The sequence below is a fragment of the Tachyglossus aculeatus genome, chromosome X2, assembly GCF_015852505.1.
Source record: "Tachyglossus aculeatus isolate mTacAcu1 chromosome X2, mTacAcu1.pri, whole genome shotgun sequence".
NCBI classification, from domain to species: Eukaryota; Metazoa; Chordata; class Mammalia; order Monotremata; family Tachyglossidae; genus Tachyglossus; species Tachyglossus aculeatus.
This window is the reverse complement of record NC_052100.1, coordinates 10,304,411-10,418,262: the sequence shown is the minus strand read 5'-3', so window position 1 is coordinate 10,418,262 and position 113,852 is coordinate 10,304,411. Positions and strand designations below refer to the sequence as shown.

The 113,852-nt window shown below is 53.2% G+C and overlaps 9 protein-coding genes across 10 annotated transcripts; 4 read left to right on the top strand and 5 right to left on the bottom strand.

Annotated features, from left to right (window-relative positions):
• Window positions 1-5,305: 5,305 nt before the first annotated feature.
• On the bottom strand, window positions 5,306-9,000 carry PRDX2 (peroxiredoxin 2). The gene is made up of 6 exons (XM_038771005.1): window positions 8,916-9,000; window positions 7,890-7,994; window positions 7,281-7,434; window positions 6,477-6,599; window positions 5,958-6,088; window positions 5,306-5,618 (listed from the first exon to the last, which is right to left on the bottom strand). The coding sequence occupies exons 2-6, from the start codon at window positions 7,990-7,992 to the stop codon at window positions 5,533-5,535; spliced, it is 597 nt and encodes a 198-aa protein (XP_038626933.1). The 5' UTR covers window positions 7,993-7,994; window positions 8,916-9,000; the 3' UTR covers window positions 5,306-5,532.
• Window positions 9,001-9,317: 317 nt separating this feature from the next.
• THSD8 (thrombospondin type 1 domain containing 8) lies at window positions 9,318-10,013 on the top strand. Its single transcript, XM_038770550.1, has 2 exons — window positions 9,318-9,513; window positions 9,762-10,013. Exons 1-2 carry the CDS (start codon window positions 9,393-9,395, stop codon window positions 9,959-9,961), a joined length of 321 nt encoding a protein of 106 aa, XP_038626478.1. The 5' UTR covers window positions 9,318-9,392; the 3' UTR covers window positions 9,962-10,013.
• Window positions 10,014-11,766: 1,753 nt separating this feature from the next.
• Window positions 11,767-16,676, top strand: RNASEH2A (ribonuclease H2 subunit A). Its single transcript, XM_038771257.1, has 8 exons — window positions 11,767-11,989; window positions 12,152-12,223; window positions 13,222-13,348; window positions 13,482-13,569; window positions 13,714-13,851; window positions 15,313-15,400; window positions 15,834-15,957; window positions 16,348-16,676. Exons 1-8 carry the CDS (start codon window positions 11,863-11,865, stop codon window positions 16,493-16,495), a joined length of 912 nt encoding a protein of 303 aa, XP_038627185.1. The 5' UTR covers window positions 11,767-11,862; the 3' UTR covers window positions 16,496-16,676.
• A 126-nt stretch (window positions 16,677-16,802) lies between these two features.
• On the bottom strand, window positions 16,803-21,157 carry RTBDN (retbindin). The gene is made up of 6 exons (XM_038771204.1): window positions 20,955-21,157; window positions 19,863-20,034; window positions 19,579-19,678; window positions 17,877-18,005; window positions 17,678-17,780; window positions 16,803-17,597 (listed from the first exon to the last, which is right to left on the bottom strand). Exons 2-6 carry the CDS (start codon window positions 20,026-20,028, stop codon window positions 17,301-17,303), a joined length of 795 nt encoding a protein of 264 aa, XP_038627132.1. The 5' UTR covers window positions 20,029-20,034; window positions 20,955-21,157; the 3' UTR covers window positions 16,803-17,300.
• Window positions 21,158-41,549: 20,392 nt separating this feature from the next.
• MAST1 (microtubule associated serine/threonine kinase 1) lies at window positions 41,550-59,926 on the top strand. The gene is made up of 26 exons (XM_038771305.1): window positions 41,550-41,646; window positions 43,003-43,091; window positions 43,343-43,418; window positions 44,873-44,951; window positions 45,411-45,571; window positions 45,887-45,962; window positions 48,956-49,165; window positions 49,515-49,616; window positions 50,033-50,165; window positions 50,377-50,444; window positions 50,623-50,708; window positions 50,851-51,059; window positions 51,421-51,559; window positions 51,800-51,932; window positions 52,196-52,361; window positions 52,681-52,782; window positions 52,999-53,121; window positions 53,785-53,894; window positions 54,109-54,281; window positions 54,520-54,776; window positions 56,269-56,472; window positions 56,693-56,922; window positions 57,117-57,239; window positions 57,391-57,527; window positions 57,767-57,954; window positions 58,375-59,926. The coding sequence occupies exons 1-26, from the start codon at window positions 41,564-41,566 to the stop codon at window positions 59,703-59,705; spliced, it is 4,788 nt and encodes a 1,595-aa protein (XP_038627233.1). The 5' UTR covers window positions 41,550-41,563; the 3' UTR covers window positions 59,706-59,926.
• Window positions 59,927-64,742: 4,816 nt separating this feature from the next.
• On the bottom strand, window positions 64,743-66,703 carry LOC119949511. 2 transcript variants are annotated; one of them, XM_038771352.1, is made up of 2 exons: window positions 66,505-66,703; window positions 64,743-65,628 (listed from the first exon to the last, which is right to left on the bottom strand). In XM_038771352.1, exon 2 carries the CDS (start codon window positions 65,595-65,597, stop codon window positions 64,860-64,862), a length of 738 nt encoding a protein of 245 aa, XP_038627280.1. In that variant the 5' UTR covers window positions 65,598-65,628; window positions 66,505-66,703; the 3' UTR covers window positions 64,743-64,859. The 2 variants fall into 2 exon arrangements, with proteins under 2 accessions (XP_038627280.1, XP_038627281.1); XM_038771353.1 differs by having other exon boundaries at window positions 66,650-66,676.
• Window positions 66,704-68,523: 1,820 nt separating this feature from the next.
• On the bottom strand, window positions 68,524-72,306 carry DNASE2 (deoxyribonuclease 2, lysosomal). Its single transcript, XM_038771138.1, has 7 exons — window positions 72,174-72,306; window positions 70,906-71,065; window positions 70,541-70,715; window positions 70,226-70,313; window positions 69,829-69,990; window positions 69,214-69,411; window positions 68,524-69,088 (listed from the first exon to the last, which is right to left on the bottom strand). Exons 2-7 carry the CDS (start codon window positions 70,992-70,994, stop codon window positions 68,754-68,756), a joined length of 1,047 nt encoding a protein of 348 aa, XP_038627066.1. The 5' UTR covers window positions 70,995-71,065; window positions 72,174-72,306; the 3' UTR covers window positions 68,524-68,753.
• A 9,102-nt stretch (window positions 72,307-81,408) lies between these two features.
• KLF1 (Kruppel like factor 1) lies at window positions 81,409-84,323 on the bottom strand. Its single transcript, XM_038771431.1, has 3 exons — window positions 84,218-84,323; window positions 81,972-82,884; window positions 81,409-81,584 (listed from the first exon to the last, which is right to left on the bottom strand). The coding sequence occupies exons 1-3, from the start codon at window positions 84,302-84,304 to the stop codon at window positions 81,409-81,411; spliced, it is 1,176 nt and encodes a 391-aa protein (XP_038627359.1). The 5' UTR covers window positions 84,305-84,323.
• Window positions 84,324-96,885: 12,562 nt separating this feature from the next.
• Window positions 96,886-108,969, top strand: GCDH (glutaryl-CoA dehydrogenase). The gene is made up of 12 exons (XM_038771430.1): window positions 96,886-96,953; window positions 100,229-100,343; window positions 100,829-100,864; window positions 101,205-101,348; window positions 101,793-101,855; window positions 102,756-102,926; window positions 103,414-103,543; window positions 103,700-103,916; window positions 104,298-104,401; window positions 105,324-105,449; window positions 106,517-106,677; window positions 108,632-108,969. Exons 2-12 carry the CDS (start codon window positions 100,241-100,243, stop codon window positions 108,703-108,705), a joined length of 1,329 nt encoding a protein of 442 aa, XP_038627358.1. The 5' UTR covers window positions 96,886-96,953; window positions 100,229-100,240; the 3' UTR covers window positions 108,706-108,969.
• Window positions 108,970-113,852: the final 4,883 nt, after the last annotated feature.

Here is a 113,852-nt window from a genome sequence, read left to right as displayed (position 1 = left end):
CTGAAAGCATTTTTTTTTTGGTATTTGTTAAGCACTTACTACATGCCAGGCGCTGGACTATGCACTTGGGTAAAAATGAGCTAATCAAGCTGTCCCACCTGGAGCTCACAGTCTTAATCCCTGTTTTGCAATGGCGTAGCTGAGGCACAGAGAAGTTAAATGACTTGCCCCAGGTCCCACAGCAGGCAAGTGGCAGAAGCAGAATTAGAACCTAGGTCCTTCTGACACCCAGGCCCGTGCTCTATCCACAAGGCCACACTGCTTCTCTTTGGCCATGCTGCATTAGGAGCTCAGTTTCTTCATCTGTAAAATGGGGATTAAGACTTTGATCCCTATGTGGGACTGAGTCCAACCCGATTATCTTGTAGCTACTCCAGCGCTTAGTACAGTGCCTAGCACATAGTAAGCACTTAAATACCACAATTATTATTATTAGTAGTAAGGGGTTTGGCTCAGGAATCCCCAGGGCTGGGGGTGGTTGTGGTGAGGGAGGTGTTGAGGGGAAGAAAAAGAATCTCCTCTCCCTCCCCACACATATGCCGAGTGACATCTAGAAAATCTGGACCAAGTCTGAGGGAGAGGAGGCAGTGCTTGGCCCTTTTTTACTGGTGGGGTAACTGTGAGGGGTTACTCCAGAACAGTGAGGAAAAGAGTAGGTGAAACCAGTGGATTGATCGGGGCTAGGGGCTGGTTAAGAAGCAGTCCAGTAGTTGGCTTTCAGGACATCGTGCTCTGGAGGAGATGGTGTGAGCTACTGGAAAGAGCACAGGGCTGGGAATCAGGAGACTGGGACTCTAATCCCATTCTGCCAATGGCCTGCTGTGTGACCTTGGATAAACTACTCATTATCAAAGCTTTTCAGAGTGGGTTAACTGCCTCGCCCCACTTCACAGAGCTTTTCTTTTAAATGGTATTTGTTAAGCAAGCACTTACTATGTGCCAGGCACTGTACTAATCGCTGTGGTAGATACAAGCTAATCAGGTTGGACACAGTCCCTGTCCCACATGGGGCTCACAGTCAATCCCCATTTTACAAAAGAAGGGAACTGAGACACAGAGAAGTTAAGTGATTTGCCCAAGGTCACACAGCAGCAGGGATTAGAACCCAGATGCTTCTGCCTCCCAGGCCCATGCTCTCCATCTACTAGGCCACACTTCTTCCTTATTGTTAGGATAAAATGAGATCACTGATGTGAAAGGGCTTCCCCAGGTTAGGGGGGCGGGGGGACGGATATCTGGGGTTCTTTCTCCATAACATCTCCAGAATTCACCCCTTCCTCTTCATCCAAACTTCCACCACGCTGCTCCAAGCACTTGTCATACCCCATCTCGACAACATCAACCTCCCCGCTGATCTCTCTGGCTGTCCTCTCCCCTCTCCAGTCCCACACTTCACTCTGCATGACATTTCCAAAAAAAAAAAAAAATCACTTTGCATTTCTCTCCCCATTCCTCATGAACCTCCACTGGTTGCCCATCCATCTCTGCAGCAAGCAGAAAGTCCTTACCATCAGCTTTAAGGAACTCAAATCAGCTCTCTTCCTCCTACCTTACCTCACTGATCTCCCACTACTCCCAGCCCGCACACTTTGCTGCTGTAATGCCAACCTACTCACTGTGCCCATTTCCTCTCTCACCATCTCTCATGTCCTGCCTGGAGCTCTCTCCCGCTTCGTATCCAACAGACCCCCCGCCACTTTCCCCATCTTCAAAACTCTCCTAAAAGCTCACCTCCTTTAGGAAGCCTTCCCTGACTAAACTCTCAAGTCCCCACCCTATTCTCCCTCCTTCTGTGTTACCTATGCTCTTGGGTCCGTATCCCTTAAGCACTTTGATTTTCACACCAACCTTTCCTTACCTGTAATTGATTTTAATGTCTGTCTCCTGTATTAGAGTGTAAGCCCCTAAAAGGCAGGGATCATGTCCACCAACTCTACTGTACTCTCCCAACTGCTTTGTATAGCATTCTGTACAAAGTAAGCACTCAATAAATAACACTGATTCTTAAAGGTCTGTTGAGTAGGGCTTCTTCCTCACAGGACCAGGACCAGCTGAGATCATTTTGATCGGGAGGTAAGACAACCCCTTCCTCTACCTACTCCTCATGCTGAGCTGCCTCCCCTCAGGTCCTGGCTGCTGAAAGCTGAGTGGGAAAAGAAGGAGGGAGGACTAGTTCACCATCTTAAACTCGGGCCAGGAGGCCTACATTCTAGTGGAGGGGGCTGCTCCCTGCTGGTGGCACATGATGCCTGCAACGGCTGAAGCAATAATCAAAATTTTAATATTTGTTAAGCACTTATATCTGCCGGGCACTGTTCTAAGCACATGAGGAAGGTCCAAGCGAATCAGGTCAGACACAGTCTCTGTCCCACATAGGGCTCACAGTCTAGTGGGAAGATAGGCATTGAATCCCCATTTTACAGATCAGGAAACTGAGGCAGAGAGTCATTGTATAACTTGCCCAAGATCATAGAGCAGGCATGTCAAGCGCTTAGTACAGTGCTCTGCACACAGTAAGCGCTCAATAAATATGATTGAATGAATGAATGTGGAAGAGCTGGAATAAGAACCCAGGTCTTCTGACTCCCAGGCCTGTGCGCTTTCCCCTGGGCCACGCTGCTTCTCAAGGAGAGCTGCCCAAGTTCAAGCATTTATTTTCCTCCGCCCCCAGTCCTTTCTTATCCATGACTTCCAACTGCCATCTTTGTGGATGACTCCTAAATCTACTTCTCCAGCCCTGACCTTTCCCTGTCTTTGCACTTCATCCTGCCTTCAGAGCATCTCTACTTGGGATATCCCACTGACACCTCAAACGTAACATGTCAAAAACAGAACTCCTTATCTTGCCCTCCCCGACTATCACTGCAGACAGCATCACTGTCCTCATTCTCACACGTCTGTAACCTTGGCATTATCCTTGACTCGTCTTTCAACCCCTACATTCAGTTTCACCAAGTCCTATCAGCTCTACTTTCACAACATTTCTAGAATCCACCCTTTCCTCTCCATCCAAACGGCTTCCACGTTGACCCAAGCACTTATGCTATCCTGCCTTGACTACTGCACCAACTTCCTCGCTGACCTCCCGGCCTCCTGTCAATCAATTGTATTTGAGTGCTTAGTGTGTGCAAAGCACTTTACTAAGTGTTTGGGAGAGCACAATACAGACTTGGTAGACATGTTCCCTGCCCACAACAAGCTTACGGTCTAGAGGGGGAGCTAGACAGTGTAAATTAATGACAAGTATGTACATAAGTTCTGTGAAACCTAGTGCAAGGGCGACACAGAAGGGAGTGCAAAAAGAATAGATGAGGTCTTAGGCAGGGAAGGCCTCTTGGAGGGGATGTGCTTTTAATAAAGGTTTTGAAGGTGGGGAAAGTGATCCTTTGTTGGATTTGAAGAGGGAGAGAGTTTTAGGCCAGAGGCAGGAAGCGAGCGAAGGGTTAGCAACAAGATCGAGGTACAGTGTGTAGGTTGGCATTAGAGCAACGTGTGTGGGCTGGACTGTAGTAGGAAATAAGGAAGGTAAGGTATGAGGGGGCAAGGCAATTGAGTGTTTTAAGCCAATGGTAAGGCATTTCTCTTTGACATGGAGGTGGGTGGGCAACCATTGGAGGTTCTTGAGGAGTGGGGAGACATGGACTGAATGTTTTTTACAGAAGGATGAAGTTTGGATTGAAGTGGGGAGTTATAGGAGGCAGGAAGGTCAGCAAGGAGGCTGATGCAATCCCCACTCCAATCTCTACTTCACTTTGCTGTCTGGAATATTTTTCTGAAAAACCATTCAGTCCACATCTCATTCTTCAAAAACCTCCAATGGCTGCCTCTCCACCTCTGCATACTCCTCACCAGTTTTAAGACAATCAGCTCTCCCTCTGATCTTTACCTGATTTCCAACTACCACCCAGCCCACGCACTTCCATTTAACACCAACCTACTCTCTGTTCCTCAATCCCCTCTAACTCCCTTGCCTAAGCCCTTCCTTGGACCTGGAAGTCCCTCCCTCTTCATATCTGACAGACCACCACTCTTCCCCTCTTCAAAACCTTCCTTTCAAAAATAAATAAGAAGCCACATGTCCAAGGGGCCTTTGCCTATTCACCCTCCCAGCTGCATCACCTATGCCCTTGACTGTGAACTCCTTAAGCACTTTTGATACTCACTCCAGCCCCACAGTGCTTATATCCACATTCTTACTACTACTTTCCCTATCTGTAATTAATGTCTATCTCCCCTTTTAGACCATAAGTTCATTTTGGGGCAGGCCTCATGTCTACCGACTCTACAGTACTTTCTCCAGGCATTTAGTGTTTGGGTGACTGTGTGCAGAGCACAGTACTAAGGTTTGATCCATTTTGCCCTTTACGTTACCACCAGGGTGGTGGAAAGAAGAGAAAGGGGACAAGGAACTCAGTGGACTGTTGAGATTCACCGTACATGCATTAATGCCTCACCCTCGTGTAGTGGATACAGCACAGGCATAGGAGTCAGAAGATCATGGGTTCTAATCCTGGCTCCACCACTTGCCTACTGTGGGACCTTGGGCAAGTCACTTAAGTTCTCTATGCCTCAGTTACCTCATCTGTAAAAAATTGGGATTAAAAGTGTGAGCCCAATGTGGGACAGAGACTATGTCCAGCCTGATTAACGTGTATCTACCCCAGTGCTTAGCATATAGTAAACACTTACATACCATAATTATTATTACTTTAATTCTAGTGTATTCTCCCAAATGCCTAACAGTGCTTTTGCCCCAGAGTTCACTATATTCACAATTGCTTGTATAGCATTGAGGACTTGAGGGGAGTGGCTGAAGTCACATGCCATGGCTTGGGGTCTGTACTGTACTCATTTTCCCTAAAGCATCCCCATCAATTTTCTTAAGATGTCCATGGGATTTGCCTTAACCCCATTTTACTGCTTAAGTCACTGAAGCACAGGAGTCACAACAGGCCTATTCCCAGGGATCAAAGGTGGAACTAGAACCCAGCTGCTCTTGCTGTCTGTGACTCCTACCCTTAAGCTACATGGGCTGCTGCCTCCCTTTCTGCTGAAGGGAAAAGAGAAAAGTCAGGGGACCGGTTTAGACTTTTTTTTGGTGGGTTTTTGTTTTTTTTGGAGGTAGGGAACAGAAACAAGTGAGAACAGCACAACTGTCACATCCCGAGCTTTTGACTCTGGTGGCAGGGGGCAGGAAACTGGATGACAAGTGAGAAGCTATGGACAACTCTGTCATCCTTAACCCCCCCTCCACCCCCATTCCCAGAGCGGTAGGACCAACCACACATGATACAGATGCACAGGCTGCTTTCTTTTCTAGATGCTTTTATTGGGCACAGGTTCGCCTCTACTTAGCACCAAAGAGGGTGGGTACCCTCAACTCCAAGGTCAGCGAAGGATTATGGTTGGAGGGGGAGAAAAAAAAAAAAAAAAAGAGGGGAATAGGAGTCTGGCCCTGCACATTCACATTACTCCAGAGGTTCCTTCAGTAGTGAGTGGCCAGCCTTGGCTGGTGCAAGTTTAGGGGAGTGGCTAGTTGTTCTTTGAGAAGTATTCCTTGCTGTCCTTCACATTGGGCTTGATGGTGTCACTTCCAGGCTTCCAGCCTGCTGGGCACACTGCAGGGCAGGGGGAGCAAAATCAAAAGGGCATTAGGGGTGTTGAGATACTTTCTGCTCTCCCTTTCTTAGATGGTAAGCCCCACGTGGGACAGACCATCTCAGAACAGATTATCTAGCCCAGGGCTCAGCACCTAATTATATTAAGTGCTTACTAATCAATGTCATAATGACCAGCCTCACTTCTTTACTCAAACCCTGTTCCCTTCCTCTCCTGCAAGTAGTAATCTCAGCTGTAGAACAAGGGTCAGACCCAGGGGCCTGGCTCCTGGCAGGAGTTGCCACCTGGGGCCCTGAGGAGCCTGGGGCTGGGAGGGAGGAGAGATGGGACCGGCTTACCCTCATCATGTTTGTCTGTATACTGGAAAGCTTGCACAAGTCTCAGGATTTCCTCCACTGAACGCCCAACAGGCAGGTCGTTGATCGTGATCTGCCGCACGATGCCCTTGGTGTCAATGATGAACAGGCCCCTGGAGTGGGGGAGATGCGAGATGAATGTGTTTCTAAGTCCTGCGCCCTCCAATACACACACTTGGAAGAACCCTGCTCGTGGGGGTGTAAATGTAGGATCTTCTGGCCTTAGGAGTCTCTCACCTAATCACCTACATGGAAGAGGTGTCAAATTTGGGAAGGGAAACAAACTCAGCCAACACTGAAGTCACTGGCAAAAAGGCCAAACCTACTTCAAGGGAGAGGAAGGTCACACTCAACCCTGCTCAGACTCTCAGGGTCAGCAAGTTCCCTCCCCATCTATCCCCAGGGGAAGCAGGGCCCTAAGGCTAGGGATTACCACGGCCAGAGGTTGAGGGCCCCTACTTAAAGGCCCAGACTGCTCATAAACCCATGCCCCCATGGTACCTGTAGGCGATGCCTTCATCTTCCTTCAGCACCCCATAGTCAGTGGCAATGCTGTGGGTCAGGTCAGCCAGCAAAGGAATGTTCATGGTGCCTAGGCCCCCTGTGTTTCGTGGGGTGTTGATCCTTGAGAGAGGAGGGAGAGAGTCAGGATCCTGGGGAATAAGGCCTGTAATTGCTACCATAGCCAGAGAGAGTGGTGTGACTCAAATCTGGGGGGGGGGGGGGGGGGGCAGGGAGAAATGGAGCCAGACAATATTATCTGCTCCCAAAACTTATGGTGGTAACAAATATCTGCATATTTGGATTGTTTCATATCTTTGCTTGCTCATCTATTAGAGTCTATCCTACCTCCCTCAAGCTGCAGGTTCCTTGCAGACAAGAACCAGGTCTTGTTCTTTAGTGTCTTTAGACTTGTGAGCCCCATGTGGGGCAGGGGCTGTATCCAATCTGATTATCCAGGATCTACCCCAGCACTTATTACACTGTTTAGCCCATAGTAAGCACTTTGTCAGTACAGTTCTCTTACTTTAACATTAATGTTCAAACAATGTGGATATTGGCACCTCTACTAGAAGGGGGCCAGCTCCCAAAACGGAGATCAGAGCATCTTCTTCCCCCAGCAGGAAGCAAGGGCAGGACCAGTTGCACATTATTCAGGCAGAACTTGGGCCCTACCCCCCAGCATATGGGTCTGTGAGGTGATAAGGCAAGTAGAGGAGGAGAGATAAATGCACAGCCTCCTTGGCACACCACACCCTCAATGGGAAGGGGGTGGGGGAGGGGAGGAAGAGGGGGAAGACGCACCAGGCCAAATGAGTGAATTGGGAGTCGACAGAGACACCAAGCACCTCACAGTTGAGCTGACGGAAGGCACTAGCATTCTCGCTGAAGGCAATGATCTCAGTAGGGCAGACGAAAGTGAAGTCCAATGGGTAAAAGAACAGGACCACGTACTTCCCTAGGAACGACAGAAAGGGAGAATAGGGTTAGGAGGAAGTGGTGCCCCTGGCCACTGACACATCAGCCCCCTCTCTGACCCCACAATGTCTGGAACTGAGGATAGAACCTCCTTTCTCCCCTGGACCTCTAGACTGTAAGCTCACTGTGGGCTGTTGTACTCTCCCAAGCGCTTAGTATAGTGCTTTGCACACAATAAACACAATTGATTGGCAGTGTCAAGACTAGGAAAGCATTGTGCTACTTGCTTCTGCTCCCCAGGTGCTGTCAATGAAGCCTCCCAAGAGCTAGCTCTTTGCTTCCCCCCAACTCTAAGATCCAGATGCAGGGGAGGGGAGGGAAGTGGTGTCAATGAACTGTGCCCTGCTACCCCATCCACCCACCACCTTCCATTGTCAAGTCTAGATGCCAGGCCTGCTGTTAACCCCATTCACGCCTTGTCTCCAAATGGCTCACCTTTGTAGTCCGACAGCTTGACCTCTTTGAAGAGTCCATCCACCACAGCTGTTGCATGAAAGTCAGGGGCTGGCTTGCCAATGTGAGCGTTCCCAGAGGCCATTTCTGAAAGCAGGGAGTGTCCCCCACTTCTCGGTTAACTGTGTCCTCCCAGCCACAGCCCCCATGCATGGGGTGGGGTGGCGGGGGGGGGGAGGGTTGTCTCCCAAACCAGGCCAACACCTGGCAGCCAGGCCAAGAGGGGTCAGCGATGGCAGCAATTCCAGCCAGCCACTGGGCGGCACAAAGAAGCAGGTCATGTTGCCTGCCCATCGCCTCTCTCAAATGCCACAGTTCAGGCGAGATTGCCTGCTTTGACGGCATACGCCAGCTGCCCACACAGTGCCCGATTGGGGGCACGGGGCCCATAGGGCACAGAGGACATCGGATCTTGGCCAGGCCTCTGCCCCTCCAGTTTGGGGGGGATGGGCTTTGACCCTTTCACCTCCCCCACATTCCTCGGCCTGCTCAATCGGGGCAGATCGAAGACCGGGTCGGCGGTGGGGCACCTCAGAGAGATCTCTCAGGGTCCCCACCCCCAGTCACTTCAACGCCCCTAGGGAACTGGAGTGACGGGTTTGAGATACGAATCAGGACTCCGTAGGAGACAGAAGAGAGACGCATCCCCCCCGCCTCTCTCTAGGCCTCAGTTTCCCTCCCTAAAGTACCGGATCGCTTCAAGGACTATGCGGGAGGAAACAAAAGAGCTTCGAGCTGAGAGGAGCCCGGGCCCGCCTCCCGCCCATGGGGCTGCGCCCCTCCCCTTCTCTCTCCCTCCCTCCGCACCGGGAACAAAGACGGAGTGGGTGGTGGGAGGAAGGAGAGTCGGGCGGGGAGTTTGGGCCTAATTTCGGTGATTCCGCAGCTCCAGGCGTCCCCCCGTGCAGCGGTGCCGATGTCACTACTGGCGGGAGCCGGGCACGGAAACCCAAAATAGCTCGAACTCCCCTGCTTCCTCGAGTAGAGCTGACCAGGGCCGGGCTGTACCTGCGAAAAGTGCTGGATTCCTCGCTTAGTAGGGACACGTCCCAAAACAAACCAACGTCGCCAACGACCAAACAAACGGCGCATTGAGTGGTGGCGCCGACTGCTTTTATATCCGTCCTCGGCCTGAACCATTGAACGTTGAGTGGGGGGAGAGGGAGAGTGCACGGAGAAAAGGGGTCCTGCACCCGGGAAGCCCCGCGAAGCGGGGAGGAAAAAGGAGGACAGAAGCAGGATAGGGGGCTACGTGATCAGGGGGGAGTCGGGAGGAGGGAAAGAGGGACTGAAATGGAATTGCCTCCCCTGAGTTGCCCCCCAGGACTCCCGGGTTGGTACAGTCCCCTCCATGTTCTTCCCTCCCCTCTCCCGAAGCCGCAACCCGCGGCTCGGGTACCCAAGGGTGGGGTTTTTGTCATTTGAAGGCTGCGAGATCAGAGACCTGGGGAGCGGGTGCGGTTGGAGGACCGCAAGTCTAGGGCGATGGCCGCGCTGGTGGGACAGTTGCTGATACTGTTCTTGCTGCCCCCAGCCTGCCTACCTCAGGATTATCATTATTACGGGGACCATAGCCCCAGGGGTTATCCCTGGGGGAGGGAGCCAGGTAAGAGGTCCCGTTGTCCCCGAATTTCCCCAGCTCTTTCCCCAAGAATCTTCCAACCAGCTGTTGCTCTAAAATAGGCAGAATCCCAAGTCATTGGGAAACTTCCCCCACTGGCCCCTTCCTGCCACTCGGTGGGAAATTTAGGTGGGGAGAAGCCTGGGAGGGCTTCTCCAGGGGTTACCCTTCCTCTCCTTTTCCTCCCATGATGAATGGGTTCTGCAACTCTCCCTCCGGGTTCCTCCCCGCAGAGGCTAAGGACGTGATGTTCGGCCCCTGGGGGCTCTGGGGGTGCTTTTGTGCCCTGGGCCAACAGCAGCGGAGCAGGAAGATGGTAGAGACCGGCATGGGCCCTGTGTTCCTAGACAAGGACACCTTCCTTCAGCACCTGCCCTGTACCCACACTGACTGCCCGCACTGCTCCCGACGTCATTGTGGCCGGAGGGCTTGAGCCCAGCTGGAGAAACTTGCACGGCTGAGATCCGAAGAGGGAAGGACAATTAAACAACTGGTTCCCCTGGGGACCATTCCGGAAAGGGATTATTAGTATCCATTTGTTATTATTTTCTACACGTCATTCTTAATCATTGTAACAACTATTCATTTTATTCTCGTGTGAACTGGTTAAGTGTTCCTGCCATCTACCCCCGTAGGCCCATCAACTTTAGTTCTACCCCTGTAGGCCCATCGAGTTTAACTTCTTGAGTAAGCGCCCACTCACCACTGGCAGAATGAATCTGGGAAGGGAAAGGCACATTCAGGTGGGCCTGAGGTCTTGCACTACCACAGGTTTTTTTTGTTTGTTTTTTTAAATGGTATTTGTTAAGTGCTTACTATATGTCAGTTTCCCTCCCAAGGTCGCACCTGGAGAGTTCCCAGGATTCTACCACGGACTACATGGAAAAATACGAAAAGCACTTTCCTATTTTTACCAAGGAAACTCTATGGACCCACTACCAGAACGATTGCAGATGGAGGTGGGGCGTTCTGAGAGAGATGTGTCCATGGCGTCGCTATGGGTCGGAGAGGACTTGACAGCATAAGACGAGACATGTGTCAGGCACTCCTGGGGCAGATACAAAGTAATCAGGTTGGACATAGTCCATATCCTTCATAGGGCTCACAGTCTTAATCCCCATTTTACAGATGAGGTAACTGAGGCAGAGAAGTTAAGTGACTCATCCAAGGTCATACTGTAGGCATGTGGCAGAGCCAAGATTACAACCCAGGTCCTTCTGACTCCCAAGCCCGAGCTCTATCAACTAGGCCATGCTACTTCTCCAAATTGAATAAATGATTACGGTATTTGTTAAATGCTTACTATGTTCCAAGCACTCTTCTAAGTGCTGAGGTAGATGCAAGGTAATCAGGTTGGACATAGTCTCTGTCCCAGCTGTGGCTCACAGTCTTAATCCCCATTTTACAGATGAGGTAACTGAGGCACAGTGTGGTTAAGTGATTTACCCAAGGTCACACAGCAAAGTGATAGCAGCAGGATTAGAACCCACATCCTCTGACTTCCAAGCCCATGCTCTTGCCACTTGGCCATGCTGCTTCTGAAACACTCTGGGTTTTTGAAGTCTTAGTATCTCTGGGGGCTGGGCCAGAGTGTAGGGTAAGGGTGAGGGCAGACTAGAAAGTGGGTTAGAGTGGATGGGACCCAAGGATTTTCCTCTTTAAGGTTGCCCTGGACAAGTATCAGTGGCTCAGTTTCCCCCTTTCTCACATCCCTTTGCTTGCAAAAACAGGTGTCAACTCCTGGACCCCCAAACTTCCCCGGTGCCCTGGAAAGTAATAATAATAATAATAATAATATCTGTGGTATTTGTTAAGTGCTTACTATGTGCCAAGCACTGTTCTAAGAGCTGGAGTAGAGACAAGGTAGTCGGGTCAGGCACAGCCCCTATCCCACATGGGCTCACAATCTTAATCCTCATTTTACAGATGAGGTAACTGAGGCCCAGAGAAGTGAAGTGCCCACGCAGCTGACATGTGGCGGAGGCCGCATTGGAACCCATGCCCTGTGACTCCCTTTCCACTAGGCCAGGTAGGAAGGCCCCGGAGGGTAACAGGCAGCACGTTAATCCGGCCAGAGCGACAACACCGGGGGCCCGAAACGGATACTACAGCTGGGAATCTGTTTCGCACGGATCCTTTGAAAAGAACTACATTTCCCAGCAGGCCGTGCGAGCGGGCGACCGGCTCGGGATTGGCTAAGCAGGATGAAGCATCGAGGCCAGTGTGCGCGCTAAGGAAACGCGTAACTGCAGCGCAACGGGCGCGGTGGAATTTCGGTTTCGGTGTCGATCTTGACCCTCTCCGGGAGTGTACCCAGTACAGGGCGGCTGGACCATGGACCTCGGGGATTTCCAGCGGGACAACACGGGCAGCCGCCGTTTGAGCTCGCCCATCCCGGAGCTCTGCCGGACCGAGGAGTGCTGCCTGGGCATCGATGAGGCCGGCCGGGGGCCCGTGCTGGGTGAGGGGAGAATGTGGCCCATGGGTGGAGCGTGTTGGTGGGGGGGATGCATGTCGCCGGGGAAGGGATAGCTCGGAGTGGGAGAGAAGAAGAGGAAGAGAGGAAGGAGGGGGCGTGGCGAGTAAGTCTGGAAATCCGACTCGGCTTCTCTCCTCTCCCCAGGCCCTATGGTGTATGGCATCTGCTTCTGCCCCCTGTCCCGTCAGGGGGATCTCACGGCACTGAAGGTAGCAGGTGAGTCGAACCTTTGGCCAGAATCCCTCCCTAAACTCCCGCAATGACTCCAGCCACGGGATCCTCGTACCGTACCTCGTTCTCGCCTGTCCCGCCAACGACCCCCGGCCCACGTCATCCCCCGGGCCTGGAATGCCCTCCCTCTGCCCACCCGCCAAGCTAGCTCTCTTCCTCCCTTCAAGGCCCTACTGAGAGCTCACCTCCTCCAGGAGGCCTTCCCAGACTGAGCCCCTTCCTTCCTCTTCCCCTCGTCCCCCTCTCCATCCCCTCGTCTTACCTCCTTCCCTTCCCCACAGCACCTGTATATATGTATGTACATATATATTACTCTATTTATTTTACTTGTACATATCTATTCTATTTTATTTTGTTAGTATGTTTGGTTTTGTTCTCTGTCTCCCCCGTTTAGACTGTGAGCCCTCTGTTGGGTAGGGACTGTCTCTGTATGTTGCCAACTTGTACTTCCCAAGCGCGTAGTACAGTGCTCTGCACACAGTAAGCACTCAATAAATACGATTGATGATGATGATGATGATGATCCTGGGAGTCAAAAGGTCACGAGTTCTAATCCCTGGCCCACCACTTGTCTACCGGGTGACCTTGGGCAAATCACTTAACTTCTGTGCTCCTCAGTTCCCTCATTTGTAAAATGGGGATCAAAACTGTGAGCTCCCCATGGGACAGGGACTGTGTCCAATCTGATTTGCTTGTATCCATCCCAGTGCTTAGTACAGTGCCTGGCACATAGTAAGCGCTTAACATATACCATTCTTATTAGTAGTAGTAGTGCTGTGGTTTTATATAGCGCTTTTATTCCCAAAGGACTCTCACTGTGTATCTCATTTTTGGTCTTACGATATCCCCGGGAGGTAGGAAAAGGTAAATATTGGAAAAACCCACCCTGGGATGGGGAGCTCACAAGTTTTTGGAGAGCGGAGAGCCCCTAGCATGGGGTGATGGGTGTTCCTGGGCTCCCCGTCCCCTCCTCCATCCGACAGACTCGAAAACCCTGACGGAATCAGAGCGTGAGCGGCTCTTTGGGAAGCTGGATGCAGCCCGAGAGTTTGTCGGCTGGGCCCTGGAAGTGCTATCCCCCAATCTCATCTCCACCAGCATGCAGCGACGGTAAGTGGGGGCAGAAGGGTCTTTCCTGGAGATGCCTCTCTCAAGCCAAACTGGCCTGAGGTGTGGAGGTCAAACTTCCCCGTGAAGACCTGCTTCCAAGAGGAAGTTAACTGGACCATCTCCTCTATTCTAGGGCCAAGTATAACCTGAATGCCCTATCCCATGACACTGCCATGGCACTGGTTCAGCATGCCCTGGACATGGGGGTGCGAGTCACCCAGGTGAGCCTCGGGGGAAGGGAGAATCCCACACATTAGCATCTTCTTCCTTTCCCATTCCCAGCTCCCTGCTCATCCCAATACCCAGCCGGGGTTGAGGTGACACCCTGGGTTGGTTGAGATCTCAGGGCAAGGTCTGCCTTACAGGTGTTTGTGGACACAGTGGGCCCAGCTGAGAAGTACCAAGAGAAGCTGAAGCAGCGATTTCCAGAGCTGGAAGTGACTGTGAAACCCAAAGCTGATGCCCTCTTCCCTGTGGTCAGCGCCGCCAGTATCTGTGCAAAGGTCAGACCTGATTGAAACTGAGCCCTTGATGGTGGGTGGTGGTGGTTGGGTGGGGGAGTGAAGGGGAAGGAGAGGGAGAAAGAGCATTTAGGATCCCACAAGTGCCCACTAGACCCTGCCCAGGCTAGTAATGCCCAACCTAACCATAGTGCCCTGCCTCAGTCCCTGCTCATGCTTGGCTTGGCCTGAGCTGAATCCTAGACTCCAGTCTCTGCATTAAGGCTGGGTGTAAACTGGCCCAGAAATGTACATATCTGTAGTGTATTAATATCTGTCTCCCCCTCTAGACTGTAAGCTCATTGTGGGCAGGGAATATCTGTTTATTGTTATGTTGTACTCTCCCAAGCACTTGGTACAGTGCTTTGCACATAGTAAGGACTCAGTAAATATGATTGACTGACTTATAGGGTGCTACTGCACATGGGTAGCTATGCCTACAGGTCACTGGAAGTTGAATCTCAGCAGCCCAGCGAACAATGGGGTATGTCCGAAAAACACCGCAAATGTGCAGCTGCCTCTTGGGTGTGAGGCCTGGATCACATCCAGTCTTAGAGAGCTCTAGCTGGCACACTGCATATCCTGGTACCTGAAAGTATCAGCGTGGCTCAGTGGAAAAGAGCCTGGGCTTTGGAGTCAGAGGTCATGGGTTCAAATGTGCCAGTTGTCAGCTGTGTGACTTTGGGCAAGTCGCTTAGCTTCTCTGTGCCTGTTACCTCATCTGGAAAATGGGGATTAAGACTGTGAGCCTCCCGTGGGACAACCTGATCACCTTGTATCCCCCCAGCACTTAGAAAAGTGCTTTGCACATAGTAAGCGCTTAACAAATACCATCATTATTATTATTATCAGCAGTGGAGAAGGGGGGGGGGGGCGGTGCCTGAGGGGTTGAGTGGATCAGATCCTGACCTGAATGAGTTTGGCTTTGTGTTTGCTTGACTTGGCCTGGATGGGGCTCTAATAGCCGCCGCATACCCCTTTGACTGTGAACCTCATGTGAGACGGGGATTGTGTCCGACCTGATGATCTCGTGGCCACCCCAGCACTTAGAACAGTGCTTAGTTAACAGTAAGCACTTATCAAGTACCATAAGCATCAATTATCCAACTCCAGCCTGGGTGAGGGCCCTACAGCAGCGTGGCTCAGTGGAAAGAGCCCGGGCTTTGGAGTCAGAGGTCATGGGTTCAAATCCCAGCTCCGCCACTTGTCAGCTGTGTGACCTTGGGCAAGTCACTTAACTTCTCTGGGCCTCAGTTCCCTCATCTGCAAAATGGGGATTAAGACTGTGAGCCCCACGTGGGACAACCTGATCACCTTGTATCCCCCCAGCGCTTAGAACAGTGCTTTGCACATAGTAAGTGCTTAACAAAAACCATCATCATTATTATTATTATTACTTTTAGGCCTAAGCAGGAGTTGCCTGGGAGTGTCATGTCAATTTGCCTTCTCCCCACTGTTCTGCAGGTGGCCCGTGACCTGGTGGTGAAGAACTGGCGGTTCCTGGAGGATTTAGGGGATGGAAACATGGACTATGGCTCTGGCTACCCCAATGGTATTAGCTCGCCCTAATCCCCCTGTCTTAAGGACACCCAACACCCAACCCTTGTTGCCTAAATCGGGGCTAATTGTTGGAAGAGGTGGAGAGGGTGCTGTACTGCGGTGTGGCCACGAGAGGGCTCCAGGGGCTGAGCTGCAGAGTGAGGGCTTAGCCGGAGCGGGTCAGCGAGCCAGAGACCGGTATCACCTAAGCGTGACAACTTTTCATTTTGAGCATAAGGCTGAATTTAGAGGAAGAGGAAAACTGAGAGGGCAGCAACTCATACTCATTCCACAAACATGGACAGTAGTTGGGGCCTGGACTGTGGCGGGAGCCTCATCACGGCTCCGGCTTCTGGCCAGGCCCTCTTTTTTAGTTAGAATTGGAACAGGTGAAGTCGTTAGCTCTTCATTGCGCCTCCTGTGGCTTTTCTTCCACCCCCACGCAGATCCCAAGACCAAGGAGTGGCTGTCCCGGAACCTGGACCCCGTCTTTGGCTTCCCACAGTTTGTGCGATTCAGCTGGAGCACGGCCCAAACCATCCTAGACCGCGAGGCAGTGCCTGTGCGCTGGTGTGTGCATATGGGTGTGGGGGGAGGGGCAGGAGAGGAAAGAGAAGTAGAGGGGAACTAGAGGCCCCTACAAGGTGGCATGTCAGGAAACTGAGGGGGTGGGGGCCATCAGGGGCAGAGGGAGCCTCCCAGCAGGGACAGGCCTGCATTGGCCATAAGGAGGAAGGGAGTAAGTGCTGTTGGGGAAAGATTTGGGGTGGCCCAAGGCACAGGCGGGGGGCGGGAGGGATGGACCTGGGAGGGGATCTCTGTAAAGTGGGTGGTAGGACGAGGGCTACCAGGGCCCTTACTGCAATTCAGTCCATTTGTTTCAAGGGGTAAATGGGTGGCGGGAGGTGGGCAAATTCCTCACCTCAGTTCCTATTCTTCCATCTCCCCCCCACAATATAGGGAGGATGCAGAGGAGGAGGAGGGGGCTTCGTCAAGAAAGGGCACCCACTCCCTGCTCGCCTTCTTTGCTCGCAGAGATGGTCCTGCCCAGCGCCAGCCTCACCGTTTCTTCCATGAACGTAGACTGGAGATCATCACTAACCTATAGGGGCTGAGTTTCTCCCCTCTGGAAGTGGGAGAGAGAGGAGCCCTTTCCCAACCTTCCAATCTCGTGGGTTCATTGTGTAACAAAGTGGGGAGAAGAAATACAAAAATAATCCAGCTGGCCCCTGCATATGTGAGTGCAGAGGGTGTGGATTTCCACTGTCCTGCTGGGCAGCTGGCTTTGAGGGGGAAGTGGAGGGAAGCTGGGGGGGGGGGGGGGGGGGGGGGGGGTGTTGGGGGATAACCACAGCCCCACCAAGCAAATTTCTGAAAACTGTTGGCTCAGAAAGAACACATCCTGCTTTGCATATTGTTTGCATAGAATTGGACAGCATTTACTGCATCTTTCCTTCAACAGTTGGAGCTTGAGGCTTTTAGGCTTTGGATGTGGGAGTTGAAAAGCAGAAGCAGCCAGCTGCTGTTTCTGCTGGGTGGAGTGGGGGAGGCAAGCAGGCAGGCCCAAGGCATAACAATCTCCTCTCCTGGACTCTCCAAGTTAAACCCCTCGTCGTGCGCTTAGTGGAGTCCAGTGTCTGTTGGGATTGAGCTAGGGTGACCTCTCTTTCCCCTCTTCTCTCTGCTCAGAGGCCCTGGGGGAGAGGGGGATGAAAGTTGGGCCTTAGGTTTGTGGGCCAACTAGCTACTAACCCTGCTCTGTGTCCTCAGAGCAGACTCCCACTGACTTAACTGGGTGGGGCTAAAACCTCAGAGGAGGGGCTCTTCTCTCAAGGCGCTGGGGTTGGTGGGAAACTGGAAGCGAGTGGGCATTTTACGGAGCGGGGCTGAGGTAAGAGAGTATCGTTCTGACCTCAGACGGCTCCCGGGTGAGGGGGAATATAGAAGCCGCTCCCGCTATCGCTCCCGCTCCCACTGCCACTCCCCTCCCCTAGGATGAAGCGTCGCGGCCGGCGGCCTGGAGGCTCCCTGGGTGGGGAAGGGTGGCCCCAGGCTGGGCAGGGCGCTCCTGGTCCTGCTGCGGTGGGCCCGGCCTCGGGGAATGGCTGTAGATCGGCGACGGTGAGGTTGAGGCAGGGACAAGGAGCCGGAGCCGCCGTCAAAGAGTCTCCCCAGATGCTGTCGCATAGGTCCCGCCCGTCCCGGTACAGCTGGAGGCAGAGGAGGCGGGCTTAGGTGGGGAGGAGCCGGGGGGAGAGACGGACCTGGGGGGCGAGGGACGGGAGCTAACCTGGGTGTAGCTACGGCAGCCCCCTTCACAGCTCTTCGGGCTCCTTTCTGGAGGCGAAACCCAATTGCGAACGCAGGCTAGATCAGTCTTGCAGGCGGCGTACCTGAGAACGGGGGCGAGCAGGTGAGGCCAAGGAGAAGAGGGATTTCGCGTCTCGCCCGGCCCCGCCTTGATCCTCTCCCAGGACCCCCGTTCCTACCAGTCCTGGCAGAAGGCCTCGCAGAGAGGCACCGCACGGACCCCTCCCCGGCGCTGAGGGTGGGCCCAGCCACCGGCCAGGGGCGAACAGCGGAGGAAGCACTCGATCCGTTGCAGGAAGGATGCGCACCTGCGAGGGAGGGAAGGAAGGAGGGAGGCAGTGGGCAAAGCAATCACTAGCTTGTATTGAGTACTTGCTGTCGGCAGAGCATTCGGGACAATATGATAGAATACGGAGACATGATTCCCACTCTCGGGGACGCTAATTGGGGGTGGGGAGAAGGGAAGCACTAAAATAACAGACTTTCAAGCTATGTCCATAGGTGGTGTAGGGGTTCATTCATTCAGTCGTATTTATTGAGCGATTACTGTGTACAGAGCACTGTACGAAGCGCTTGGGAAAGTACAATGCAGCAATACAGAGAGACAGTCCCTTGCCCACAACGAGCTCATAGTCTAGAGGGGGACAGAGGGAGACAGACATCATTCTAAAGAAATAAAATTGCAGATTATATGCATAAGTATTGCGGGGCGGGGAGAGGGATGATGATGATGATGATGCCATTTGTTAAGCGCTTACTATGTGCAAAGCACTGTTCTAAGCGCTGGCACTGGAAGAGCAAGGGGAGCAAGTTATGGCTGGGTTGGGATGGGGTGAGCAGGTGAGGTTTCAAGTGCATGGGAGATGCGGAAGGGTGGGAAAATAGCTTGAGATGAGAGCCTAGTCAAGGAGGGCTTCCTGGAGGAGTTATGCTTTAGGTAGGGCTTTGAAAATGAGGGGTCGGGTGGTTTGTCGGGTAACTCCCCGAGGGCAGCGATCGTGTCTACCTAATCTATTGTACTACTGTAGTCTCCCAAGTGCTACGCATAGAGTAACCGCTCAATAAATGCCAAAGATTGATTGGTAGGAAGGAGGAGTTCCAGGCAGAAGGGAGGGCGCGAACGGGGCGTCTACCGCAAGAGAAGTGAAAGGAGAGCGAGGCATCGTGAATAGGTCGGTGGTGGAGGAGCAATGTGAGAGCTGAGTTGTAGTGGGATAGAGGGAGTGGGGGAGAGAGAGCTGATTGAGTGTCTTAGGGTCACCGGCTGACGTGATCCCTCTCGCTTCAAACTCTTCCCCTCCATCTTTTCTGTTCTCCCCGCTATCTCCTACTGTACCCCTCGACTGCAGACCTCTTGGCCTGCCCTGGTGTTGGGGGTGGGGGGGACGGGGAAGGGAGAAAGCCGACGGCACCTAGGCCTGGGGCACAGCCCCAGCTCGTTTCGTTATGGGCAGGGATTGTCTCTATTGCCGTATTGTACTTTCCCAAGCGCTTCGTACAGTGCTCTGCACACAGTAAGTGCTCAATAATTACGATTGAATGAATGAATGAAATACGATGGCATGCATGCATGCATGAATGAATGAACGGCTGAAGGCGCCAAGGTGAAACCCAATCTACAATTTTTCCAGGCTAGGCCAGCTCAGTGTGACCCGACGGGGGCTAGAGAAGGGGCTATTTCCGAGCGTGTGGACTGGAAAAGAAAGGCACGCAAATGAAATGCAAAAGAATATGCAAATTCGCATCTGTTCCGTTGGAATCATCGGCTCGGGGCCTGTTCGTAAAAAACTGGCAGCGCAGGCAGGGGTGGAGGGAAAGCGGGTGTGGGAGGGGGAGGAGAGAAGGGGGCTGGCGGTGGGGTCGGGGTGAGAGCTCGCTCACTCAGGACTCGGAGGCCCGCAGAGGTCCCGGGGCAGGGCGCCGGTCGGAGCCGTGATCGTGGCAGTCCCACTCTCGGCGGCTCCGGAGGAGCAGCAGGCATCTGGGTTGGGGGATGAAGGGGTTACGGGGGGCGGAGGGTTTTGATTCCCTTCCCCCGTTCTCCGCGGCTTCCAGGAAGCAGGGGTGGGGCCGAGGGCGGAAAGATTTCCGCTCCAGCCTGGCCGGGCTGAAGGTGGAGGCTGGGCGGGCGGGAGCGGGGTACGGGGCCACGGGACGTCACTTACTGCTGGAATAGAGCCGGCAGGCCCCGAGTTGAGCTTCGGGCCCCGGCATCAGCTTGTCCTGCCCGCCGCTTAGACAGCTCCCGCCGCTGTCCTGCCCTCGGGTCATGCCCCAAAGCAAGGCCAATGTCCAGGCGATGGCCGGCCACCGGGCTCCGCCGCGGTCCATGGCCACCTGCGAGGCAGAGAGCGCCCTGAGTGGAGGTCCGAGCCCGACCGCGCCTCTCCGGGCGACGGAGCTGGGCACCAGGGCTTCCTCTCCCTGCCCCGGCGATCACGGCCAGGGTCTTTGCTCTCGGGTCCCCGTCCCTCCCTAACCGCTCTCCGGCGGGGTCCAACAGGCCCGGCCACAGACCCTGGCCCGGCTCTGGGCAGGCGGAAGAAGGGTCGCGATCCTCTAGCCGCCGCCCGGACGGGGAAGCCTGAGCGGTACCCCAACTCCGGCCTCCCCCTCTGTTCAAGGATCCTTTCCTTGCCCTTCCCTCAGCGGAACGGCTGTCCAGTCTCAACTCCGCTCCCGGGAGCCCGGCCTTTCTCCCACTTGAGGCGAGGCGGGAAGGAAGCGGGCGCCCGTCTAACTAAGCCCGGGTCACCTTGGGCGGGATGGTTACCGAGTCCCTGCCCCTCCTCCCTCCCCCCAAGCCTGAGAGCTGAGCCGCAATCCGCTTAGGACCCCAGTCCCTCGCACCCTCCCGGCCACGTGCGGCCTCGTCCCGGCCGCCTGGAGGGGGGCGAGGCGAATAAGGGGCTGAGGATCCGAACTTCGGTCCGTTCCTCTCCTCGGATCCTCTCGCCGGGTCGATGACTCCGTTGCCGTCTCTGCTCTCGCCCTCGAAGAGAGGTCGGGAGGAGATCCGGACGGCTACAGACCCGGCTCCTCCCCCGTTCCTCCACCCTCCACCCCTCAGCCCCGGGCTCTCCATGCCTGACACTCTGCGTCTCCCTGACATGCAGCCGCCAACCCGAACCACCTGAGCGACGCCCAAGTGACCGCTTCTGGGGTTCCCAAAAGCCAGCGGGCCGAGGCGAACTCCTAACCTAAGAAGCTGCCCAAGAGACTCGGGCGGAGGGGGAGTTTGGGGGATCTCCAGCTACCTGTACCCGCCGAGCTGGCGGGGTCGAAGAGGCGCCGGTAAGAGATGCTCTCCTGGCCCGGACTCTGGTTCCCAACTTGGACTCAGTCTTGGTCTCCCAGCTTCTACCCACCTACCTTCTAGCGAGGCTGAGACTTGTCTCAGCCGTCTCCGTTCCTCAGGCTGCGAGTGAGAACTATGGGGAGTGGACGGAGAGGAAGAGGCGTGGCTAAAGGGGGGCACCATCACCTCCCACAACTGTGTGTGATTTCTATTTTTCTATGTCTTTGTGTGCTTCTCTCTCTCTCTCTAGATAGATAGGTATATATCTACATATATGTGTGTGTGTCTGCGTCTAGTGTGTCTTGTGTCTCTGAGTATGTGTGCGTGATTTCTACTTTTCTAAGTCTTTGTGTGCTTCTCTCTCTCTCTCTCTCTCTCTATGTGTATGGGGGTCTGCGTCTGATGTGTCTTGTGTCTCTGAGTATGTGTGTGGGGGGTGGTGTTTAGATGTCTCTGTGAATGTACGTGGGTTTCTCCGCGTGAGTCTGTCTGCGGGGTGTGTGTGTGTGCGTGCGTGCGTGTATGGTTGGTTGTCTGCGAATATATGTGTGTGTTGTTGGCAACAACAAGCACCCAGCTTGCAAAGAGGCTGAACCTAGGAGAGCACGCTTTCCTAGATCAGAAGGCGGAGGGCGGGGCAGATGCCGGGAGAGCGACTCCCCTGATGGGACGGGGCAGGGGAGAGGATCCGAGGGTGGCAGAGGGAGATACAAAAGAGTGGCGGGGGGGCAGGCCTGGGGAAAGTGGATGGAAGAGGAGAGTGAAGCCATCCACAGGGAGCCCTAGATATGTCTCCCAGGGAGATGACTCCCAGTGAGTTAGAGGCGAATTGAGTATCCGGTGGGCTGACTCTGGACGCCCCTAACTTTTGCAGTGTCCGCCCGCCTCTCTACCCCGCCCTTGGCGGAGGGGTGGACGAGTTCAGCGCCGCGAAAAAGAGCGGCCTGAAGAGGGCATGATCAGGACCGCGGAGAGCTCCATACAAGCCAGAAGACTGGCGGAGTGTGAGCTCCTGAACGTGTGTGGATGGGGACGAATTCGTGTTCCAGCCCGCGTGTGTTTACGTGCCCATGGATCTCCTTGTGGCTGTTCCATCTGATCTGTGCAGGCATCCTCTCCAGCCTCTATGTATCCATAAATGTCTATCGATCCATATGTGTGTTTCGATGTGTATCTACTTCGGTGACGGCCCGTGTGGGTAGGTTTTGCTGAGGGCCATTGGGTCTGCGCGTCTTGCCCGCAGGCTCTGCCCCCTCGATGCCCTTTTCCAGCTCGGAGGGAGCAGGGTGAAGTCGGATTCCTTCCCGCCATCGGTACCTAGTTGACCCCTCTCTTGCCTGCACCTTTCCCGATAGGCAGGGAGGTGGCGCTGTCTCTCAAGGTGAACCAGACACTCAGGGGTCGGGGTCGGGGGGCGGGGGGGGCAAGCCTGTCTATTAACCCCTTCCCTCCCTTGTTCCCAAGACAACCAGAGGTTGGAATCTGGACTCCCTAGTCCTGGCGTCATACGCCGGGGAGTTCATCTCAACTGAAAGTTCAAGACACTTCTCCCAGGAGTGCGGGATGTGTGGGGGGGAGGGAGGGAGTTAGCGGAGTGGTGCCAGGTGACCCCGGAGTGGAGGAGAGCGTGTTCCCGAGGCAGGAGGATTAGAGAGGGGAGACCAGGAAGGAGGATCCCTGGGGCTTTCCAACCCTAATCGGGGCCCTTTCCTCTCTCTGGCGTGACTCCAACTGGAGAATTCTCCCTTTCCCCTCCAGTATTATGGACATCGATTCCCCCTCCTCAGAGCCCCCTCCTGTCATCGACCGTTAGCTAAATGCCCGCCCGGCTCGATTCCCATTAGCCTCCGTCTTCCTTCACTCTCGGGGCTGTTTCCGGGGAAGTGGCTTCTCAGCCGCCCTGACTCCAGCACCCACCACCCGTCCAGCTTCCCAGAGGTTGTCCCACATGGGGCTCACAGTCTTCACCCCCCTTTTACAGATGAGGTAACAGGCACAGAGAAGTGAAGTGACCTGCCCGAAGTCACACAGCTAAGTGGCGGAGTCGGGATTAGAACCCATGACCTCTGACTCCCAAGCCCGGGCTCTTTCCACTGAGCCACGCTGCTTCTCAAGGAGGGCGTCCCGAGACCTCTGCACCCTCAACAGTAGGAGTCGGGGAGGGGAGAAAGGAAAGGGGGCAGCTTGTTCTGGAGATGAGGTGGGGTGACCCTCAAGCAGTGTGGGACTGTCTATCTCCTTTTGTCTCTGGGTTTTGGTCTTGGGCTTCTCAAGACACCTTTCTCTCTCCTTCCCGCAGGGCCGTCTCTCTTCATCTCACAACCCGACTCACTTGTGAATATTTCATGGGACCTGATTCTCGGGTTGGGCCACACAGTCTCCATTAGCAGGGGAGGTTGTGTTTCTCTGTGTGTGTGTGTGTGTGTGTGTGTGTGTGTGTGTGTGTGTGTGTGTGTGTTGGGTGTTGTGGCTCCGACAACCCGAGCTGAGAGTCGGGACTCCCGAGTTCTAACCCGGCTTTTCCCAGATTCGCTCGGCGATGTGGGAGCAAAGCTCTAACACTCGCCATGCCTCAGTTTCCCCTATGTCTTCTCCGTCCCCTCTTCGACTTCACAACTCAGAACTGGCCACGATTGGATCGAAGGCCCTTGACCAGAATCTTAGAGTGTAGGCCGTGGAGAGAGGAAAGAGGGGAGAAGGCGGGAACAAGGGGAAAAGAAAAAAAACCCAAAAGGCTGGAGGAATGGGGAAAGTAGTTTGGAGACGAGAAAAGACACCGTTTCGCTATTCCCTGTCTCTGCCGAGGGCAGAATACGATTCTCGCGGGGTGGGTGAGGCCGGGAGACTGAGAAGAGGGCTGTTAGATTCCCCAGACAGTCATGTCGGAGAAAATGGAGCAGCGAGGTTATCGATAAAGAGTCTGTTAATGATCATCTTCATTTAGGTGGAATGTGTGTGCTGGGGGGAACTATTGGAGAAACACCCTTCTCCGCACCCTCCGGGGCCCCCTCCCTCCCTCAGTTAATCCGCCCTATAAATACCGGCCCGAGGCTGGCTCGTCTTAATCCCGGAGCTGGTCCCCTCCGGCGTGGTGGTGAAGGGCGGGGAAGGGGGGAGGGGGCGGAACCTAAAGGATGGTCCCCTTTTAGACTGTGAGCCCACTGTTGGGTAGGGACTGTCTCTATATGTTGCCAATCTGTACTTCCCAAGCGCTTAGTACAGTGCTCTGCACATAGTAAGCGCTCAATAAATACGATTGATGATGATGATGACCAAACCCAGGACCTTGGGCTCCCCGCCTGGCGGTAGGCGAAGTGATGGAGTTTAGAGCTCCAGTGCCCGGTTCAGAGGGCACCCGGGGGAGGGGCTCCGGTCTGCGGGGCGGGAGGCTCGAGGTGACGGTGGGGAGGGGTCTGCCCGGAGGTCCGACCCGCGGGGGCGGGGTGTCGTTCATCAGTGCCGGAGGCGAGGGAGCTGTCTGGTGAGGGGGAGGTCTGGCCTGGGAGGGCATATGTCTGGTGGTGGGGGAGATCGCTCAACCAGTGGCGGTGGCAGGTTCGGCGCGGCCGACGCATGACGGCGCCGGGACCGCCCCGCCTCGCTCCGCCTCCCGCTCCCTCTCCCCCGATTCCCCCCCCGCCCGCCGCCGCCGCCGCCGCCGCCGCCGCCGTCTCCGCCGCCGCCGTCTCCGCGGCTCCTCACTCCCTCCCTCACCGGGGGCCGGAGAGCAGTCGCTCCCGCCGCCACCGCCGCCGCCTCTCCCGCCGCCGTCTCCGCCATGGACGACTCGGGCATCATCCGGCGCCGGAGGCTGCAGGTACCGGCTACCGCGAGGCGAGATCCCGGATCTCCCTCCCGCCCCCCGCCCCGGACACCCCCCTCCCCATCCCCGCTCAGGCTACTTCCCCGGGCGACCCCTTCCCCACCCCGCGCCCCCCGGGCCCGGTAGGGCTACAGTCGGGGACTACAGTTGGGTTCATCTCCCGGACTCCGGTTCCACATCTTAGTGCTGGCCAGGGTCCCCGGGGAGGCAGGGAAGGTAGGGGCGCTGGCTGGGGCCCCGGGCGCTCTGTACGGACGGGAAGGGGCGCGAAGGGAGCCGAGGGCAGGTGCGGGGTTCCGACTGGGAAAACTTGAGTGTTCCGGGCCTGGAGACCGCGGAGGGGCTGCCCCCTCTCGACCCTCCCTGTCCGCCCAGCCCCCTCCGCCTGTCATTAAGGTAATAACCCACTAATAACGCGGCCCCGCGTCCAGCCGTCCTAATAGCAGCTTGAGGCTCGCGCCGCGTCCCGTCGAGCCGGCACAGGGGCCCGCCTTCTCCCCGGCTGGGGAAACTGAGGCCGGGGTGGGGTCATCCCCGGGGTCAGTCGGGGTCTCCTCGGAAACTCCGTTCTCACCCGCGGAGGGTCTGGGTGTTTGGGCTGCCGCAGGCCAGAGAGGCAAGAAGAGGGAAGGGGATGGAGGCCATTCGCCATGGCATCGAGCGGTGACAGGGCAGATCGCTGCTGGAGAAGAGGACTGGGGGGTCGGGTTTCAGGCTTTGGGGGTCTGGCCCCGAGCCAGCCACAGGAACACCGCGGTGGGGAGGGGCAAATGGGTGTGAGGGGGTAGGGGAAAGCGGCAAGAGAGCGGGATGGAAAGTTGCTGCCCCAGGGGCCCCCCCCCCGACCCCTCCCCTCCGACCCCGGGGCCCGCCCAACGCCGCCCTAGCTGCTCCGCAGCAGCCGCCGCCGTAAACATGTTTGTGTGCAGCCCGCGCCCGCCGCCCCTCCCTCCGCGCCCTCCCCGCCCTTTCCCGGGCTCCGCAAGGCTCCCGGGACACTCTAGCCCCTGATGACAGAGGAAGGAGGGCGGGGAAGGGACTGGCCCCCCAAGGCGGGGAGAGGGGTGTCTCTGAAGGGCCCGCGGGCTTCTGCCCCTATCGTCGAACCTCCTCCAGATCCACCTGCCTCCGGTCCTGCCGGACAGCTCCAAGGTTGTGACGGGAAATCCAGTCCCTTCCATCCTTCCGCTCCATCATCATCATCAATCGTATTTATTGAGCGCTTACTGTGTGCAGAGCACTGTACTAAGCGCTTAAATTGCTAAGGGCCGGTGCCCCCCTTCCCCCCCTTGCTCCCCGCGCTCATGGCTCTGAGTCCAGGAGCCCCACCCCATGTAGCCCCACCCGGGGCGCCTTCCAGCCCTCCGCGCACTCAACCCGCCTACGGCCGCAGCGTGTCTGTGGGCGGGGGCGATTTTCAGCTTCTCTCTGCCATCGAAGCCTCTGGACCGCCTTGCGCAGGCGTGGGACCCTCTTCCCACTGCGCAGCCTGGGGAGGTTGAGGCCCCAGGAGGTCAGAGGGACGTGACAGGTCACGTCGGATGAGCGAGAGGAGCCAGATGTAAGCAGTAGCAGTTCCGTTAGTCCTCCCTCTCCTGCCTCAGTTTTCCCCTTTGCAGAGCAGAGGGACTGCCCCTCTTGGGGGATTTAAAAGTTATAAAGGGTGAATTTTCCCCCACCCTCCACACCGGCAAAAGGGCCTCCCCTCTTGGGGGATTTAAAAGTTATAAAGGGTGAATTCCGCCCCCCCCCCCCCCCGGGCAAAGGGGCATCAGCCCCTATTTCAGAAGGGCTTCCAGCGCTGGTCGGCTCTTTGCCTCTCCACCCCCTGCAGAGGAGCAGAAAAGAGGAGGGGAGGAACCCAGCTCCTCTCAGCACAAGGACGCTCCCCCCCCAGACACCGCACCCCGCATTGGAAAGAGGCGAGGGCTTGAAAGGGCATGAAAGAGAAAGAGCCAAATACAGCAGTCAGGGGGCTCGGCTCCCAGCCACTCTCAGGTCCCTCTCTGTGACCTTCTTGGAGACTCTGGGCTCTGGGCTAGAAGAAATGGGGAAGGAGTCAGCTAAGGAACATAGCTTCAGAGCCAGAGTAAGGAGAATCGGGAGAAATAGGCTGAAGCGGCAGCAAGAGGGATGGAGGTCAGACGCGAGGGGAGTATTTCCTCAGTCTAGGTGATGAGTCATTGGAATTGGGAACCCGGGACATGAAAGACCCCCGGGGTGGACCGTCGGATCTCTCGGAGGAGACGACACTCCCCTCAGTCGGAGGTTAAGGCTGGGCGAGGGAAGAGGTGACCTGACCTCAGCCCTTTCCAAATCTCTCTTCGTCCCCCACTGTCTCTCCCTTCCCTTTGAAAATCCTCTACCCCCGCCCATAGGTCCCTGCCTATCTAGCTGGGACAAGCACCTCTGCCACCCCCTGTCTCCTGGGCTCTGTCGGAGGTCGCAGGGGGTGGGGATGGAGGGGGCAGGGTCATCCTGGAGCGTGAGAGAGGTCGGGTGGGGAGGGGGAAGCTGGTTCCGGCAAAGTGGAGACCTATTGGGTGGTGGCGGCTGCAGCGGAGCGAGGAGACGGCGCTGGAGCGCCGCCCGGCCCTGGGAATCCCGTTCAGTTTAGCCCGCACCGCCCCTACCCCAGCCATCTGTCCTTCACGCTCCCTGAGGTCGGCCCCTGCCAGAGATGGGAATGGGAACGGCCGGGTCCCTCGGGGAGGCGGAGGAGGGGAATCGCCGAGCCCCGGGCCCGCGCTTCCCTGCCGGCTCCGTGGAGGCCAGTCCGAGGCAGGGCGGAGCCCCGTGGGGCGTGTCCGCCTCGGCCCTTCCCCACGGCTCCGCGCCATGTGGGCTGCCTCCCTTTTCAACCCCGCCTGAGCCCCCCACCCCCACCCCCCAAGCAGGTGCTGGGGCTGGGTGGGCTCCGGAGTCGGGGAGCCGAGGCGAAGCGCCAATGGGCAGGGGGTCGGGTTTGGGCGGCCTCAGCCGGCCTAGCTTGCCGGGCGGCTCCAAACTGCAATGCGACTGGCGGCGGCTCCGGCCCAGCTCGGCTCGGTTAGGCTCGGCTCGCTCCCGGTCCTGCAAGGGCGCCCCTCCCCACAGTCCCCCGGGCCACCTCCGGAACGTGCTGCCCAGAGATTCTCCCTCCCCTGACCCCCGCTACTTCACGATGGGTATGGAATGCATCCCCCACCCCCATTCCTTTCACTGCCCTAGCGCCACCCGGGCCGGTTTCCATGGGAACCAGGACCGAGGTGAGGTCTGGAGGGAACCGGGACCCACGTGGCCGAAGCCCACGGCACCCGCGTGTACACCCCCCAGCCCCCCGCCAGGTCCCCGGTCCTAGTGACTCTCTTCTTTTCTTCTCCCAAATATCCCAGCGTCGAGGGGGTGGGGTGGGGTGTCGCTTGGAGCTGTGAATTTCGGATTCGTCCTTGAGTGGCAGCGTCCACACTCTTGTAGCCCCCCGCCCATCAAGCGGATTGGTCTCCGCAACGGCTCCGAGAGGATCTGTTTCCAAGGGCAGAATTGGGATATTTCTGAACTCTCTGATGCAGTAGTTTAGATGCCACCGGATCCGAGCCAATCGCGCCGCTCAAGCTAGGGCGGAGAACCGAGGCCGAATGAGGTTTTTGCCGTAATTTCCCTTACGATCGCCTCTATTTTCTGCTTTGCTTAGCCAGGACAGATCGGAAGGGTGGACTGGGACCTGGTCCCGGGGAGGATGGGGAGGGGGATTCCAGCGGGTCCCATTCCCGTTTCCCACGTTCCCTGAGCCCAGCTCCACAAAGAGAGTCGGAGTCAGCGCTTGAGATGCCGGACTGGCGGGTCTATCTGCACGGAAACCCAGCGGCCCCTTGCCCTGATTTCCCCTCCATCTGAGGATGGCTGGGTGGATAGGTCAGGGTTCAACCCGAAGTCCCTTCCTTTGGCCCTGGGACCTCACTAGGGAAAGCAGGAAAAGGACACCTGTTCAGTGTCCAGGCTGGGATTTCTCGGAAGCCGCGGTGGTGGTGCTGCCTTTGAGGACGGTCCGGGCGACGTTCATTCACTTGGGGCCAGGAAAAGCAAAGCGAAAACCCGGCCTGGATTACGGGCAGAGCCTCTTTAGGCCGCGGGGGGTGGGAGGGAAGGGCCGATGTACGTGTCTCCGAAAAGGAGGTCGGGCCAGGGGGAGAAGGTCGGAGAAGAGGCCACGGTTCAGAGGTCCCGGGCCCTTCCAGCCCTGTCTGGTGGTTTTCGCAGCCTTTAGATGTTCTCCTGGACCTGTAAGTGGAATCCGAGGGAAGGGAAAACTGCCTTGTAAATTTTGATCAGATTCATCAGGAATTCACTCTGTTTTAGACTACCAAAGTAGGACAAACTCTGCCCTTTGTCCCTGCCCAGCTGTTTGCCCTCTTCAGTTCGTGGGAGTGGTGGGTGGAGGCTTCCTTGGGCATCAGGCTGGGAGAGGAGGGGAGGGAAGACATAGGCCCATGCAGGTTTCCTGGCCCTCAACCACCCTCGTTTTTCCCTGGACTTTTTTGCCCCTCACCTCCAGTGAGGGCATGATAAAGCCCCTGACCAGGCCCCAGAGCCTAGCAGGAGGGAAGGGAGTCCTGGCTCGGAACCGCTGGCCTGTCAGCAAGTGGCAAATTTATGAAAGGGGAGACTCCATCTTGGCAGCTCCACTTCTGGCTGGCCCCAGCAGGCTCCAAGGGGTGGGGTGAGCTTGCTGCTGCTACCCACCCAAAAAAACTATGGAGGCAAAGCTTTGCTCTCACAATCAAAATTTAGAGACAGTGGGGTAATGCTCCAAAGTTGACACCTATGCTCCTAAACCATCAATCATTCAATCAGTGGTATCTACTGAGCTCTGACTCTGCAGAGCACTGCACTGTCAGTCCACTGAATTTATTGAGTGCTTACTGTGTGCAGAGCACTTGGGAGAGTACAATATAACAGACACATTTCCTGCCCACAACGAGCTCAAAGTCTAGAGGCACTAAGCACTTGGGAGTGTATAAAACATGCCACTAAACTATTCTGATTCCTAAAAAATTCCCCCATCTCCTTTAACAACAAATTCTGATGTTTTAACCACAGTTGGCAAATGGAAGGTCTTCCTGATATCTACCCCAGATCTCTCTCATTGCATTCTGATCATTTGTGTTGCTGTTCTCTTGAGAGTATGACATTTCTCCCTACCTCTACTTAAGATATGGAACCCAGAACTGTACACAGGTAGTCTAGAAAGGGTCTGAAGCCTGTGGAATTAGGGAAGGCTGGTTTCTTGGCTCCGACATGTCATGTTTCTGTTCAGGTATCCCAGGATTATATTGGTTTTCTTTTTATCACAGTAGTGTGACATGGCTTGTTGTCCATTTTGACCCCTGGATCTTTCTCTGCATCTTTTTGTGGGTAGTCAGTCATTCCTTAAAACAAAACAAAAGATAAAGTTTTGCCACCATGTAAAACCATGGTACATTTGTATCTCGGATACTCTGTGCAGTTCTAGTCCCTGCATTTTAGGGAAAACACAGTAGAGTGGTAGAAGATTCAGAGAAGAGCAACCACAGTCCAAATAAGAGGGGGAAGAGGTATTGAATCCTCATTTTGCAGACGAGGGAAATGAGGCACAGAGAAGTTGAGAGAAGGTCACACAGCAGACAAGTGCCGGAGCTGGGATTAGAACCCAGGTCTTTCTGACTCCCAGGCCTGGGAGTCAGGGGAAGGGGAAGCAGCATGACTCAGTGGAAAGAGAGCGGGCTTGGGAGTCAGAGGTCATGGGTTCGAATCCCGGCTCCACCACTTGTCAGCTGTGTGACCTTGGGCAAGGCACTTAACTTCTCTGTGCCTCAGTTACCTCATCTGTAAAATGGGGATTAAGACTGTGAGCCCCAAGTGGGACAACCTGATCACCTTGTATCCCCCCCAGCGCTTAGAACAGTGCTTTGCACATAGTAAGCGCTTAACAAATACCACCACCTGGGCTCTAGCCACTAGGCCATGCTACTTCTCTGCTGCTTCCCACACTGCAGAGTGTATTCCCTGCACTCTCCAAAGTCAGTCACAAACAACCTTCTCAGAGCCAAGTCCAATGGGCTCTACTCTGTCCTAATCCTCCTCCACCTTTTAAACTACCTTCAATACTGTTGTTGAACTCCCTTCTCCTTAGATTGCTAACAGATCTTGGTTTTGCTGACCTGGTATTCTCCTGATTCTCCTTCCTCTCTGACAGCTCCTCCGCTGCTTCTTTCTCTGACTCCTCTTCCACCTAATTGTGGTTGTCCAGCAAGGCTGTGTTCTGGGTTCTCTACTCTTCCACTCGTATGCACACCCTTTCCAGGAGCTCATGGGCTATCAGCTCCCTGACCTCTCCCCCACTATTCAATCTCACATCTCCTATTGCCTTCAGGACAGCTTCATTTGGACGGCCCATCGGCACTTCAAGCTTAACCTGTCCTAAACTGAACTTCTCACCTTCCCTTCTAAATCCCAATTTTCCCATCTATGATGATAACACCACCATCTTCCCTGTTCCTGAAGCCCACATCAGCACTTCAAACTTAACATGTCCTAAACTGAACTTCTCACCTTCCCTTCTAAATCCCAATTTTCCCATCTCTGATAACACCACAAGCTTCCCTGTTCCTGAAGCCCACAACTTTGATTTATTTCATCCTCTACTCCTCATTGTCGTTCAGTTCTCACATTTTATCAACTGCTAAATCCTGCCAATTTTACTTCCAAAACATTTCCCACATCTGCCCCTTATTTTCCCCTATAAAGCCTCCACTCTGATTCAATACTGTATCCACTTCCTCATTAGAAGCAGCATGGCATAGTGGATAGAGCATGGGCCTGGGAGTCCTAAGGTCATGGGTTCTAATCCCGGCTCCGCCACTTGTCTGCTGTGTGACCTTGGGCAAGTCACTTCACTTCTCTGGGCCTCAGTTACCTCATCTGTAAAATTGGGATTGAGACTCTGAGCCCTACATGGGACAGGGACTGTGTCCAACTCGATTTGCTTATATCCACCTCAGTGCTTAGTACAGTGCCTGGCACATAGTAAGCACTTAACAAATACCATCATTATCATTGGTCTTCCCGTTTCCAGGCTCTCTCTGCTTTGGCCCATACTCAGTGCTGAAGCACAGATCAATTTCCTGAAGTGTTGCTGGACATATCTCTCCACTCTGCAAAACATTCCAATGGCAGCCCATCTCCCTCTGTGTTAAATAAAAACTCCTTACCATTGACTTCGGGGTTCTCCACCAGCTCTCTCCATTTTACATGTCAACTCTCTTCACCTGCTCCTCCCCATCTTATACTCTTCACTTCTCCCAAGCTCACCTCATAACTGTATCCCACTCGTGTCTTGTCCCCCTCTGATTCCTGGCCTGGAACACTCTCTTTCTGCAGTTCTCCAGACCTCAGCCCAGAGATGCCAACTTTGAGTATTGAGGGGGCAAAAAGGTATATTCATTCAGTCGTATTTATTGAGCGCTTACTGTGTGCAGAACACTGTACTTGGGAAGTACAAGTTGGCAACATATGGAGACAGTACCTACCCAACAACGGGCTCACAGTCTAGAAGGTATAGGGATCTGAATGTGGATGAGGAATGGAAGACAAGAGGCTTCCACTAGCTCCTTGAGGGTAGGAATCGTGCCTACCAATTCTACCGTATTGTACTCTCCCAAGTGCATAGTACAGTGTTCCGCACATGGAGAGCACTCAATAAATACCATTGATTGATTGGTTGTCTGATTGATTCCAAGAGCTACTAGGCAAAAGACAACAATGGCAAAAAATTTGAGAATGTCTCAGCTCTAATTGGAAACACTCAGGTCTTTTCAGAGATCTGGGATGAGCAAGTCTGGAGTCTAGCTCAAAAAGCTATGGAGACCATTGCCCCCATCAGCTGGGTGAAGTGGGTGCCTATGCCACAGCCCTCCTCACCTTCAAAGCCCCCCTCAAATCCCACTTCCCACAACAAGCTTTCCCCAACTAATACCCTACACCTTGGGTCGTATCAGTTCAACAGCCACCTTTAGCATGTATATATTTACATCCATTCTCAGTTCTGGTATACATTTACATGTTCAATTGTATATTCTACTATTTATTCCAATTTCACTATTTGTTAATATTTTTATGTTGCTCTTTCCTGCTTGAGTGTCAGCTCCTTGTGGCCGGGGAATGTGTCTTCTGTTGGACAAGTGTTTAGTACAGTACATTGCAGTCTGTAGGCCCTCGATAAATACCAATCAATCAATTGCTCAATAATAGTTAAGCACCTGTGGGCAGAGCACTCAACTAAGGTTTTGGGAGACTACAATAGAGTTAATAATAATAATGACAATGGTATTTGTTAAGCCCTTACTATGTGCCAAGCACTGTTCTAAGCTCTGGGGGAGATACAAGGTAATCAGGTTGTCCCATGTGGGGCTCACAGTCTTAATCCCCATTTTACAGACGAGGTAAGTGAGGCATAGAGAAGTGACTTGACCAAAGTCACACAGCTGACAAGTGGCGGAGCTGGGATTAGAACCCACGACACCTCTGACTTCCAAGTCCGTGCTCTTACCACTGAGCCACGCTGCTTCTCATTAGTAGACATGATCCCTGCACCCAAGAAGTTTACAATCTAGCGGGGGAGACACACAACAAAATTTACAGATAGGAGAGAAGCAGCATGGCCTAGTGGAAAGAGCACAGGACTAGGAGTCAGAGGACCTGGGTTCTAATCCAGGTTCTTCTACTTGTCTGCTGTGTGACCTTGGTCAAGTCACTTAAATTTTCTGGGCCTTGGTTATCTCATCTGCAAAATGGGGATTAAGACTGTGAGCCCTACTTGGGACAGGGACTCTGTCCAACCCTATTTTCTCATATCTACCTCACTGCTTAGTACAGTGCCAGGCACATAGTAAGTGCTTCATGAGTACCATAAAAGATTGGAGGAAGACAGCAAAGTGGAGCTATAGATGAGTACTGAAGTAACAGGGGATTTAAATTGATGTGTTCAGAAGTGCTCTAGGTCGCTGTGAGTGCATAAGGGCATAATCAGCCTTTACTTTAAAGTGTAAGCTCCTTGTGGGCAAGGAACATGTCTTCCTACTCTGTTACATTGTCCTCTCCCAAGCAGTTAGTACAGTGTTCAGCACACTGCAAGCCCTCAATAAATACAATTGATTGATTGGCCCAGAAGTGAACATGGACATGGACTTTGTTCAGCCGGATTAGCTTGTACCTACCCCAGCGCTTAGTAAAATGCCTGGCACATAGTAAGCGCTTAACAAATACCATTTTAATAAAAAGGTGTTGACGTGGTACTTGTGGCTGGGGGATGTTTCCTGGGGAGAAGAGAAATTAGTACTACTAGAGCTATTACTACGACGACTACTAGTACTACATGAAGGATGGAATTAGGATGAACACAGAATCGTTGCCAGCAAGTGGACGGACAGTAGAAGAAAGAAAATCTAGAGATCTAAAATCTACAAACATCCCAAATCCTGTGCTGATATGTATCTACTTGGTCAGCAAACTTTGGCTTGTAACATGCTTCATAAAACCAGTAAAACCAGAAAGGACTCCGGGGGAGTTGCACTGCCATCCTGAGCACCCACCCTGGCAAATGGCATCTGCTAGGGTGGCACAGATACTGGGAGAAGTGGTGGGTAGTGTGTTGGTGGAGGTATTGAGCAGGGCCGGTTTCAGACAACGAGTGAGTCAGGGGGATGGCTGTGGGGTGGCGGTGGTTAAAAATAGCCCTGGCATTATCCATAACTCCCCCCTCTCTTTCAACCCCATATTCAGTCTGTCACTAAATCCTGCCAGTTTTTCCTCCACAACATTTCCAGGATCTGCCCCATCCTTTCCCTCCAAAATGCCACCACTTTGGTCATGGCACTTGTCCTCTGCATCGACCTCTGCATCAGCGGCCTCCTCGCTGACTTCACTGCCTCCTGTCTCTCCCCTCTCCCTTCTATACTTCACTCTGCTGCCCGGATCATTTTCCTAATATGTCATCCTGCACACATCTCTCCTCTCCTCTAAAACCTTCAATGGTTCCCCTTTCCTCTCTGCATCAAGCAGAAACTTCCTGACTGCTCTCTTCAACTGCTCGAACTCTGATGGCCCTTCCCCTTTACCTTCAAACATGCTCGTAGATCTCTAATCCTAAAAAAAACCCTTCTCTGGACCACACAGCACCATCCTATTATGCCATCTCCCTGCCCCCATTCCTTCCTAACTCCTCAAATAGGTCATATTCACCCGCTGCCTTCACTTTCTCTCCTCCAATTCCCTTCTTGACCCTCTGCAATCCACTTTCCACTCTCTTCACTCCATTGAGATTGCTTTCTACCAGATCATCGATGACCTAATCCTTGATAAATCTAACGGTCCCTAATCTATCCTTATCCTCTTGACCCCTCAGCTGTCTTTGACACTGTGGACCACTCCTTTCTAATGGTAATAATTATGGTATTTGTTAAGTGCTCATAATAATAATAATAATAATGGCATTTATTAAGCACTTACTATGTGCCAAGCACTGTTCTAAGCACTGATGTGTCACTATACTGAAGCACTGGGGTAGATACAAGATAATCAGTTTGGACAGAGGTTACCTGACCCACAGGGGCTTCACAAAGGTAAGTAGGAGGGAGATCAGATATTGAATCCCCATTTTGCAGATAAGGGAACTGAGGCCCAGAGAAATGATGTGACTTGCTCAAGGTTACAGAGCAGGTTTGTGGTGGTGCCAGAATTTGAACTCAGATCCTCTGACTCTCAGGCCCGGGCTCTTTACACTATGCCATGCTGCTTCTCTATGAGCTTATAAGGGGGAGCCAATCATGAAAACATTTACAAACATAATGACTCCCAAATCTACCTCACAGCTCCTCTGCAGTCTCACTTTTCTTCTCTACATGGATGTCCCTCAGGCACCTCAAGTTAAATATGTATAAAGCTGATCTTCCCTCTTAAAATCTCTTTCCTGCTTAACTTTCCCATCCCAGTCCACAATACCACAATTCTCTCCATCACTCAAGCCTGGAACCTTGGCATTATCCTTGACTCCTTCTTCTCTTTCAATCCCCATATTCAGTCTGTTGGTTTTTCATCCACATTTCCAGTATCGATCCCTTCAACTCCATCCAAACAGCCATCATATCGTTCCAATCATTTGTCATACACCAGTTTGACTATTGCATCAACCTCCTCACTGGTCTCCTTACCTCCCATCTCTCCCCTCTCCAATCCACACTTCGTTCTGCTGCCTGGATTATTTTCTAAAATGTCATTTCATACACATTTCCCCACAGACCTCCAACAGAAACCCATTCCTCTCCGCTTCAAGCAGAAACTCCTGACCACTGGCTTTAGGGCAGTCATTCGGCCCTCTCCCTCCTACTGATCCACTCTCTTTTCCTACAAAACCTCAGCTTGTATACTGTGTTCTTCTCAGGCCAACCTATTCACTGTGTCCCATTCTTGTCTCTCCTACCCCCGATCCCTTGCTCTAGCATGGGACTCCCTCCCCCTTCAAATCCAACAGACCATGGCTCTCCCCATCTTTAAAGCCCTTGTGAAATCACACCTCCACCAGGAACCCTTCTCTGATTAATTTTCTCTTCCCTCCAGATTATTTTCTAGACTGTGAGCCCAATGTTGGGTAGGGACCATCTCTATATGTTGCCAACTTGTACTTCCCAAGAGCTTAGTACAGTGCTCTGCACACAGTAAGCGCTCAATAAATACGATTGAATGAATGAATGAACTGAATGAATATACTCCCAAGGATCACTTTAGCACTTCTGCATAACTATGCACTTGCGTACCCACAATTGCCCATACCATTCTGTTCACTCCTTGTGGGCGGGGAACATGTCTACCAACTCCGTTACAGTGTAGTTTCCCAAGTGCTTAGTACAGTGTTCTGCACACAGTAAGCCCTCAATAAATAACATTGATACAGAATCACATACCCTGTTATTTATGCACTTACTCATACCTACCCGCTTTTCCTTCTTCTTCCTGCCTTTAAATTATTTCAGTGTTTGTCTTTCCCTCTAGATGGCAAGATCACTGAGGGCAGGGATCATGCCTACTCATTCTTTTGTTCTGTCCCAGGCCCTCGGGTACAGTGCTTGGCACATTGTAGGTGCTCAATAAATGTTAGTGACTGATTAATTGAGGTTCTATGTGGTGCTGCCAAGCTGCAAGGCCCCCTGTGGGGACTTCAAGGAGCTGGTGCTACATACTCTGCCAGCCAGAGTCAGAAGAGGTGTGAACAGCGATCTGGGAGGGGCATGCACTGTAGGGAGCGGGTCAGAGGTCACCCTTGGAAAACGCTCTAATAATAATAATAATCATCGCATTTGTTAAGCGCTTACTATGTGCCAGACACTGTACTAAGCGCTGGGGTGGATACAAGTAAATCAAGTTGGACGCAGTCCCTGCCCCACATGGGGCTCACAGTCTCGACCCCCATTTTACAGATGAGGTAGCTGAGGCCCAGAGAAGTGAAGCGACTTGCCCAAGGTCCCACAGCCTACAAGTGGCGGAGCCAGGATTAGAACCCATGACCTTCTGACTCCCAGGCCCGTGCTCTAGCCACTATGCCATGCTGCTTCTCTAGGTTTGGTAGTTTGAACAAACTTCTATATGAAGTCATCTAGAACGCGGGCTGGGAGTCTAATTTTTCACCACTTCAAGGCAGTCAAATGTCTAAAACCAGTCCTAGTGTCTTTATCCACTCTCTTCTCCCACAACACCCCAGTTCACACTCTTCGGTCCACTCAATCTTATCTAGTCATTCACTGGACCTCACTGATCTCTTGTCCACACCTTCCCTCTTCACATCCGACAGGTCATGGGTCTCCCCATCTCCAAAGCCCTTCTGAAATCACATCTCTTTGAGGAGGCCTTCCCCATTTAAATTCTCATCTCCCTAACCTATATGGACAAGCAGCATGGCTTAGCGGACAGAGCAGGGGCCTGGGAGCCAGAAGGAACTGGGTTCTAATCCCAGCTCCACCACATGTCTGTGACCTTGGGCAAGTCACTTAACTTCTCTGGGCCTCCATTACCTCATCTGTACAATGGGGATTAAGAGTGTGAGCCCCATTTGGTACAGGGACTGTGTCCAACCTGATTAACTTGTATCTATCCCACCACTTAGAACAGTGCTTGGCACACAGTAAGCACTTAACAAGTACCTTAATTATTATTATTATTAACTGCCACTTTCCTGCTACCTAAACCCTCGGATATGCCCATCCTCCCCTACCATTTATGCACACCTCTTTTTACCCTATTGTCTTGTATTATGCTGTCGTCTCCAACCCATAGCGACGGCATGAACACATCTCTCCCAGAGTGCCCCACCTCCATCTTATACCCTATTAATTCCTCTTATCTGTAATTGATTTTAGTATTTGTCTCCCCTGCTAGACTGTAAACCCCTTGAGGGCAGGGATCAGTTCCACTCATTCTATTGTATTCTCCCCAAAGCTTAATACAATGCTCCTCACACAAGAGACACTCAAAAAATACTACCAAGAGACTGAGCAAGGCTCCACTGGTGCTGCCAACCTAAAATTGGCCTTGGGGTCTTCAAGGAGAGGTGCCACAGATCTCCGCACCTTCCCAAACTTTTCCCCTGCTCCTGCCACCTGGGACTCCAGGAGAACAGTAGGAAAAGTTGCTGTACTCGCTGGCCATGCCAAAAAAAAGTGTTCACTTTCTGGGGGGACCTAGGTCCTCGAGGATATAACTAGATCCAGCGCATGATGCATTGTGGTAGAAACAGAGTTTATGGTGTAAAAGCCTGCAAAACACTTGGTTAAGTTTATGGATTATTAAAACACAATTTGTGTGGCCAGAATAATTAAAAAACCCATAGAAATCCCTAGCTCACCTATTGCTTTGTGTTAAGGACTGTAGATATCTGGTCTTCCACTGTATAGACTTCCTTGCACCTACGTCTATTGAAGGCTATTTTATCTTCGACCAACTGCTTTGAATTCTATTCCATTGGATGTTCTTTTGGATTCTATTCCTGTCTTCTGAGGTGTTAGCAACCCTATCTAATTTCCTGCCACCCACCAATGTACTGAGCGGCTTCCCATGCCCAAGTCCTGGTACTGGAGCAAAAAAACCAACCCAAGCCGAAGATCCTCCCCCTTCCTGACCTCCTCCCCACTGCCTTCCCCCCGACCCCTTGGCTCCCTCCGAGTCACCACCATCACTCTTTGGGTGTGACTGGGGCCAATCTTTGGAGATCCTGGGGTCTGGGTGGCAAGAAGATGGAGTTTGTTCCGGCTGAGTCCCTGGCACCGGAGACTGCCGTTCAATTAAATTGTATTTATTGAGCGCTGTGTGCAGAGCACTGTACTAAGCACTTGGGAGAGTATGATACAATGAAAAACATACACATTCCCTGTCCACAATTAGCTTACAGTTTAGAGAATTGAGGGTGGGAGAGGGTACAGAACTGAAACAAATGCCTTCATACCTTCGATGTCCCAGGCTACTGTCTCTCATTCCTGCCCTAGGGCGGGCACTGGATTGTACACTCCTTGAGAGCAAACATTGTGTCTACTAACTCTGTTGTCCTCTCCCAAGTGCTTAGTTCAGTGCTGTGCACACAGAAAGTGCTGAATAAATACCACTGATTGATCGAGTGATCTCTCAGCCAGCTGAGCCCCCACCTGACAGTCTCACTCTTCAGACCGCATCTTCCTCTAGACTGCATCTCCCTCCCTCCCTCTGTGAGCTCGTTGGGGGCAGGGATTGTCACTCTTAATATTGTACTTTCCCAAGTGCTTAGTACAGTGCTCTGCACACAGTAAGTGCTTAATAAATACCATTGAATGAGGGAATGCATCTCCCTAGCTGGATGATGGGAATGCCAGGTGAGAAGGAAGGAGTCCAAAGCTTTCTCAAATCCCCAAAGAATTGATCTGGAGCTTTCTACTTGTCTCCACGAGGATCTCAGCCTGGGTGTTGAGGGTAGGAAGCTCGCAGGTCTGGAGGCAAGGCAGACAGGTGAGGTGACTCAGGTGATTCAGGATCCTGGCATTTGCTGAACTCATCCTAGTGCTTCAAATCTCTCACTCTTCCTTTTGTCTTTCAGAAGGACCTGCCCCTGCCCAGAAAGAGCAGCAGGTGAGTTACTCTGGGGAAAAGAGTGGGGGCAAGGCCTGGGATTCAGGGCAAGGAGAGGGATGAGCTATGGGGTGCCTGGAACTTGGAGAATCATTCTACCGGCTCTGGGAGTCCTCAGGTGGAGGGATCAACTCCTTTTCACGCTGGTGCTCACCTTTGGCCGAGCTTCTTTGAGGAGCTACATGATGAGGATAAATAGGTTTATTAGTATTAATAAGCACTTATGATGTGCCAAGTCCTATGCTAAGCACTGGGCAGATACTAGGTAAGCAGGTCAAACATACATGTCTCACATGGGGCTCACAGTCTAAGTAGGAAAGAGTATGTTGAGTCTCCATTTTATAGGTGAGTGAACCTGTACACAGCAGGCAAGCAATGGCTCAGGGATTAGAACCCAGGTCCTCTGATTCCCAGGCCCATGCTCTTACCTCTCTAGTGGCCTCTCCTAGGACACCAGTGTCCCCAGACTGCTCTGGGAGCATTTAGATGCCTTGTGTGGGGTGTCTGGGGGGACCAACCCCCACCCTAGGGCATAGAAGAAATACTTATTTCTTCAAAGACACATATTCGAGGATGGACATTCACAACCATAAGGATATACACACACACACACACACTCAGTCTCACAAGCAGACCCTCACCATCGTACACACTCAGTTGCAGACCTCCACAGTCACATGCACACTGTCATGCATGCATGCGCTGGCCTAGACATATATAGTCCCAGACACAGTCATACATGCCGTCCCACACCCACAAATGCATGCATGCCATCATGCAATCGCACACACAGATATAGGTTATATAATTCACATGCACACCCAGTCACCCACCTATACCTAGCGACAGAAACACCCAGCCACACACGGATACTTGTATTCAAGGACCGTCTCCTGCAATCACACAAAGAGACACAAAGACAATCGTCGCACATAAAAACATGCAACACCATCCTGGTCAGGCACATAGACCCACACAGTCACGTGACAGCCACATACATAAACACAGAGTCGCAGAAACCCCCACTTGCAGTTATAGCACACGCACAGTCGTACACACCCAAAGACACATGCAGTCAGGAAGACACACCGTCAGAGACGCATGCCATCACAGGCGCCTACAGTCACCCAGACTCTCAGGCACCTCCATGTCACATCGGCCCATCCGGTCCCGGTCCCATGTACTCAATCATACAGTCACCCACGCAGGCACATGTTGTCACACACTCAGGCAGTCACACACACAATCTCCCCCTCACAGTCGTGGGGATAGACGAAGTCTCTTGCAGTCTCACCCACACGCAGATCCCCGCAGACATGCCCATACGCCGATACACACCAAAGGCCCACGCAGTCACACACATGTCATCACACACACACAATTCCCACCCATCTGCAGCAGTAGCCCCCCCCCCTCCTCGCGCTGAGAGCTCCGTCGGCCTCCTCCGGGCCCTCCCCCTCCTCCGTTCCCCCCGCCCGCCCCTGCTCCCTCCTTCCCCCGCCTCCCCCGCTCCCTCCCTGGGCTGCGGCGCAGTGTCTCGGCCTCGCTCGCTGCTCCGGCACCTGCCACCATGTCCCCGCCGGACCATGTCTGACTCGCTCTGGACCGTGCTCTCCAATTTCTCCATGCCCTATTTCCTTGACAGCAGCATGTTCCGCCGCACCAAGAGGTAACCCCCCCTCACCCCCACCTCTCGACTCTTCTCCTCAACGACCCCCCCCCAAATCGTCCCCGCCTCTCCGGTTGCCGGGGGTGGGGGGCGTCGGGGAAGGAGGACCGACCCGAAGTAGGAATGGGGGCGGTCCTCGGGCGGTGTCCGCCGGGCCAGGGATGCTGCAGAGGCGGCTGGGCTGCGCCAGATGTCGGTGGGAGGGCGGGGGAGGGCGGTGTATGTGTGGAGGGGAAGCAAGGACAGAGAAAAGATGGGGGGGAGGAAGAAAGGCAAAGCCATGCGGCTACTGGGGGGGGGTGTAAAGTGGGGGGGGGGCACTGCGGCGACGGCATGAATTTTTGACCTCGGGGCATAAATGCAACAATGCTAAGGGGCGGCTCCTCCATACGTAGGAGGGGGCGAGGCTGGAGCCTTGGTCACTTCTTGCGCCTCGGGCACGTGAGGGGCCGTCGCGGGGTCCCCGGGGGGGGGGGGGGGGACGGACGCGGGGACTTCGGAGAAGTGGGGGATCGGGGTGGGGAGGGCCGCTTTGTCTGCGGGTGATGCCCAGTTTTTCCGGTGCCAGCCCAGGGCTGGGGGATGGGGACTGCAAAACCGCGTCATGGAGGGGCACGGCTGGGGTAGGGGACGCGTAGTCGGGTGGGTGGGGGCTGGGTGGGAGGCGGATGTAGCGGCTGCCACCTTGGAGAACAATAGCGGCGGCGGCCCCCCCTTTCTCCCCCCCCCCCCCCGGCTCCTTTTCTCCCTCCCCTTGACCTGCAGTTGGCGAATCTAATGAGATGCTCATTGCGGCTGCATAGCAACACTCTGAGACTTGCGGGGAGGGCCAAGCGGGGGAAACGGAGAGATCCCTCCCCCCAGCCCCCGGCTGGGACCGCACAGATCGGGGGAGGGGGCGTCCGTAGGCACTAAAGCACCAGCTCACTTCCCACCCTGACATAAGCACATCCTCTGACACTACATAGAGGACACATACTGACACCTTCACACGTATACACACACACACACACACACACACACACACACACACACACACACACACACACACACACACACTGGCAGGAGAGAGGCGCGGATCCGTGGCCTAAAGCGCGCACTGCTCGACTAGCCGCTCCAGATGCGGGTCACCTCCCCATGTCCCCAGCTGAGGGTGGCCGGGTGGCTGAGGGCATAGCCTAGGTATGAGATCTAAGGTGAATGCTACGTCCAAGCCCTGTCCCCGAGCCCTTCTCCCGGGAGAGGGGGGTGGACGGAAGGGAGAAGGGGGCCTGCCCCTGGGGACCAGGCTGGCTTACAGGACTGCGGGCTCGCCTCCGCTCGGTTCGGCTCGGCTCGGCCCGCCTCCCTCTGCAGCTGCCGCACCAGTAACCGGAAAAGCCTCATCCTGACCAGCACGTCGCCTACTCTGCCGCGGCCTCACTCCCCGCTTCCAGGCCACATTGGTAAGAACCGGCCAGGGTATGATTTTTTTTGGGGGGAGCAGAATAGGCAAGGGATCCCTAGGGGGTGAGGCTGATATCCCCCAAGCCTCCAACTACACTCCATGTCCAGGCGTTCCGGGATGGGGCCTTCTCCCGGGAAAGGGGTGGGTGTGGTGGGAGGGCCAGCTGCTTTTTCCTTCTCCGGGAAAGCGAGAGGAACAAACGTCCTCCCCCACTCACGCATCTTTCCCCGTCCACCCCCTCCTCTGCAGGCAGCAGCCCTCTGGACAGCCCCCGCAACTTCTCTCCCAACACCCCTGCCCACTTCTCCTTCGCCTCTTCCCGCAGGTAAGCCCGTGTCCCTCGGGGGAAGGGGATATCCCAGGGGTAAAGCAAACTGCCCTCATCTCCTGGAAGCCCCAACCTTCGCAGCAGCAGAGGGCGGCGTCCCCTCGGGGGAGCCCTGGTGAGACGGGGGCGACGGCTTCCCAAGGGAGACGGCCGCACCATCTGCTCCCCTCCCTATTATACCGGCGGCGGGGGGAGGGAGGTGGGGTAGTGGGGAGAGAATGGGGGGGAGGGGGACAGGCTGCAGATGGGAACGAAACGGAACCCGCCTCTTTCCATCTGCCTGAGAGCCAGGGCTCCGAGCACCTGCTAGGGGGGCACTGGGGATCCGGACTCTTGGGTCCCCTCCCCGGCCCTGAGGCTTCGGGCGCGGCGCCTTCCCTGCGGTGCCTCTGTTTTCCCGCCTGTAAAAGGGCCACGGGACGCGACCGCGTATACTTGGAACTGCGGGGTCAGATCGGGTCAGTTCGGGGCTAAGGCTGAGGGGAGAAGAGGTAGCGCCGCGGTCGAGGATCAAAGGGGTCACAGGAGAACGCCCGCCAAACTTCTGATTAATGCGGGGGAGTGGCTCAGGCTCATTAGCGCTCTATTAGCGCCTGGGGAGCAAGGTTGGCCCCCGGCTAGGATCCTGCTCTCCCCCGCCTGCCTGGCGAGCCTAGGCCGCGTTTCCCTGGCAACATTCAGGGTTAGGCGCACACGCGCAAACTGCCCCCCACTCCCCGCCACGGGTCTTCGTTTCTCCCCCCCCGGGCCGTCCGCTTCAGCCGTCTCCCCTCTCTGGGACGCATAAATCACATCGATGTCTTGGGTATGAAATTCCTCAGAGATGGCGGAGTGGGGCACTCCACGAGTCAGTTATTTGAGTGGTTCTGGGAAAAGTGGATTTGGAGCTGGAATCACTCAGATCATCGTTTGGGGCTGGAATCACTCAGATCACCGTTGGTGTTTGCCACTGAACTCTATTAGTGAAGTCTGCCCCGAGATTCCCATGAGGTCTTGTGGGAGCCTCCCTGATTCTTGCCCTGGCTCAGCTCTGCTTCTGAGGCCTCTTAAATGGCCTTGGAGGACATTTGGAATGAAAACACTTTCTCAGTGTTCATCTTTACAAGAGGCACTCGTCCCTTGTCTAGGGATGGGGAGACTGAACAGACACCCCTCCCGCCCACTGTGTCTCCTACTTTTCCACAGGCATGGGGGCATCCTGCCTTCTTTACCTCAGGTCCTGGGATGGTCGCCTCCAGGTAGTCCTGAGGCTTGTGTGTGCCCTCCCCAGCACACTCATCAGTTGTTAGGGTAGGGTTGCCTGGAGGGGGTTAGAAGTCCTTACAGCTACAGTGTGAAAGACAGATCTCCCTGTCTCCTGTGATGTGTTCCTTTGGACCTGGGAGTTTGCAACTGGGGTGTGGTGCAGCTTGAAGGGGGCCATTGAGTTTTTGTGTTGGATCGGATTCCAGGGCAGATGGACGGCGTTGGTCTCTGGCTTCACTCCCCTCTTCTGGCTATGGCACCAATACCCCCAGCTCCACTGTTTCTGTGAGTAAGAAAGGGCCTTGGGGAAGCGGGTGGGTGAGGGCATGCGGGGAATCCCCCTCAATTTTTCCTCCTTCAGGTCTGTCTGTAAGGAGTCTACTTTAATTAGGCCTGGCTTGCTTCATTGTACCTCTAAAGAGGGAGCCTTTCTAGTTGTCTTGTCTCTATCCTTCTTTGTAATGTCTCTCCCTGGGCCACGGGTCCTATTCCCGTGGCTCTTTCCTGTCTCCCTGTCTCTATGGCTGTCTTTGTGTGGGGCTAGCCAAATGGCTAGAGCTAGGTGACCCTTCAGGGTTCTTGTAGGCATAAATCCTGTGTGTCTATTCTGTAGAAGAAGCTGGGTGACAAGGAGATGGGATGTGCGTCTCTCAGGCGCCAGGAAGGGGGCTTGTGTGTGTGGGTGAGCGCCCTGATTTCAGTGTCTCTGACTCCTCTCTGCTTCCTGGTTACTTGGGCTCCCAGTCGTCCTGCTCCTCCCAGGAGAGGCTGCACCAGCTGCCCTATCAACCGACGATGGATGAGCTGCACTTCCTGTCGAAGCATTTTGGCAGTACGGAGAGCATCACGGATGAGGATGGGGGTCGCCGCTCACCTGCTGTGCGGCCCCGCTCCCGTAGTCTCAGGTACAAGGTGGTGGGAGAGTCCCCTGGAGCTGGGGGTCGGGGTTGCAGTAGAGAGCCAAGCTGTCACCCCCAGAGTAAGGGGAGTGAAGCTGGAATTGCAGCAGGAGATTGGGTACCAGAAGAACTTCCAGACAGGAAGGGGATTTCTGACGAATGCTAAGTTTCTGGAGACCTTTAAGAACCAAAGAGCCCCTCATTGGCCTGGACTGAGGGAGGGAGGGGCTGTTCATCTTGGAGGCAGAAGGTTGAATAGAGTGATGCCTGGCTGGCTTGCGTGTCTGACTGAATGATTCTTCTCTCTGCCCGCCTGCCCAGCCCTGGGCGCTCCCCCTCCTCGTACGACAACGAGATTGTGATGATGAACCATGTGTACAAGGAGAGATTCCCTAAGGTCAGTACTGTACCCAGGGAGGGAGGGACTGCCTCTGGGAGAGGCCAAGGAGGGGATGTAGGGGAGACAACCTGACAGGTCAGAAACTTTTGGAAACCCAGCAATCCTAGACTTGGGGTGGCGGTATCCTGCTCTCTATGCCTCTGGCCTGTTTCCTGAGGGACCCAAGCATCTGGGTACCCTGGACCAAGACCAAGTTCCTTTCCCTATCTAGCCACCCCACCCATTGCTCTTTGAAGGGGAGGGGCTTATGGTGAAACATCATCACAACAATAATAGTAATTAAAAAAAGTATGGAATTTGTTAAGCACTTACTATGTGCCCAACACTGTACTAAGCCCTGGGGTCGATACAAGCTATTTAGGCCGGACACAGTCCCTGCCACATTTGGGACTCACAGTCTAAGGGGGAGAGAGTAGGATTTAATCCCCAAATTGAATAATGGCCTCCCCTCCCTAGCAATCACTGTGACATTGTCCAGCTCTCCCCAGTGTCTCTGTTAAAGGTACTGCATGCCTCATTTCTGCCGGTAAAGGAGCCACTGTAATGCTGGGAGTAGCTTGAATGTCTCTGTAACTGGTGTCTTTAGCCCAAGTACCTCTTTCTAGCCAGAGTGATTTAGTTAGATTGCCTCTCCAGCCAGAAGATCTGTCTCAGACCCTGGAGAGACTCTAGCTTTCATCAGCCAAACTGTCTCTGATCCCGGAAAGGCTCTGATACCAGATTGCCTTTGATGAACGGTATTTATGGAGCACTTACTGTGTGCAGAGCACTGTCCTAAGTGCTTGGGAGAATACAGTACAATAGAGGAGGTAGACACAGATCCGGGCAGACAAGTAGTTTACAGGCCAGAGCCGGAGACAGACAGTAAAATAAATTACAGCTAGGGAAAGTGGCAGAGTATGAGGATATTGCCATAAGTGCTGTGGGGGTGGAGTGAGTAGTAAAATGCTTAAGGGGTACAGACCCAAGTGCATAGGTGACATGGGAGGAAGGGCAAATAGGCTGAGGAAATGAAAGTCTCTTGTAGGGTGACCATTGATGACAGTAAAGAATTCTCAATACCTCTTTGGCACCAATAAGGGCACCTTAAGGATGCCCACATGAATAGGTGCTTTGCAGAAGGTCACAGAACCTACGTAATTGCTGAGTAGGTCATGGGGCCGGGGGTGAAGTTGGGAGGGAATGGGGCTTGGTGATAGGAGCTGAGGTGAAGGGAGGTTGAGCATTTAAATAAAAGTCTGTGCCTCAGGTACCTCATCTGTAAAATGAGGATTAATACTGAGTCCTATATGGGACAGGGACTGTGTCCAAACTGATTATCTTGTATCCACTCCAGCGATTAATAATAATAATGATGCGCTTACAATGTGCCAAGCACTGTTCTATGCGCTGGGGTAGATACAAGGTAATCACGTTGTCCCATGTGGGGTGCACAGTCTTAATCCCCATTTTATAGGTGAGGTAACTGAGGCACGGAGAAGGTAAGCGGCTTGCCCAAGGTCACACAGCAGACAAGTGGCGGAGCCAGGATTAGAACCCATGACCTTCTGACTCCCAGACCTGTGCTCTGTCCACTATGCCATGCAATGCAGTGCATAGTAAGCGCTTTAACAAATACCATAAAAAAAAGGCTGGGCATAAAGCATCTGTCACCATATCAGTACTAGGCCATGGCAGGCCAGCTGAAAAGTGGACTGTCCAGTATAAAACTGGATGACAAGCCACCCAAGTCTCTAGCCAGCTTGTCTCTACATTTCAATGTCTCTGATCCCAGAAAAGCCTCTGGCACAGATCCAATTTTTTTTGACCTGGGATCAATTCTAATTGCTTTCTTCAGTCAGTTTCTTAGCTTGGATTTAGGGTTTTACACCCAGAGGCACTGTCTAATTTTTGCACGTGGAATCGATTCTTGGAACCTCGAAGTCTGTTTCCATTTTTTTTTTTTCTCCCAGAGTCAGTATTTTTGCCTCCCTTGAAGTCAGGGTCTAATTTTTCACTCAGGGTCCACGCCGACCCCAGAGTCAGGGTTGAATTTGTGGTCTAGTGGAAAGAGCACGGGCCTGGGAGTCAGTGGGAGTTAGGACCTGGGTTCTAATCCCGGCTCCGCCACTGGCCTACTGTATGGCCTTGGGCAAGTCACTTCACTTCTCAGTGCTTCAGTTTCCTTATCTGTAAAAAAATGGGGATCCAATACCTGTTCATTCATTCATTCAGTCGTATTTATTGAGCACTTACTGTGTGCAGAGCACTGTACTGTGTGCAGAGCACTGTACTAAGCGCTTGGGAAGTACAAGTTTGCAACATATAGAGACGGTCCCTATCCAACAGTGGGCTCACAGTCTAGAAGGGGGAGACAGAGAACAAAACAAAACATATTAACAAAATAAAATAAATAGAATATGTACAAGTAAAATAAATAAATAAATACGTACAAACATATATACATATATACAGGTGCAGTGGGGAAGGGAAGGAGGTAAGGCGGGGGGGATGGAGAGGGCTCAGTCTGGGAAGGCCTCCTGGAGGAGGTGAGCTCTCAGTAGGGCCTTGAAGGGAGGAAGAGAGCTAGCTGCTCTGGGGGGTCTCGAGTCTGAGGGTCTGTTCTCCCTTCCCCCTTAGACTGTGAGCCCCGTGTGGGACAGGAACGGTGTTTAACCTGATAATCTTCTATCTACCCCGGCGTTTAGTACAGTGCTCGGCACGCAGGAAGTGCTTTACAAATACCACAATTATTATTAATTATTATTCACTGAGTCAGTTTTTCCGCCTGACCCTTTGTCTGAGGCGACCTACTTATTTAACTCGGTGAGCCCCCTGGTGGTCACCTCGCTCCAGTGTGGGCCTCCGGCTCCCAGTTGGGATGGCCCGTGAACTGAGACTAGGCTGGTGCTGCTTACCCCATGCCTATTGCCCATGGCCCTTTGGGCCTTGAGCTCGGGGGTCATGGCCCACCCTCACCCTCTCACCCTCGCCATCCTCTTGTCTGGCAGGCCACCGCGCAGATGGAGGAGAAACTGCGTGATTTCGCCCGGGCCTTTGAGCCGGAGAGCGTCTTACCCCTCGCCGATGGCGTGCTCAGCTTTATCCACCACCAGATCATCGAGCTGGCCCGCGACTGCCTGGCCAAGTCCCGGGACGGCCTCATCACCACCGTCTATTTTTACGAGCTACAGGAGAACCTGGAGAAGTTGCTGCAGGATGTGAGGGACTGGCCACTTGCTGGGGTGGGAGCCGAGCCTGGGAGACACCCCACAAAACATCAAGGGGAAGATGTTATCTCTGGTCTCTCTATTTTCAATGCCTTGTGGGCCCTGGAGCCACTGTTGCCTGGGCAACTCTCCCTTCCCCGTCCCCTACTGCCTGGTCCCTTTCACCATCAGGATTCACCCAGTCCCAGCTCAGGCTCATCAAGTGGCCCAGGGGAGAGCAGAGACTTTCTACGTCTTTCCCCTCCCTTATCCAGTTTTTTTGAAACTGAGGCCTGGGTCCGGACTCTGCTTTCCCATTGCTTGGCCAGAGAGTGAGCTCTGGCTTCCCCTCTTCCCCCAGGCATATGAGCGCTCAGAGAGCCTGGAGGTCGCTTTTGTCACCCAGCTGGTGAAGAAACTGCTCATCATCATCTCCCGCCCTGCTCGGCTCCTGGAGTGTCTGGTGAGGAGGTGGGGGTGGGGTGGGAGGGGCGGGGGGCTCAGGCTTGATCCATTGAGCCCCCCACCCCCACCCCAGGAGTGCTCTCACCTCTGCCTGGCCGCCAGTCCTTCCTAAGGCCTTTCTAGGGCCAGGATGAGAGGCACACAGGGATGAAGGATGTGGTGGGGGTAGCAGGGGCAGGGATCAGAGCCTTGAACCAGCTCTAGGGAATGAGGGATCAGGGGAGCAGGGTGCTGTAGGGAGCTGGACAAAGCTGGGTTCCCCAGCTTAAGGCAGGCAGAGACAAAAGTCCTTGGCTTGCCCAAGTCTTGCCCAATTCTGCTTCAAGTGGAGGGTGTGTGTGGGGGGATGGGGGGCAGCAAACTGAGGAAGATGTGGCTTTTCGTCAGGCCACGTGTCTGTTGTGTCTTCCCTAGGAGTTTAACCCGGAGGAGTTTTACCACCTGCTGGAGGCAGCTGAGGACCATGCCAAGGAGGGCCACCTGGTGAAGACAGACATCCCCCGCTACATCATCAGCCAACTGGGCCTCACCCGTGACCCCTTTCCAGGTCCGGCCAGCTTCTCCTTCCCCTTGGGAAGACCAGGGTGGGCCAGGGGGAACCAAGTGGGTGGAGAGAAGGCTCCGAAGACAAGGGAATGGGGAGGAATCTGGGGGAGCAACGGGTAGGAGGGGCACAAGGATGGGGCTAGAGGGAGGCAGGCGTGGAGGGAAAACCTTCCCCAGGCACGGGATGGGGCTAACACCTGGCCTCTCCCCAGATGTGGCTCACCTGGAGGACCAGGACAGTGGCGGGTCCAATACTCCCGAGCCCGATGATTTTGCCGAGGTGAATGAGAGTCTGGGTGGCACAGTGGGCCCAAGAGCCTCAGTGGATCCCCCTTGCCTGGCACTTGGCCCAGGGCCAGGGCAAAAGGGACCGCAAGGCCTGACACACTCATGTCCTATACGTGTGAAGCCGGGCGGAGCCCCCCTGGTGCTCTCCTCACTCCTCCTCTCCCCTGCAGGGCCGAGGTGCCACTCCCAAGGCCAAGAAACCCCCTGGGGAGAGCGACTTTGAGAATATCAAGCTCATCAGCAATGGGGCTTATGGGTAAGAGAAAGGGGGCGGTCCCCCGGGGAGGAAGCCTAGGCTGGAGTAACCCATATGCTATGGGAGAGGCCAGGAGGCCAGAGGGAGCATCGCCGGGCCAAGTTGGGGTGTCCCCCTTGGTGCCAGTCTGTGCCCATGGTAGGGCGGTGTACCTGGTACGGCACCGGGAGATGCGCCAGCGCTTTGCCATGAAGAAGATCAACAAGCAGAACCTGATCCTGCGGAATCAGATCCAGCAGGCATTCGTGGAGCGGGATATACTCACCTTTGCTGAGAACCCCTTCGTGGTCAGCATGTTCTGCTCTTTCGAGACCAAGCGTCACCTGTGCATGGTCATGGAATACGTGGAAGGTGTGGATGGATAATCGTCCCTCTTTCCCTCCCCGAGATACTGATTGCCTCTCCCAGCTCAGAGGAACTGCCAATCCCTGCGATGCCACCCTGTCTGCCAACACTGCCTCCCCACCCCCAAGGCACCCCCTTGATACTGGATACTCCCCTGGATACTGCCTCCCCCCTTCCCCTTTCCCCCAATCCCCCTGCCCCAGGACTGTCACTGTTCCCCCCCGCCCCTCGCTTCCCTCCGCTGTCGGGCCCCGCTCTCTCTCTGTCTCAGAGCTTGGTGGACATCTTATGTCCCGGCCTCCCCCCTGCCCAACACAGGTACTCTTCCCATCTTAAAGCGTTTGTGCCTCATCCACCTCCCCCTCAGGGGGAGACTGTGCCACGCTGCTGAAGAATATCGGGGCGCTGCCTGTGGAGATGGCGCGTATGTACTTTGCAGAGACCGTACTGGCCCTCGAGTACCTGCACAACTACGGCATCGTGCACCGCGACCTCAAGCCTGATAAGTATGGGCCTACCTTTCCCCTGGGCTTTTTGAGGAGCTTTGAATTCCCCCCCCCCCCAGCTTCCCCTTCATGGGGTGGGGGGACTCAGGGAGGGTGGGGCGTGCCCCTTGGCCTGGGCAATGGGAGGGGGTCTATGAGGGATGGGGGCGTTGTGAGGAAGGACTGTGAAGGGATGTGTGGAGGGGGTCTGTGAGGAGGGGTCTGCGTGGGTGAGCCCCCCCCCCCGCCCTCCCCTCGCAGCCTCCTCATCACCTCCATGGGCCACATCAAGCTGACGGACTTCGGTCTGTCCAAGATGGGGCTGATGAGCCTCACTACCAACCTGTACGAGGGACACATAGAGAAGGATGCCCGCGAGTTCTTGGACAAGCAGGTGGGCATCGGGGGTTGGGCTCCAAGGAGGACGGGCACGGAGAGGCGGGCATGGCGAGTCCATTGTGGGTCCACCTGGGTGGCCACGCCGGGCCCTTCCTCTGGAGCAGCTTTGGAGGAGGCACCGGGCCCAGAGGTGCCAGGCAGGCCCATCGAGGCCCCGGGGGGGTGGCTGCTGTTTGTTCCCCTAGCCCCCGGGTCCTCCTGCCTGGGGACCTGGTCGGCGAGGGCTGGGTAGTGGTGATGCTCATGGGCCGTGTGCAGGTCTGCGGGACCCCAGAGTACATCGCTCCCGAGGTGATCCTGCGGCAGGGCTACGGGAAGCCGGTGGACTGGTGGGCCATGGGCATCATCCTCTATGAATTCCTGGTGGGCTGCGTGCCCTTTTTTGGAGACACCCCCGAGGAGCTGTTCGGACAAGTTATCAGCGGTGCGTGCCTGGGCACATGGTGCACGGGCAGAAGGGGGCACATGCACATGCTCGCGGGCATGCATGGGCATATGCAGCTGGGCCTGCACTCCCCCCTAGTCCAGAGATGGGGGCTCTGCCCTTGGGTCAGACTGCACTCATTTCCTTGCACACATGCATGCACATACACCGTGCCCCCTCCCCCCAAACACACACACACACACACTCTCTCTCTCTCTCTCTCTCTCTCTCTCATCCCCTCCCCATCCCCAACCCTCTCAGGGGCAGGAAGTAAAGTCTAATCACCCCCTCCATCACTCCCTCCTCTTGCTCCTTCCAGATGACATCCTGTGGCCAGAGGGGGATGAGGCTTTGCCTGCTGATGCTCAGCTCCTCATCTCCTGCCTCCTGCAGACGAATCCACTTGTCCGGCTGGGTGCAGGTAAGAGCAGGACTAGGCCTCTCCCCCGAACCTCACTCAGTGCCCTCTCCTCCCTCCCTCCCTTCTCCCTGACCCCTACCTGGGTCAGCATTCCCCCTGCTGCTTTTACCCTTGCAGCTGACCGGCGCTGCCGTCCCTCCTTCCATGCCCACGTTTATTGCTCCCTCAGCCTCTCCCCTCCTGCCTGGCCCCCTATAGCCAGCTCTGGTCCTGCAGGTGGGGCCTTTGAGGTGAAGCAGCACAGCTTCTTCCGTGAGCTGGATTGGACGGGGCTGCTGCGTCAGAAGGCTGAGTTCATCCCCAACCTGGAGTCAGAGGAAGACACCAGCTACTTCGACAGTAAGGGCCTGCAGCCCGCCAGCCCCACCCCCTGGTTTCTACCCACCAGCTGCTGGGGGGCCTCGTGGGTAGGTCCAGGGCCGGCTTCAAACACCCTGCCCTGCCACCCTTCACATTCAACATGAGGCCAGCACATCACACTGGGCGTGCACGCAAAGTACCATCCCGGCAGCTGACGCAGCGCTTTGCCACCGTCTCCTCGGCTGCCCCTCAACCAGGTGTCCGGGATGTCTCGGCTCCGAGACCCTGTCTGGAACGCCATCAGTGGAACTCCGCCACCCCGCTGCCATCTTTGAGAAGGGCAGAAATGGGGCCATCCTTGAGAGAAGCCGTGGGGTGGCCATCTTACTGAGGAGGGCTTTCACCTTTGGAAAGTTCCACACGGCCACCCTCCAGCACGTACTTTCCTGAGGCTATAGCTTGTCTTGCTTGCCCTCCAAAGCCGGCCTTGGGCCAGCTCCTTCCCCGGCCGGGACAGGCAGCTGGGATAGGCTGGAGGGAGATGTGGCACCCTTTGTCCTTGTCTTTCTCCTCCTCTTTCTCTCGTTCTGCCCAAAGTCATCAGTCAGGCAAAAGGGGGCTGGGGGGGAGGGGGAAAAAGGAGGAGGCTGGTCCTGTGCTGGATGCCCCCTACCTGGCCTTCAGTACCCTCTACCCCCACAGCCCGCTCAGACAGATACCATCACGTCAATTCCTACGATGAGGACGAGACCACAGAGGACGAGCCAGTGGAGATCCGCCAGTTCTCCTCCTGCTCCCCCCGCTTCAGCAAGGTGATTCCTCCTCACTTTCTCTGCACCCTCCCCCATCCCTCACCCATCCATCACTCCAAGTTTCCTGGGTCCCTCTCCCTGGAATTCTGCTGTGTGTGCGCGAATGAGCCCACGTGGACCTATTGATGTTGTAGGTGGCGGGCGATGGGGAGCACGATGGCCCAGGGCCCTCCTTCTTGATCCGTGCCCTCCTCGCCTTCCCTGTGCCCTCCAGGTATATAGCAGTATGGAGCAGCTCTCTCAACATGAGACCAAGCCACCCATGGGCACCAAAAGGGAGCCGAGTAGCAAAAACCAGGAGGAGAAGGCCGCTGGCAAGCGGGAGAGTCTGGGCAGCCTAACCTTGCGGGATAAGAGCTGGAGATCAGGATCAGGGTCTCCTGAGATGTGAGCTGGGGAGTTAAGGGATGGGAACTGAAGGGCGTGGGGCCCAGGCAGGGGTTGGGGGCTGAGAGTCAGGGCGGGTCTGAGGGCAGGACTCCCGGATCCCTGTGTTCTCCTTCCAGTTCCAGGGGAGGAAGGAGGGGAGTAGAGCCGTCAGGGGGATGCCAAGGTTCTGCCTGGCTCCCGTTTTCTCTCAGGAGGAGGAACCCCAGCCTTCTTTCCCTCCCTGTCCCTCCCTCAGCAAGCGCCTGTCGGTCTCCGAGTCGTCCTTCCCCGAAGGTGAGGCCAGCCCTCCCCTGGGTACCCGACGTCGCTTCTCAGCACTGCTAGAGCCTAGCCGCTTCAGCGCTCCCCTGGAGGATGAGGATGAGGGCCGTTTACGGCGGTCCCTCCGGCCTGGCCCTGATGGCCCCACTCCCACCGGCTCCCCTGACACTCGCGTCCCCAAGGAGGGGCCTCCAGGGGACAGTACCCCCAGCACCAGGGACCTCGACACCAGTGAGTAAACAACCCCAGGCTCTCCTCTTTCCCTGCGCATGTCGGCTCACTTTGTTGGTTTCTCTCTGAGTCTCTTGGCTTGATCTCCCTCTGATAATCTCTCTGAGAAGTGGCGCAGCCGAAAATATCAGTAGGTTTAAAAGGGTTTGGGATAGGTGGCATGGGTGAGCGGTCCATTCGGGAATACCAGAGGGGAAGTTAGGACTTGGAGAGGTGTGGAGCGGTACGGAACAGCTCTGTCAGCATAATCCTGAGCCACCCGGGGGCACCAAAAGGGAGCTGAATGAGGGGTGTCAGATAATAATAATAATAATAATGATGGTATTTGTTAAGCGCTTACTATTTGCAAAGCACTGTTCTAAGCGCTGGGGAGGTTACAAGGTGATCAGGTTGTCCCACGGAGGGCTCACAGTTTTAATCCACATTTTACAGATGAGGTAACTGAGGCACAGAGAAGTTAAGTGACGTGCCCAAAGTCACACAGCTGACGGTGGAGCTGGGACCTCTGACTCCACCCATGACCTCTGACTCCAAAGCCCGTGCTCTTTCCACTGAGCCACGCTGTGATCATGAGGATAGATGTCCAGGGTAGTCACCATTCCACAGTCCCTCCAAGAGTCTTAATCCTGCTCTTGGAGACAGTCCTGGACTGGCCAAACCATAGACTGAACCAGGATGGTGCGACATCAATCCATCAGTGGTATTTACTGAGCGCCTACTGAGTGCAGAGCACTGTAGTAAGAGCTCAGGAGAGTACAATATAACAGAGTCAATTGGCACGTTCCCTGCCCTCAACGAGCTTACAGCCTAGAGGGGGAGACTTTAGTAGGGCTTTGCAGAAGGGGAAAGTGCTGGTCTCTATGGTTGACTGGTCTTGTGAGAGAGACTGAGAAAAAGGGGAAGAGAAAAACAAGAAGTTAAGATATGTGTGGGAAGGTCAGGGGTGTTGGATGGCCCATCCCTAACCATGAGGGGGATGAAGTCCAGGATCCTCCATCACACGATACCTCCAAGCATCTTGGAAGCAGTGCGGGCTAGTGGAAAGAGATCGGGCCTGTGAATCAGAGGACCAGGGTTCGAATCCCAGTACTGCCACTTGCCTGCTGGGTGACCTTGTATTTTCCCAAGTGCTCAGTACAGTGCACTGCACACAGTAAGCTCTCAATACATACGATTGATTGATTGAAGGTCACTTCACCTCTCTGGGCCTCAGTTACCATGCCTGTAAAGTAGAGATTAAATCCTTTTCCCTCCTACTTAGACTGTGAGCCCCACGTGTCTGACCTGATTTCTCGTATCTACCCCAGCACTGAGTACAGTGCTTGGCACAGAGTAGGCGCTTAGTAGTTACCACAAGGATTAATTCTGGTGATTCTGTCAGAGACAGAATCCTGGGCCAGACAGACCATGGGGCTGACTCAGTAGTGGCGATGCTTACAGTCTGATATGCTCTCAGTAGCATTTCTCTGTTTCTCTCTCCCCCTGCACCCAGGTGACCGTTCCCGCTCCAGTGACCTGGCTCCTCCCCAAAAGGAGGTGGACCCCTCAGCTCCCAAGGCCACCAATGACCTAGTCTTGCGCAGAGCCCGGCACCAGCAGCTGTCTGGCGACAGTGTGGAGAAGCGGACCTCACGTCCGGGGGGCAAGGTCATCAAGTCAGCGTCTGCCACGGCCCTTTCTGTCATGATCCCTACAGGTAACCCCACCTGGGGGCGGGCATTGCCACCCTTGCAAATGCAGGCATTGCCACCCCTGTGGGTGCAGGGGGTGGGCACCGTCATCCCCGTGGGGGTGTGTGGGGGGGAGGGGTAAGCCCTGTCAATCAAGAGACGAGGGGCAGGACCTAATCCTACCACCTAGGGGTATGGGGCAGTCCCTCCTCATTCCCCATCCTGATGCCCCTTTGGCGCTCGCAGTGGAACAGCATGGCAGCTCACCTCTGGCAAGCCCCATGTCCCCACGCTCGCTCTCTTCCAACCCGTCTTCCCGGGACTCGTCACCCAGCCGGGACTACTCACCCGCGGTCAGTGGTCTCCGCTCGCCCATCACCATCCAACGGTCAGGCAAAAAGTACGGCTTCACGCTGCGTGCCATCCGTGTCTACATGGGCGACTCGGATGTCTACAGCGTCCACCACATTATCTGGGTGAGTAGCTATCCCCGAGGTGGGGGTTAGCGGGCTGTTGGAATCTGCGGGGGGGCGGGGGAGGTTGGCTGGGCTGGAGTGAGAGTCGTGAGGCCAAGGGTTTGTGGTGGGGGGTGGCAGCGGAGGGGGTGAGGTTGGGGGCTGGGTGAGACCAGGCTAGGGCTGGCCTGACCACCAGACTTTCCTCTCCCCAGCATGTGGAGGAAGGGGGCCCAGCCCAGGAAGCAGGTCTCTGTGCTGGAGACCTCATCACGCACGTCAATGGGGAGCCTGTCCATGGCATGGTGCACCCCGAGGTGGTGGAGCTCATTCTCAAGGTCAGAAGGGACCGGACCGAGGGGCGTGCATGCGAGTGAGTGAGTGAGTGTGTGTGTGTTTGCATGTGTGTGTTTGCGTGTGTGTGTCAGTTGTGATTCTACAAGCACAAACACCACCTCTGGCCTCCACCATTATGCCTGCGATCCATAGAGTGGGAATAAAGTGGCAGTGACGACGACGCCCTTTGAGAACACATCAATCCGCATCGGCCCCGCCCGCCGCAGCAGTTACAAGGCCAAGATGGCCCGGAGGAACAAGCGTCCTGCCCCAAAGGAGGGCCAGGAGAGGTAGGTGGGCCCAGGAGGGGAGGCTGGATGTGTGTGTGTGGGGGGGAGGGTCAAGGGCAGAAGGGAGATACAGCAGGCTGGCCAGAGGATTCCCCGCAAAAGGGCCCCAGACCCCCCCCCCCCCTCCAGCCCCAACTACTTCCCCGGGGTTGCGGTAAACCATGGGGGGACAAGGAGGCGGTAAGGGGATGGAGGGCACTTGACATGGCCGGGCCCTCCTTCGGCTCTGATCTCCTTAGCAAGAAGCGCAGCTCCCTGTTTCGCAAGATCACAAAGCAGTCTAACCTCCTGCATACGAGCCGCTCGCTGTCCTCGCTCAACCGCTCGCTGTCCTCCAGCGACAGCCTCCCTGGCTCGCCCACCCACGGCCTGCCCGCTCGCTCGCCCACCCACAGCTACCGTTCCACGCCCGACTCGGCCTACCTAGGTACCTGTTGGGGGTCGGGGGAAGGCCGAGGGTGGGGTGGGGGAGGGCGAGGGCATCTGGGTCCCGGGCTGAGAAGGCAGTGCCCCTCAGAAGGGCCACCCGGATCTGCCTATGGAGTCACAGGTCCTCATAGGCTCAGACTTTGGGAGCCTGGGTGAAGACAGGGCAGAGGGAATGCAGCTGCTCAGCCTTGATGGCTCGGGGGCCTGGGCAAGCAGGCATTGACTGGGCCCAGAAATCCCGTATACTGCCCAAGCATACAGGCCTAGGGAGGCTGGCGTTCCCCACCTGGGCAACAAGGACACCCGGCCACTGGTGCTACCCAAGGGCAGGAGGCCCGGGGAGGCTGGCGTCACCCGGCCCCAGCCCCCCTCCCCCTCCCCCTCCCCCCCCGTCTCCTCTCCTCTGTCCTGCCCACAGGTGCCTCCTCCCAGAGCAGCTCACCAAGCTCCAGCACCCCCAACTCACCAGCTTCCTCCTCCCATCATATCCGGCCCAGCACCCTGCATGGCCTGTCCCCCAAACTGCACCGCCAGTACCGCTCTGCCCGCTGCAAGTCTGCGGGCAACATCCCCTTGAGCCCTCTGGCTCACACCCCTTCCCCAACCCAGTCATCCCCGCCCCCTCTGCCTGGGCACACGGTGGGCAGTTCCCACACCACCCAGAGCTTCCCGGCCAAGCTTCACTCCTCCCCTCCCGTGGTACGCCCCAGGCCCAAGAGCGCCGAGCCTCCCCGCTCTCCCCTGCTCAAGCGGGTCCAGTCAGCGGAGAAGCTGGGGTGCCCACTGGGGCCAGAGAAGAAAGGGGCCCTGCGCAAGCACAGCCTGGAGGTGGGTCACCCTGACCACCGAAAGGACTTCCACGGGGAGCTGGCGCTGCACAGCCTGGCAGAGTTAGATGGGGAAACACCTCCGCTGCCTGGCGAAGCGCCTGGCGTCCCCCGCCAAGTAGCCATGCGGCGTCTGGGCCGGCAAGAATCGCCCTTGAGCCTCGGCGGGGACCCACTGCTCGTCGGGCCCCGCGGGGGGGAGGGCAGCAGGGAAGAGAAACCAGGAGGTTCTCCCAGCCCCGCTGAGCCGGGCCAAGTGAGTGAGCCAGAGGAGCAGAGCCGGGCTCCTCCACAGCTGCCCCGGAAGGAACAGGAACCCTGTGGGGGGGCCTGCATCCTATCTGCCGGCCTGGCCCAGGACTCCCCTCCTTCAGGCCCGACCCGGACGCTGGAGCGGGACCTGGGGAGCACGCGGCACCAGAGTGTGCAGACGGAGGAGGCCGGGGGCATGGCCCGGGCCTTGGCCAAGGCGGCCCTGAGCCCCGTGCAGGAGCACGAGGCGGGGCGTCGGAGCAGTGCCGGCGAGGCGGGTACCCCGCCCCGTCCGGGTGGCGACCCTCCCCTCCTGCCGATTGTGGTGGAGCCGGGGAGGGCCCTAGCAAAGGTGGAAGGGGCTAGGCCCCCGAGTAGGGCCACCAAAGAGGGTGGAGGAGTTGGGGAGCTGGGTCCAGCTTGCCGGGAGCGGTGGGTGGTGGAGGTGGTGGAGGAGCGTACCACCCTGAGCTCGCCCCGCTCCAAGCCCTCCTCTCCGAAACTCTCCCCCGACCCTGGTGGCCCCCAACCCCCAGCCAAGAATGGGCCTAGTCCCGGCCACGGAGCCGTCCCTGCCCTGGGCGTCAAGAGCGAGCTGGGGCTGCCTGCCCGCTGCCCCGTCGAGGTCATGCCCGCCCCGGGTTTGGTCAAAAAGGGAGCTGCCCACTGAGGCCACCTGACCCCAAGGAGAAAGCGGGGAGACAAGTAAGGCCAAGCGACCTACCCCGACTCTGCTCCTCATATCTTGAACCCCACCCGTCCCCCACCCTGTCCCCCCAAGATGTAAATAAGCAGTCGGGGGAGCATCACGGCGCCGAGCCCCATGATCAGGCCCTGCCACCTCTGTACAGCAGATTGTATACATATGTACACATATAAATAAAGAACGTGATGCGCATGGAAGGGTTAATACTGAAGCGCCGGGCCCCATCTCTGGAGGGGAGGACCCCTCCGGTCCCGGTCCGGAGGGGAACTCTGAGCGGACTGGCCCCCGGCCCATGGGATCCGAGTGGGTCTGGGCTTGGATGGGGAATGCAGGTCCCACGGCGCCCGAGTTGGAACGGGGGAGCGGGACCCTGCTGTTCAGGCAGCCCTGACGGTCCAGGCTGGGCCGCCTCGCGTGACCCCAGGAGCGTGGGTCTCTCCATCCCTTCTGGAATATCAGTCCCTCTTAGGGATCTTTCCTTCGACCCATCCCTCATCAGGGACTCTAGGAACTCCAGAGGCTGTGCTGCCACTCGGTCAATGCTCTGTGCCCTCTCTCCCCACTGATTGGCATCGCTTGGCACAAGTCTTGGCTATGTGTTGGGAGGGCACCTCTGGTACCAACCCACCCTGGGGCAACTTGAGCTGTCCCTGGAGAGGCCATGGAAGTGCAATGCCTGCTGGACCAGCGCCACCTTTCCCTGGCATCTGTCAGGTTCCTTGGAAGTCAGCCCAGGCTCCACTGGAGTTGCTAGGCCTTTGTGGGGTCGGGCAAACCCCTAGGGCATCCTGGCTTTTGTGGATGTCTCCTAGCTGGGCCCTTTGGGCTGGGAGCCACTCTCCTCACTCAAATAGACAGGTGAGGGGGGAGTGCCACACTATGGAGTCCAATCTAGTGAAAAGTCACTTAACTAGAGAAGCAGTGTGGCTCAGTGGAAAGAGCACGGGCTTTGGAGTCAGTGGTCGTGGGTTCAAATCCCGGCTCCGCCAATTGTCAGCTTTGTGACTTTGGGCAAGTCACTTAACTTCTCTGGGCCTCAGTTACCTCATCTGTAAAATGGGGATTGACTGTGAGCCCCCCGTGGGACAGCCTGATCACCTTGTATCCCCCCAGTGCTTAGAACAGTGCTTTGCACATAGTAAGCGCTTAATAAATGCCATTATTATTATTATTATTAAAAGAACATGGGCCTGGGAGTTGGGACCTGGGTCCTAATCTCAGCTCTGCCACTTGTCTGCAGGGTGACCTTGGGCAAGTCACTTCACTTCTCTGGGTCTGAGTTTCCTCATTTGTAACATGGGTATTCAATACCTGCTCTCCCTTCTTAGACTGTGAGCCCCATGTGGGACAGGGACTGTGTCTGACCTGATTATCCTGTGTCTACCCCAATGCTTAGGCACCTAGTACGTTTGGCACCTAGTAAATGCTTAACAAATACCACACATATGTTCAACTCGTTAGATACTGGAAAATGGGTATTGGGTGGCCCTGAGGTGGCATAGCGATCAGGTCCCTGGCACCCCGATAGCAGTTCAGTGCCTGGTGGTGGGTATTCTACTGAGGCTGCCCTGGGACGAGGAGCCGTTAGATGTGTCAGTGAGTGATGCTTGTGGAATGAGTACCTTGTGCTTGGAGTGCCTGTCCTGGAGAATGGGGGTACTCCGGGCTGCTAACTTGCTACTCCCCACTCCAAAAACAGCATTGATCGGGCCCAAGGGCAGATTGAGGTTAAGTGGGCATTCTCCCTGCACAATGCATACGTCCACTACTTTAACACCAGCAGGGCCAGATTTGGAAGGTGAACAAAATAAGGGATTGCTTCAGGGTTAGGTTTGGCAGCGGCAGCTTGGCCAGACCTCCCAAAGATGGCCACCACATGGCTTCTCTCAAAGATGGTCATGTTGCTGCCCTTCTCAAAGATGGTGGTGGGGTGTAAGGGTCTAGGAGCTGTGCTGCCTGGGGTGCCCGGATCAAGCGTGATGGCGGAGTAACGAGCTTCGGCAAAATGTTGCGTATGATGTCATGTTGTGGGTGCAGCATGACATAATGCTGGCGCATTGTGCTGTGTGCCCAGCATAACATGATAGCATCATGCACAATGTAGGCGGTAGGGGTTTTGGCCCTGCCTAAAGGCAGCTGGCTGTCTGAAGTTGACTCTGAGCCCCAGATCCTGGCAGGGCATTTTCCCCCACAAGCCTTTAGCAGCCTGGTTCTTGCACTACTTCCTTCAGTAATTGTCATGATTCTCCATGAAGAACACCCACTTCCAGTGCCAGCAGCTGGTACCTATCTTGCCCTCAGGTCCCTAGATTGATACCAGGTAGTTAAGATTGGCAAACCCTGGTAGCTAGGGCAGCTGGTTGGCTCCCTCCTTCCAATCAAGGGTCTGTTTTGTCTTCAGCTGTGCTATCCACCCTGTGGGCAGTGCCTAGATTCTGTTTGGAGGACTATGAAGAGAGTTGGATTTGTGAGGAATGGCCATGGACCTGAGCGGAAGAGGGGGACTCTGGGACCTTCCCTTGCTCTACAGTTGGGGGAATCCAGGTTTCCCGAAAGGAGGAACAATTGAGCCTGCCATCTCTTCCCTAAGTCTCCTGGGCAAATTTTCCTGAGTTCAGCTCCTCAGTTTCTCTGGGACCCACTGCTCCCAGCCCATTCTAGGCACCCTGCTTTCCTGGAAACCTTCACATGTGCCCCATGTGACAACTTCCGCTGGCATCAGCTAGCGAAACTTTGGCCCAAGCCCAGAGGCTGCTTGACAACAGGTAAGTAATTGCGAGTTCAAGCTGGCACCATCATTGGCTCTGGGCGAGTCAGGGGGTAGTGCCAGAGCCCAAATGCAGTGACGGTAGAGGAACAGAGTGAAAGCTACAGAAAAGGAAACGGGAAAGAGAGAGCAGAGGGAAGAAGGTGAGCTAGGCAGTTCAGATCTAAGCAATTCAGAGGGCAGCTGTCCATCTTGTGTTGTGCTGGGGGAAGAAGAAATAGAGTAGGGAGAGAAGCATGGCCTAATGAATAGAGCATGGGCTTGGGAGTTAGATGGACCTGGGTTTTAATCCCGGCTCTGCCATTTGTCTGCTGTGTGATCTTGGGCAAGTCACTTAACTTCTCTGGGCCTCAGTTCCCTCATCTGTAAAATGGGGATCAAGACTGTGTGTCTTATGTGGCAGGGGGATTGTGTCCAACCTGATTAACTGCTATCTGTAAATTGACTGAGCCTTAAGTGGGACATAGACTGTGTCCAACCTGTCTAGTATCTTCCCTGGTGCCTAGTATGGTGTCTGATATTTAGTAAGCACTTAACAATACCTTAAAAAAATAAAAGAAGGGAGGACAAAGTCCCCCATTTTCTCCCTCGCAACTTGGAGTCAATACAAGGGTGTTTGAGGTCAGGAGTGATGGCACAGTGGTGTGGTGGCTTTTGCTGTGGGATGGGGGGTGGGTGGGAGATGATATGTGTTAACAGGCAACTAGTTGCATAACCAGCTTTGACTGCCTCTAATTTGTTTTATGGTATTTGTTAAGCACTTACTATGTGCCAGGCACTGTACTAAGTGCTGGGATAGATATAAGATAATCAGGTTGGACACAGTCCATGTCCCACACGGGGCTCACAGTCTTAATCCCCATTTTACAGATGAGGTGACTGAGGCACAGAGAAGTGAAGTGACTTGCCTAAGGTCCCACAGCTGACAAGTGGTGGAGTTGGGATTAGAGCCCAGGTCCTCTGACTTTCAGGCCCAGGATCTACCCATTAGGCATGTTCTCATACCACACTGTTTTGTGGTGGGGAGAAAGGTGGACCCTGAGAGCTGGAGATCTGAGCTAGGGAGGAGGCAGTAGGAAAGCAAGGGCCTGAGGACATCTGAAAAACGGGGGTGGGGGGTTTGGACTGGGACAGAGGTCATTCATTCACTTAGCATTGCCTTCTTCTCCTGCTTCTCCCCAACTTTCATCCTTTTCCCTCTCCTTTCATCTCTCTGCTTCTCCATCCCTCCCCTCTCCAGGGTAGTGGGACCTGAAGGAACAGGGATCTCCTTGTTCTGAGAGCTGTTCCTTCGTGGAAGACTTGGGGGAGAAACTGGTTTAGCCCTTAAACTCTTTAACCTCTCCTGCCCCTACTCCTCTGAGAGATTTGGAAGAGGAAAGAAGCCCCAGGCCCTCTCTGGTCACTCCTGGGCTGAGTCTGATGTCCACAGGGAGCACTCAATAGTGTGGGCCCAAGCTTGGCATCCCAATCCCTGGGCAATATCCCCACCCCCTTGGGTAAAGGGTCCTGGCCTTCAGATCTGGGCATTGTCTGCTCTGTGTCTCACATCATGCCCATCACCATTTTATTTGTTTGAGCGCCTACTAGAGAAGCAGCACGGTCTAGTGCAAAGACCACAGGCCTGGGAGTTAGAGGGCTTGGGTTCTAATTCCTCCACCTGTCTGTTGTGTGACCTTGAGCAAGTCACTTCACTTCTCTGTGCTTCAGTACCCTCATCTGCAACTTCGACTGTGAGGCCCATGTGAGACCTGAGGATCTAGTATCTACCCCAACGCTTAGTAAAATGATTGACACATAGTAAGCGCTTAATAAATACCACAATTATTATTATTATTGCCTACTAAACACAAGATACACAAGCACGAAGATGACTAAGTGCCTGGATGGTATGTAGTGAGGACTGTGGGGTTCTGCTGCCACCTTGTGGTTAGTTTGGGACTCCACGACTTTCAGGGGATGCTCTTTCTTGAGTCCTCCGCCCCTTGGGTAATCAATCAATCGTATTTATTGAGCGCTTACTGTGTGCAGAGCACTGTACTAAGCGCTTGGGAAGTACAAGTTGGCAAAAGTTGGGTAGCATGGAATTCAGTGGGAACTCTGGCCCATAGATCTGGAGGCCCTGTGCCACTGGGTACTCCCAGCTGCTCCAGTAAAGCACAGTGAGGCCGGGAGCTAAGCTAGCTCTGTAAAATAGAAGACAGTTACTACACAGGAGCGGGGGGAAGTAGAGGCACTGCAGGAAACACATTTTATTCTTAATCCCATATGTACAAACAGGCACTGAAGGATAGGCACAGATCATGTCCGCTCTCCTCTTTTTTCTCCCCATCCTCTGACTCCCTTAGCCCTCATATCATCTTGGCCAGGATTTGCTCGGAGAAGAGTCTCTTGAGCTGGGCCACCTCAGCCGAGAGAGACGCAAGCTGGGTGTGGAGGCTGCTGTTTGCTGAGGTAGGCATCGGAGAGCATGGTGGGCCGTGCCAGGCCAACAGGGGCACCCCACCGGCTCGTCCCACTAGGCGGTCGCTCCCTTCAGCTCCAGGTTCCTCAGGCTCTGAAGCGGCTTTGAACCGCAGCTTGTGGGGCAGGAGGCTTCTGGCTTCTGAACGGGCACTGCCCATTTCAGCAAATGACTCTGCCAGCTCAGGGCTGCCAGGGGCAGAAAAGCCTGAGTCCTCGGAGAAGATGGCCAGCTCTGGGCAGCAGGGGGGTGGTGGATCCTCACCCAGGAGACCAAAGCGAAACTTGAGGGCCAGCAGCTCGGCCCGAAGCTGGGCGTTCTCTTCCAGAAGGGTCATGACCCGCTGCTCCAGGACCAAGTCATTAACCCGTCGTTTCTCCCGTGAGCGCTTGGCAGCCTCGTTGTTCTTCTTTCGCCGATCCCAGTAGCCTTCGTCTTTCTTCTCTTCCGGGGTGAACTTGCGTTTGCGCCTCAGGGCCGAGGTGGGTGGTGGCCTGGCGGGGCCTGCAGGCAGGGACTGGGGCTGCAATCTGCGGGGGCTCAGCGGGGATGGTGCCTCCTCTTTGGTGAAGCAGGCCCCAGGTGTCTGCAGACCTGGAGGCTCTGAGGGGCCGGGCTCTGTCATGCTGACACTTAATGGAAGAAAGGTCAGGGGACTGGAAGAGGAGGAGGGAGAGTGGTCGGGGAAAATCAATCAATCAGTGGTACTTATCGGATCACTTACTGAGTGCAGAGTACTGTACTAAGCGCTTGGGAGAGTACTATGCAACAGAGTCGGCAGGCTCGATCCCTGTCCGCCACAAGGAGCTGACAGTCTAGGGGAACCCTCTGCATTCGACCCCCCCCTTCCCCATGTCCCCTCATCATAGTTCCTCCCCTGACCCAGTATCTCCTTCCTCCTCTGGGGGCTACATTTCAGACCTCCTGCCTGCTTTGTCTCTCAGTTCCCCTGCCCCCACTCTCCTGAGACTACAGACCCCTCCTCACCCCCAGTTCCCAGCCCTCAATTTTCCTTACCCCACTTCTCTTTCCCACAAACCCCTGTGGACCTCACCTCTCCACCCACCAATAGCCTTCTATTAGTCCCTCCCATTCCTGGACTATTGTGGTCTCCCTTCGCCACCCCCTTCCTGCCCCACCACCCTTCTGGGCCCAGTCCCCTCACCCCAGATTTCATTTCCTCCCTCTCTTCACCTTGGATATTGAACTCGTGACCACCCCCCGGGGAACAGCCTGCTGCTCTCTGTCCCGCCCCCTGCTATTTCTCTCTCTTTCCCCTCCTCCCACTATCGACCAGGGCATTCCGGCCCAGGACAGGGAGTCCTAACCACCCTTCCACAACCCTGCCCCGAGAAAAACACACACGCGCACGCACGTACACACTCCGAGGCATTGTTTTGCTAGACACCCTCGAAAGGGGCCGTTGACCTACTCTCGAAACGTCAAAAAGAGAAACGGTCTTTCACATTCTGCCCTAACACGTTCAAAAAGACTGTCGCCCGCACCCCCAGGGCGCAGGTACAGTCACATACCCCTCCACGCCAAGGGGCCGACAGCCCCAAACGCAGGTCTCCCCCGGCTCCGCAAAGCCCACCGTCGTTAGAGCTAAAAGTCCGGATCGGTGATCTTCCCTTCAGTTGCTCTTATGGGGGCAGAGGGTTGGGGGTCGACGGTTACCGGTTGAGCTGACCGGTCCCGGGACCCCTTTCCCGCTGGAGTCTGTCCGCCCTGCCGATTGTGGCCGGGTTCAGCCGGGGATTTGCGCTCACCCAATGTAACCCCGTCCCGCCCCCTGTCACTCACAGTCCGCCCGCCCGGGAAGGGCGGGAGAAGAGCCGGGCCCTTGCTCGGATTACGCCCCTTTCCCCTCCTCTTCTCGTTCACCGGATCCCCCGGAGCTCCCGGTCTGCGTCCTTCACTCTTTCATTCTCCTCGCTACCTGTTTTACCGCTCACTTCTTTGCCTGCTGCTCCCTCTCTTAACTTTTCCTCCCCTTGGGCTGCGCTTCCCCTCCTGCAAGAAATCTAGCCGAGTGTGTGTGTGGATGGGGGGAGGGAGGGATGGGGGGGTCGCGGGCTCATCTCCTCATGAGCCATGATCAGGAGGAGTTTGGGAGGGCCTATGTGAGCTTGGGCCAGTCTCGCCCCCAGGCTCGGACCTCAGTTTTCCCACCCGTAAATTGAGGGTGTGTGTGTGGGGGGGTGGGGGGGGTGCTTTGGAGGATGGTCCAAAGAGGTGGCAGCGCACCCGCTCCCTTCCTGTCCTGGCATATGGGAGCACTACCTGTCGCTGTCCCTCCCCCCAGAGCAATCACCCACTGCCATGGCAACAAGTTGATGTTCCTTCAAGGTCCGGAATCTGGGTGGGAGGGGCAGTTACACAACCAGTTATATAATGGGAAGGGAGTGCCTGGCAAGGGTTATATTCCTAGGGCTAAACCACTCCCGGGAAGGCGTGGAGAAAGGGGAAAAGAAGTTGTACTTAGGGAGTAGTGAAAGGAGGGATGGCAAAGAAGGGAGAAGCATGGGCTTTGAAGTGCCCAATGCTTAATACCCGGGACATTTGTTTCTCTAAGTGTCCCTCACCAACTCTGTTCTCCAGAGAAAGGAGAAAGCAACAGGCATGGGCAGGGAACCCAGATGTTCAGCTTTGCCACTCACACCCGGATTTTCATCCTCTGATCCTGCTCCAGGGACCAGGACTGGACCCAAGCGTCAGATTGACACCCTCCACCCCCACCCCAAGGTCCTCTGCCACCAAGACTGTGGCAAGGCAAATCCAGAGTGAAGAAAACTGAAGCAAAATGATCAACCCTTTGCTGGACTGTAGAAAAAGTCAGGAAAGTCTTGGAGTAGAGGGGAGCTGGGATGGAAGGCTGCTGGGGCCCAAGGCCTGTTTGGACAAGTCTGGGAGGATACCAGATTGCATAACAGAGTGGTGGCAGCTCTGTGAGGAGAGAATGTTCTCTGCTTGGATATTTATAACCCATGGCTCACCCCCGACCCAGCTCCCTGACTTTAGACCCCCCACAGTCCTTCTGACCCATTTTTCCCTTGGTTCTTCTTGGAAGGTGGGCGGGGATGGAGCCATGGAGATCTAGAAAAAGGAAGGGGAACTAGAGCTATGCGGCCCCCCTGAGGCTGGGGAGACACCAAACATGGGAGATGGAGAGAGGCCCCTACTTCCACTACCCCCGCCCCCCCCGCCGATCCCCACTTCCCCCAACCTCTGTTCGGGTTCTTTCTGGGAAGTCCAGGAATTCCTAGAATCCCTTTCTGGGAGGCAGGAAAGTAGAACAGCAAACAGGTTGGTTGCTTAGCAACAGGACCAGGCTCAGGTCACTGGCATCCCTGGGCCCAGAGCATAAAAAAAGGCAGAGGAGGGAGGTGGGAGCCTTGGGTTGTGCCCCTTCTTCTCTCCTGGCCAAGATTTTAGGGAATACCCATCCTTCCAAGACTAATGTCAATCTCAATTCACCCCAGGCATCAGGTCTGCTTGTTCTGGCCGTCGCCTCAACCCAGCTCGTGCTGCACTGAACAAACACTAACACACACTGCTAAAGCCTTTTATTCCCTTGGCAAAGTTTATTTCTTTTCAGAGCTCCCTGTTGGGCCTTGAAAGCTTGTGTCCCAACCCACATAGTCTGCCTCGGCTGGATCCTTGGAAGGTCTCACCCACTCTGGGGCTCCTGAGCTGAGCAACCAGGCAACACTGTGAAGTTGGAGGGCACCTTGGCACTGAGCCCCACAAGCCCCCTTTCTTGCCTGGGCACCGAGACTGGCTAGCACGGTTGGCATTTTTGCACTAGGGGCTGGAAAGCCTTCCAGAGGGCTGGTAAGCGGGAGCATAGAACACCCCCGCCCCGGTGCTCCTCGCCCTGGTTCCGGTTCATGTCTCCCACGCAGGTCCAGGGTCCCTTCGCTGCGACGCACCACTTGGAGTGATCCAGGGTGGCACTGAAGGTCGGGCCAGCGGGCGGAGGAAAGGCTGTGTGCACCACATTCAGCACCCGGAAAGGCCCTGAGCAGTTGGAGGGCAGCACTCCGGGAGAGTTGGGCCAGAACTGGACATCCAAGTCACTGCCCAGGGCTGAGGCCAGCCAGCCTGAATAGAGGTCTGCAGAGAGTGGGGAGAGGGGCGGGATGAGGAATCAGGGGAAGAAGCTGATTCCCCGGGCCCCATCTTCCTGCTGTCCCCCCACACTCTACCCGCCCCCGCTACTCAAGATGACCGGGCCTCACCATCTGCAAAGGCACCAAATTTGGCAAAGCTGAAGAAGACCTCCCCGCTAGAGGAAGTGAGTGCCACGCTGCGGTTCCACGGGGCGCTTTTCACATGGTGTCCCTGGGAGGCAGCCAACAGCTCAGGTAGGTCCTGGGCGAAAGTCCCTTCTACTGAGTAGTTGTACACCAGAGGGAAGGTGTAAGCCAGCTGTTTCCCTGGAGGAGGAGGAAGTGGGTAGAGTTAGATCAGAGCCCTTCCTACCTTGCTCTCTCTTCCCTCCAAGCTGATCTCCCAGCTCCCCCATTCCTCCTCCCAGCCCAGGAGCTTTCTACCTACCAAATTATGATTAGTAATAATAATCATAATGATGATGACGATAATGATATTTCAACTCTCCCAGGTACCCTTCCTAGCCCTAGAGCTACTCCTCAACCAAATTCTGCTCTCCCAGCTACGCCTCCGGGCCCAATAGCTTCCCGACCCCTTTGCTCTCCAATGCCACCATCCCCATACATTTGCCTCCCTATTTCCACAGCCCTGAACTCCCCTCTGCTTCACCTACCTTCTCCTGGCCCCATCATCCCTCCCCTCTAGGCCTCCCTCTCCTCCCCCAGCAGACCAAGCCCCATCACCGATCTCCTGGAACTGGGAGTAGCTGAAGGAAACACATAGGAAACTCTGGCCCTTGGGTCGGGCTGTGTCGGGCCACGAATAGGTGGCACTGGCGGGCGGGGGAAAGTGAGGGGTGCTGTGGATCATCCAAAAGCCTCCATCCTTATCCAGCAGTAACACTCCTGATGAAGAGGCATAGAAAGAGTTAGGTTTTGGTTTTTTTTTGAGGGGAGACATGAGTTACTGGAGGGAGGGTCAGCCCGGATCTGAAGCCCCTGACCGCTTCCAGGCCGTATGGAACCTTAAGTTCCTTGAGGGCAGGGAAAGTTGGGTCTACTAACCCTATCGTACCCTCCCAAGCACCTAGTACAGTGCTCCACTCACAGTATGTGCTCAATAAATACATTGATGGATTACCTTTAGTGTGCCCACGAGAGGCTTTATCTTTGTTACTGCTGCCCTTGGGTGGCTGGTCATTGTAGAGCAGATAGGCCAGCCCATCACACTGAGGGGGTGGTGGGGACGGAATGTGACCAGAGGGGACAAAAGGGGACAATTATCAGATTATTGAAGAGGAATACTTCCCCTGAAAACAGAACAGGTGCCTGGACAGGAGATGGCAATGGAGTCTTGCTCTGTTCCCAGGGCCAAGGGCAGAGTCCAAGGAAAGGTTCTACTCTGTCCCCATATGTTCTTCCCTTCTCCCCCCCCCCCCCATTTCACCAGCCTCACCTGGCTGGCATTGCCCCGATACAGCGGTTGCAGAGTGCGCCCCACGGCCCCTTGTGTGCTATTGATGAGTGTGGTGCCTTCCTGCCAGCCCCCGGTCTTGCTGTCCAGATACATGTAGCTCATCCCACTCCTTGCTCGGGAATCGGGCAACTGGGGCAGCTTGTACACGGCAAACCTGGGAGGAAAGAGGGATTGGTCTGGAAGCTAAAAAGTGGGGAGAGAGTTGCAGGGAAAAGGTGCTTGGGAGAGACAACGCCTCATCCCAAGGAGCAGTGGTCCTGTGTGCCATTATTGTTTTGGAGCCCACACCAGTCTTAGTGTGATACCCAGGATATGAGGCATGCCAGCCTCAAGGGTACACTCACCAGTCAACAGGCTTGCCAGTGTCCCCGTAGCAGGAGATAACAGTGGCCACCCCAGGCAACATTGCTACCAGGAGAAGGAGGGTAACCATGGTAGATGAGGCGTGGCGGCTTGCAGTATCCCTGATCCTGGGAAATGGGGATGAGGCAGGCAGAATCCTTCCTAGAATACATTAGATCATCACAGTTAGGCTGGAGCACAGGCTGGTTCTGCCAAACTTGGGAACCCAGGGCAAGGAAATCTCTAGGACAGCTAGCTGTAGGCTGGGGTGGAGGGAGGGCTAAGGATGCAGATTTGTGGATTAAACCCCACACCTCACTCTGTTAAGCATTCGAAATCCTTTGAACACACAGCTCCCTAGAAGGCTGCTGGGACCCAAGCTGGAGCAGTGAGCTGTAGTCTCCTTTCCCTGTGTAGCTCTTCTCCTTTTTCACTTCCCCTATGAAGAGGATGTACCAAGTCACATGTGCTCACATGCCAGTGGCCCCAGAAAGAGGATGGCCTGATGACTATAAAAGGGGTCTCAAGCACAGGCTGGGAGTAAAGGGGCTCAGTCCACCCTAGCAGACATGCTTTCTCTTTTGCCACTCTGATCGACATGCTCTGTGGCCACCCCTTTGGAAGAAGCTGCCACCAGTATTCAATCAATCATATTTATTGAGCACTTAGTGTGTGCAGAGCCAGAGCACTAAGCAGTTGGGAGAGTACAATACAACAATGAACAGACACTTTCCCTGCCCACAACGAGCTTCCAGTCTACAGGGGGAGAGACAGACATCAATACAATAAAATGACAGATAGATACGTAAGTGCTGTGGGGCTGGGATGCGGGGAAGAGCCAAGGGAGCAAGTCAAGGAGACACAGAAGGGAGTGAAAGATGAGGAAAGGTGGAGCACATAATAATAATAATGATGGTATTTGTTAAGCATTTACTATGTGCTAAGCACTGGGGAAGATACAAGTAAGCAGGTTGTCCCACGTGGGGCTCACAGTCCCTTAACTTCTCTGGGCCTCAGTTACCTCATCATGGGGATGAACCATGATGAGGCCCAGAAAAGTTAAGTGGCTCGCCCAAGGTCACACAGCAGACAAGTGGCGGGGCCGGAATTAGAACCCACGACCTCTGACTCCCAAGCCCGGGCTCTTGCCATTAAGCCACGCTGCTTCCCACTGAGAGGAGTGGGAACCTCTCCCCTTGCTGAATTCCACCACCCTCAGCATCCTATTCTCCCTTCCAGGCTAACAGGAAGTGACTCTACACTCTGTTACCTCTCCCGGGACAGGCGTGAGCGCTCACTCTCCCGATTCTGCGGAGTTCCGCCCCTTCCGCCGGGGGACCGACTCTTCTCCCGCCTTTCCACCTTTTTCTTCTGCTCTGGGCATAGGAACAGGCAACTCTCCAGAAATCCGGCCCCCTCAGGGAGGAGGGAGAAGCGGAACGGGAAAGACGGGCCGGGGATGAGGCGGAGAGAGAGAACGCGCACGCGCGCGACAGGGGAGGGGGGAGAGAAAGGGAGCGAGTTCAAGTGTCAGGGAAGCAATTATTAAAGATGTTGGTTCGCCGATCAGTTGAGCCCCGAAGCCCAAAAGGGGCCCTCCAGTGGCTTTTCAAGTGGCCGACCTGCCTGAAGATTGGGGTTTGGCCACATTGTTTTCCCTCCCTACTGTGTCACCTTTGTAATCAATCAATCAATCGTATTTATTGAGCACTTACTGTGTGCAGAGCACTGTACTAAGCGCTTGGGAAGTACGATCCGTACCCCTTCTGCACTTTGATACCCCTAGCATGTGTGTAATAATTGTGGTATTTGTTAAGTGCTTACTATGTGCCAGGTGCTGTACTAAGCGCTGGGGTGGATATAAGCAAATCAGGTTGGTCACAGCCCCTGTCCCACGTGGGGCTCGCAGTCTCAATCCCCATTTTACAGATGAGTTAAGTGATTTGCCCAAGGTCACACAGCAGACAAGTGGCCGAGTAGGGATTAGAACCCATGACCTACTGACTCTCCTAGTAGTGGATAGAGCACTAGGCCATGTGGATGCATCCTATGTAATGCCACTATGCCTATGATTATTTTTATTAATATTTGTTAAGCTTTTACTATGTGCCAAGCACTGTACTAAACTCTGGGGTCGATACAAAATAATCTGGTCCCACATGGGGCTCAGTCTAAGTAGGAGGAAGAACAGATATTGAATCCCCATTTTGCAGTTGAGGGTACTGAGGCACAGGGAAGTTAAGTCTTTGGGTACGTGCCCATTGAGAGCTTCTAATGCAGGGCCATTTCCCATTTCCATCACCCATCAGCACTCTAATCTCTCTGTGAAATTGTCGGGTTATGGCCCCTAAACATGACTGACCGGTCAGCAAAGACTGTGTCCTGCAGGTTTCCTATTGCTGAAAGGAAAAGAGGGCAAAGTTAAAGCAGGTGAGGGGGAATTTGAATTGATCGAAGTCGGCCTGGTGCCTGTATTTCTGCCAACAGCTCTTTGTGACGTGAGCGCAGGAGTGGAGGAAGTGTGCTGTGGAGGTGATCTTGAGTTGGGGGGGCGGGTGCAAGATTGAAAGGGCAGTGTGGTTTAGTGGAAATAGCATGGGCTTAGGAGTCAGAGGTTGTGGGTTTGAATCCCGGTTCTGCCACTTGTCAGCTGTGTGACTTTGGGCAAGTCACTGTGCTTCAGTTACCTCATCTGTAAAATGGGGATTAAGACTGTGAGCCCCAGGTGGGACAATCTGATATTCTTGTATCTACCCCAGTTCTTAACACATAGCGTTTAAGAAATACCATCATCGTAACAGTGCTTAGAACAGTGCTTGGCACATAGTAAGCGCTTCACAAATACCATAATTATTAAAGGGACATGAGGGTGAGGGAGTTGAGTTTGGCAGAGAGGGTGGAGTTGAAGGCATGGATTTGTGCATCAAAAGAGGAGAGGTTGGGTAGGAAGTTCTAATGGGATACGATGGCTTGGGATACATAGGAGGTGTTCAAGAGATCGGAAGTCTCCTTTGGGGGGAAAGAATAGCTTTGCAAGGGGGTGTGCATGGGAAGGTTAGAAGATTGTGGTTGGAGAGATGGATATCAGAGTTGGTGAGGTTGGAAATGGTATAATAACTAGTGGTAATGAAATCCAGTGGGTGTCCAAGTTGCTGAAGAGGGTGAGGTAGGTTGGTGCAGGAGGTCAGTGGAGTTGAGGAATGAGAGGAAGAACGTGGCTGGGGGGGTTGTCAAGAATGTTCAAATAGAGACTGAAGTCCTCAAGGATCATTGTAGAGGAGGAGGAGAGAAGGAAGGTGAAAAAGGCAACACAATTGCTCAGAAAATTGGAGGTAGGGTCCACAGAGTGCTAGATGATGGCAACTAGTAATTGTAGTGGCTGGTAGAGGGGGATGATGTGGGCTTCTAAGGAAAAGAAAGTGATGGATGGAAAGGGTGGGATGGTGTGAAAGCGGCACCAGGGGGACAAGAGGCAGACTGACTCCACTGCGTTTCATGGTGAATCTGGGAGAATAGGAGAAGGCGAGGCTCCCCCATGGGTGAGAGAGCAGCAGGGGAGAGATCATCCGGAGTGAGTCAGATCTCGGAGACGGTGGGAGGAGCAGGTCGGGGGTGAAGGGGAGTTTGTTCAAGGTGGATTGAGGGCACATTCGGATGGGGTGGTTAATCCTGTCTGTGAGCCTCCTCCTTTTTTAATGTATTTATGGTATTTGTTAAATGCTTATAACATGCCAGGCACTGTACTGAGCACTGGGGTAGATTCAAACTAATCAGGGTGGATATTGGTCCATGTCCCACATGGGGCTCACATTATTAATCCCCATTTTACAGATGAAGTTACTGAGGCCCAGAGAAGTGAAGTCAAGGTCACACAACAGACAAGTGGCGGAGCTAGGATTAGAACCCAGGTCTTTCTGACTCCCAAGCCCATGCTCTATCCACTACACCACGCTGCTTCTCCTTCTCTTTCAATATGTCTCCTTGGGGGAGAGGGGACAGTGAAAAAGTCCCCGGGAGGGGTTTATGAGGGATTCAAAGGCTTCTCTTTCCACTCCCTCTCTTCTTCTGATCAGATTTCCAGTGTGGACCAGAAGCAGGGTGGCCTAATGGAAAGAGCATGAATCTGGGAGTCAGGGGACCTGGCTTCTAAGACGGGTTCTGCCACTTGTCTGCTGTGTGGCCTTTTGCCAAATGACTTCATTACTCTGGGCCTTATTTTCCTCATCTATAAAATGGGGATTCAATTCCTGCTCTCCTCCTACTTAGACCGTGAGCCCCACGTGGGACAGGGACTGTGTCTGACCTGATTATTTTGTACCTGCCCCAGAGCTTAGTACAGTGCGTAGCACATAGTAAGAATTCAATTAATATTAATATCAATATCAATAATAATTACATACTCTGTGCTCCTGATTAATTTCTCCATGAGGAGGTGGTAGGAGAGATGGGGTAACATCCCGCCACACCCTCCTTCCCCCACAGTCCATAGCCAGAGCTCATGTTCAGACCCGCTCTCTTTCTCAATTCCAGTGATAACAAATTAACCCAGTGAGCTGAGAGAAGAACAAGAGGAAATGAACTGCAGCAGGAGAACATAAGACATGAGGAGTGCCATTCCTAGATCAGACCCAAAGTCTATCCGTCCAGGACTGTTAGTGCCAGCGGAATGCTGGGCGGAAAAGTGTGACGGTTATCCTCCTGGGCCTCCATCCTCATGGTTTGGAATGATCTATCCATCTGGCACCCCTAACTTTCCCTCTAGTGTTTCCTTGTGGATCTCTAGATCTCTAGACTGTAAGCCCGTTTGAAATCTGGCTATTGTTATATAGTGCTCTCCCAAATGCTTAGTACAGTGCTTTGCACACAGTAAGCACTCAATAAATACAAATGAATGAATGACTCATCCAGGAATTGATTGAAACCTTCTAGACTGTAAGCTCTTTGTGGGCAGGGAACGTGACTACCAACTTTGTTATATTGTCCTCTACCAAGCACTTAGTACAGTGCTCAATAAATGTGATTGATTGATTGAACTTGCTGATATTTTTTGCCTTGCACAACTTCCTGTGGGAATGAATCACCTAGTCTTACCACATCCTGGGTAAAGAAGGACTTTCAGATGGTAAGTGGCCTGAGGCAGTTGGGTGAGTGAGTGGGCTGGAAATTTTCTGTCCCTAGAAATCTTTCATGAAAGCAGGAGGCTGGGAGGGGCTGCTGGCTCATAAACTGGCCGGACAGGGTAAATTCTCAATAATTTAAATAAACATAATAATTTTGACATTTGTTAAGCTCTTACTCTCTGCCATGCACTGTACCAGGTGCTGGGATAGATACAAGATCATCAGATCAGATTCAGTCCCTGCTGTCCCACAGAGGGCTCACAGTCTAAGGGTGGGGAGGGAGACCAGGTATTGAATCCCTATTCTACAGATGAGGAAACTGAGGCCCAGAGAAGTGAAGTGACTAGCTCAAGGTCACCCAGTGGGCAAGCGAGTTTGATAGACGCAGCACGGCCTAGTGGAAAGAGCACGAGCTTGGGAGTCAGAGGACCTGGGTTGTAATCCCGGCTCTGCTAGTTGCTTGCAGTGTGACCTTGAGCAAGTCACTTAACTTTTCTGTGCCTTAGTTCTCCTGTTCTCCCTTCTGCTTAGACTGAGCCCCGTGCAGGACAGGGACTGTGTCCAACCTAATTAACTTGTATCTACTTCAGTGTTTAGAACGGTGTTTGACATATAGTAAGCACTTAACAAATAACATTAAAAAAAAAGTGGCAGAACTGTGATTAGAAACCAGGTCTTCTGACTCCCAGGTCTGTGCTTTTTAAACTAGGCCATGCTACTTCTATTCAATCTGTAAATCAATCAATTAAAAGTATTTATTGAGCAGCTGTTTTTCGCAGAGCACTATACTAAGTGTCTGGGAGAGTGCTGTAGTATCAGTATATATATATGATATATGCCCTCAAAGAGTTTAAAATCTAGTTTGAAAGCACACAAATAAATTACAGATAATGGAATATCTGTTTGGAACTCTCTCCCTTTCCAGATATGATAAACCACAGGTCTCTCCACATTTCAAACACTTCCTAAAATCCCACTGCCTCCAACAAGCCTTCTTGATGATTATAATAATAACAATAATTGTGGTATTTGTTAAGTGCTTATTATGTGCCAAACACCATTCTAAGCACTGGGGTAGATACAAATTAATCAGATTGGACACAGTCCCTGTCACATTGGGATTCAAAATTTTTGGTGTTTTTTGGTAGTATTTGTTAAGCACTGACTATATGCCAAGCATTGTACTAAGTGCCTGGGGTAAATGCAAGATAATCAGGTTGAACACAGTCCCTGTCCCACATGGGGCTCATAGTCAAAGTGGGAGGGAGAACTGGTATTGAATCCCCAATTTACAGATGAGGAAACTGAAACACAGAGAAGTTAAATGGCTTGCCCAAGGCTACACAACAGTCAACCCAGGTCCTCTGACTCTTTCCATTAGGCCATAGTGGTTAATTTCACAGCATCCTATACCAAGTAAACCTATCAGCCAATTCTAGCACTTATGAACTTATTCATACCGATCCTCAACACTCTTACATACATGTCTATTTACTTATACATTCAATTATTTATTTTGACTACTCCTGTTAGTATTTTTACAGGCCATTTGTCTTCCACCATTAGCAGGTAAGCTTCTTGTGGGCAGGGTATACACCACTTCTTTATTCTTTACTTCCCAAGCACCTAGTACAGTGGGTGTTCAGCAAATCCTAATATTACTACTGCTATTGAAGATAATGGTCAGGGCCTAATGTTTTTATAATAATAAAAATTATTGTGGTATTAGTTAAGTGCTTACTCTGTGCCAAGGACTGGAGAAGCAGCGTGGCTTAGTGGAAAGAGCACAGGCTTGGGAGTCAGTGGACATGGGTTCTAATCCCAGCTCTGCCACTTGTCTACTGTGTGACCTTGGGCAAGTCACTTAACTTCTCTGTGCCTCAGTTACCTGATCTGTAAAATAGGGATTAAGACTGTGAGCCCTACATGGGACAACCTGATAACCTTGTATCTGCCCCAGTGCTTAGAACAGTGTTTGGCACATAGTAAGCACTTAATGAATACTATCATTATTATTATTATTATTATTACTAAGCGCTGGAGTCAATTCAAGCTAATCAGGTCCCACAGTCTTTAAGTCAGAGGAAGAACGGATATTGAATCCTCATTTTGCAAGTGAGGGAACTAAGGCACAGAGAAGTGAAGCAACTTGACCAAGGTCACACAGCAGGTAAATGGCAGAGCCGGGATAAGAACACATATCCTCTGACTCCCAGGGCTGGGCTCTTCCACTAGGCCCTGCTGCTTGTCACATTAGTTTTAAGGCCAGGGGAAAAGGGATGGAGCCTCAGGTGGAGGGAGTAGATTTTAAAGTAGGCAGAAGATCTCCTCGTGGAGAGACAGTCCTCTTTTCTCCTTTCCCACCCCAAATTTTTCTTCAATAGCCTCAGAAGCCCCCTGGGTGGTGAGGGAGGAAGTTGTGGAACAGAAAGGAAGGGGAAAAGTTTGAGAACTAGTGTCTTTCGAATCAGATTGCAGGGCTGCCTTGGGTGGTCCCAGCTTGAATGGTGGAGCACTGGGGCACGTGAGTGTAGGAACTGAGTGTGGGGGGAGAATTCTTCTTTCTTGTTTCTTGGTAGAGAGTTGCGTGAACTGCAAGTTCTGGGCTTCTGCCCATTTTATTTCTCATAGGGAGAATTCTTCTTTCTTGTTTCGGGGTAGAGAGTTGCATGAACTAAGTGCTGGGCTTCTGCCCATTGTATTTCTCATAGGGAGAATTCTTCTTTCTTGTTTTGGGGTAGAGAGTTGCATGAACTGCAAGTTCTGGGCTTCTGCCCATTGTATTTCTCACAGCTGCTGCATGTATGTTTTCTCTCGGCACCACCAGCTGGCATGGAGAAGGACTGGTAGCAGGGTTCTATTCAGGGACCTTAAACTCGGAGACTGGGCTTATTTTGGGGTGAGAGTTAGGGTTCAGTGGGAAGGGTTGAATGTTCAGTTCCTCATCTGTGCCCCCATCATGGTGCTGTTGACTATTAGGTTGGCCTGGCGTTACGGTTGGTGCAGACACTGCTTAACTTCACCTTTGCCTGCCCGTCTAGCCAGGGGCTCTCGTCCTCCATTCCCCTGCAGCACCTCAGGGGAGCAACTCAGTGGCAAGGCCTGAGGGCTAAAAGGAAAGCAACTTGGATGACACTCGAGGGTAGAAGTTACAAGAAGCTAATGATAATAATAATAATAATGGTGCTTGTTAAGCACTGGGGTTAGAACACAAGTTCATCAGGTTGGACCCACTCCCTGTCCCACATGGGGCTCACACTCACCCCCATTTTACAGATGAGGTAACTTAGGCACAGGGAAGTAAAGTGACTTGCTCACTGTCACACAGTAGACATGTGGTGGAGCCAGAATTGGACCCCACGTCCTTCCGACTCCCAGACCTGTGCTCTATCCATTAAGCCACGCTGCTTCTGGACAAATGGAAAGGTGGGGGAAGAAGGGTCTCAGCCGGTTTTTTGGGGGTTTTTTTTGGTGGGGTTTGAATGGAAGGATGATACCTGTATTGGGGAGATGTTTCTCTCTGTCCAAAAAATGAAGGTCTCAAAGTGGGGGATGGGACCTCTCTGCAGTACAGGAAAGAGCACCAAAACTCAGGGACCCCAACTCCCCCCCCCCCCCATCTCAAAGGCTCTGGTTGAGTGGGCTGCGGATTGTGCCCGGCCCTCTGGGCATCCCCCTGATCTGGCACAGCCCTACCTCGGCCGGTGAGGGGAGAGGGGCCATTCGAATCAGGTCCTTTCCCAATCAATCAAGAGCATTTATTGAGCGCCGACCCTCAGCCTCCCAGGACCCCATTAGCTCTGTCATGCAGGATCGGGGGCGGGGGGGCTTCAGAGGCTACAGGTCCCCCCTCAACCGGGCCTGCACAGGTCCCGTCTGGTTACTTAGCAACCAAAGTCGTGTATTGAGGGGAAGGTGTGTGGGGGAGTGGGGGGCAAGTTAGAGCCGCGGAGTTGAAGTGGCCAAGGGGCTGGGAGGCAGGCGTTCCTGGCTGGACCTTGTCTTAGGCAGGTGCGTTGGCCCCGCCCGCGGTCGCCCGGGGAGGCTGCGGGACTCCAGCGGAGGCTCGGGGCTGGAACTGCTTCTCCCACCGGCCCGGGCGACGGGAACGAAGAAGGACGTCGCAATCAAGGGCTGGACGACTCGGGGCCCAGCCCCCTCTCTGGAGAGGTAAGGGAAGCCAAGCCTTTTGCGAGACAGCCCCTTTCCACTCAAGTCGGCCCCCCTCTCCCCATGCCCAAATAACAGTCGGGTGGCCTCAGGCCGCGTTTCAGCAACAACTTTATCCGGGGGGCGCCGCAGAGTGGAAAGACCATTTACAAAGTGTTCTTCAGGTGCAGGGGGACCAGGCACAAACGGGAAGGGAGTAGCCGCTGCCGGCCTCCATCCACCTCTGCCCTACTTGGGGTGGGGGATAGGGGAAAGGAGGGGCGGGGGTGCTGGTCTCCTGTTTCCTTGGTGAAGGGACGGATCCGTCCCCAGACCTTTCCTTCTCCCTCCACCCAGCGAAACCCCAGCCTGGGACACCCCGCCGATCCCTGGGTTGAGTTCCTGGAGGGCAGGGACCCAGCTCCCCATCTCACAGTCCTGGGCAACCCCGGAGACACCGGGAGGAAAAGGCGGGAGCCCCCGACCCCCTAACCCGTGCCCTCGAGCGGATCGAAAAGAGGTTAATGCGGCCTAGGCCTTCGGCCGGCCTGCGTTGGCTATTACCGCGGCGGGGAACGGGGCATTAACCATTTACGGCGGCAACTGTTTGCAGTGCTTTAGTCATCGCTAATGCTGGCGGAGGGGGAGCTGGGGCGGGGAAGAGGCTGACTCTGGCCGGAATAGTTGCTCTCCCGGAGCGTTAGGGGGAGAGGAGGGGGCCAAGGGACCCTTCTCCTCACCACATTTCCTTCCAGAGAGTATAAGCACTAACCAGGGTGCTGGAATTGGGGCGATGGGAGGAAGGGAGCAGGACTTTCTCAAGAGACCGGTCCTCTCTCTTCTTGGCTCCAACCCTTTCTTTAGGGCTAAGAGCTTCAGGCTTTGGTTCCATGTCCCCGCCCCCCCCCCCAAGATGCCCTCTGTATCCGCGCCTTAATGTGGCCTCCCCAGGGGAGCCACACTCCAGTCATCCAGAATATTGGGGAGATGGGAGGGGGTGGGGAGAAGGGTGAGAGGGGTGGTTGGGCCTCAGCCTCATTCTAGGAGAAAACAGAGCATACCGGCGGAGCTCCCTCCCCCCTAAGTCTCCAACATGCCAGCTCATCTGTCTGTTCAAACCGTGGGAGGGGCCTGGGTCAGCAGTGGATATGGAGCTGCCTGGGGACTGGTGTCTCGGGTACCCGGCAGGTGACTGCTCCCCCCCAACCCCCCCTCTCTGGGAGGGCTGAGTGGAGACTATGTATGTCTTTTCATGTGCAGGGCGAGGTGGTCAGAACGGGAGAAGGCGCGTTGGCACAGCTGGCACTGGAAGGGGCGTTGCCCCGTGTGTTTGCGGTAATGCCGGGTCAGCTCATCCGAGCGAGCAAATTTCCAGCCGCAGTTGTCCCAAGTGCAGGCGTAAGGCTTCTCCCCTGGAACAGGACCCCTGGTCATCAACTGCTACCCACCCACTAGACACAGGACAGAATCCAGAACTGAGCCAGCAAGGGGCCAGACCCTTGGGGAAGGGGAGGTGAACGCCTCAGAACTGGAGGCTGACGGGGGGGGAGGAGGGAGAGCGCTGGGGCTTAGAGGCAAAGGGGAAGAGGGGACCGGGACAGGGGTGTTGGGGATGAGGAAGAGGGCTTCTCTGGTGAGAAGGAGGCAGCCCCTAGAGGGTGCTTCTTTGTGGAAGGGGAACCCCCTGGAGGGGGGCATGCAGGGGCTGTGTGGAGGCGGGTTCCATCCACCCACTGCTACGGCCCTCCCGCGTCCCCCTCCCCCGACCTGTGGGTGCTCATCAGCCCCACTCCTCTCACCTGTGTGGGTCCTCAGGTGTGCCTTCAGGTGGGAGCTCTTGGTGTAAGTCTTGCCACAGCTGGGGTGGCTGCAGGTGTGGCTGGCCTGGCGCTTCCGGGGCCAGGAACGACGGCTGCGCTTGGGCTTTGTGTCTTCGGCCCCGGCCCCCGGTGGCAGGTGGCTCAGGAAGGCTGGGGAGGCAGGGGCTGGGCTCGGTTGGGCTCGGTACAGCTGGAAGCGGCCCTGGTACTGGTTGTGCAAGGGTGGCGGCGAGTAAAAGGGCTGGTAGCCACTCACCATCCCATAGGGAGCCATTGGGGGGGCCCCGGCGAAGGGATACCTGGGGGTCCCCTTGTCTCCCAAGCTCCCTGCCTTGGCTGGGTGGAAGTAGCTGCCACTGGGGACCTGGTAACAAGGCCTCAAAGTCACAGGCTTGGGATCCGGAAGGCTTCCCAGGGGCTGGGGGTCAGGGGCCTGCTCCACCCGGGGCTGAGGAAAGGAGGGGGAGCCCCGAAAGGCCTCCAGAACCCCATTATCAGCTGGGGGCTTGACTACAGGTCTGGCCCAGGCCGGAGAGGCCTCGGGGGACAGTAACTCAGCCACTAGGCTGGAAGACGCTGGGGTGGTCAGGGTGGCCCCTCCGCCCCCCGAGAACCCTCCCAGCAGCTCAGACGAAGAAGGGTAGGTCTCTGACGGATAGAGGCTGGGGCCCTCTGGTCCGTCGGGGGCTCCGTAGCCCACTGAAGTGCTGGGCCAGGGGCCACCCATCTCCGTGCTGGGGAAGTTGGTGAGGAGGAAGTCCAGGTCCCAGTAAGAGTCTTCTTCATCCTCCTCCTTTTTGACATGGGGGGAGCGGCGGGTGGGGACCAGGGAGGCCGAGGGGGCTGGTGGCTTGGGGGACACTATCTCTTGGGGTTCATCCACTCTCCACCACTGTTTGGGGAAAAACAAAAGGTGACAGGGTTGGGTCAACATGAGAGAGAAGACCAGAGTGGTCGGCTGGGGGGGGGGGGGGGCGGGGACTGCAGATCCCGGGGGTCCTGATGGGACACCTAGGTTTTAATCTCTGGCTCAGGATGGGAGAGACATGGTGGAAGTTCTGATTTCCACATTACTCCTTCCGCCCCTAGGTGAGCCGGAGGACTGGGAGGGCCACCCTGGAGCCTCGGGGTGGAATGAGATGCCCCTCTAGATGTTTGGATGGTAGGGGGTTCTCCCTCCCTGCTCCCCCTTTCTTCAACACACACTCCCTTCCCCCCCCCCCCCCCACATCTTTTCTCCAAAGGAGGGCAGAGGTTGGCGCTGTCCCAGAGGCTGGAGGGAGCAGATAAGAAAACCTGTTATCTCTTGGCTGCATTCAGAGTTACAAGAGGGCCAGGAGGAGCAGTGGGTGATGGTGTGGAGGGGGTGTGCCTCTGCTGGTTGCTAAGACCCCAGGCCAACCCCCTCCCCCGTGCTTCTTTTCCCCATTCTATGTCCCGGTCCTCTGGGGACCAGGGAGATGGGGCAGTCGAGTAGGAGATCCGGCCCAGCACCCTGGGGGCTCCCAGCTTTAGGAATTGATTATGATATTTAAGCGCTTACTATGTGCTGGGCACTGTACTAAACCCTGGGGTGAAGTTGGGGAACAGCAGGCCACCTAGAAGAGGACCACTCCCCACTGAATGGGGAGGCTCATGCAATGCCCAAAGAAGAACTGCAGGGTTGGAGTGCAGGTGTGCCCTTCTGCCCCCTCCCCTCCACCACAACCCCAAACCCCGACCTGAGGGTGCACACACACACACCGCCCCCCCACCCTGACCACCCTCTTACACATGTGAGCACACACACACAATGCCCACCCTCCTACACGCACATGTGCACACACAAACACATATCCACACATACATCCTCATTGTCAATCAGTGCTGTGGCTTCAAGAGACTTTTGACCTGAGCTTTTGGGTAGAACCCAAATTTGGAGACAGCAGGGGCTTGGCAGGGCACAGGTGGCACAGCTGGGTGCTGCCTCTCACGTGTGCCCTCTCTCTGGGTCTCAGTCTTCCCTTTTGAAAAGTGAGTTGACTGTGGGGAGGGAGGGGGAAGATGCTCGCAATGAACGAGACTTGGACTTGGCAGCTTGGAGATGGCATGAGACCATCACAGTACCAATCGTGTTATCGATTGATTATCAGCTATCGGATTCTCAGAACCCGCAGCCCTGGGATCCCTGTCCTTCAGTCTGTCCTTCCACCCAACCCCACCCCTGTACTCCCCTCCTCTCTCACCTTCAAGATATCCAGCTGTTTGTCCTGTAACTGATTGAAGCCGGCCAGAGTGTTGATGGACGGCAGGACAGTGTCAGCCACGGCCATGGTGAACACTCCCAATCCTGGCCCCTGATCACAGAGTGGCCCCCAAGACTCTAGTCCCCTTCGCCTTTCAGGTCATGGATCTGGACGGATGGCTTTCCAAGTTATCTTTTTTTCCTCTCTGGCTCCTCTGAAGTCCTCTCCTTGCTTGTCCCCGCCCGTGACACCCCGATTCTTTTGCCTCCTTCTGTGCACATGGGCTCTGTAGGTTCTAATCAAAATCTTCAAAATCCACAAACTGTTCATTTCCCCTTTTCTGGCAGCAGATTGGCTGGTGGCCTTGATAAGGGGTGGCCTGCAGACCAATAGGGATGAGCGAACCAGCCGGTCTCCAAGAGGAGGCTGAGGGGGGTGAACAATTCATGGGTTCATCATTTCTGGGGAACATCCGAATATCTTATTGTTTTGTTTCCATTTTTTCACGTTTCCAAAACACATTGTGAGTAAACAGGGTTAGCCGGCGCACTTCCCTTCCAGCCGGCTATCTGAGGTTTCAAATTGCTTCACAGAAAACTCATTAACTTCCTACCGCCCAGGGGACCGGGTCAGGGAGCAGAGGGGGAAACTGAGGTCCAGCCTTCCATTTACTCCTCTAGATTCTGTTCTATAATAATAATAATGGCGGCATTTATTAAGTGCTTACTATGTGCAAAGCACTGTTCTAAGTGCTGGGGAGGTTACAAGGTGATCAGGTCAAATGTGGGAAGCAGTGTGGCCTAAGTGGATGAAGCATGGGCCTGGGAGCCAGAGGACCTGGGTTCTAATGCCAGCATTGTCACTTGCCTGCTGTGTAACCTTGGGCAAGTGACTTAATTTCTCTGTGCCTCAGTTTCCTCAACTGCAAAAATGGGGATTCAATCCCTGTTCTCCCTCCTACTTAGACTGCGAGCCTCATGTGAGACAGGGACTGTATCCAACCTGATTAACTTGTATCTAGCTCAGCGCTTAGAAGAATGTTTGGCACACAATAAATATGATTAAAAAAACCTCGGGGAGTAAGAGGTCTTCAAGAATGTGAACTGCCCTCCACCCTGTTTTTCTCCAGCAGGACCCAAAAATCTGTGGTAGGGGGGAGGAGGAGCAGAATCCATGAGGAGTGGGGAGGGCTTCATGGGAGGGTAATCCCAGAGGCCCAAGACCTATCTGATCACATCTGGGGACCTGATGCCAAAGGACTGGCCCCAAGGAATTCCTCTCCCTGTGGACCTTGGTTTGGGGGTGCACCCCCTCCCCCAAGAGCAGAAGGGAGTCTGGACGCCTGAACATCAGAGAAGCAACGTGACAGAGGATAGAGCACAGGCTTTGGAGTCAGAAGGACCTGGGTTCTAATCCCAGCTCCAACACTTGTCTGCTGTGTGACCTTGGGCAAGTCGCTTAACATCTCTGTGCCTCATACCTCAACTGTAAAACGGGGATAAAGACTGTGAGCCCCATATGGGACAGGGACTGTGTCCCACCTGATTAACTTGTATCTACCCTAGTGCTTAGAACAGTGCTTGGCCCATAGTAAGAACTTAACAAGTGCCATAATTATTATTATTATTATTAGCCCTATGGGACGTTGATGATTGTGGGGTGGGGAGAGTCTCAGTCTCTCCTTCAGGAAAACAGCCAGATTTTTCTCAAAGGTTCCCAAAAGGCAGGCTGCTGCTGTTCAGCCTCTGGGTGATTCCCTCCTACCCGCCTCCACCATTAGGCCTCTGCCCTGAGTTCCCCCTCTCTTTTACCTCCTCTTGCCCACACTCCCCAATGAGGTGGCCATGGGGGTTTTTATATTGGTTCTATTTTCTCCCTTCCGGGTGCAGCCCCCGTCTCTGATTGCGCAGCCAGGAAAGAGGAAGCAGAAGTAGGGAGAGTGGCCTCAGCCTTGGGCAGGTCTCCCTGTGGCCTTTCACCCTCTGGGCCACCCCAAGGTCACCCATCTCCCCTCTGCCTCGGTCTGGTCTGACTCAGGCTTTGGTGGCTGCAGCCCAGGCTAGAAGTGTAGCGGGCTGGAGGGATGGACAGAGTGACTCTAGCTTGGCCCTGGTGGGACAGGGACTTTGTCCAAACTGATTACCTTGTATCTACTCCGTTGCTTGGCACATAAGCCAATCTCTCTCCCTCGCTTCCAAGCCTTATTGAAGGCACATCTCTTCCAAGAGGCCTTCCCTAAGCTGTCATTTCCTCTTCTCCCACTCCTTACTGTGTCACCCTGACTTGTTCCCTTTATTCATCCCCCCCTTCCAGCTCCACAGTGTTTATGGACATGTCTATAATTTATGTATTTATATCAATGTCTGTCTCCCCCTCTAGAGTATGAGCTCATTGTGGGCAGGGAATGTGTCTGTTTATTGTCATATTGTACTCTCCCAGTGCTCTGCACACAGTAAGTGCTCAATAAATACGACTGATTGAATGAATGAATGCTTAACAAGTACCCTTAAAAAAAAAGAAAGAGGACAGCTGCCACATTCCACTGGTGTATTATTGGCTTGGGCAGGACTGAGAGTTAACTTTGGTTCCACCCCTAGATCTATCACTGGCATTGTCTATTCTCCCACAGACATCTGACTGTCCATGGGGCTCTCTGATCCCCATCTTTGCTGGTGACTTCTCCCCTCAGCCCCTTCCACTGTGTCCCTGCCACTGTCCCTGAACACTCACTGCCTCTTCCCTCCCTTCTGCCCCTGGCTTGGGCTGCTGTCCCTTTGGCAGCTGAACCCCGTTGGCACTCCCTGTGCACCTCCCGCCCTCCACTGTGGAGTAAACAATCACCTCACTTGCCAGAAAGGGGGTTCGGGGAAGCTGCAGAGGGACCCGCCAGAGATTATGGCTGTGAGGGCTTTATCAGTGCTCCCTGGTGCCGGGTGGCCCAGACACGATAGCTCTGAGCCGCCTTTGGTGCTGGGGCTTTGGTGGGGAGGTAAGATGGAGGAAGAAGGGGCTAAGATCACAGTCACTCAGGAAGATAACGGGACCTGAGGATATACCTTAGGCCCGACAAGCACAGGCCCTGGGGGAGAGAAACGGTCTGTGCCCACCACCCCCTGTAAGCCTTCCGTGATTCATAGGGCAAGCAAGCAAGGGTCTACTCCCCTTGAGCCTTTAGGCTGACCTTCCCCTCTTGGCCCTGCCATGACAGCGAAGGAGTGATGGGCAGGGGTGATCCTGTTTGGAGACAATGGAAAGGATCAGGTGACCTTTGATTCTGCCTGCTCTGCAGGTATGTGTCTGATGTCCCTCAGACCCTATTCACTGGAGTCGATAGATTGGGAGCCTTTAGTCATCTTGCCGCACTAGTAGCGGGGGAATTGGGGAACAAAGCTTCTAGCCATTTGTGGTGAGAGCCTGGAGGAGTGGAGATTGAAGGGTGGGGCTGGGGGAGCAGGGGACTGAGGAGGGAAGTGGGAGCACAAGCTGAGCTGGATGCTGTGGACTCAGCATGGTGAAGTCAAATCAGCCCCCAAGAAAGAATCTGGCCCCCCAGCCTGGTCCAGGCCAGGCCCCACCCTGTCTGGGCTCTAGGCTCTGCCCAGTCCCCTCCACCCACTCCCCTGCTCCCGCCCTGGCCACAGATAGGGAAGGATTGGGATTGGCTTTGGTTACAGGAGGATCCCAACCTCAGTCACTCTTTTTAGGCCTTGTCCAGCTGGGGGGACTGGGAAGGGAAAACACTGATCAGTGTGCGTGCTCTGGGTATGTGAGGGGAGAGGCAACGTGGCTTAGTGGAATAAACACAGGACTGGGAGTCAGAGGATCTGGGTTTGAATCCTGACTCGGCCACTTGTCTGCTGTGTGGCCTTGAGTAAGTCACTTTACTTCTCTGTGTCTCAGTTCCTTCATCTGCAAAATGGGGATTCAAAACCTGCTCTCTCTCTGACTTAGACTGTGAGCCCCATGTGGGAGCTGATGATCTTGTATCTACCACAGCGCTTAGTAAGATGCTTGGCACATAGTAAGTGCTTAACAAATACACATTATTATTCTTATTTCTTCATCTGTCAAATGGGGATTAAATATCTGTGCTCCCTCCCCTTGGACTGTGTCTGATCTGATTATTTTGTATCTACCCCAGTGCTCTGCACATAGTGAGTGCTTAACAAATACCATTGTTATTTTTTTGGGGGGTGTTTGGGGAGGGGCATGCACAAGTGACTATGTGTGCTAGGCATGAGTGGAGGCATATGAGCCAGTGGGGTTTGAGTGGGGCACATGTGTGAATGTGTATACTGGATACGTGAGTAGGGTCCGTGAGCCAGGAGACATTGGAGAGGGAAACACGTAATAGTTGTAATTCTATTGCATTTTCCCAAGGCTTAACACAGTGTCCTACTTGTAGTAAGTGCTCAGTAAATACCACTGATTGATAGTAGGAGTAATGGCATTTGTTGAGCCCCCACAGGGTGCAACACCTTGAACTAAGGGCTTTGGAAAGTACAAGAGAAGCACAGCACAATTTATTGTTCACAAGGTGAGGGAGACAGATGTAAACATCTTTACTGAGCGTGGACTCAGAATAAATACTTGAATTTGCAATTGAGAATGCATATATCTATATACAGGTGTGAGTTGGGATGTGTGGTTCAGAGGGGGTTGGGGGAAATTCTCCAGGCTTTTTTAGGGTTTTTTGGGGGGGCATTTCCAGTCTCATAAGGGAGGACAGGACAGGGACTTGGGGACAGCCAGTAAGACCTCCTCAACCTCCTTGCTGTGCAGGGCACCAGCCTCCGTGGTTATCTGGCTTTATCTGCCGCCTAACGGCTTTGAGCCGGGCCAGCTCCGGTGCAGCAGAGATGAGCCCTTGCTGTCGGTTGGGATCTGTGGAACCGTGATCAGGGCTCTTCTATCAGGCCAGGCCATGTGGGGGCTCTGATTAGGCTCCTGGAGGTGGGGAGGGGACAGTCAAAGGGGACAGAAGCTTTTGATGCCAGAGAACAGGGATTGAGGGGCCAGGAGGGGCAAGGCGTGTTGGCTCAGCTTTGCGAGTGGCCTGAGACCTCATTGTTCTCTCGTGCTCTGGAGCCAAGGCCTTGGACGCCAAAGCCCAAGAGCCCTCCCTAGGGAAAGGGAAGGGAAGAGTATTGATCCGAGGTCACCTTGCCCCCTCCTACCTCATCTTGCTACTTTCCTACTGCAACCCAGCTCACACACTTCGTTCCTCTAATGCCAACCTTCTCACTGTACCTCGTCTAACTCGCCACCAACCTCTCACCCATGTCCTGCCTCTGGCCTGGAACGCCCTCCCTCCTCATATGCTACAGACAATTTCTCCCACCTTCAAAGTCTTATTGAAGGCACATCTCCTCCAAGAGGCCTTTCTTGACTAAGCCACCATTTCCTCTTCTCCCACTCCCTTCTGCATCACCCTGACTCGCTCCCTTTATTCATCCCTCCTCCCAGCCCCACAGCACTCATGGACATATCTGTACTTTATTTATTTATATTAATGCCTATCTCCCCCTCTAGATGGTAAGCTCGCTGTGGGCAGGGAATGTGTCTGTTTCTTGTTATATCCTCCTCTCCCAAGTACTTAGTACAGTGCTCTGCACGTGGTAAGTGCTCAATAAATACAATTGACTAAGACCGAGCATCCGCTCTTCCGCTTCAGGAGGGAGGTCAGGCCAGCATTCCCAGGCCATCCTGGGGTTCAATGCTATCTCCACCCATCCTAGGGAAAAAGGGAAGCCAGATTCCCAGAAACCACTTGGATGGCGCAGCCTTTGGCCTCTCATTCTGATGAGGTTTGGAAGGTGGTGGTGGTGGTGGCAGGGGTGCTCAGGTTCCCCCCTGGGACAAAGTGCCTTCTAAAGCTCAGCTGGGGTAGCTGCTGGCACAATGCCCGACTCCGGGCCCACGAGGGGAAGCTGGAACTCTGCCCCTTCCCCTCCCGGCTACCTCGGCTCTGCTACCCCACCCTTCCTGGCCAGGCGGGTGCTGGGCCAGCAGGCAGCAGTGGGGTCGAGGCCAGGCCAAGAGGACAGAGTGGGGTCATCAGAGAGGAAGCCCTGTTCCTGGACCCAACATCGTGACCTCTATAGGCCCGTGGCAGGGCCAGTTTTTTCTTTCGCCCCATCCGGGCAGGCCCGGCTGAGGGGAAGCGTTGTCTCCCCAAAAGATTGGGAGAGCATGCGGTTGTGTTCCCTCAATGGAGCCTCCTTGTTCATTCCTCAGTGGGCAAAGTGAACAGCTGATCAGCGTCTCTCCCGCAAGATCCTTCGTAGACTTGAAGACAGTGCCCAGGTTGCCCCTCAGCCTCCAGGCTAAACAACCTTATTGCTTTTAACCTTCCTCCCTCTAGACTGTAAGCTGGTTGTGGGCAGGGAATTTGTTTATTGTTATATTGTACTCTCCCAAGTGCTTATTACAGTGCTCTGTACACAGTGAGCACACTCAATAAATAGGATTGAATGAGTGAATAATTGATTTTCAATCAATCAGTGGTATTTATTGAGCATTTATTGTGTACAGAATGCTGGGCTGCGGGAGAGGACAATACAACAAAAATAATAATTGTGGTATTTGTTAAGCACTTACTATGTGTCAAGCACTGTTCTAAACGCTGGGGCAGATACAAGACAATCAGGGCAGACCCGATCCCTGTCCCACCCAGGGCTCACAATCTAAGTAGGAGGGGGAACAGGTATTGAATCCCCATTTTACAGACGAGGTAACTGAGGCACAGAAAAGGGAAGTGATTTGCCCACGGTCACAAAGCAGGGATGTAGCAGAGCTAGAATTAGAGCATGGGCCCATGCTCTTTCCACTAGACCACACTGCTTCTCAGTCTACAACAGAGTTGGTAGACACGTTCCCTGCCCACAAGGGGCTTACAGTCTATATGCCATCCTAAACAGACTCAGATGTATCCTCTACAGATATATGGTTGCCCTTTGGGCTCAACGACGACTTTACTGAAGGTATAATTCACCCTCGGGTGCCTGTGTGACTGAAAAGGCCAATGTGGGACGTCCAGCACACTGGACACCCGTGAAAGCTGTCCTTTGTTGTGCTTACTCGCTGGTGGTTTGCGGTGTCTGGTGCTGTTTTGGCTTTTGCCTCTTTCTCTCTCAAGGCTTATGGAGCACGTGTTCAAAACAGCAGCTCCATTCCTGACTGCAAAATTTGCAATGCCTTGCTTGCCTACCTGCAGTAATTGACTGGGATGCAGCATGGACTGAGGCTTTGTCTTGCTTTATCTTTTAAACACTGCCTCTGTCCTCCTTGCTTTCGCTGTCCCAGTTTCAGCTCACTGTATGGCAGCCCTTTGGGTAGTCTTTTGTTGTCCATTCTCCTCAAATGTCTCACCCAATGCAGCTCTGAGGAGCTGCTCATAGCATCAATTCATTCATTCAATTGTATTTATTAAGCACTCACTGTGTGCAGAACACTGTACTAAGCACTTGGGAAAATACAACAATAAAGAGCAAAAATCCATGCCCTCAACAAGCTCACAGTCTAGAGGGGGGGAGGCAGACATCAATACAAATAAATAGAATTACAGATATATTCATAAGTGCTGTGGGGCTGGGAGAAGGGGGAGATCAAAGGGAGCAAGTAAGGGCAAAGCAGAAGGGAGTGGGAGATGAGGAAAAGTGGGGCTTAGTCTGAGAAGGCCTTTTGGAGATGTGCCTTCAATAAGGCTTTGAAGCGGGGGAGAGAAAGAGACTGACTTTGTTCTCAGACCTCATTTTTTGTGATCCTAACTGCGTAGCCTAGTGGTTGGAGCACGGACCTGGGAGTCAGTTGGACCTGAGTTCTAATCCTGACTCGGCCACTTGTCTGCTGTGACACCTTGGGCAAGTCACTTAACTTCTCTGTGCCTGTTACCTCATCTATAAAATGTGGGACATGGAGTGTGTCCAAGCTTATTAGCTTGTATCTACCTCAGTGCTTAGTGCAGTGCCTGGCATATAGTAAGTGCCTAACAGATACCATAAAAAAAATCATTCACTCTCTATTGAATGCTTACTATGTGTCAGGCACTGTACTACACATTTAGGAGAGTACAATGTAGCTAGTCTTCATGATCCCTGCTCTCAATGAGTTTACAATCTAGAGGAGAGACAGACACCAAAATAAAATTATAGATAGGAGGAAGAAGGAGAAGGGGACATGGTATACAGATGAATTAGTGTTTAAGTACTAGAGTATGTAAGAAAACCTCTAGGAGAAAAGGTGATTTCAAAAGGGCTTTGAAGGTGGAGACATATAGATCTATAGGATTTGAAGGGGGGAGGGAGTTCCAGGCAGGGAACAAGGAGTTCACAGGCAGGAGAGATGAGAATGAGGCACAGTGAGTAGGTTAGTTTGAGAGGAATGAAGAGGACAAGCTGGGGTGTAATGGACAAAGAGAGTGGATAAGGATGAGAGAGAGAGTGAGCTGAGATCCTATCTTGAGACCCTGATGGATGGATAGCTCCCCTTCCCCCTCCCCAGACTGTAAACTCATTGTGGACAGGGAATGTGTTTATTGTTGTACTGTACTCTCCGAAGTGCTTAGTACATTGCTCTGTGCACAGTAAGCATTCAATAAATATATTTGAATGAATGAATGAATGAACTGCTTAAGGAGTTGAGATTTGGCATCTGGGTGGGGTCCAGGTCACACAGTGGTAGAGAAGATTGGACAGCACTACAACTCTGTTGATCTTCAGGTCAGTCAGTTGATCGTATTGATTGAGTGCTTACTGGGTTCAGAACACTGTACTAAGCACTTGGGAGAGTACAGTGGCTCAGGCTGGGCAGCAACCCCAGCTCTGACCCAGCCAGCTATACCATCTGGAATTTTAGTGAAGTTTTCAGGGAAGGCAAATTTACTAAACAATTTCTAGTGTCCAGCTCTACTGAGAAGTGTCAAATGCTTTTGTTAGGTCTGATGAGAGCCATATCTTGGGTCTTGAGGCTGTCCCCTGCCCTTATCCTGTCCTTGACATGCTGCAAAGATCAAGTCCGCCGTGCTGTGCCATGATCCAAAGTCACGTTGTGAGAAGCCACGTGGCCTAGTAGAAAGAGCATGGGCCTAGTGGAAAGAACATAGGAGATCTGGGCTCTAATCCCAGCACTGCCACTTGCCTGCATGGTGACCCTGGACAAGCCACTTATGTTCTTTGGGCCTTAGTTTCCTCATCTGTAAAATGGGGATAAAATGCCTGTCTCCTCACCTCTTAGACTCTGAGCCCCATGTGGGACAGGGACTATGTCCAATCCTAATTGTATTGTAACTACTCCAGCTCTTAATATGGTGCTTTTCTTGTGTGTGTGGTATTTAAGTGCTTACTATGTGCCAGGCACTGTACTAAATGCTGGGATAGATACAACCTAATCAGCTTGGACACAGTCCATGTCCCACATGGGGCTCACAGTCTTAATCCCCATTTTACAGATGCGGGAACCGAGGCACAGAGAAGTGATATGACTTGCCCAACATTACACGGCAGACAAGTGACGGAGCTGGAATTAGAACCCAGGTCCTTCTGACTCCTGGGCCTGTGCTCTATCCATCAGGCCACACTGCTTGGCATGTAGTAAGTTCTTAACAAGTGTCGTTATTATTATTTTTGTTATTATTTTTATTATTCTGGGAGCATTTGATCAACAATATTCTTTAGTAACTGGTCCAGGAGGACTCTGGCTAGAGAGGAAGGATTTCCTTGATAATGGTGGCAATCTGATCTTTCACATTTCTTCCTGAAAGAAGAGATCTTGTGACATCTCCATGTTCCATATGTTGCAGAAGAGCTTGTGTAAGGGTTAAGCAGGGGGTTCCCTCTGTGCTTGTAGACCTCAGTGGGTACAGGCACTTTTTGTGGCTCTGAATGTTGTGGTGACTTCCTCAAAAGTTACATGTCTTTCCTTGATGGAAGATTTTCTAAGTATTTTCAGGGCTTCACCTACAATAGCACTGAAATGTCACTCTCTCTTTGGGATTCCCTCCTTGTCTGTGATAAGCCTGGAACCATCCTCAATCTTCAGAGGAGTTGTGATAGCAGATACAAGACAATGTAATATCTTTGACGATGTGCTGAAGTTCTTGGTTTGGTGGTAATCAATCAGTGGTATTTACTGAGTATTTAATGTATGCAGAGCACTGTCCTAAGTGCTTGGGAGAATACAGTACCATAAAATTGGTAGACAGGATCTCTGCTCACAAGGAGCTTTCCGTCCACAGCAGGAGACCGACATGAAAATAAAGTACAGATAGGGGACTTGGCAGAGTATAAGGTTATGGATATAAGTGCTGTGGGATGCAAGGGCATAGGCGAGGCTGAAAGGAAAGAAAATAGAGTGGGGAAATTAGGGCTTAATCAGAGAAGGCCTTCTGGGAGGAGATGTGATTTTAAGAGGTCTTTGAAGGTAGGAGGGAGTTCCAGGCCAGAGGGAGGATGGGAGACAAGGGGTCCATGGTAAGATAGGGTTCTACGTAGCTTTGGATCTCTTCCACTGACATTTCACCACCTGTTGGATGGGTTCCTTAACTTGATTTGCAGGCTTCCACATAGATTTCTGTAAGCCTGTTTTTTGTCTGTCAGGAGGTGCTGCAGTGTGTGATTGGTGCAGCACAATTGGGGAAAGTCCATTCATTCATTCAATCATATTTATTGAGCACTTACTGTGTGCAGAGCACTGTACTAAGCGCTTGGGAAGTACAAGTTTGCAACATATAATCCCTTAACATATCATTCCTTCCCTTAATCATTTGTGTTTGTGTTGAGTGTATATTGTATTCTCCCAAGTGCTTAGTACAGTGCTCTGCACACAGTAAGCACTCAAGCAGAGCCATACCCATTCCATTCCCAGCTGTGGCAGTGGCTAGTGAGTGGAAGGCAATCTGCTACAAGTCAAAACTCACCTGTGCTGGGCAGCAGGGGCACGGGAGAGAGTCGAGGTTGGAGACTCAAGTTTACACCGTGGAAGAAGGTGATGGTAAACCACTTCTGTATTTTTACCACGTTTTTGTTAAGCGCTTACTATGTGCCAAACACTGTTCTAAGTGCCGGAGTAGATACAAGGTAATCAGGTTGTCCCACATGGGGCTCACAGTCTTCATCCCCATTTTACAGATGAGGTAACTGAGAAGTGAAGTGACTTGCCCAAAGTTGGGCTGTGTGACACATCTGCCAAGCTAGCTCTCTTCCTCCCTTCAAAGCCCTACTGAGATCTCACCTCTTCCAGGAGGCCTTCCCAAACTGAGCCCCCTTTTTCCTCTCCTCCTCCCCATCCTCCCCACCCTACCTTCTTCCCCTCCCCACAGCACTCGTATATTTTGTATAGATTTATTACTCTATTTTACTTGTATATACATACTATTCTATTTATTTTGTTAATGTATGTATATATGTTTGTACATATTTATTACTCTATTTTACTTGTACATATTTATTCTATTTATTTTATTTTGTTAATATGTTTTGTTTTGTTCTCTGTCTCCCCCTTCTAGACTGTGAGCCCGCTGTTGGGTAGGGACCGTCTCTATATGTTGCCAACTTGTACTTCCCAAGTGCTTAGTACAGTGCTCTGCACACAGTAAGCGCTCAATAAATACGATTGAATGAATGAATATAGCTATCATTTTATTTGTTCTGACGATTTTGGCACCTGTCTCCATGTTTAGTTTTGTTGTCCGTCTTCCCCTTATAGACTGTGAGCCCGTTGGTGGGTAGGGACCGTCTCTATATGTTGCCGACTTGTACTTCCCAAGCGCTTAGTCCAGTGCTCTGCACCCAATAAGCGCTCAATAAATACGATTGAATGAATGAATGAATGAAAGTGGCGGGGGCGGGATTAGAACCCACAACCTCTGACCCCCAAGCCCGGGCTCTTTCCATTGAGCCACGCTGCTTCAATTCATAATGATAATAATAATGATGGCATTTGTTAAGCGCTTACTATGTGCAAAGCACTGTTCTAAGCGCTGGGGAGGATACAAGGTGATCAGATTGTCCCACGTGGGGCTCACAGTCTTCATCCCCATTTTACAGGTGAGGTAACTGAGGCATCGTATTTATTTACGATTTATAAATAAATCGTATTTATTGAGCGCTTACTGTGTGCAGAGCACTGTACTAAGCGCTTGGGAAGTACAAGTTGGCAACATATAGAGACAGTCCCTACCCAGCAGTGGGCTCACAGTCTAAAAGACTTCAATTGTCCCCTCCAGGTTTCCCCTCTTTGGAGCATTTTCTTCCGATTTTAAACATTTTAAGAAAGAAAAGGGCGAGTTTCATTCGGTCGCGGCCGCCTAGACCCCAAACGTCGCCCCGAAGCGGGGGGGGGGGGGGCACCTGTCTACACGTTTTTTTTTGTTGTTGTCTGCCTCCCCTTTCTAGACTGTGAGCCCGTTGTTGGGTAGGGACCGTCTCTATACACGGCCGACTTGTACTTCCTAAGCGCCTAGTACAGTGCCGTGCACACAGTAAGCGCTCAATAAACATGAATGAATGAATGAATGAGCGAGGGAGTCGGGGCCAGCTCCTTTCCCTTTAAAGAGAAAGGACCAATGAGGAGGCCGGATTTGGGGAGAGCCAATGAGAAGCCTTCCGCCCCCTTACATTGGCCACTAGCCCCGCCCCCTTGTCGTCTCTGACGTCACGGGGCCGCTGAGCCCGTGGCCTTTGTCCGGTGGCTTGGCCCGGACCCCCTGCGATTTTCTCCCCTCCAAGCGGGACCCCAGGTGAGAAGCGGGAGAAGCGGAAAGCAATTGGAAGAAAGCCCCTTAGGCACGGGCCGAGGGTGGGGATCGCGTTGGGAAAACCAGCAGTGCTGAGATTTTCAAGCACGTCCCATCAATCAATCAATCAATCGTATTTATTGAGCGCCTACTGTGTGCAGAGCACTGTACTAAGCGCTTGGGAAGTACAAGTTGGCAACATATAGAGACAGTCCCTACCTTCCCCCACTACCCAAAATGGGGTATCAGGCAGGACCTCGAGTCCCTGGATCCTCCGGCCTTCCTTCCGGATGCGGGTTGGCCTTCCCTGAGTAGCCGTCATGTGCTAAACTCTCCCTTCAGCTTCCCTGCTGTCCCCAGGGCCTAGCTGTTGCCGGGGCTCTGATTTTTCCTTAACAGTGGAGGGGATCAGGAGAGTGGGGGACAAGATTTGCCCTTGACTTCAGGGCGGAGCAAGGGGAGAAGGGAGAGAGATAGGGGAGTTTGTTAAAGTCTAGCTTCCCTCTCAGTCAATCAGTGGGGCCCTCTAGACTCTAAACTCGTTGTGGGCAGGGATCGTGTCTACCTACTCTGTTATAATAATAATAATAATGATGATGGTATTTGTTTGTCTCCCCCTTTTAGACTGTGAGCCCACTGTTGGGTAGGGACTGTCCCAATATGTTGCCAACTTGTACTTCCCAAGCGCTTAGTACAGTGCTCTGCACACAGTAAGCGCTCAATAAATACGATTGATTGATTAAGCGCCTATTATATGCAAAGCACTGTTCTAAGTGCTGGGGGGGATACAAGGTGATCAGGTCTTCTAGACTGTGAGCCCTCAGTTGGGTAGGGACCTTCTCTATATGTTGCCAACATGTACTTCCCAAGCGCTTAGTACAGTGCTCTTCACACAGTAAGTGCTCAGTAAATACGATTGAATGAATCAGATTGACCCATGTGGGGCTCACACTCTTAATCCCCATTTTCCAGATAGGTGACTGAGGCACAGAGAAATGAAGTGACTTGCCCAAAGTCACCCAGCGGACAAGTGACAGAGCCGGGACAGTCAATCAGTGGTATTTATCAAGCACTCACTGTGTGCAGGGCACTGTACACTCTCCCAAGTGCTAAGTACAGTGCTCTGCACGCAGTAAGCACTCAATAAATGCGATTGAATGGTGTTTACTGAGCGCAGAGCACTGTACTAAATGCTTGAGAGAGTACAACAGAATTGGTAGACGTGTTCCCTCCCACAAGGAGCTTACAGTCTAGAGGACTTACAGTCTTCCTTACAAGGAAGCCAGCTGTCACCAACTCTGAGTGCAGGCCTCTCCCTTACTGTGGGTCTTGGTTCTTGAAAGCAGCGTGGCGGATCGGATAGAGCATGGGAGGCAGAACGTCATGGGTTCTAATCCCGGCTCTACCACTTGTCTGCTGTGTGACCTTGGGCAAATCACTGCACTTCCCTAGGCCTCAGTTACCTCATCTGTAAAATGAGGAATCAAGTCTGTGAGCCCCATGTGGGACAGGGACTGTGTCCAACCTGATTTGCTTGTAATAGTAATAATTATGGCATTAAGCGCTTACTATGTGCCAGGCACTGTACTATGCATTGGGGTGGATACAAGCAAATCGGGTTGTATTTACAAGTACAATACAAATTAACAAATACCACAATTATTATTCCCACCAGGGAAATGACCCTGAACTGACCGAACATCAGTGGTTAATAGTTGATGTGGTTAAGGGTCCTGGAGGGAGGCTCAGAGAGCAGGCTGCCAGAAGATCCATCCCATTCTACCAAACCCAAAGACTTTTCCAGTTTGGGGTGGAAGGTCTGTCCCAGAAGACAGCCTTGTAAGCACATCATGCACACGCAGATACCTTGAAAGCATCAGACCAACCAGGAAAAAGGGGTAACTTTCAATTTTTCCCTACCCTCCAGGCACCTAGTGGGGTTTATGCAGGTGCCATAAGGTAATGTGCCTCTATTTCTTGTCCAAAGGAGACACAGTGTAGTGTTGTGTTCATCCTCATCCCGAGTATGCCTACAGATGTCTGATTTTTCACCAGTTTGGCTCCAAGGGGGCAGGGGCAGGCCTGGGACTCTACCTGCTGTCTTTGCTCCAGATCACCCCCAAACTACAGGTGATCAGGGAAAGCTAACCCCCCCTCTTCTGCCTCTATCCATCTCTCATCACCTTTCTCTGCTTTATTATTACTTGCCATTTCCCTTGCGAGGCCAGACCAGCCAGACTGGGACAGACTCATCCTTGGCACACTTTAGTTGTGCTGATGTCAAGCAATCGTATTTATTGAGCACTTACTATGTGCAGAGCACTGTAATAGGAATAATGATAATAATCATGACATAGTTAAGCACTTACTATGTGCCAGGCACCGTACTAAGGCGCTGGGGTAGATACAAGCAGATCGGGTTGGACATAGTCCACGTCCCATATGGGGCTTACAGTCTCAATCCCCATTTTACGGGTGAGGTAACTGAAGCTCAGGGAAGTGAAGTGACTTGCCCAAGGTCACACGGCACACATGGAGCATGAATTAGAACTCATGACCTTAAGCCGATGCTCTATCCATAAACACTTCCCTGCCCACAATAAGCTTACAGTCTGCTGATGTGGCACGCTTTTCTGGGCTTGCCTGGAGCTCAGGCCAGAAAGTGGCTGGTCAAGGAGGCTAGGGAACAGCTTCCACTGCTTGCGAGTGAGCCCTTTTCTTTCAGCCCAAGCAGAGCAAAGCAGGCTGCCTGTGGGAGAAAGTTTCAAGGGATGGGTGTGTAGGCCTCTGTGGTCCTTAACGTTTGACCTGGGTGATGCCCTGGGGTGAGTTGGGTACCTTTTCACCCCTCTTGTCTTCGCTCATACTGTTGAGTAGTCTCTGGCTCATAGCGACTACATGGACACTTCTCTCCCAGAACGCCCCACTCTCCATCTGCAATCATTCCAGTAGTGTATCCGTAGAGTTTTCTTGGTAAAAATACGGAAGTGGTTTTCCATTGCCTCCTTTCACACGGTAAACTTTAGTCTCTGCCCTCAACTCTCTCCCATGCCGTTGCTGCCCAGCACAGGTGAGTTTTGACTTGTAGCAGATTGCCTGCCACTCTCCAGCCACTGCCCAAGCTAGGAATAGAATGGGTAGGCCTCTGGTTGACTCTCCCTCTCGTAGCCGAGACTGGTAGATTATCGGAAACTCTCCAGGTGCAATCCTGAGAGGGGATTTCACCCCTCATGCCTCTGTAATCTCAGTGTCCTTTCCTTGCTTCTCTCTCTCTCCAGACAGTTGCCCTGATGGCTCTGAGGAGCATCAGCATGCAGTTCCTGAGCTGCCGCTGCCGCCACAACCCTCTGTTGAATGCTTTGCGGGCCCAGGGCACCGTGGCTGCCCCAAAAGGTGAGTACGTAGGAGAGCAACCCTGCCGGGTTGGCTGCTACACTCTTGGGTGATTGTAAAGTCTGGCATGGTGAGGAGACCTAATAGTAATAATAATAATAATTGTGGTATTTTTTAAGCACTTATTATGTGCCAGGCACTGTAGTAGGCACTGGGGTAGATACAAGATAATCAGGTTGGATGGACACAGTTCATGTCCCACATGGGGATCACAGTCTTAATCCCCATTTTACAGATGAGAGAACTGAGGCACAGAGGAAGTGGAATGATTTGTCCAAGGTCCCACAGTAGACCCGTGGGGGAGCCGGGATTAGAACCCAGGTTCTTCCAGGCCTGCGCTGTATCCACTAGGCCGTGCATTAACCCCTCCTCTGAGTGAAGGACATGTGGTTGGGCATATGCCATGGGCTGTTTGTCCAAGTGCCTGTGACTTTGGAGCCCAGATTTTGTGGAACCTGGGATAATTACTTTTTTTTTTCCTCCAGAAAAGGAAGGGAAGAATGAACAGAAATCAACCAAATGTAAGTAGGCCATTTGGGAGGTTTTATGGTTACAAATAGAGGTGATTGGGTCATTTTAAAGAGTAGTAATTGCCGTTGTCCACACATAGGGAAAGCAGCTTGACTCCCCTGCCCCATTCCTGGACTTCATGCCTGCCCAGTCTCCCTCATTTTGAAATTGTGGCCCAGAGGAAACCCATCCTGCCATTCCCTGGTTGGCTCCAGGCCCGGATGGGGCCTGACCTCTTGAACTTGGTGGTGTTCTTGATTTTTTGGTTTGCCTTTTATGCCGAATACACTGAATCCCCGTACCCCCCAAGCCCTCCTGGCTCAGACTGTGCGAATGGTTCTGTCCTGTCAGCACCGAAAACCCAGTTTGACTGGCGGGATTCCTTGCTGCTGGAGGAGCAGCTGACTCAGGACGAGATCATGATCCGGGATTCCTTCCGCACATACTGCCAGGAGAAGCTGATGCCACGTATCCTCATGGCCAACCGAAATGAAGGTATCGGGAAGCCCAGGATGGGGAGATGTTGGGAGGGGGCTTCTCCAGATTGGCCTGGCCATTGGCTTGAGCACCCAGGCAGAGCTTGGTGGGGTGGGGGGCTGTAGAGAGCTAATCTACTGCCTCCTCACTGGGATAGGCCACCTGGTCCCTGCAACCTAGTTAACTTTTCATGCCAGAAGCCATTATCCTTGTTGCCCTGCTTCCCAAACATGCACCCTTAGGTGATGATTATGATTATCATGATTATCTGTAGTTTGGAACAGTTGCAGGAGAGTTAGAAGAGGAAATCTTGACTCTTGGACTAGGCTCTAAGAACTGAGCTCTCCTTCGTAGCAATTTCGAGCTCCCCTGGGTTGGAACAACAAAAGCAGTTAGGCTGTGGTGGGAGTGGCCTAGCCCCCAGAGCGGTAGGTGGACACGTGTGCTGTTTTCTTCTTTTAGTGTTTCATCGCGAGATGGTCACAGAGATGGGAGAGCTGGGAGTCTTGGGCCCCACAATCAAAGGTAAAGTGTGAAAATTGTGCCTCTCCTTTACCTGGCACCGGCAGGGTCTCAAGGAGTTTCTCTGGCTGTGGGGGAAGATCTCATTGCTGCTCAGGGGGAAGAGGGGTTACAACAGGATAAAAAAAATGCACTGTGGCACTGGGCATCTACTCAGGGCAGAGTGCTCTACCGGACCCTCGGGAACACGCAATAGAAATAAAACACACAGTCCCTTCTGTTGATCTTACCATCTCACGGGGGAGACTGCCAGACATAAATTGCCCATTAATGTCAATCAATGGAATTTATCGAGAGCACTTACTGTGTACAGAGTGCAGTACAATAGAGTTGGTAGACACGTTCCCTGCCCACAAGGAGCTTACAGTTTACAGGGGGACCAACAGGTTAAAAGAATCAAAAGCGGAGCTACAAATGATAAGCAACTCTATAAATGGATAGCCAACCAACAGCTATTTAGTTGTCTGGCTCTGGCAAGTGTCTTTAGAATTTAAAAATGTTTGTTCTTCTGAAGTTTGATACTTTGGTTCTCCTCATTCTGTCAGCACCCACCCACCCCTTTAGCCCTGCCTCAGATCTGCTTACCACTTTCTCCCCACTCTCTCACCCTTGCCAAAGAAAGCATACTTGGTGGCTGGGAGAAGCAGGAGCCTGGGGCATGGCCTGTTTTTATTTTTATCCCGATTCTTCCTAGTCTGAAGCCTGATTTCTTTTGGGTTTAATTTCTATCAGGCTGGGTTTATTTATGTGGCTGTCAGCCTGCAACTCACATGACAGCTCGCACAGAGACGCCTCACCTCGTCCCTCCAATCCCTCTCTCACAGGAAGCCAATCAGCATAAGGGATCTTCTGGCTTGACTGGACTGTGGCCAATGCCCTGGTTTGGGGTTGTTTCCCTGGCAGGTTATGGCTGTGCCGGGACCTCATCGGTCGCGTATGGACTATTGACTCGGGAATTGGAACGAGTGGACAGTGGCTTTCGGTCAGTTATGAGTGTCCAGTCATCCCTGGTAATGCACCCAATCCATGCCTATGGGACGGAAGAACAAAAGCAGAAATATCTGCCCCGACTTGGTGAGCAAGAACACCGACTTCTCCTCCTCCGCCAAAACGCATCCGGGGAGAGGTTTCTCCTCTCAATCGGAAACCCCGCTGAGCTGCGGAGAACCCCCTCCCCTCCGGGGCCCTGCCTTCCCCGGGGTAGGTGATGTCCAGAATCGTCCTTCTGGAGCGGGGCCTGGCATCTAACGCTGTCGCTAGTGGCGAGCAGAGCCCTGGCACTCTGCCCTTCGGCGGGGTGGCAGACGTCCTGGCTGTGTTCTCTGTCGGTCGGCGTCCTGCCGCTCTCTCTTGTGGCCCGCGCCCAAGAGGGGCTTGTGGGCCTCTTGGCCAGCAGCCCCTAGAGTGCTGCCCCCCACACTGGGGCAGTTGTTCAGCTGTCGACCAGGCAGATGCCTCCGGAGCCCCATCTGGGCCCGTGTAACTCTGCCTCCCAGGCGGGATTTCCGTTTTCACCCCCAACCCAATTCTTCTCCCGCTCCGACTCCTGGTTTCCTGGCAGCAACGGGGGAGCTGCTGGGTTGTTTCGGCCTGACCGAGCCCAACCACGGGAGCGATCCAGGCAGCATGGAGACCAGGGCCCGACACAACTCGGCGAACAAGACCTTCACATTAAATGGCTCAAAAACCTGGTAAGACCATTGGTTTCCTCTCCGGTGGACGCTTGGGCCCCGGAGAGTATTGATTTCCTTTTCCGGGCGGGGCTTCTTGGCCTCAACTGGAAACATCTTCTGCGGCAGGGCAGCAGGCCTCCCCTTTGGGTGACAGTTGCTCATTCCCTCTCTCAGGATTACCAACGCACCTGTGGCCGACCTCTTTGTTGTCTGGGCCAAGTGTGAAGACGGGAAAGTACGAGGATTCCTGCTAGAAAAGGGAATGAAAGGTCTCTCCGCTCCGAAAATTGAAGGCAAATTTGCCCTGCGAGCCTCCGTCACAGGCATGATCCTGATGGAAGATGTGGAAGTTCCCGAAGAGAACTTGCTCCCCAGTGTGTCTGGACTCGCTGTAAGTTTCTGATTTTATTTTGGAGGTCTTGTCTGTGACACGATGTTACAGACGGGTTCTAAGCAGCGAATCATCATCACGATGATGGTGGTATTTGTTAAGCGCTTACTCTGTGCCAAGCACTATGTCAAGCGCTGGGGTGGAGACCAGATAATCATGAAAAGAGTTAATAGGGGTGAGGCAGGTCTGCCTTGCCTAATTGCTTTTCTCTCACCCCCCACATTTATTTCCTCCTTACCCCTCCCAGGATCTGCCTTGGTCTCAATTCCACCCCAAAGGTGGTTGCGTTTCAGAGACTCGGAAGTTTTCTCAATAAGTGAAATGGTTATAGGGACCTGGTCTAGGACTGGTTCAATCTGGGCTTTGACTGTTACCCCACAGGGTCCCTTTGGTTGCCTCAACACCGCTCGATTTGGTATTGCTTGGGGTGCCCTCGGAGCGGCAGAATTCTGCTTGCACACCGCCAGACAGTATGCTTTGGACAGGTAAGGTGGGGAGGGAGGGGGACTAGGTGAGTCTGGGTTCTTAGGGCACCGAGCCTTTGCCTCCCTTCAGAGTGGTGAGGCATTCTTTGGAAAGCACCCAAGTTGCTTTGGGGTCTAGGATGGGATCATTCATTCATTCATTCACTCAATCATATTTATTGAGCACTTACTGTACGCAGAGCACTGTACTAAGTGCTTGGGAGTGTACAGTACAACAGTAAGCAGACACATTCCCTGCCCACACGAGCTTACAGTCTAGAGGGGGTTTAAATGATAATCTGCCGATTCCTAAGCACTTCATGTTGCACCCTCCCAAGTGCTTTGTCCAGTGCTCTGCACAAACTAAGCGCTCAAAAATTCCTTTGATTGAAACGTGCCCCACAGCACTTATGTGCCTTATCTGTATACCCTGCCATTTCTCGTAATTTATTGCAATGTCTATCCCCCCCGCAACCTAGACTGTAAGCTCTTTGTGGACAGGGAATGTGTCTACTGACTCTGTTGTACTCTCCCAAGCGCTTAGGACAGTGCTCTGCACACAGCAAGCGCTCGATAAATACCATCGATTGATAATAAATACCATTGATTGAGTAGCTTTAAGGGAAGCCCTGATGGTGTCAATGAAAGTTTTAGTAGCTTCAGCAAAGAGAACATCCCATAGTCAGTCTGGCTTTGTTCACCCAAATTCATTCATTCAATCGTATTTATTGAGTGCTTACTGTGTGCAAAGCACTGTAGTAAGCACTTGGGACAGTACACTATAACAATAAACAGACACATTCCCTGCCCACACGAGCTTACCCTTAGACTGTAGGGAGCTGTAGGTGTCATTTGGTGAAAGTGTTACAGTAATTTTCTACTTCTTGCCCAGACGAAGGTCATTCCACAGTAACTTGTGTACTCCCCTATGGATTGTGTTTAGGATTCAATTTGGAGTCCCGTTAGCCAGAAACCAGCTAATACAGAAGAAACTGGCAGACATGCTCACTGAAATCACCATTGGACTGCAAGCCTGTCTCCAACTAGGGCGTCTGAAGGATAAAGACAAGTATGTCGGGGAGTGCTGATAGATACCTTTTAATTCCTGAGGGAAGGGGCGGGGAGGTTGCATAACTTAAGCCTTTAATCCTTATAACTGCAGTGTATCAGTGGAGTATAATCCTGGTTGATGGTTGACTTCTGGGCGACAGCTCTTCTGTGGGCCCTAGGGTTTAAGGGTTAGTTAATAATTGGTAGGATGAGAAGCAGCGTGGCTTAGTAGAAAGAGCCCGGGCTTGGGAGTCAGAGGTTGTGGGTTCTAATTCCAGCTCCGGGCAACTCACTTAACTTCTAGGTGCCTCGGTTACCTCATCTGTAAAATGAGTACTAAGGCTGTGAGGCCCATGTGGGATAACCTGATAACCTTGTATCTACCCCAGTGCTTAGAACAGTGCTTGGCACATAGTAAGCGCTTAACAAATACCATCATCATCATCATCATCATTATTATTATTATTTGTGAAGCACAGAAAAGCAGTGTTGCCTAGTGGAAGGAACGTGGGCTTGGGAGTCGGAGGACCCGGGTTCTGATTCTGGCTCTGCTGGTTGCTTTCTGCGTGACCTTGGGCAAGTCACTTAACTTCTCTGTGCCTCAGTTTCCTCCACTGTAAAAGGAGGATTAAATCCTCCTCCCTCCGGCTCAGACAGTGAGCCCCTTGTGGGACAGGGACTGTGTCCAACCTGATGAGCTTGTATCTACCCCAGCGCTAAGATGGTGCTTGACACATAGTAAGCACTTAACAAATACCATAAAATAAACAAACACTGTACTAAGCGCTGGGGTAGATACAAGATAATCAGCTGGGACACAGTGCCATTTGGGCTGAGGGGCGGGGAGCAAAATAATAATAATAATAATGATGGTATTTGTTAAGCGCTTACTATGTGCCAAGCACTGTTCTAAGCACTGGGAGCAAAAAGAGCCAGTGGCTTGGTCCAAGCTGAACCCTGGGGCTCTGGTGTTAGTCTGGCTTTCTAAAAAGAGTGGGTTTTTTTATGACTCAGCTCAACCTGGTTGGGATCTGCAGGAGCTGCCATTTTGATGCCTCCCGTGTGTGTGTATGTGTGTATTTCTAGAGCCACTCCTGAAATGGTCTCCATGCTGAAGCGGAACAACTGTGGCAAAGCTTTGGAAATAGCCCGCCAAGCCCGTGACATGCTGGGAGGAAATGGGATTTCCGATGAGTACCACGTGATTCGTCATGCCATGAACTTGGAGGCTGTGAACACCTATGAAGGTAAAAACCACTCTGTGCTCACCCAGGGTCAGGTGAATGTGTTTCGACATTTCTCCCCGGCTCCCTGTAGACCGCGTACAGGGTGGGTGAATGAATTACGGTCTCCTCTTACCCGGGGAAGTATGGCGTCCTTAGCAAAGCAGAGAAGGAATTTTTCAAAGACGAAATCTGAGGAAAAGCATGAGCTGTTCTGGGTCCCATCTGGCTCCACGCAGCTAACGGGTCTTTGCTTACCTTGAGCCACTCAGAGCCAGTGTGGAGAGTGGCCTACCAGGATTTCCCAGTAATGACTTGGAATTCAGCTTGGCCTTGATAGTGTCCCAGAGGGAGTGAAGGAACTGGCCAGCCAACATCCTTGCTATGTTAAAACATCTATCAAAAACATCTGTGCACATCAGGAGTTTCTGACTAATCAACCTCCATCTCGCTGCTGCTTCCCCCCATGTTCCCTCCCTCCAACACCCTGCAATAGGATAGGATAGTCCTGGATTAAAATGTCTTTTAAAAAATGGACGGGACTAAGTCACAACCTAGGAAATAGTCTTTAATTATGGTATTTATTGAGTACTCATTAGGTACCAAGCACTGTACTAAATGCTGGAGTAGATACAAGATCATAAAGTTGGACATAGCTCCTTTCAGTCTGGAGCTCACAGTCTAAGTGGGAGGGAGCAGGATTGAATCCCCATTTTACAGATGGGGAAACTGAGGCACCGAGAAGTTGTGACTTGCCCAAGCAGTCACACAGCAGACAAGTGGCAGAGATGAAATTAGAACCCAGGTCCTCTGACTCCCAGTCCTGGGCTCTTTCCACTGGGCCATGCTGCTCCAACACTAGTTGGAGATGGGGGAGATTATATAGAGGACCTGGAGAAAATTTGAGTCTTAAATTACATTTTTCCTCTAAATCTTCCCAAATTGCGCAGCATGCTGTGCAGTGTGGACACTCAAATAATTTTGATGGGGGGCCTGGGTGAGATTTGTTTTTACTTTCTTTCCATCTAATTGGTTTATTCTTAAATCTGAAAGACGCCCCCACCTTTTCAGTTGCTTAACTAAGTCTCTTAGCTTTCCTACCCAGGAAAAGTGTTGCCATGTTTTGATTATGTTCCAATAATAAAAAAAATAATTGCGGTGATTGGTAAGCACTTACATTGGGTCAAGCACTGTGCTAACTGCTGGGATAGATATAGTACCATCACGTGTGAGACAGTCCCTGTCCCACATGGGACACATGGTCTAAAAGGGTGGGAGACAGGCATTTCATCCCCCTGTTACAGATGAGGAAACTGAAGCCCAGAAAAGTTAAGTGACGTGCCCAAGGTCACACTGCCTGCTGTTGGCGGAGCTTGAGTTAGAACCCAGGTCTCCTGCCTCCTAGGCCATGCTGCTTCTCAGCTGCTCAAGCATGAATTAACCAGTAATAAAATGGAGATAAAATAGATTGTGAGCCCCATAAGGAACCAGGCACTGGGTCTGTTCTGACCTGCTTGTATCTACCCTAGTGCTTAGCACACAGTCAGCACTTAATAAATGCCCTAATCATCATTATTATTTGTAGTAAGAAGGGCTAGAGTTTAACTTATCAGGACACTAGATTTACCAACCTTAGCTAAGCATTAAAAAAAATATATATATATATTTCTAGAGCTCTGCAAAAGTGATTTACGTTGCTTAGATATGAAAATTGCCGTAGCCTCCTATGGTAAAGATCAATGGCAAAGCATTTAATGTTTTTCTTTAATAGTTCGATTCCAGTTTTCGGATGATGGAAACGGTCTACTGCTGCCCCCTTGTGGCCAAATCACGGAACAAATCTTAGTTTCCCGCTCCTTAAATGCCCAAGTATTGTTAGTTCGGAGCTAATCATTTAAAAACCGGCTTAACAAAAGTAGCTAAAGATATCTAAGGAGCCGAACTGCGTACTTAACTGTATTACTTTCCTTTTGTCTAGGTACTCATGATATTCACGCTCTGATCCTTGGAAGGGCTATCACAGGACTTCAGGCTTTTACAGTTGGGAAATAAATGCATTCCACCAAGAAGTTGGTGCCCAAACCCCACGACAATATTTTGAAACCACTTTAGTTTCACTTTGGCAGGATCATCAGTTATTGCAGTGTCTTTTAGGAAAACTTGGAAACTCTTCTCTTTTTAAAAATTTTTGCCAGCCAAACTTTTTTGTTAGAGGAAGGTATTACTCCATGCCAAAAATTGGGAAAATGATTTCTACAATTCTAACCTCCCTTGCTCAAAAGTTATTATTCATTTATACCATTAAAACTCCCAAAAGTTGTTGTTTGTTAAATTTTTTTTAATTGCCTAACCAGGAAAATAAGATTGGTTAAAAACTTACCCTTTTATTTATCCTTTATTATGTGGTAAAGATAACTTCTGTGAAGTTACTTCACCTGTACTGAAGCTGGTGAACTTTATTAACAATAAAGCCCCCACTTACTTCTGTGTTTAGCATTTTCAGAGAGTTCTATGCTTTAATTTCCATTTATGAGCAGAACGGGAGCCCGAAAATAAGAAGAGCTGTATCTGTCGGTGGTATTTAATTGTTTACTGTGTGCACAGCACTGTACTTAACGCTTGGGGGAATACGAAATAATAGAGTTGGTAGACATGATCCCTGCCCTCAAGGAGTTTACAATCTAGTGGGGGAGAGAGGCATTAAAATAAATTACAGAAAGGGGAAGTGGCAGAGAATGAGGAGCTGTACACAAAGACTAGGGTGGGGTGAGTATCAGAGTGCTTAAGGGATACAGATCCAGGCGATGCAGAAGGGAGAGGGAATAGACTGGGGAATTTCAGGGTTAGTCAAGGAAAGCCTCTTAAAAGAGATATGATTTTAGGAGGGCATAGAAGATGGGGAGAGTGGTGGGCTATTGGATATGAAGAGGTAGGGCCGGAGGGGAGGATGTGAGCTAGATGAGATCGAGGTACAGTGAGTAGGTTGGTGTTAGAGGAGCTTAGTGCACATGTTGGATTGTGTAGATCAGCAAGGTAATGTAGGAGTGGGAGAGTGGATTGAGCGCCTTAGAGCCAACGGTGAGGAGTTTCTGCTTGATAGGAAAGTGGATGGGCAACCACTGGAGGCTTTTGAGGAATGGGGAGATGTGCGCAGAACTAATTTTTAAGAAAATTGATCCGGGCAGCAGATTGTAGTGTGGCCTGGAGTGGGGAGATAAGTGAGGAGGCTAATGAAGTAGTCGAGGTGGGATATATGATCAGTACTTGGACTAGCATGGTAGTTCATGTGCACAATTCATGTGCAAGTTTATCCAAAATTGCCCAAGAGGAAGTTGACTGAAGCTAAAGGAGAAATGGGTACTTATAAACAGTGCTGACTAGTTTAAATAATGCCTCAAGTTTGCGTGCCTTCAACTCCTGGCCACCTTTTCCGCTGCTGTCGAAGGTGAGAGATGGTGGGGCATTTGAAATGGGAAGAGAAAGCTATTAGCATGGATGTTCAGTGAGTTAACCTGCTCCAGGAGACAGTGGGCAGCATAGGAGCTAAACACCACAGCGGAGGATATAGTCCAACTGGAGTGGAGGGAAGCAGGGTGGTTGGGGAGGTTCACTTTGCCTCTTCTTTGGATAGGAATACCACTCTTCTGCAAACCTGGCAAATTCCTGGGAGTTTCCAGGGTTGGGACCTCTGGGAATGGGTTGTGTTGTCATGAAGGGGCGAGGTCAGGACCATAGGTGCCGACTCCAAGGGCCAGTCAAGATGGTAAACAAGGTAAGCAGCTGTCTTAGAGCACAAGGGTGACCACATATCTCCTGACCTTCCCAAGAAGACCACTGGTTGGGATATTCAAGCTGGTGGTTGACCGTGGACCTTCAAGGTGGCCCTCACACATGTGCAGAGTCCTTGGTGGTGGGGAGGTGGTGGTGGTGAGTGAGGGGTGGTGGTGGCAGCGGTGGGCGTGTGTGTGTGTGGGAGGGGGGCACCCATCTATGATTTTATTTTTCGATATGGACTCTCTGCTTCCCTAGCGTCCAAGGCAAAGAATTGGGAAGCAGCAGGGCATAGTGGAAGAGCATGGGCCTGGGAGTCAGTAGGTCATGGGTTCTAATCCTGGCTCAACCACTCGTCTGCTGTACGGCCTTGGGCAAGTCACTTCGCTCCCCTGTGCCTTAGTTCCCTCATCTGTAAAATGGGGATTAAGACTGGGAGCCCCATACGGGATAGGGATTGTGTCCAACCCGATTTGCTTGTATCCACCCCAGCGCTTAGCACAGTGCCTGGCACATAGTGAGTTCTTAACAAAAACCATAATTCTTTTAAAAAGGCTTGACATTTTGTTTTCTTTAAACACCAGGAACATTTTTCTTCCCTCCACTTCTCCCTAGCCCTCAGGAGCAGCATGGAGTTGGGGGTTGGGGGCAGGCAGCAGAGGCCTCAACAAACTCATTTGCTTCCTTTCATTTGGGGTTGCCCAGAGCGAGGAACCTGACCTATGGAAGGCAGTTTGGCAGCCCAGAGATCTTGGGGCCCAACAGACCCAGGCTCCCCATTGACAGGCAGTGGGAGCAAGTGGAAAGGAGAAGGGGTGGCAGATAAGCAGTTTAGAGCCAGGGCTGGGAGAGGCTGGGGTGGGGGTGTGGCAGAGGCAGGTAGCTGGCAGTGAGGGGCCTTACTTAAGTGGAGCAAGGAGGACAGGCCCATGGCTGGAGCAACTCAAGTTGAGAGAGAGTGGGCCTGCCCGTGGGATGGAGGAGATGGTGGATCTGCTGGCCAGCTGGACTGGCCTCAGCTCATTATAATATTTGTGGTATTTCATTCATTCAATCGTATTTATTGAGCGCTTACTGTGTGCGGAGCACTGTACTAAGCGCTTGGGAAGTACAAGTCGGCAACATATTGGCACATTACTATGTGCCAGGCACTGTACTAAGCGCTGGGGTGGATACAAGCAAATCAGTCCCTGTCCCACATGGGGCTTGTAGTTTCAACCCCCTTCTACAGATGAGGGAATTGAGGCCCAGGGAAGTGAGGTGACTTGCCAAGGTCACATAGCAGACAAGTGGTGGTCAGGATTAGAACCCATGACCTTCTGACTCCCAGGCCCCTGCTCTATCCATAATAATATGACGATGGCATTTGTTAAGCGCTTACTATGTGCCAAGCACTGTTCTAAGCACTGGGGGGAGACAAGATAATCAGGTTGTCCCACTTGGGGCTCACAGTCTTAATCCCCATTTTCCAGATGAGGTAACAGGCCCAGAGAAGTGAAGTGACTTGCCCAAAGTCACGCAACAGACAAGTGGCGGAGCAAGGATTAGAACCCATGACCTTCTGACTCCCAGGCCCCTGCTCTATCCATAATAAAAATAATAATAATAAGATGATGATGGCATTTGTTAAGTGCTTACTATGTGCCAAGCACTGTTCTAAGCGCTGGGGGGATACAAGATAATCAGGTTGTCCCACATGGGGCTCACAGTCTTAATCCCCATTTTCCAGATGAGGTAACAGGCCCAGAGAAGTGAAGTGACTTGCCCAAAGTCACACAGCAGACAAGTGGCGGAGCAAGGATTAGAACCCATGACCACCGACTCCCAAGCCTGCGCTCTTTCCACTGAGCCAACGCTGCTGTTGCTTTGCCCAGGTTCCTGTGGTTGGAAGGGAAGGGGAAGTTAGGACCACAGCCTCTGCCCAAGAGAGGTGAGCCCAGAGACCCCTCCCCATGATCCCCAGACTCTACCTTTGGGTGCCAGCCAGGTGTGGGGAAGGGAATGTCAAGGAGGTGCCAATGTGCCAGTAGGGAATGGAAGGAAGACATAGAGGGGAGCAGGCTCCATTCTGGTATGGGGGGTGGTGGGAGTGTGGAGGGATGTGGGTTATTCATTCAATCGTATTTATTGAGCGCTTATTGTGTGCAGAGCACTGTACTAAGCGCTTGGGAAGTACAAGTTGGCAACATATAGAGATGGTCCCTACCCAACAGTGGGCTCACAGTCTAGAAGGGGGAGACAGACAACAAAACATGTAGACAGGTGACAAAATCGTTAGAACAAATAGAATTAAAGCTATATGCACATTATTAACAAAATAGAATAGTAAATATGTACAAATAGAGTGACAAATCTGTACAAATGTATACAAGTGCCGTGGGGAGGGGAAGGAGGTAGGGCGGGGGAGATGGGGAGGAGGAGAGGAAAAAGGGAGCTCAGTCTGGGAAAGCCTCCTGGAGGAGGTGAGCGCTCAGTAGGGCTTTGAAGGGAGGAAGAGAGCTTGGCGGATTTGTGGAGGGAGGGCATTCCAAGCCAGGGTGAGGACGTGGGCTGGGGGTCGACGGTGGGACAGGCAAGAACGAGGCCCAGTGAGGAGGTTAGCAGCAGAGGGTGTGGGCTGGGCTGTAGAAGGAGAGAAGGGAGGTGAGGTAGGAGCGGGCGAGGTGATGGAGAGCCTTGAAGCCGAGAGTGAGGAGTTTTTGCTTGATTCGTAGGTTGAGAGGCAGCCACTGGAGATTTTTGAGGAGGGGAGTAGCGTGCCCAGAGCATTTCTGCACAGATAATCCGGGCAGCAGAGTGAAGTATAGACTGAAGTGGGGAGAGACAGGAAATTGGGAGATCAGAGAGGAGGCTGATGCAGTAATCCAGTCGGGATAGGATGAGAGATTGAACCAGCAAGGTAGTGGTTTGGATGGAGAGGAAAGGGCGGATCTTGGCGATGTCGTGGAGGTGAGACGGGCAGGTTTTGGTGACAGATTGGATGTGTGGGGTGAATCAGAGAGCGGAGTCGAGAATGACACCAAGGTTGCGTAGCTTGTGAGACGGGAAGAATGGTAGTGCTGTCTACAGTGACGGTAAAGTCAGGGAGAGGGTTATAAGCAGAGAAGGTGAGGGAGGAAGGGAAGAGGCAGACCCAGGAGGATCAGGACCACAGCCCCAGGGCAGTACCTGTGGTACTAGTCATGTGTTTGTCATTGATCAGAGCACGTGCCTGCTGACTTAACACAGTCCCTTCGGAAACAATGTGTGGTCTGTGCAGGGGCTTTGTGTGACACCTCTGACCAGGTGTGTCAAAGAGAGATTACGCAACCCTACCAAAACATCCAGGGGAGAAACCACCATGGCACCAACTGCTTGTGCTCTGAGGCGGACCACAGGAGCAGCTGTTTCTGGAGGGACCAGCCCCAAGCACCATTTGCTTTCCAAGG

Excerpts from the sequence above, each read along its gene's own strand:
- PRDX2 (XM_038771005.1), bottom strand. The coding sequence starts at position 7,992 with ATGGCCTCTGGGAACGCTCACATTGGCAAGCCAGCCCCTGACTTTCAT. Across the intron at positions 7,435-7,889 it reads CAAGCTGTCGGACTACAAAG|GGAAGTACGTGGTCCTGTTC; the intron begins GTGAGCCATTTG and ends TGTCGTTCCTAG. Across the intron at positions 6,089-6,476 it reads GATGAAGGCATCGCCTACAG|GGGCCTGTTCATCATTGACA; the intron begins GTACCATGGGGG and ends CCCCCACTCCAG.
- THSD8 (XM_038770550.1), top strand. The coding sequence starts at position 9,393 with ATGGCCGCGCTGGTGGGACAGTTGCTGATACTGTTCTTGCTGCCCCCA. Across the intron at positions 9,514-9,761 it reads TCCCTGGGGGAGGGAGCCAG|AGGCTAAGGACGTGATGTTC; the intron begins GTAAGAGGTCCC and ends TCCTCCCCGCAG.
- RNASEH2A (XM_038771257.1), top strand. The coding sequence starts at position 11,863 with ATGGACCTCGGGGATTTCCAGCGGGACAACACGGGCAGCCGCCGTTTG. Across the intron at positions 15,401-15,833 it reads TGGCTCTGGCTACCCCAATG|ATCCCAAGACCAAGGAGTGG; the intron begins GTATTAGCTCGC and ends ACCCCCACGCAG. Across the intron at positions 15,958-16,347 it reads GAGGCAGTGCCTGTGCGCTG|GGAGGATGCAGAGGAGGAGG; the intron begins GTGTGTGCATAT and ends CCCACAATATAG.
- RTBDN (XM_038771204.1), bottom strand. The coding sequence starts at position 20,028 with ATGGACCGCGGCGGAGCCCGGTGGCCGGCCATCGCCTGGACATTGGCC. Across the intron at positions 19,679-19,862 it reads CTGCCGGCTCTATTCCAGCA|ATGCCTGCTGCTCCTCCGGA; the intron begins GTAAGTGACGTC and ends CCCCCAACCCAG. Across the intron at positions 17,598-17,677 it reads GCTGCCGTAGCTACACCCAG|CTGTACCGGGACGGGCGGGA; the intron begins GTTAGCTCCCGT and ends CTCTGCCTCCAG.
- MAST1 (XM_038771305.1), top strand. The coding sequence starts at position 41,564 with ATGTCTGACTCGCTCTGGACCGTGCTCTCCAATTTCTCCATGCCCTAT. Across the intron at positions 51,560-51,799 it reads CGCGACCTCAAGCCTGATAA|CCTCCTCATCACCTCCATGG; the intron begins GTATGGGCCTAC and ends CTCCCCTCGCAG. Across the intron at positions 51,933-52,195 it reads GCGAGTTCTTGGACAAGCAG|GTCTGCGGGACCCCAGAGTA; the intron begins GTGGGCATCGGG and ends GGCCGTGTGCAG.
- LOC119949511 (XM_038771352.1), bottom strand. The coding sequence starts at position 65,597 with ATGACAGAGCCCGGCCCCTCAGAGCCTCCAGGTCTGCAGACACCTGGG.
- DNASE2 (XM_038771138.1), bottom strand. The coding sequence starts at position 70,994 with ATGGTTACCCTCCTTCTCCTGGTAGCAATGTTGCCTGGGGTGGCCACT. Across the intron at positions 70,716-70,905 it reads ACTGGCAAGCCTGTTGACTG|GTTTGCCGTGTACAAGCTGC; the intron begins GTGAGTGTACCC and ends CTTTCCTCCCAG. Across the intron at positions 69,412-69,828 it reads CTCCCAGTTCCAGGAGATCG|GGAAACAGCTGGCTTACACC; the intron begins GTGATGGGGCTT and ends CTCCTCCTCCAG.
- KLF1 (XM_038771431.1), bottom strand. The coding sequence starts at position 84,304 with ATGGCCGTGGCTGACACTGTCCTGCCGTCCATCAACACTCTGGCCGGC. Across the intron at positions 82,885-84,217 it reads AACAGCTGGATATCTTGAAG|TGGTGGAGAGTGGATGAACC; the intron begins GTGAGAGAGGAG and ends TTCCCCAAACAG. Across the intron at positions 81,585-81,971 it reads ACACCTGAGGACCCACACAG|GGGAGAAGCCTTACGCCTGC; the intron begins GTGAGAGGAGTG and ends GTCCTGTTCCAG.
- GCDH (XM_038771430.1), top strand. The coding sequence starts at position 100,241 with ATGGCTCTGAGGAGCATCAGCATGCAGTTCCTGAGCTGCCGCTGCCGC. Across the intron at positions 100,344-100,828 it reads CACCGTGGCTGCCCCAAAAG|AAAAGGAAGGGAAGAATGAA; the intron begins GTGAGTACGTAG and ends TTTTTCCTCCAG. Across the intron at positions 103,544-103,699 it reads TTAAATGGCTCAAAAACCTG|GATTACCAACGCACCTGTGG; the intron begins GTAAGACCATTG and ends TCCCTCTCTCAG.